This window comes from Strix aluco, chromosome 18 (genome assembly GCF_031877795.1).
Source record: "Strix aluco isolate bStrAlu1 chromosome 18, bStrAlu1.hap1, whole genome shotgun sequence".
NCBI classification, from domain to species: domain Eukaryota; kingdom Metazoa; phylum Chordata; class Aves; order Strigiformes; family Strigidae; genus Strix; species Strix aluco.
Window position 1 is genome coordinate 10,781,266 of NC_133948.1, and position 136,984 is coordinate 10,918,249.

Below are 136,984 nucleotides of genomic sequence, written 5' to 3' on the forward strand. Positions count from 1 at the left end.
GCTCAGCTCGGTGATTCCTGCCGGGCTCTGCCTGGCAGCAGCGGCCTCGCTCAGGGCCTCTGTGCTGACCTTTCATTAAGGCCTTCGTTAGGGCAGTAACGGCCGTGCTGGGGGCTCAGGCCGGGGGCAGCCGGCAGATGTGGGGTCACGCTCGCCTCATGTGCCCAGGGCAGCCTGGGCTGCCACCGCCTCGGGGGGCTCGGGCTGTCCCCACCCGTGTCCTCCCACACACACCCCTCCCGTGTGCTGCCGTGCCCAGGTACCGCCCCGGGCGGGGGGACACGGAGGGGGGGACATGGGACACGGGCGGGGGGACAAGGGACACGGGGGGGGACACTCGGGCCATGAGGGGGCCGGGCGGAGCGCAGCAGCCGCCAGGGGGCGCCCGCGTCCCGCCTGCAGCCCCCGCACCCCGTCCCGCCGCCACCCGTGTCCCCGTGTCCCCCCGCCCCCTCCGCTCTGCTCTCTGTTTCTCCCCGTGTCCCATCATGTCCCCTTGTGTCCCCGTGTGTCCCTCGTCCCCCCACGTTCCCCCTGTCCCCTCCATGCTGTCTGTACCCGCTTGTCCCTCGCTGTCCCAGCGTTCCCCCCGTGCCGCAGTCCCCCCTGCCCCGCTGCGCCGCCCAGCCCCAGCCCCTCGCACCCACAGGCTGTGGGGCCACTGCCCCACGAATGTGCCCTGGCCCAGGTGGCAAGAGCGGCGGGTTCAGCCGCAGAGCATGGCGGGACCTGGTCAGCCACGGTGACCCCCAGGTGGCTGCAGCCCCCCAGTCCACTCCAGTGCTGGGCCAGGGTGCAAGGGGCAGCTGGGCACTGGGGCCAGATGTTGCCTGCCCAGGCCCAAGGGCAGCAGGGGACCAAAAAGTCTGACACGAGCCCTGGGAGCAGACACCCCTATGCTGGGGGTCCCCAGCCCTGGGGTCCCCATCCCAGCTGGCTGTGGTGTCCCTGGCAAAGGATGGTAGTGGCACCAGGCAGGGTCAGGCAGCCAAGCCCTCTGTATGGCCAGACAGCAAAACCGCCCCAAGGGCTCGGCACACACTGTGCAGCCTGCTGGGACCCCAAATCTGGGGAGGTGTTGTGCCTCTAGGAACACTGGGCTGCCCTGGATGCCTGGGTAAAGGACCTAGACACCCCCCCCTGCCCTCAGACCCTTTGCTGAAATGGGGCTGAAAAATGGCTTTTCCCATCTCCCGCCCTCCCCGCAGCATGGCCGGGCAGCGATGCTCTGGGTGCCACATACTGGAAAGTTTGTGCCGAGGAAGCAGTGCATGCCGGGGCCGGGGCTATTCCTGGCTCCCAGGTGGTGTTTGACCAAAGTTGGCTCTTGTTTTCGACCTGGCTGTAATTTTAGCAAAGGCTGTTCCTGAGCAGCGGGGCTGTGGTCGGCACAGCTGCCCAGGGTCAGCTGGCTCAGCTGGGGGGTTGGCGATGCGTGTCAGCACCCCGCTGCCCACAGCCGGCCGGGGTGTCTGGCCAAAAGTGCCCAAAACATGGCAGAAATGCTTAAACCTGATGTTCTTCCGCTGCCGTGCCTGCAGAAGAAGGGGAAAGCGCTGGGGGTCTGCTGGGGCTGGGGCCGGCGACATTTGCTCAGGCTGTTGGTGAGGGTGGCACTGACTGGGGTGCAGGATCCAGCCCCGGGGTGCACCCCTCGTTCTCCCCCCCACCACTGGCTGCAGAAGCCATGACACTGGTACTGCTCACCCCGGCAGGCTGTGGAAGGGGAGAAAACCAAATTTGGCTTAAAGTCCTCCCTAACTGGCTGAGTCAAACCCTTCTCTTCCCTCCTGAGGGCCCAGTGAGGACTGTGGCGGCCACCTCCATTACACCCATCAGCCACCACTGCCACCAACATTCCCTAGCTAGAAATTTCTTAACATTAACCTAAAAGAACCCTATCTTGGGAATCCTAACAAGGGCTGAAACTTAACGGCCATATTTCTCCAGGCAGGCAGTACCAGCCCTGTGATAAAACCTCTCCATCAGCACACCTGCCTGGAGACGCATGGCTGTTTACAGCAAATATGAGCAGAAAACGAGGGTTTTCTTGGTCCTCAGACCAGGCTGAAGCTCTGCTGGGAGTTTTATTTTTATTATCACGCTAAACTGGAGATGATAAATATTTTGAAGCAGCTGAAAGGTGTTTATTTTTGAGTTGGTTCAGCTTGTTTACAACCTGTTTACAAGCCCGGGCGTTTATCTTTAGGGCTGTTTACTTCTCCCCAGTCTGTGGCTAGGGTTTAATACACATCTAAATAAACCGTTGGTGGGGGGTCCGGCCTCCCCTCCTGGTGCCTTCCTGCCAGCCGCCAGCTGCATACCGCGGCAGTTGCTGTTTTGACAGAGCTATGCAAATGTTCTCTGCTTCGCAAGTGGGCTTGATTGCTCAGGTTGTGTTTTCGACCACGCCAGCCTCAAACATTTATTTATTTCATTTAATTCCCTTTCAATTGCAGGGTGATAAACCTCAGCCTTGGGCTTTCTAGCTGGCCCTAGCCGGGGCTTTGACCCAGGGCTGCCCAGGGGGTGCTGGATAGTATTTTATAATTCATAACTTGTATTTTATTATTTATAACCTGTATTTTATTAATTTACAGTCTGGATTTTATTTCCCAGATTCAGGGAAATCTGCCCCATATTGTGGGAGTCTGGAGGCAGCCTCACACATATTGCAGCAGGTTGGACTGACAGACAAGCCCAGCTAAGGGACTGCCTGGCAGGAGGCAGGGACTGATTAGTTTAATTCAGTTAATGAGAGAGGATTCAGGGTGACCCGGCAGTGAGGTGGCAGCAGGAGGCCCTGGGCTGGTCCCCCTGTGGTGGTAGCACAGGGGACAAGGCCATGAGCTGAGCAGTGTCAGGGTCAGCCCTGGCCCTGAACCCCACATGTGTGGGGTCAGCGGTGCCCGTCCTGGGGGGCCAGGATGCACTGGGATCACTGGGAGGGGTGTGTGGGTGTGTGCGCATACATGTGCAAGTGTGTGTGCTGATAAGTGTGTGTGTGTGTGTGTGCAAGTGTGTACATGCGTGTGCATGTGCAGCAGCTGGAACATCCCACACTGGGACAGGGACCACTCTGACAGCTGAGACCCCGCTGGGGAGGGCCCTGCCAGGGACCCTCCAGGAGACAGGAGGGGTGACCCTGGGCTTGGGACACGCACCCTGCCATGGCATGCAGCCCCGCCAGCCTCAGCACCAGCCCCCAGTGGGGCACTGGTGCCCTCCCCACCATCCACCCTGCCAATTTTGGACAGCTTCAGGCTGCCCCAAAACCTGTCCCCCCGCCGTGGTGGCCCCACACGGTGACAGCCCGGCGGGGCAGAGGCAAAGCTCACCACAGCAAAGAGCCAGTAACCATCTCGGGGCCGAGCAGAGTCAGGGCTCAGCCGCGTGGCACCCACTCGCCTTCACACGTCAGCACCCACTGGAAACAGTTTCGTTTCCTTATTTTGGGCCCCCTTTCGAGTTTCTGATTGGAGACTTGTGGCGGGTGAGGAGTAAATTTAGCTGGGGGATGCCCCGTGGCTGCACAGCTGCATGGTGGTGCTGGCTGGGGGGTTGGGTGGGGCCAGAGCTGGCGTGGCACAGCCTGGGCTCTGCACAGCGTTTCCCCAAACCCTTCAGAGAAGGTGGCTATGTGAGCAGGGGGATGTCGGGATGGGGTGCAAGGAGCCACCAGTCACCCCTCCGGGTGCTCAGGGTCTGCACCCCCTGGCTCAGGCAGGACAGAGGCTGTGGGGTATTGCCTGAGCTTGGCACAGCCACAGAGCCAAAGTGGGGAGACTTGTGCCATCCTGCCACAGCCACCCCAGCGGGGTCTGACTCTGTCCTGCTCCCCCCAGCCTGGGCTGGGGCTATTCTCAGCCCCAACTCATGCTTTCGAGTTTCATCACTGCTGCTTCCAGGAACGGCAGCTCTTTGGGTGGCTGCAGCTGCTGTGGGGAGGGCAGGCAGGACACCCCCGTCCTCTCTGGGCTGCGCCACGTTGCCCATGGCTCTCCAGAGGAGGTGTTTCATCAGCCCCAGGTGCACTCACTCCACTCCTGCCACATCAGCACAAAGGAAGACCCTAAATCATAGAATCAGACTCATAGAATGGTTTGGGCTGGAAGGAACATTAAAGATCACATAGTTCTAACACCCTGCCCTGGGCAGCGACACCTTCCACTAGATCAGGTTGCTCAAAGCCCTGTCCAACCTGGCCTTGAACACTGCCAGGGAGGGGGCATCTACCACCCCCCTGGGCAACCTGTGCCAGTGTTTCACCACCCTCAGTGTAAAAAATTTCTTCTTTATATTTAGTCTAAATCTACCCTCCTTTAGTTTAAAACTGTTACCCCTTGTCCTATCGCAACAGGCCCTACTAAAAAGTCTGTCCCCATCTTTTTTATAAGCCCCCTTTAAGCCCTGGAGACTGCTCTAAGGTCTCCCCGGAGCCTTCTCTTCTCCAGGCTGAACACCCCCAACTCTCTCCTGTCCTCACAGGGGAGCTGCTCCAGCCCCTGATCATCTTCGTGGCCTCCTCTGGACCCGCTCGAGCAGGTCCATGTCCTTCTGATGTTGGTGCCCCCAGAGCTGGACACAGGACTCCAGGTGGGGTCTCCCGAGAGTGGAGTAGAGGGGGAGAATCCCCTCCCTCGACCTGCTGGCCACACTTCTCTTGATGCAGCCCAGGACACGGTTGGCTTTCTGGGCTGTGAGCGCACATTGCTGGCTCATAGGCAGTTTTCAACCCACCAATACCCCCAAGTCCTTCTCCGCAGGGCTGCTCTCCATCCACTCCTCGCCCAGCCTGTGTTTGTGCTTGGGATTGCCCTGACCCATGGGCAGGACCTTGCACTTGGCCTTGTTGAACTTCATGAGGTTGGCACGGTCCCACCTCTCCAGCCTGTCCAGGTCCCTCTGGATGGCACATCCCTTCCCTCCAGCATGTGACTGCACCACACAGCTTGGTGTTGTTGGCAAACTGCTGAGGGTGCCTCAATCCCACTGTCCAACAAAGATGTTAAACAGTGCTGGTCCTAACACCGACCCCTGAGAAACACCACTTGTCACTGCTCTCCACCTGGACATAGAGCTGTTGACCACAAGTCTTTGAGTGTGACCATCCAGCCAATTCCTCATCCACTGAGTGGTCCATCCGTCAAATCCATGTCTCTCCAATTTAGAGACAAGGATGTTGTGTGTGCCAAAAGCTTTGCACAAGTCCAGGTGGATGACATCAGTTGCTCTTCCCTTATCCACCAACACTGTAACCCTGTTGTAGAAGGCCACCAGATTTATCAGGCATGATTTTCTCTTAGTGAAGCCATGTTGGCTGTCAATCACCTCCTTATTTTCCATGTGCCCTAGCATAGTTTCCAGGAGGATTTGCTCCATGATCTTACCAGACAGAGGTGAATCCTCCTGGCATGAGATGCAGCAGCTTGCTGTGGCCTGGGGAAGTCTCTGAGTGTCGTTCAATAAAGAAAAAGCAAGCCTGGGCTGGTTTTCGGGGGACAGACCTGGCCAGAGGTGGCCTCAAGGAGGGGTTCCATCATGGCCGCCCCAAAGTGCAAGGCCATGGGTATGGGAGCTGCCCTCACCCCAGGGCAGGGTTTGGGGACCAGAGCAGAGCTTTTCCCTCCAGGGCTGGAGGTGGTGTTTTGGGGCAAGAGTTGCAAGAGCTCCTGTGGCCCCACACCCATCTGCTTTCATCCTCACTTCCCTCTCTCTGGCCTCAGCCATGGGCCCTCTCCAAGCCCAAACCATCTAAACCACCAAGGTTTATTAAACTCCCCTGAAGGCCTTGCTAAGCCTTTGCCTGTGAGCCTCATCCTGAGAGTGCAGCTCTCACCAATCCCCAACCCCGCCATGGGACCTGCCGCCTCTCTCTGCAGCTAATTAAAGCCTTTCTGAAGCATCTCATTTACTAAATTAGATCCCCCTTGTTTTAAAATTAATGGCAAGCTGGGAAAATGAAAAAAAAAGACTGTTTAAAATTGCAACACAGGAGACGGCAGAGCGAGAGCAAGAGCTGCAGCTGGGGAGAGGCGTGGGTTTCAGTTTCGCTCAGCACATTTGCTCACCAGAAAACCCCACTGAAGGCAACTGCGGGAGCAGGATGGGCCTTTCCTTCTCAGGCACTGCTCCCCTCCCTGCTGGGGACTGGATCAGGCACCGCATCCCAGTGTGATTCCCAGCAGTGGCTCTCCAGCCCTGTTAAAGACTTGTTATGGATAAAACTGTGGCTGGAAATTTGCTGGGCGGTGGGGGGAGTGTGGGAGTTCTTGGGGGGGGGGGGGGGGGGGCAGGGCCACTGATGTATAATTCAGCAGGTTTTTTCTTGCCAGTTGTTGCTTACGGAAAGGATTTAGCCAAATCTTTTAATCAATAATTAGTGAGGTTTCCTGCCCCCGAAGTCAGAGACGTGCCTGTGTTCTGCTCAACCAGATCAGAGCTGCAGCAAGACCTCAGCTTGTGGCCCAGCGCTGCCTGCCCCAAACTGAGCCCATGCAAAGCTTGGTCTGGTTCCTGTGACCAAGGGACAGGCTTTACCTGTGGTACATCAAGATGGATTTCAAGCCCTGTGGAAACCATTGCCCTGCCACCCCTTTTCCCTGCCAGCTACTCCCCCTCCCAAATGTGTCATTTACAGCAGGGGAAAACCTGGCAGCGTGACTGGGACAGACACTCCTGTGTTACCCTGTTGTTCACTCCAGCCTCAGCCACTACTTAAGCGTGTGATTTGCCAACTACTGGAATCAATAATTACAGAGACTTGAGCTTTCTCAGCATAAAAAAAGTGAGCATCCGTCCTGGCAGCAGGTCTCAGTCCTTGGGGCATTTTTGGCCGGCAGAAACCCAGGCAGCCACTCTCCTGGGTGAAAGCCCTGGCAGCATCATGAGGCTGGGGATGAGAATGCTGTGGGCAGGGGTTTGCTTGAGCTTGGAAAGGGGCTGAGCGCCAGGGAGGAGGAGATGGTGCCATCTCCGGGTCTGTGTCCCCCAGCAGTGAGTTGGGACAGGTGTGTGTGGCCGTGCTGCGGGGACCCTTGCCTCCCAGACTTCCAACCACAGCCCGGCAGCTTCCCAGGACCAACTCTGCCAGCTCTCCACCACTGCAGGCTCTCTCTGCCCAAGAAACTGTGTCTTAAAGGAGCTGATCTTGAAACACAGCAGGACAGATCCCTCCGTTGCATTTCCTTCCTTCCCCTGGCTCTGGTGCAGGCTGAGCATCCTGCTGCCCGCTCCTTCCCTGGGGCCAGCGGTAGCCCAGTGGGGTGCAATCTGCCCTGGGCACAGGTTTGCTCCATGGAGAGAGGGTTTCCTGGGAAAACCCCAAGCCTTCACCCCACACATGGGCAGGGTCACTGGGACTGCCCCCATTGTCCCAGTCTGTTGTGCAGAGTGATGGAGAGGGGGTTTACCCCATGCACAGGGCTGTGCCATGGCAGGGACTCCCGTGCCTGTTTGGGGAGCCAGATAAAGCCAGAATAAAGTCAATAAAGTTGTTCTCGAGTACAAGGTGCCTGTTGGCACCTCTGGTGGAGTCCAAGCCCTGCTGCCAGCTCCCTGCCAAAAAGCAGGAGGGAAGGAGGGCTGAAGCAGACCAGGGCTCACATCCCACCTGCCTCTCCCATATGTGCCTTGCCAGGACTGCACAGTGCCCACGGCCCCCACAGGGCTGGCACGCATCCCCGCAGGGCTGGCACGAATCCCTGGAGCTGCTCGGGGTGCCTGGGGAAGGCTCATGCTGTCACCCGTTGGGTACATAATGCCTGGTGCAGCCGGGGAAACCCCAGCAGCCTCAGACTGGGGCACCCCAGGCAGAGCGGGTGTGAGTCTTTGCTGGGGGTCAGAGTGGGGCTGTGCTGCGGGGGCTGAGCCCCTGCCTGCACTGGCTAGGATGACCCCCTTCAGTGGCACGCAGGCAGGGAGGCAGGCTGGAAGAGGCCTGGGGCACTCGGTGCACCTCCCAGTGCCCCACGTCCCCAGGGACTGCAGGGTCACCAGGCAGTGAGAGAGAAACAGCAGCTGCAAACAGCCCCGCTGTTTGACCAAAGCTGATTTTAGTGCACGTGGAGATAAGGCCGGCACAGGAATGGGGTGTGGGGGGCAGGAGACATGGCCATCCACGCAGAGCCAGCGTGAGCTCGGTGGCAGTGTTTGGGTGACCCCTGGGTGCAGGGGACATAGGCAGGGCAGGGGGGAGAGATTTGGGCATGGGGACATGGGGACAGTATGGAGTGAGGAGCTGCTGTCTCCATCAGCAGTGGGGAGGGATGGGGACAGGGATGGGGATGCTGCTCCAGGCAGGAGCCTCAGGCTGGTGCTGTGGTTGTGACTGTGGACCCAGAGCTGGCTGGAGACCTGCACACCCTGCAGAAATACACGCTGAGAAAAGCACCTTATCTGAGTAAATAGCAGCATTTTCCCACCAGAAGAAAGTCTTCTGAAATGCTCAAATGGTGTGGTGTTGTTGCTGGGAGGTCCCCCGCAGTGCTGGGGGACATGGGGCTCCTTTTGCCAGCAGCAGGACCATTGCTCTGTTCAGGCCATCACTGCCTACCCTGGCGTGTCCATGTGAGCAAGAGATGGATGAAAGAAACTTGATTCCACTCAAAGTTCCTATTTGATATTTGCTTTCATGGCAGGTTTTGGGTTGCTGCGGCAGTGCTCATTCCCTGGGAGGCTCCACTCCCTTAGACATTTTGCCAGACAAGGAACAATGCAGGGAGCAGAAACTGCCCCCTCAGATCTTGTCTTGTAGAGATTGAGTTTGGCAGAAGATTTTTGGTTTCGTTTTGGCTTAATTTCCTGAGAAATCCTCAAGTAGTTGCTAAAGACTGGTTAAAAAAAGAACAATAAAAACCTGGGGTGGGCAACTCCATCAGAGCTTTCTGGGATGGATGGATGGATGGATGGACGGATGGATGGATGGATGGATGGATGGATGGATGGATGGACGGATGGAGGTGTTGGGGTGGGTAGGATGGATGGAGATCCTCAGGTGAGTAGGTGGATGGAGGTATTGGGGTGGGTAGGAAGGACAGAAGCATTGAGGCAGACAGGACAGAGGCGCTGGGGTGGACAGGACAGATGGACACAGCAGGGAGGACACACAGCCAACAACACTGCACAGAGCAGTGCTTTCTCCTTGCTGGCTGCTGGGGGCTTTGCCATGGTGAAGGTGTTGGCTGGCCACTGGACTTCCCAGGACAGCCAATTGCCAGCAGGAGACAGGGAGGAGCCATGGTGGTCATGGGGGTCCAGGTCCCTGGGACAGACAGGGGACTGACCCAAGTGGGGTTAACCTCTGCGCCTCAGTGGCCATCACTCCTCATGGCTGGGCTCCCAGGAGTCCGGTGACCCCTCCTGTGCTCCAGTATCAATACAGGCAGGGGATGAAGGAATTGAGAGCAGCCGTGCAGAGAGGGACTTGGGGGTATCGGTGAATGGAAAACTGCCTATGAGCCAGCAATGTGCGCTCGCAGCCCAGAAAGCCAACTGTGTCCTGGACTGCATCAAGAGAAGTGTGGCCAGCAGGTCGAGGGAGGGTATTCTCCCCCTCTACTCCACTCTCGGGAGACCCCACCTGGAGTCCTGTGTCCAGCTCTGGGGGCACCAACATCAGAAGGACATGGACCTGCTCGAGCGGGTCCAGAGGAGGCCACGAAGATGATCAGGGGCTGGAGCAGCTCCCCTGTGAAGACAGGAGAGAGTTGGGGGTGTTCAGCCTGGAGAAGAGAAGGCTCCGGGGAGACCTTAGAGCGGCCTTCTAGGACTTAAAGAGGGCTTATAAAAAGGATGGGGACAGACTTTTTAGTAGGGCCTGTTGCGATAGGACAAGGGGTAACAGTTTTAAACTAAAAGAGGGTAGATTTAGACTAAATATAAGGAAGAAATTTTTTACACTGAGGGTGGTGAAACACTGGCACAGGTTGCCCAGGGGGGTGGTAGATGCCCCCTCCCTGGAACCATTCAAGGCCAGGTTCGATGGGGCTTTGAGTAACCTGATGTAGTTGCAGATGTCCTGTCTCATTACAGGGGGAGTTGGACTAGATGACCTTTAAAGGTCCCTTTCAACCCAAACCATTCTATAATTCTATGATTCTGTGTCCCCAGAAGACACCTGCAGAGACACATGGCAGCCTGGTGGGGCCAGGCACCCCACTGGCACTGACACAGCCTGGGGAGGGGGATGTGGTGGGGCCGTCCCCCTTTTACCAAAAGGGTGGCAAGGTGTCATTTCCACCAGAACTGCACACAGCGTGGATGGGTGCTCCCATCCCCTGTCCCCTGGGTGGCTCCTGACAGCTCTGATGGGGTGACTGCAGCTGAGCACTGGCGCTCTCGGCATAGCTGTGACCGTAAGCCACTCTGTGCAGGGCCACAGGGAAACTGCCCTAGGGCTGTGCTGTGGATGGGAACAGGGCATGTGGCATGCAGGGGCCCACGCTGTCGTGGCACAGGGTGCAAGGGACAGACTGGTGCATGTGTATGACTGGTGGCTACACCAGCACCCCCATCCCAGGGGACATGGGGGTGACTGAGGAAATGGGGACAGAGCCAAGGCTGGCTGGCAAAGGGGCATGGCTGGCTGTGGCCCCACCACAAGCCATGTGTCTCTGTAAAGGACCTGGCACCCAGAGGCCAGTGGGCAAGGGACGTGGACAGCGCAGCCAGGGCCGTGTGCTCGCTGCTGGCATGGGGGAGCTTGGACCAGGCTGCTGCCGCAGGCTGCTCATCCCCTGGTCTTGGCAGTTCCAGGGGTGTTCATCAGGGTCCCCAGGGGTGAGCAAGAGCGGCAGAGAGCACCAGCAATATATATATATGTGTGTGTGTGTGTGTGCGCGCGCGCGCACACACATGTGTGTGTTCCCATTCCACCCCCCATCCATACTGGTGCCACTGGGGTGATGCCGGGGTGAGCGGGCGCATTGGAAGGACACAGAGACAAGGATGCTGAGCCAGCGCTAGTTCAGTGTCGGTGTTTATTTGTGTGACACTCAGGGTGGGGGGACAGGAGCAGGGGACAGGGGGATGTGAGGAGACACATTTGTGATGGAGGGGGAGCTGCTGTTCCCAGCAGCGGGGAAGAGGGAGGGGGCTGGCAAGGGGCTGCCAGGCGCGGGGAGGTCCCGGCGGGGTTAGAAGCATTCGGATTTGTTCAGGGTCTTCACCACATTGCTGGCCTCGTGCGTGACCTTGCAGGTGATGGTTTTGCACTTGTTCCACTCAGAGGCAGTCAGCGTCATGTAGCTGCTGGCCATGTACTTGTTGTTGGTTTGCCGCTGGGGCTGACTGGTCTCGACACCACTGTTGAGGGTGCAGCCTTCAGCTGACCAGTCCATCTTGGCGGCGCCGGGGTAGAAGTCTCCCGCCAGACACACCACAGTGGCTTTGCCCTGCGACATCTCCTCCTTGGACGGTGGGAAGAGGGTGACGGTGGGGGCGGCCTTGGGCTGACCTGCAATGGGGAGAGAGAGCAGCGTGGAGTCAGGGGGTGCCCTGTCACAGCCCCCTGCTTGCCTGCCCTGCCTGCCCTGCCTGCCCAGCTGGCACTGCCCAGAGACTTCCCACTTCCCCCACAGCTAAGAGTTTATCATTTATCACTCTAACGTTTTAGATTTGGAAAACATCTACATATATATCTTTAGTATATATATGTATATATAGACATATACGTGTATGTGTAATACATATACACATATATACACATCCCATATGTACTTGTATATGTTATATATACACTATAAGTATATATATGTGCATAGGCACATTATATATTATAGATATATATACAGCTGATATACATAATATATGTATATTATATGTCACATATATAAAATATCCAATATACTACACATCTATGTAGTATACATCACTATATACATATATGTGTAATTATATATCATTTATATAATATACATATTTATGTATTTATATATATGTCACATATATAAAATATATATGAGATATATAATATATATATGGCATATATATATAAAACAAAATCTCTGGTTAGTTGCCATAAACCCATTTCTTTCCATTTAAAAGGCAATTTTTTAAAAAATCAAAATTTCAAAGACAAACCATCCTGTTTTCTGCCCAGTTTTGCTTTTAGACACTTTCAGACTTATCTCAGAAAGAGTACAACTAAGAATCACCCAAAGGAAGATGGAGAAAAGATGTTTGGTCTCTCTGAGGTGGTTCTGCTGTATTCTCAAATGTACAAAGTCTCTATCTCTGTCTCTATCTCTATTCAAAACCCAGAAGACTCCACAATTAAAAACTTTCTGCCAAAGAAATTAGCAAACTACATTTTTCTCTGTTTTATGCCCCTAGTAATTTGGTTCAGATTGGGATTTTTGGCCAAATTATTTTAAAAATTGCAGACAAAGACAGACAAATGATGTTCCTGGCAGCATTTTCAACACAATAATCTCCATTTTTGACATGGCTTACCCAGACAACAGGTTCTTTAAGATACCCCTGAAAACTTTTGGTTAAGATCCCAGGACATGCCATTTTAACACAAAGTCAGATGGGACTTCAGCCTGCTTATGTCCGAGGATGGGCTGCCATTTCACAGCGCCTGCACCCTCAACTGCGGGACCCTGCAGAGAAGTCCCTGCTCCTCACCAAGGGTGACAGACTTAGTCCTCAGGACTAAGAGTTGAGGACTTAGACCTTAGTCTAACAATTAATTTCTTTAACAAAGACCAAAATTGACTTTTTTAGAGACCTAAACCTGAGATTCTGAAATAGGGTCCCTGAGACCAGACACATTTTATGGCCAAATTTTAAGATCTTTCAATTGAGAAAATACCCCCCAATCTTCCGTGGCACAGCCCTAAACCCTGCGCTTAGTGCCCATTCCCAAACCAGCGGCAAACCCCAGCCCAGCGCCAAGTCCAAGGTAAAAACCCCCAAATCACCAAAAATCGACAAAATGTCACAATTTCGTGGTGGGGAAGGAAAGACAGAGAAGAAGTCGGCGACTCACCTAGGACGGTCAGGAGGGTCCCGGCCCCGAATACACCACACAGTGATACAGGGCTGTGCAAAAACTTCCTGCTTCATGGTAGAAGCGCTCCGGGGCCCCATGGACGTAGAAGGATGAAGATGGTGAGATGGAGGTGTCCTGATGGACACAACAGGATGAAGGTGATGGGATGGAGGTGTCCTGATGGACACAACAGGATGAAGGTGATGGGATGGAGGTGTCCTGATGGACACAACAGGATGAAGGTGATGGGATGGAGGTGTCCTGATGGACACAACAGGATGAAGGTGATGGGATGGAGGTGTCCCGATGGACACAGCAGGATGAATGCATGGTGCTGGATGTGCCCCGGTGGATATGGCAGGGCCGGAGCAGCAGGACAGCTGTATGGGGATGACTGTGTGTCCCTGCTGGAGGGGCCATGGCAAAATGGGTGGCCTTAGCCCTGCCATCTGTCATGGACTGCATTGGCCAGGCTCTCCAGAGCCGTGGCTGTGTCACTGGCTGCTCCAGAGATCCACTGCTACCCAGGACCGGGCGCCTTGTTCTTGTTACAAGCCCATGTCCCTGCCTGTCGTGTGAGGATGTTAATCCCAGGTGAGAAAGGGCTGGTGGAGGCTTTGGGTGCCCCTAAGGCATGACAGGCAGAACCTTGCTTCAACCTGCACTGCTGCCATGAGGGGGTGCTGGTCCTGGGTGGGCACTGGGGAGGCCACGCATGATGGCTGTGTCCCAGCTGCCAGGGATGAGCCGAGGAAGCCATGCAGGGCAGTCTCCGTTGCTGCCACGTCACTCCCCCAGACATGCCAGGAAGCAAACAACAAGGGAAAGGGTAGGATGCAGCATTGCAGCATAAACCATCCTGAACACCCCTGTAACTGCCAAGACCAGGGGATGAGCAGCCTGCGGCAGCAGCCTGGTCCAAATGGGGACCACTGGCAATTGAACAGTATGTGTGTGGGTAAACCTCATGAATAAACCATCCATCCATCCTTCCCACTGCCCAGGAACACCAGCGCTGGCATAGGTGCTGTGGTTTCATAGGGGACCCCCACCTCCCCTTGCCTGTGCCACCCTGCAGCCTGACCCTGCTCTCTGAGGCAAAACCAGACCCTGGCACAGCTCGCAGCCCTACCTGGGCAGGATTTTCAGTGTCTGGCGGGTGGGCGAGCCTCCTTGCAGCAGCTGTGTTGGGGCGTCCTGTGCTGGGGCAGCATGTGGCAGGGAAGTGGCGTGGCCCCAGCTGCTGTCACACTGCTCCTGCCACTGTGCCGGAGCTCAGCCCTGCGCTCGGGGCTGGGTGTGGGGCACTGAGCCATCCCGCCAAGGGTAAAAAAGCATTTCCCTTTGTCACATCTGGCATCTCGGCACTGGCAAAAACACTAGTGTGGGGTTGGTTCCCGTGAGGGGGAGTGCAGAGCCCCGCTGAGCCAATACAGCCTGCCAGCCATGACGGAGGATCACGCCCTGGGATGCTTGCTGAAGGCGCCTATTGCTGCATCAGTGGGTGATGACCAATGGCTGAATTCACAGGGTGTTTTATTTCTGCCCTAACAGAGCTCAGTGCATGTCTCAGCACTTAATGCCCTGCCTGGGTCAGGGGACCCGGTCCGCAGGTGAAGGGGAGGTCTAGAGGCATCAGCCAGCACTGGGTGCTGCAGCAGAGAAGCCCTGGCCGGCTGCTTTCTCCAACTTAATTTAGCTCCCACCTTTGCTGCAGGAGATCAAGCCAGTGCCCACAAACTCAGCTACACTGCTTTTTGGAGGCTGAAGAGGTGGCCATCGTCCTGAATGCCTGAAGAGACAACCTTGTCCTGAGCCAGCAAGCCCAACTCCTCTTGCTCACACTTGAAGCCTTCCACTTCAACCCCCGATATATTTCCTCACCATACCATAGAGCACAGCTGGGAGTGTCTCCTTAGGAGAAAGAGAAATGTTAAGAAATCTCTGTTTCATAAACTCCAATATAATCTGGCTGTCTGGCAAATATATAGATACACTTTTACCCAGTAACTCCTGCACTCAGACAAGATGAACGAAACTCAGGGGATCAGTAGAGGGTCTGCAGATTTGAAAGGACCAAAAACATTTTGCAAGTAGCAAAGCCCATTATCCCATAAAACCTTGTTTCCTCCTGTCAAAGAAAGGCACATGAATGTGTTTCAGTGTGGTTAGGCAGACGGACACACTACTATAACCAAATGGAGATGTTGAAGAAAGAAAAAAACCACCTCAAACCCCAGGAAGAGCCCATACAGGTCCCAGCACTGGACAGACCATGTGTGAACATCAGAGTGACTTACTGAGGATATTCAGCTGGGTCCCACTGCCAAAGAAATAAACGCAGTGACACATTGCTGTGCAGGACACCGAGCAGCTGCTTAGGCCCAGCCAGTGGCCCCGGCGCCCCAGGCTGCTGCTCCTTGTAGCACCCTATTAGCCCCCGCCTTCACAGCCCCTTGGAGCAGCAGCCCTCGAGTGACTGCTCCTGGGAGCATCTGCCTAGGGCCATGACACACAAAGGGGGTTGGAGAGGAGGCATCAGAGGCTGTTGGTAAAGAGGAAGAGCTGGGACTAGCAGAGAAAATTGTGCAAGGTATGCAGATGCCTACATACATCTGAAATAGTCAAGGCAGGGGTGAACCAGGATGGGTTTCAGCTAGAGCAGATTAAATACAAATTCCCCACGGGAGGCTTGGCTACTGCTTTATAAAGTATTTTCCCAGTGTGGTGCAAATCTCACAGGGCACAGAGTGCTCAGCTCTGGGCAAACTAGCTCTTGGAGCACTGAATTTCAATAGCACCAGCTTAAATTGAACAAAAAGATATTCAAATGTTGTGGTTTGTGCAAGTGGTTGTAGAAAGAGGCAAAGTCAGTGAACCTCCTGAGTCACTATAAAATAAATGATGCTTCGAAGATTTTGTGGTTTGAGGCACTTCCTGTTTCAGAGGTTTAGTTTGCCTCTGGGTAAGCTTATGCATTGGTGCAAAGGCTGAAACTAGACAGAAAAATCACTGAAATTGTCTATGCAAAGGATTTAGCTGAAGCCAATGCCATCTGTTTTGGACAGCCAGTTTCTGAGCATTTCTCAGACTTTGATGAGGTTTCAGTTTGATGTTAAGAGAGGGCAATAAAGGGGGACAACACTCAGCGTGAAAGTCCAGCTCTTCTCCTTGGAGGGAGGCATGAAGGAGAACTGATGCTGGGCTGGCTGTACCAGGGGTGTTGGCCTTCAGCACCTGCCTGACACATGGCCTCGGCAGGAGCAGGGGCAGGTGAGGGGGTGCTGGTCCTGGGTGGGCACTGGGGAGGCCACGCATGATGGCTGTGTCCCAGATACCAGGGATGAGCCGAGGAAGCCATGCAGGGCAGTCTCCGTTGCTGCCACGTCACTCCCCCAGACATGCCAGGAAGCAAACAACAAGGGAAAGGGTAGGATGCAGCATTGCAGCATAAACCATCCTGAAACTGCCTTGGCATGGCTTGTGCAAATACCTACCCCCAGAAACAGCTTCCTTTATAGTTAAAATCAGCACTTCTGGGGGAAGCAGGTAACCTGAGACCAGGGGCTCCTGTCACAGCTGGGCTGGGAGGACAGGCAGGCAGCCGGCAGGCCCCAGGGTGCGAGATGGGGATCACAGGAGACCTTGGACCCTCAGGGTTGCTGGTCGTCTTCCCCTCCCCAAATGACAGGGCATGGGTACAGACCTGGGGCTCTAAGGAACGGCTGAACCGGGACACCAGGAACAGGCACCTGCAGCACAGGGCAGCAAGGCCAGCAACATGGTGGAAACCTGCCCCACCATCACACAGGGACAGCAGAGACTCCTAACTGTTCCCTGCAATGGCGGGAGGTTTTTCTATCACTTCCCCATTGCTCTGTGTCAATGTGTCAGCACTGCTGCTGCTGTCGTAGCTACCACAGTAATAGACAGCCTCGTCCTCGGCTTGGACCCCAGTGATGGTTAACGTGGCTGTGGAGCCAGACTTGGATCCGGAGAATCGCGAAGGGATGCCCGAGGGTCTCTTGTCGTTGTAGTAGATCACAGTGACAGGGGCACTGCCAGGGACCTTCTGCTGGTACCAGCCATAGCTGTAGCTACTCCCAGAGCAGGTGATCTGGACAGTTTGTCCCGGGTTCGCTGACACCGAGGGTGGCTGAGTCAGCGCTGCCTGGACCAGGGAACCTGGAGAGGGAGAGGAGAGAGGGGAGAAGATGGGGGTCAGCCAGTGCCCCAGGAGCATGGCCCCCCACAGGCAGGGGGATGAGCCCCTGTGCAGAGAGTCTGGCCAGGTCACCTGAGACATGGGCGAGCACCACGAGGAGGAGAGGGGCCCAGGCCATGGCGCGATTCCACCAGCTCCGTGTCCCCACGCCGATGGGGCTGTGCTGTGGACCCTGACTCCCTTTTAAGTGCCCACCCACCTGGGCACGGCCCCTCCATGCAAATCTGACCCCACGGTCACAGCCGGATCCTGCCTGCGTCTCTCTCCACACCTCCCTCCCCGCTCCACGCCCAGCCCCACCACCCCAGATCAGCGGGGCTTGTCCCCGGGCACAGAGCGGAGACACGTCCCAGTTCAGAGCCCAAAACCCGCCAGCATGGACTCCCCCCCACTAGCCTGAGCCTGGGGCTGCAGGGCCAAAGGGCACGGGAGAGCCAGGATGCTGGGGGCGAGGGTGGCAAGCGGCACCCAGAGCTCCAACATCCCCGTCATGGGTTGTGGGGAGCAGATGAGCTGGTGCTTGTGCCGGGGATGGAAGGACAAGCCCTTGTCCAGGCTATTGCCACTGGGGTGGATTCTTGGGTTCCAGCTGGGCCCAGCTAGCAACAGCAGTGGTGAAAGGGATGGGAAGAGGCAGGAGTAAAGCCCCGTTTCCATCCCTCCGGGGTCCCCAGCTGAACATTATCTGCAACCAGTGAGCACACAGGATCTTAACCTGGAGTGCTTGAGGGGAGCAGGGCTGAGAGCCGGGCTCATTAGAGAGCAGAGTAGCCTTCTCCCCTGAGGACCGCAGGGTGCTTGGTGCAGCCCTGCCTGTGCCCACCTGGCCCCAACCCATGGCACGTGGCCCCCCACTCCATACCACAGTCCCGGGCACAGAGCTGGGGGACAAGATCACCTGGGACCCAGCTGCCCACATGGCAGCTCCCAGCACCACAAGTGCAGCTCCCATGGGCCCAGCAGCCCTGCCCAAAGCCTGGCCCTATCACAGCCTCAAACCCAGACCTTGTCCCCTGCCCCTCACACTCATGGGGTCACAGGAAATGTCACTGCTGAAAACAAGCAGCACCCCATGACACAGGAGAGCCGGTGTCTTTGTCCCCAGCAGTAGCCACAGTCCCAGGGCCCTGCATCAGGATGGGGACAGGCTCAGGGTGCCGGGCAGCCCCTTGCTGTCTAGGGGTTGTAGTGGGAGATTGCCCAGTGCCAGGGGCTTCCCCGGGGGCCAGAGGTGCTGGGGGGGTCCTGTGCAGGCTGAGCATGACCCAATGGTCCAGCACTGGGCAAACACAGCCAATGTTGAAGTAGCCCATGAGCTCCTCTTGTGACATGGCAGATCCTCTTCCGGCCACTCCTACTCTGCCCCAGGAGCATCACACATGGCCCTGGAGATGTTGCTCCTTTGGGAAATGTCCCTTCCCACGGTTCGAATGTAGAGCTTTGGCCCAGCTGCGCAGCCCATGGCATGTTCCCACCTCCTGGTGCTGGGGTCACATTTTCAGCAGGGCTGAACCCCGCAGGGGTGATGCTCTGGGGGCTCCTGGAACAGTTGGTTTTGGAGGAGAGAAGGGAGGCACCTGAAAGTCTCTGGGTACCAGCTGGGGAGAGTGAGGGATCTTGGACCCACAGAGTGGGGCAAGGAGAAGACTGGTGGGGGTCTTCCCCTCCCAAAAAGGCGGGAGACAGGCATACACCTGGGTTACCTATGGGATGGCCAGGCCAGGACACGAGACACAGCCACCTGCACCACAGGGCAGCAAGGGCGGCGCCATTGCAGGCACCCGTGCCACCATCAAATGGGGACAGCAGAGACTCCTAACTGGTCCCTGCAATGGGAGCAGGATTTTTGTATCACTCCCCCTTTGTTCCGTGTCACCGTGGCAGCATTGCTGCTGCTGTCCCAGCTACCACAGTAATAGACAGCCTCGTCCTCGGCTTGGACCCCAGTGATGGTTAACGTGGCTGTGGAGCCAGACTTGGATCCGGAGAATCGTGAAGGTATGCCTGAGGGTCTCTTGTCATTCCAGTAGATCACAGTGACAGGAGCACTGCCAGGGACCTTCTGCTGGTACCAGCCATAGCTGTAGCTACTCCCAGAGCAGGTGATCTGGACGGTTTGTCCCAGGTTTGCTGACACCGAGGGCGGCTGAGTCAGCGCTGCCTGGACCAGGGAACCTGGAGAGGGAGAGGAGAGAGGGGGGAAGACAGGGGTCAGCCAGTGCCCCAGGAGCACGGTCTTCCACAGGCAGGGGAATGAGCCCCTGTGCAGAGAGTCTGGCCAGGTCACCTGAGACATGGGCGAGCACCACGAGGAGGAGAGGGGCCCAGGCCATGGCGCGATTCCACCAGCTCCGTGTCCCCACGCCGATGGGGCTGTGCTGTGGACCCTGACTCCCTTTTAAGTGCCCACCCACCCAGGCACGGCCCCTCCATGCAAATCTGACCCCACGGTCACAGCCGGATCCTGCCTGCGTCTCTCTCTCCACACCTCCCTCCCCGCTCCACGCCCAGCCCCACCACCCCAGATCAGCGGGGCTTGTCCCCGGGCACAGAGCGGAGACACGTCCCAGTTCAGAGCCCAAAACCCGCCAGCATGGACTCCCCCCGAATAGCCTGAGCCTGGGGCTGCAGGGCCAAAGGGCACGGGAGAGCCAGGATGCTGGGGGCGAGGGTGGCAAGTGGCACCCAGAGCTCCAACATCCCCGTCACGGGTTGTGGGGAGCAGATGAGCTGGTGCTTGTGCCGGGGATGGAAGGACAAGCCCTTGTCCAGGCTATTGCCACTGGGGTGGATTCTTGGGTTCCAGCTGGACCCAGCTAGCAACAGCAGTGGTGAAAGGGATGGGAAGAGGCAGGAGTAAAGCCCGTTTCCATCCCCCCGGGGTCCTCAGCTGAACATTATCTGCAACCAGTGAGCACACAGGATCTTAACCTGGAGTGCTTGAGGGGAGCAGGGCTGAGAGCCGGGCTCATTGGGGAGCAGAGTAGCCTTCTCCCCTGAGGACCGCAGGGTGCTTGGTGCAGCCCTGCCTGTGCCCACCTGGCCCCAACCCATGGCACGTGGCCCCCCACTCCACACCACAGTCCCGGGCACAGAGCTGGGGGACAAGATCACCTGGGACCCAGCTGCCCACATGGCAGCTCCCAGCACCACAAGTGCAGCTCCCATGGGCCCAGCAGCCCTGCCCAAAGCCTGGCCCTATCACAGCCTCAAACCCAGACCTTGTCCTCTGCCCCTCACACTCATGGGGTCACAGGAAATGTCACTGCTGAAAACAAGCAGCACCCCATGACACAGGAGAGCCAGTGTCTTTGTCCCCAGTGGTAGCCGCAGTCCCAGGGCCCTGCATCAGGATGGGGACAGGCTCAGGGTGCCGGGCAGCCCCTTGCTGTCTTGGGGCTGTAGTGGGAGATTGCCCAGTGCCAGGGGCTTCCCCGGGGGCCAGAGGTGCTGGGGGGCTCCTAGGCAGGCTGAGCATGAGCCCAACGGGCCAGCACTGGGCAGTCAGAGCCAACGCTGAAGTAGCCCATGAGCTCCTCTTGTGACATGACAGATCCTCTTCCGACCACTCCTACTCTGCCGCAGCAGCCTCACGCATGGCCCTGGAGATGTTGCACCCACGGGAAATTTCCCTTCCAGGGATTGAATGCAAAGCTTTGACCGAGCTGCACAGCCCATAACATGTTCCCACCACTTGGTGCTAGGGACACATTTTCAGCAGGGATAAACCCCGCAGGGGTGATGCTCTGGGGGCTCCTGGCACAGCTGGGCTGGGGGGAGGGCAGGGAGGCACCTGAAGGTCACTTGGTACCAGCTGGAGAGCGCAGCAGACCTCGGACCCACAGAGTGGGGCAAGGAAAAGACTGGTGGGGGTCTTCCGCTCCACAAATGGCATGGGACAGGCACAGACCTGGGTTATCTATGGGATGGCCAGGCCAGGACACAAGACACAGCTACCTGCAGCACAGGGCAGCAAGGGCAGCACCATTGCAAGCACCTGTGCCACCATCACACAGGGACAGCAGAGACTCCTAACTGGTCCCTGCAATGGCGGGAGGATTTTGTATCACTTCCCCATTGCTCCGTATCAACGTGTCAGCACTGCTACCACAGTAATAGACAGCCTCGTCCTCGGCTTGGACCCCAGTGATGGTTAACGTGGCTGTGGAGCCAGACTTGGATCCGGAGAATCGCGAAGGGATGCCCGAGGGTCTCTTGTCGTTATCATAGATCACAGTGACAGGGGCACTGCCAGGGACCTTCTGCTGGAACCAGCCATAGTAGCTGCTACTACCGGAGCAGGTGATCTGGACGGTTTGTCCCGGGTTCGCTGACACCGAGGGCGGCTGAGTCAGCGCTGCCTGGACCAGGGAACCTGGAGAGGGAGAGGAGAAAGTGGAGATGATGGGGGTCAGCCAGTGCCCCAGGAGCATGGCCCTCTGCAGGCACGAGGAGGGGCCCCTGTGCAGAGAGTCTGGCCAGGTCACCTGAGACATGGGCGAGCACCACGAGGAGGAGAGGGGCCCAGGCCATGGCGCGATTCCACCAGCTCCGTGTCCCCACGCCGATGGGGCTGTGCTGTGGACCCTGACTCCCTTTTAAGCGCCCACCCACCCGGGCACGGCCCCTCCATGCAAATCTGACCCCACGCTCACAGCCAGATCCTGCCTGCGTCTCTCTCTCCACACCTCCCTCCCCGCTCCACGCCCAGCCCCACCACCCCAGATCAGCGGGGCTTGTCCCCGGGCACAGAGCGGAGACACGTCCCAGTTCAGAGCCCAAAACCCGCCAGCATGGACTCCCCCCCACCAGCCTGAGCCCAGGGGCTGCAGGGCCAAAGGGCACGGGAGAGCCAGGATGCTGGGGGCGAGGGTGGCAAGCGGCACCCAGAGCTCCAACATCCCCGTCACGGGTTGTGGGGAGCAGATGAGCTGGTGCTTGTGCCGGGGATGGAAGGACAAGCCCTTGTCCAGGCTATTGCCACTGGGGTGGATTCTTGGGTTCCAGCTGGACCCAGCTAGCAACAGCAGTGGTGAAAGGGATGGGAAGAGGCAGGAGTAAAGCCCCGTTTCCGTCCCTCCGGGGTCCTCAGCTGAACATTATCTGCAACCAGTGAGCACACAGGATCTTAACCTGGAGTGCTTGAGGGGAGCAGGGCTGAGAGCCGGGCTCATTAGAGAGCAGAGTAGCCTTCTCCCCTGAGGACCGCAGGGTGCTTGGTGCAGCCCTGCCTGTGCCCACCTGGCCCCAACCCATGGCACGTGGCCCCCCACTCCATATCACAGTCCCGGGCACAGAGCTGGGGGACAAGATCACCTGGGACCCAGCTGTCCACATGGCAGCTCCCAGCACCACAAGTGCAGCTCCCATGGGCCCAGCAGCCCTGCCCAAAGCCTGGCCCTATCACAGCCTCAAACCCAGACCTTGTCCTCTGCCCCTCACACTCATGGGGTCACAGGAAATGTCACTGCTGAAAACAAGCAGCACCCCATGACACAGGAGAGCCAGTGTCTTTGTCCCCAGTGGTAGCCGCAGTCCCAGGGCCCTGCATCAGGATGGGGACAGGCTCAGGGTGCCGGGCAGCCCCTTGCTGTCTAGGGGTTGTAGTGGGAGATTGCCCAGTGCCAGGGGCTTCCCTGTGGGCCAGAGGTGCTGGGGGGCTCCTGGGCAGGCTAAGCATGAGCCCAACAGGCCAGCGCTGGTCAGTCAGAGCCAATGTTGAATTAGTCCATGAGCTCCTCTTGTGCATGACAGATCCTCTTCCGACCACTCCTACTCTGCCCCAGGAGTCCAATGCATGGCCCTGGAGATGTTGCGCCCACGGGAAATTTCCCTTCTCAGGGTTTGAAGGCAAAGCTTTGGCCCAGCTGTGCAGCCCATGGCATTTTCCTGCCATCTGGTACTGGGGCCACATTTTCAACAGGGATAAACCCCGCAGGGGTGATGCTCTGGGGGCTCCTGGCACAACTGGGCTGTCAGGAGGGCAGGGAGGCACCTGAAGGTCTCTGGGTACCAGCTGGAGAGTGCAGCAGATGTCAGACCCACAGAGTGCAGCAAGGAGAAGACTGGTCGGGGTCTTCTCCTCCACAAAGGGCAGGGGACAGGCATACACCTGGGTTATCTATGGGATGGCCAGGCCAAGGACACGAGACACAGCCACCTGCAGCACAGGGCAGCAAGGGCAGCGCCATTGCAAGCACCCGTGCCACCATCAAATGGGGACAGCAGAGACTCCTAACTGGTCCCTGCAATGGCGGGAGGTTTTTGTATCACTTCCCCATTGCTCTGTGTCAACGTGGCAGCATTGCTGCTGCTGTCGTAGCTACCACAGTAATAGACAGCCTCGTCCTCAGCTTGGACCTCAGTGATGGTTAAGGTGGCTGTGGAGCCAGACTTGGATCCGGAGAATCGCGAAGGGATGCCCGAGGGTCTCCTGTCACTAGCATAGATCACAGTGACAGGGCCACTGCCAGGGACCTTCTGCTGGAACCAACCATAGTTGTAGCTACTCCCAGAGCAGGTGATCTGGACGGTTTGTCCCGGGTTCGCTGACACCGAGGGCGGCTGAGTCAGCGCTGCCTGGACCAGGGAACCTGGAGAGGGAGAGGAGAGAGGGGAGAAGATGGGGGTCAGCCAGTGCCCCAGGAGCATGGCCCCCCACAGGCAGGGGGATGAGCCCCTGTGCAGAGAGTCTGGCCAGGTCACCTGAGACATGGGCGAGCACCACGAGGAGGAGAGGGGCCCAGGCCATGGCGCGATTCCACCAGCTCCGTGTCCCCACGCCGATGGGGCTGTGCTGTGGACCCTGACTCCCTTTTAAGTGCCCACCCACCTGGGCACGGCCCCTCCATGCAAATCTGACCCCACGGTCACAGCCGGATCCTGCCTGCGTCTCTCTCCACACCTCCCTCCCCGCTCCACGCCCAGCCCCACCACCCCAGATCAGCGGGGCTTGTCCCCGGGCACAGAGCGGAGACACGTCCCAGTTCAGAGCCCAAAACCCGCCAGCATGGACTCCCCCCCACTAGCCTGAGCCTGGGGCTGCAGGGCCAAAGGGCACGGGAGAGCCAGGATGCTGGGGGCGAGGGTGGCAAGCGGCACCCAGAGCTCCAACATCCCCGTCATGGGTTGTGGGGAGCAGATGAGCTGGTGCTTGTGCCGGGGATGGAAGGACAAGCCCTTGTCCAGGCTATTGCCACTGGGGTGGATTCTTGGGTTCCAGCTGGGCCCAGCTAGCAACTGCAGTGGTGAAAGGGATGGGAAGAGGCAGGAGTAAAGCCCCGTTTCCATCCCTCCGGGGTCCTCAGCTGAACATTATCTGCAACCAGTGAGCACACAGGATCTTAACCTGGAGTGCTTGAGGGGAGCAGGGCTGAGAGCCGGGCTCATTGGAGAGCAGAGTAGCCTTCTCCCCTGAGGACCGCAGGGTGCTTGGTGCAGCCCTGCCTGTGCCCACCTGGCCCCAACCCATGGCACATGGCCCCCCACTCCATACCACAGTCCCGGGCACAGAGCTGGGGGACAAGATCACCTGGGACCCAGCTGCCCACATGGCAGCTCCCAGCACCACAAGTGCAGCTCCCATGGGCCCAGCAGCCCTGCCCAAAGCCTGGCCCTATCACAGCCTCAAACCCAGACCTTGTCCTCTGCCCCTCACACTCATGGGGTCACAGGAAATGTCACTGCTGAAAACAAGCAGCACCCCATGACACAGGAGAGCCAGTGTCTTTGTCCCCAGCAGTAGCCACAGTCCCAGGGCCCTGCATCAGGATGGGGACAGGCTCAGGGTGCCGGGCAGCCCCTTGCTGTCTTGGGGCTGTAGTGGGAGATTGCCCAGTGCCAGGGGCTTCCCCGGGGGCCAGAGGTGCTGGGGGGGTCCTGTGCAGGCTGAGCACGAGCCCAGTGGTCCAGCACTGGGCAAACACAGCCAACGCTGGAGTAGCCCACAGGCTGCTCTTGTGGCAAAGCAGATCATCCCCTGGTCAGTCCTGCTCTGCCCCAGGAGCCTCATGGATGATGCTGGAGATGCTGCACCCATGGGAAATGTTGCTTCCCAGGGTCTGAAGGCAAAGCTTTGGTCCAGCTGTGCAGCCCATGTCATGTTCCCACCTCCTGGTGCTGGGGCCACATTTTCAGCAGGGCTGAACCCCGCAGGGATGGTGCTCTGGGGGCTCCTGGCACAGATGAGCTGGGAGGAGAGCAGGGAGTCACCTGGCAAGGCCCTGGCTACTACCTGGGGAACTCAGGGGACATTGGACACACAGACTGGGACAGAGAGGGGACTGGTGGGGGTCTTCCCCTCCCCAAATGGCAGGGGACAGGCACAGACCTGATGCTCTAATGGACGGCCGAGCCAGGACACCAGGCACAGGCAACTGCAGCACAGGGCAGCAAGGGCAGCGCCATGGTGGTGATCTGCCCCACAATCACAGAGGGACAGCAGAGACTCCTAACCGCCTTCTGTCATGGCAGGAGCCTTTTGTACCACTTCCCCTTTGCTCTCTGTCACCATGGCACCAGTATAGCTGTCCTCGTAGCCACCACAGTAATAGACATCCCCATCCTCAGCTTGGACCCCAGTGATGGTTAACGTGGCTGTATAACCAGACAAAGATCCAGAGAATCGTGAAGGGATGTCTGAGGGTCTCCTGTCATTCCAGTAGATCACCGTGAGAGGGGCACTGCCAGGGACCTTCTGCTGGTACCAGCCATAGTAGCCGCTGCTACCCCCGGAGCAGGTGATCTGGACGGTTTGTCCCGGGTTCGCTGACACCGAGGGCGGCTGAGTCAGCGCTGCCTGGACCAGGGAACCTGGAGAGGGAGAGGAGAGATGGGAGAAGACAGGGGTCAGCCAGTGCCCCAGGAGCATGGCCCCCCACAGGCAGGGGGATGAGCCCCTGTGCAGAGAATCTGGCCAGGTCACCTGAGACATGGGCGAGCACCACGAGGAGGAGAGGGGCCCAGGCCATGGCGCGATTCCACCAGCTCCGTGTCCCCACGCCGATGGGGCTGTGCTGTGGACCCTGACTCCCTTTTAAGTGCCCACCCACCCGGGCACGGCCCCTCCATGCAAATCTGACCCCACGCTCACAGCTGGAACCTGCCCGCGTCTCTCTCTCCACACCTCCCTCCCCGCTCCATGCCCAGCCCCACCACCCCAGATCAGCGGGGCTTGTCCCCGGGCACAGAGCGGAGACACGTCCCAGCTCAGAGCCCAAAACATGCCAGCACGGACTGCCCCCCACCAGCCTGAGCCCAGGGGCTGCAGGGCCAAAGGGCACGGGAGAGCCAAGATGCTGGGGGCAAGGACGGGCAGGTGTCTCTCAAGGCTCCCTGTGGTGGGGCTGTATGATGTCAAACCCCAGCACTTTTGAACGTACAGTTGGCATCTTTCTTTGCTACAGGTGTCCCAGCCACCTAAGGTACCCTCATGCTCTTCTGCTTTTCTGCCCTGGCTCTTCCCCTGCCAGCCCAGCCCCACAGGTCAAGACCTTTGCTCTTCCCAGGAATCCACTCCCCAGCACAACAGGAGCCATCCGGCACTGAGCCCCAGGTGCTCCAGCAGTGCCTCCCCATGACCTGGTCACGAGCCCAGTGGACCGGTGCTGGGCAAATGCAGCCAGAGCTGGGGCATCCCAGGAACTCTGCTCGCAGTGGTTGGGGCAGCCCCCGGCCAATCCTGCTCCAAGCCAGGGCACAGGGATTGCTGCCACCTTTGGCAACATCATGCCCAACCCAAGAGTGTCTGCATCTGTGGGAAATGCCCCCATGCCCACAATCCCTCCCTGTCCCAGACGCTGTCCCCTCCAAGGTGCCCGGGGCACAGAGCACAGTGGGCAGAGGCAGGGCAGAGCTGCAGGTGGGCTGTCTCTCTGTGGTCAGCTCAGAGAGGACCTGCTGGAGCAGAGCAGGTGCCCCACAGCTGGAGCTGCCTCACAGGCACACATGCTGCTTCAATGCCTCGTCCAAGCAACAGCAGTGGCGGCAGCAGGTGACACCCAAATGGCCCTGGGGCAACAGTGGGTTTGGGCCTCATGTTCCCAGTGCTGGAAGTCACCATAACGCTGACCAGCACTGGTGTGGTGTCCCAGAGAGCACAGTAAGAGACAGCCTCTGCCTGAGCTTGGACGTCACTGATGGGTAATGTGGCAATGGAGTGGCATGTTTCCAAGTGCTGCACATCCCCTCCCGAGATCAGGGCAGGAGACAGGCAGAGACCTGGGCCTTTATGGGGTGACTCAGCCAGGACACCAGGCACAGCGACCTGCAGCACAGGGCAGCAAGGGCAGGGCTAAGGCAGGGACATGCCCCACCATCAAACGGGGAGAGCAGAGACTCCTAACTGGTCCCTGTGATGGGGAGAGGTTTTTGTATCACTTCCCCATTGCTCCGTGTCAGCGTGGCAGCATAGTTGCTGCCGTCGTAGCTACCACAGTAATAGACAGCCTCGTCCTCGGCTTGGACCCCAGTGATGGTTAACGTGGCTGTGGAGCCAGACTTGGATCCGGAGAATCGTGAAGGGATGCCTGAGGGTCTCTTGGTGTTATCATAGATCACAGTGACAGGGGCACTGCCAGGGACCTTCTGCTGGTACCAGCCATAGTAGCTGCTACCCCCGGAGCAGGTGATCTGGACGGTTTGTCCCGGGTTCGCTGACACCGAGGGCGGCTGAGTCACCGCTGCCTGGACCAGGGAACCTGGAGAGGGAGAGGAGAGAGGGGAGAAGATGGGGGTCAGCCAGTGCCCCAGGAACACGGCCTTCCCTGAGCAGTGGTATGGGGCCCCTTGCCCAAAATTCCTAATTGTAAATAGGGACCAACAGACCCATGCAGAGAGCCCAAGGTCTGAGCCCTGGGGTTCTGTGAGGAGAACTGACAGGAGCCTGAGGATGTGGCTGTCAGCAGCATGAGGCCGTGGGGCAGGCGACAGGGCAACACCGTGCTTTTTGTCAGGACAAACAGAGCTCCAGGGTCACCTCCTTCATGGCATGGTACAATCAGAAGGACATTCACAGCCATAGCCATACAGAGGGGACATGAAGGTGCCCCAGCCCCACATACCTGCTCAGCCATGAGAGAGAAGGGCAGAGAATCTCCATTTTAAAATCCTATGTAGCTCACTTCCACATCTCTCTGTGTCACCACAACAGCATCACTGCTGCTGTCCCAGCCACCACAGTAATAGACAGCCTCGTCCTCGGCTTGGACCCCAGTGATGGTTAATGTGCCCGTGGAGCCAGACTTGGATCCGGAGAATCGCGAAGGGATGCCCGAGGGTCTCTTTGTGCTTTCATAGATCACAGTGACAGGGGCACTGCCAGAGACCTTCTGCTGGAACCAGCCATATTCATTGCTACTCCCAGAGCATGTAATTCAGAGAATGTGTCTCAGGTTCTCTGACACTGAGGGCGGCTGAGTCAGTGCTGCCTGGACCACAGATCCTGGAGAGGGATAGGAGAGAGGGGAGAAGAAGGGGGTCAGCCAGTGTCCCAGGAGCACGGCCCTCCCCGGGCAGAGGGACAGGTCTCCAATGTCGAACAGTCCTGATGCCACAGAGGGACCCACAACCCCACAGACAAAGCTGAAGACTAGAGACCCGTGGCCCTACAAGGAGACTTGGCAGTAGCAGGGAAGTGAAACAACACCCTCACAGGGAACGGGACCTGGTCATGGCTACAGAAATGTCTGGGGAGCAGAGCCTGGCCTGGCTGAGAGCAACCCAGCAGAGGCAGCTTCAGCAGCAGCAGGAGGTTGGGGCTGCCAGGAGCAAAATGCAGTGGGGCTGGGGATGAGGTGTTTCCTATTATAGAGATGGAGAAAAGGAACCCCCAGCCCCAGAGTCACCTCCTGTGCCTTGGGGTATGGATGTGGGGACATTCACAGTCATGTGCTTGGACAGGGGACAGGAACCTGCCTCAGCTCCACAGCCACAAATCTGCTTGTCCATGAGGGAAAAGGGCTTAAAACCTTCCTCTTTGATGTGCAGGTCTGTGTCTCAATTCCCCATTAGTCAGTGGCTTCATCACCCCGGTCAGCACTGCTGCCGTCCCAGATACCACAGTAACAGCCTCATCCTTGGCTTGGACCCCAGTAATAGTGAAAGTGCCCATGGAGCCAGACAAGGATCCAGAGAATCACGAAGGGATGTTGCTCTTATAAATCACAGTGACAGGGGCAGTGCCAGGTTTCTGCTCATACCATCCATAATAACCATAGCTGCTCCCGGAGCAGGTGATCTGGACGGTTTGTCCTGGGTTCGCTGCCACTGAGGGCGGCTGAGTCAGCGCTGCCTGGACCAGGGAACCTGGAGAGGGAGAGGAGAGAGGGGAGAAGACGGGGGTCAGCCAGTGCCCCTGGACCACAGTCCTCCCCAGGCAGCAGGATGGTGTCCTTGTGCCCAAAGGCCCTGGCCAGGTGCAGCAATTCTGTCCAGGGCACCTGAGCTGTGGGCGAGCACCACGAGGAGGAGAGGGGCCCAGGCCAGCCAGGCACCAGGTGACCAGGCAGCAGCTCCTGACCCAGGATGGGCATGGAGTGAGGGTGCTGGGCAGCTCCTTGCTGTTTGGGGTCATAGTGGGAAATTGCTCAGTGTCAGCGGCTTCCCCGGGGGCCAGAGGTGCTCGGGGGCTCCTGCCAAGGCTGAGCATGAGCCCAACGGGCTAGCACTGAGCAAACACAGTCAACGCTGCAGTAGCCCATGGGCTTCTCTTGTGGCACAACAGAGCAGCCCCTGACCAGCCCTGCTCTGCCCCAGCAGCCTCATGTGTGGCCATGGAAATGCTGCACCCACACAAAATGTCCCTTCCCAGGGTTTGAAGGCAAAGCTTTGGCCCAGCTGTGCAGCCCATGGCATGTTCCCACCTCCTGGTGCTGAGGCCACAGTTTCAGCAGGGCTGAATCACCCCAGGATGATTCCCCAAGGGCTCCTGGCCCAGCTGATCTGGGAGGAGAGCAGGGAGTCACCTGGCAGGACCATGTGTGCCAGTGGGTAATTTGGAGGACCTTGCAGGCTGTGGGGCAGGGACAGAACTGCTGGGCATCATCCCCTTCTCAGATGACCACAGACAAGCACAGACCTGGAGCTGTAAGGGACAGCCAAGCCAGGACACCAGGCACAGGCACCTGCAGCACAGGGCAGCAAGGGCAGGGCCATGGCAGGGACCTGCCCCACCAACAAACTGGGACAGCAGAGACTCCTAACTGGCCCCTGTGATGACGGGAGGCTTTTGTATCAGTTCCCCATTGCTCTGTGTCACTGTGGCACCAGTATAGCTGTCCTCGTACTGACCACAGTAATAGACAGCCTCGTCCTCGGCTTGGACCCCAGTGATGGTTAACGTGGCCGTGGAGTCGGAGAAGGATCCGGAGAATTGCGAAGGGATGTCTGAGGGTCTGTTGTCATTCCAGTAGATCATGGTGACAGGGTCACTGCCAGGGACCTTCTGCTGGTACCAGCCAGCATAACTATAACTGCTAACCCCAGAGCAGGTGATCTGGACGGTTTGTCCCAAATTCGCTGACACCGAGGGCGGCTGAGTCAGCGCTGCCTGGACCAGGGAACCTGGAGAGGGAGAGGAGAGAGGGGAGAAGATGGGGGTCAGCCAGTGCCCCAGGAGCACAGCCCTCCCTGGGCAACTGGTTGGGGACAGAACCCCTGAGCCCGAAGGCCCCGGCTGGGCATAGCGAGTCTGGCCAGGGCACCTGAGCCATGAGCGAGCACTGCGAGGAAGAGAGGGACCCAGGCCATGGCACAATCCCACCAGCTCTGTGTCACCACACTGATAGGGCTGTGCCCTGGACCCTGGCTCCTTTTTAAGTGCCTGTCTGCCTGGGGCATGACCCCTCCATGCAAATGTGACTCTACACCTCGGGCTGTATCCTGCCAGGACCGCCCAGAACAGAGAGGGGCTGGGGCAGCACCAGCTGCAGACAGCTCTGGGGACATGGCATGGGGTGGCACCAATGACTTTCTGCCCCCCAGTTCCAGACATCAGGACAAATCTCTCCTTTACTCAGGTCCAGCTGCAGCCTTTCCCCCTGCCCAGCCCTTCTCCTGCCCTGTCACGGCCTGGGGCAATCTGAGGAGCTATTGCCCAACCCCATGCCTTTGAGCTCTGCCCCACATCCCAGCGCTCTCCAGATTGGCTCAGGCCTCTCACGGGCCATCCCCAGGGCACACTGCAGTGCCTGTGGGGCAGCTCCAGTGGGCAGGGTCCCTGGGCATGAAGCCACAAGCTCCCCTGGGCTGTAGCCCTTGGTAGACTGTCACTGCTCAGGCTTCCCAGCAGCAGGGCTTTGCTCCCCAAAACTCCTCATCCCAGGGTTTGAAGGTGAAGCTTTTTCCTTGCCCCTCAGTCAGCAGCACAGTCCTGAATACCCACGATGGGGCTGAGCTTTCAGCAGGCTGTACTCCCCCATGGCGATGCCCAGGAGCAAGGCAGAGACCTTCCTGCAGGCAGGTCCTGTCCAAGCACAGGCAGGTGCCCCTCACCTGCAGCCCAGGTCAGCTGAGCTGCCCCAGCCTGCACTCAGCCGTGCTGGTCACGCTGCACCCATGGCAGCACCAACAGATTCTCAGCCCACACCTCCTCCTGCCAAGCCCTTGCACGTCCCCGCAGCACAAGGGCCTCTGAAACAGCCCAGCGTTGTCATGCTCCCTCCCTGCTGCACAGCTCCAGCAGGAGCCTTGTGGCTGCAGGAGCCGTTGGACATTTCTGTGCTGGTGCTCGCGCAGGGCTGTGTTGGCTGGACACCTCCCGGCCAGGGAGAAGCCCACCAGCAGCTGCAGCGTCTCATGGCAGCTCCAGGACAAGAGGGTGGTGGGGAACAGGTGCCAGTGAGGAGGGGGGTCCTAGTGCAACAAGGGACAGGGATGGGAGGAGGGCTGCTGGTGGTCATCACCTCCCCAAATGACAGGGGACGAGCACAGACCTGGAGCTGTAAGGGACAGCTGAGCCAGGACACCAGGCACAGGCACCTGCAGCAGAGGGCAGCAAGGGCAGGGCCATGGCAGGGACCTGCCCCACCATCAAACAGGGACAGCAGAGACTCCTCACTGGCTCCTGTAATGGCAGGAGGTTTTTGTATCACTTCCCCATTGCTCTATGTCAATGTGTCAGCACTGCTGCTGCCGTCATCGCTACCACAGTAATAGACAGCCTCGTCCTCGGCTTGGACCCCAGTGATGGTTAAGGTGGCTGTGGAGCCAGACAAGGATCCGGAGAATCGTGAAGGGATGCCCGAGGGTCGCTGGTTGCTCTTGTAGATCACAGTGACAGGGGCACTGCCAGGGACCTTCTGCTGGTACCAGCCATAAGCACTGTTGCTACTCCCGCCCTAGATCTAGCTGCTGTGCCCCAGGGACACGGACATGGGGGTGGCTCAGCCAGAGCCGTGTGAGAGTAAGGGGCTGAGGCAGAAGCTCTCCCTACCCAGCCACAGTGCCCAGGGCTCCCATGGGGTGGCAAATGCCCATGCACCGAGACCCACACACCCAGGGTGGCTGCAAGGCCACAGGGCCCCAGGCAAGACTCTGTCTGGGGGAACAGAAACGCAGCAAAGTTTTTCTCAGGCAGCTCCGCAGGCTCTAGCTCCTAACACTGTCCCAGGCTCCTCTGCCCCTCACGTGGATATTGGGCAGTCAGGAAGAGCCCAGCCAGGGTCTTTCTAGCACCAGGGCCCCGACCCCTGGGGACATAGTCACAGCCCTGAGACAATGGGCACATGGGGGAGGGCATCGGCAGGGAAAAGGAAAAACCCCAAAGCCAGAGAGAGGGGCCAGCCTGGCTGTGAGGCAGGAGAAGATAAAATTGACCCCTTTGACACTCAAGGACTCACTTGCCTGTGGCTCAGTGTCACCATGAGATCAGCAATGTTGCCATCTTTGCCACCACAGTAATAGACAGCCTCGTCCTCGGCTTGGACCCCAGTGATGGTTAACGTGGCTGTGGAGCCAGACAAGGATCCGGAGAATCGTGAAGGGATGCCCGAGGGTCTCTTGTCGTTGCTGTAGATCAGTGACAGGGCCACTGCCAGGGACCTTCTGCTGGTACCAGCCATAGTAGTTGCTGCTACTCCCAGAGCAGGTGATCTGGACGGTTTGTCCCAGGTTCGCTGACACCGAGGGCGGCTGAGTCAGCGCTGCCTGGACCAGGGAACCTGGAGAGGGATAGGAGAGAGGGGAGAAGAAGGGGGTCAGCCAGTGCCCCAGGAACACGGCCTTCCCTGAGCAGTGGTATGGGGCCCCTTGCCCAAAATTCCTAATTGTAAATAGGGACCAACAGACCCATGCAGAGAGCCCAAGGTCTGAGCCCTGGGGTTCTGTGAGGAGAACTGACAGGAGCCTGAGGATGTGGCTGTCAGCAGCATGAGGCTGTGGGGCAGGCGACAGGGCAACACAGTGCTATTTGTCAGGACAAGCAGAGCTCCAGGGTCACCTCCTTCATGGCATGGTACAATCAGAAGGACATTCACAGCCATAGCCATACAGAGGGGACACGAAGGTGCCCCAGCCCCACATACCTGCTCAGCCATGAGAGAGAAGGGCAGAGAATCTCCATTTTAAAATCCTATGTAGCTCACTTCCACATCTCTCTGTGTCACCACAACAGCATCACTGCTGCTGTCCCAGCCACCACAGTAATAGACAGCCTCGTCCTCGGCTTGGACCCCAGTGATGGTTAATGTGCCCGTGGAGCCAGACTTGGATCCGGAGAATCGCGAAGGGATGTCCGAGGGTCTCTTGTCATTGTAGTAGATCACAGTGACAGGGCCACTGCCAGGGACCTTCTGCTGGTACCAGCCATAGCTGTCAGTACTCCCGGAGCAGGTGATCTGGACGGTTTGTCCCGGGTTCACTGACACCGAGGGCGGCTGAGTCAGTGCTGCCTGGACCAGGGAACCTGGAGAGGGAGAGGAGAGGAGAGAGGGGAGAAGAAGGGGGTCAGCCAGTGTTCCAGGAGCACGGCCCTCCCCAGACAGTGGGATGGGCCTCTGTGCCCAAAGGCCCCTGACAGGTGCCGTGAGTCTGCCCAGGGAATCTGAGCAGTGGACGAGCACCATGAGGAGGAGAGGGACAAGGCCAGTCACGTGCCAGGTGACCAGGCCACCTCCTGGCATAGGACAGGGACAAGCTCAGGGTGCTGGGCAGCCCCTTGATGTCATGGGCCCTCAGGAGACATTGCCCAGCTTCAGGGGCTTCCCCGGGGGCCTGAGGTGTTGGGGGGCTCCTGCACAGACTGAGCATGAGCCCAAAGGGGACAGCACTGGGCAAACACAGCCAATGCTGGAGTAGCCTACAGGCTCCTCTTCTGGCACAACAGAGCAGCCCCTGACCAGCCCTGCTCTGCCCCAGCAGCCTCATGCATGGCCATGGAAATGCTGCACCCACACAAAATGTCCCTTCCCAGGGTTTGAAGGCAAAGCTTTGGCCCAGCTGTGCAGTCCATGGGATGTTCCCACCTCCTGGTGCTGAGGCCACAGTTTCAGCAGGGCTGAAGCCCCCTGGGGTGATGCCCTGAGGGCTCCTGGCCCAGCTGATCTGGGAGGAGGTCAGGGAGGCACCCAGCAGGGCTATGGGTGTCAGCTGGGGAGCACAGGGTACCTTGGACCCACAGGGCTGCCGGGGGTCTTCTGCTCCCCAACTGGAAGGGATTGAGCACAGACCTGGAGCTGTAAGGGACGGCTGAGCCAGGACACCAGGCACAGGCACCTGCAGCACAGGGCAGCAAGGGCAGGGCCATGGCAGGGACCTGCCCCACCATCAAACAGGGACAGCAGAGACTCCTAACTGGCCCCTGTGATGGCAGCAGGATTTGTATCAGTTTCCCATTACTCCGTGGCACCAGTATAGCTGTCCTCATAGTTACCACAGTAATAGACAGCCTCGTCCTCGGCTTGGATCCCAGTGATGGTTAACGTGCCCGTGGAGCCAGACGTGGATCCAGAGAATCGCGAAGGGATGCCCGAGGGTCTCTTGTCGTTAGTATAGATCACAGTGACAAACGGACTGCCAGGGACCTTCTGCTGGAACCAGCCATAGTTGTTGTTAATCTGGGAGCAGAAGATCCAGCTGTTTATTCCTGGAGACACATACTTCGTGGGCAACTGAGTGGGCCCTGCATAGAAACCAGAGAGCAAGAGGAGAGAGGGAAGAAGACGGGGGTCAGCCATTGCCCCAGGAGCACGGCCTTCCCCGGGCAGTGGGACAGGGACAGAACTCCTCTGCCTGCAAGCACATGGATGGGACACCCTGGCTGCAGCCCCCAGCCCAGGCACTCCCTGAGGGGAGGCTGTAGGCAGAGCCTGGAGCCTCTCCCTGCCTGCTGACCCTCGGGGCACACCTCATCCCTGAGTCACTGAGAGGGGGCAGCCCAGGGGCATGGCCTGCCATGGGCACCCAGCATTTGCGGCAGCCTGGAGACACCCCTGCCCATGCCCCAGGTGGGGCCACGTCCAGGCCAGCAGCCAGGGGCTGCAGGGCAGGGAGTCCCCAGTCTGTGAGAAGCTGTGTCGAGAGATGGTGTGTGACAGAGAGAATGGGGGCATCTCCAGCACAGCACGGTCTGGTGAGAGTCACCAACCTGGAGAACAAAGATGGGGGACTGCCTGGGCAGGGGGCATGAGCTCCACTGGGGCCTTTCCATGTTCAAATATGCCCCAAGAAACACCCTCTCCCCATACACCTCCTTTCCCCACAGCAGCACAAAGCACCCAGGGCACACGGGCTCTGGCTCCTGGTTTCCTCCACACCCCTTGGGATGAGAAAGAAACATCCCCAGCTGCAGCCCAGGCTCAGAGTGCTGGGGGGGAATGGAATGGGGGGATACAGTGCCTGATGGCATACAGCATAGTCCTGCAATGGACAGAGTTTCCCAGAGCCAGTGGGTCCCTACCCAGCCCATGAATTCCCCCAAAGCCCACCTCTGCTCATCTCCATGGAGAGGCTCCCAGACACAAGAGGGACAGAAACTCCCCCTGCCCAGCAGCACGCCACTACTGCTCCACAGAAACCAATGCTTGCAGGTCCCTGGGGCAGGGAAGTAGGTGCATGGGCAGCACCAGAGGGGAGGTGACATCAGGACAGAGTTGCAGACAGAACCCTGCAAAGCAAGAGCCACAACAGCCGCGAGTGCAAAAGAGTGCAATTGTCCACCCTCTGCAGCTCTTTCCCACACAGGGGAAGCAGAGGAACAAACAGGAGGGAAAATAATAATCTCAGCATCACCATGACCCTGACCAGCACTGCTGCTGCTGTCCCGGCTACCACAGTAATAGACAGCCTCGTCCTCGGCTTGGACCCCAGTGATGGTTAATGTGCCTGTGGAGCCAGACTGGGATCCGGAGAATCGCGAAGGAATGCCCGAGGGTCTGTTGGTGTTGCGATAGATCACAGTGACAGGGGCACTGCCAGGGACCTTCTGCTGGAACCAGCCATAACCATAGCTGCTCCCGGAGCAGGTGATCTGGACGGTTTGTCCCAGGTTCGCTGACACCGAGGGCGGCTGAGTCAGCGCTGCCTGGACCAGGGAACCTGGAGAGGGAGAGGAGAGAGGGGAGAAGACAGGGGTCAGCCAGTGCCCCAGGAGCACGGCCCTCCCTGTGCAGGGGGATGGGCCACTGTGCCCAGAGGTCCTGGACGGGCACAGCAAGTCTGGCCATTGCATCTGAGACGTGGGCGAGCACTGCAAGGACAAGAGGGACCCAGGCCATGGCGCGATTCCACCAGCTCCGTGTCCCCACAACGCTGGGGCTGTGCTGCAGACCCTGACTCCCTTTTAAGCCCCCACTTGCCTGGACACAGCCCATCCTTGCAAATCTGGACACAGACCCCAAGACCAAAATATGAAGGTTCTGCAAAAAGGCAGCAGCAATTGGAGGGGGAATGCCAGAGTTGGTGCCTCCATCACGCTGACCAGCACTGCTGCTGCCGTCCCAGTTACCACAGTAATAGACAGCCTCGTCCTCAGCTTGGACCCCAGTGATGGTTAACGTGGCTGTGGAGCCAGACCTGGATCCAGAGACTCATGAAGGGATGCCCGAGGGTCTCTGGCTGCTGTTGTAGATCACAGTGACAGGGGCACTGCCAGGGACCTTCTGCTGGTACCAGCCATAGTAGCTGCTGCTACCCCCGGAGCAGGTGATCTGGACAGTTTGTCCCGGGTTCGCTGACACCGAGGGCGGCTGAGTCAGCGCTGCCTGGACCAGGGAACCTGGAGAGGGAGAGGAGAGAGGGGAGAAGACAGGGGTCAGCCAGTGCCCCAGGAGCATGGCCCTCCCTGGGCAGCAGGAGGGGGAGTGCCACAATCAGGGGAGAAGACATCCAGACAAGGTCACAGTAAACCTTAGGGAGCAGAGCCCAGCCCAGTGCATCCCACCGCAGCAGCAGCTCAAGCAGCAGCAGGAGGCAGTGGGGTGGCAAACAAAGCCATGCTGTGAATTTTGTGGGGACAAGGACAATGGGGACAACGGTCCACAGCCATGGAGTCACCTCCAGTGCTCTAGGACAAGAAAGGGAGGACATTCACAGCCATGGCTGTGCAGAGGGGACAGGAACCTGCCTCAGCCCCACAGCCACACCGATGTTTGGCCAGGAGGGAGAATGTCTGAAAATCTTCTTCTGACTTTCAAGGCTTTCTCTTATTCATGGTCAGCAGACACCATAGCTGCTGTCTCCATTGTTGCCACCACAGTAATAGACAGCCTTGTCCTCAGCTTGGACACCACTGATAGTTAATGTGCCTGTGGAGCCGGATCTGGGTCCAGAGAATTGATAAGGGAGGCCCGTGGGCCTCTGTGCTATCATAGATCACAATGACAGGGGCACTGCCAGGGACCTTCTGCTGGAACCAGCCATAGATGTTGTTAATCTGGGAGCAGGAGATCCAGCTGTTTACTCCTGGGGACACGTACATTGAGGGCAGCTGAACAGGCCCTGCTTAGAGACCAGAGAGGGAGAGGAGAGATGGGAGAAGACAGGGGTCAGCCAGTGCCCCAGGAACACAGCCCTCCCTAGGCAGCGGGAGGGGGACAGGAACCCTGTGGCCAAAGGCCGTGGGCAAGCGCTGTGTGGAGGAGAGGGGCCAGGCCACAGCGCAATCCCACCACCTCCAAGTCCCCACCATGATGGGGCTGTGCTGTGAACCCCAACTCCCTCTTATAGCCCCACCTGCCCGGGCATGGCCCCTCCATGCAAATGTGGCCCCCAACATGCACTGACAGCTCCTGTGCCAGTGCCCACCCTGCCCACTGCAGGCTCCTCTCTGGCCCACCAAAGGCACCAGGACCACCCTGGGCTGTCTGTTCCCTGGGCACTCACCTGGGAAAACCAGCTCCCGCTCCACACCAGAGCACCACGAGCAGCTTTCGCTCAGAAGCCACAAGACTGGGACCAGCTGGATCGAGGGGTCTGGGAAATTGCTCCTTGACTCTGCTTTTGGCAAACACAACCGTAGCCAAGACACGTGCCAAGGGATGGCAGCAACGCTTTTCTACCCACCCTTGCTGAAGCATCCTCTGCAGCTGCCTCAGCCCGGCCTGCGACCGGGGCCATCACCCCCACACCCCCCCACCCTTAGAGCATCCCTCTGTGGCAGCACAGCTCCTCCAGCTGCGCTCCCCTTCCCCTCCCGCCCTGGTGCTTCTCCAGGGGGCTCTGCACCCACGGCCGGCCCCACACAACCCCGCAGCGTCACGCCAGCACCCGCTGCCCACAGCGCACCCCCACTGCGGGCTGGTGCCCCGAGATCTCCCGCCCCAGGGGCCAGGGTTGTCCGGCAGCACAGGCGCTCCCACTTCTCAGCAGCACCACGGGGATGGGGAGAAGCGCTCTGGCCTCTGCTGCCTCTGGAGCATGAGGGCAAACGCCCCCCCTGCCCAGCTCCACACCCCCGGGCAGAGCTCTCCACACCACCCTTCCCAGACCCGCCTCCCCTTTCCCTGATGCCCCAAACAGGTGGTGGGATGCACCTGCCCAAGCAGCCAGAGCCCTGGGGCAGCTCTGACAGATCCTGAAATGCCTCAGGAAGCAAACAGCAGCTTCCTTTCAGCCCTCAGAGCCCCCTCACTCCAAATCCCAGACCCCCTTCACCTCTTAGAACCACAGTGAGTAGGACCCAGACACACAAAGACAGGGATTTATTAGTCTACGTTCCTTTCGCACAAGAGGTTCAATGACAAGACACCACCACCCTCTCTGGCTCCCTCAGGCCACGAATGCAGCAGCTCCTCCTCAGACACAGCAGAGTTCCCACAGGCCTCTTTCTCTTCATCAGCAGTTTCTTCTGCTTCAAGTTCTGGTTGGGAACCAAGACTCAACGTTTTCCTACAAGCTCACAAGCAATGGAGCCTCGTGGCTGCTTTACAGTCCAACACGCCAGAGCAGCAGCACCCCCTCGTGGCCTGCCTCCACTCAGACTTGACTGGAAAGAGCAGGAACGAAAGGCGGCGAGAAGTCAACGAGCAGCTTTGAACACGATTCAGAACTTCTTGAACTCAATTCTTTCTACTTTCACATCCTCTTCAAGTAGTTGGTATACATAAGCCACAACGGTGGAGGCCTGGATATCCATCAGCACAAACGAAGGGATGACGTTCCTGGAAAGAAAACACACTTTGTGCATCTTCCCAAGGAGCTTACACTTCTTGCTATTAACATACCCTGTGCTTGTGTGTTCTAACAGCCGGGGTTGCCAGGGGCTGCAGGGATGTGGGAACCACGGCGGTTTGCAGGCACTGACAACAGCGTCTCGGGCAGAGTTGCTCTTAGCCTAGAACAGCCCTCGAGGTTGCTGAACAGCCCAAGTCGTGCCAGGCTCAGACATTTAAGCTGACAGTGCCTCCACGAGTCTGAATTCCTATGAAATAGTAGCATGCAGCTTCTGGGAAGACACCAGAAAGCAAAACGACTTCAAGAAGCTGCTGCAACTCGTCCCACTGAGGGCCCAGGAAGCCGCCCCAGACACACCAGTGCCGGGCTGTCGTGCCCAACACGTGGGCTAAGTAAAACCCTGGTAACCGGGGAGCCCCACTGCGCTCCCTGGGAAGGGAGAGAGCTGGTCTCGTGGCACGATGGCTACCCAACAGTAAATTAACACACAGCACCAGTGCCAACATCATATTTTGTGGGCAGGGGCAACCAGCCCCACCAAGGCCTGCACAGCGAGGAGCTCTGCCACTCCACATCCCCCAGCACCATCACCACTATCGCTGCCACCCGCGCACAGCAGAGAGTAACGGTCAACCCACAGCACCCATCCACGGCCACGCTGCTGGGCACGTGGGTGCTGATCAGCACTGCTGTCCAAGGCACCACAGTAATAGACAGCCTCGTCCTCGGCTTGGACCCCAGTGATGGTTAACGTGGCTGTGGAGCCAGACTTGGATCCGGAGAATCGTGAAGGGATGCCCGAGGGTCTGTTGGTGTTCCCATAGATCACAGTGACAGGGGCACTGCCAGGGACCTTCTGCTGGTACCAGCCATAGCTGCCGCTACCCCCGGAGCAGGTGATCTGGACGGTTTGTCCCGGGTTCGCTGACACCGAGGGTGGCTGAGTCAGCGCTGCCTGGACCAGGGAACCTGGAGAGGGAGCGGAGAGAGGGGAGAAGATGGGGGTCAGCCAGTGCCCCAGGAGCACGGCCCTCCCTGGGCAGCAATACAGGGCTTGTGATTAGAGACCCAGAGCCCAAGGCCAGAGAATGTGGGTTCTGCAAGGAAAACTGGCATCAGCAAGGGGAGGGGGAATGCCAGAGTCTGTGACTCCATCACGCTGACCAGGATTGCTGCTGCTGTCAGAGCTACCACAGTAATAGACAGCCTCGTCCTCGGCTTGGACCCCAGTGATGGTTAACGTGCCCGTGGAGCCAGACTTGGATCCGGAGAATCGTGAAGGGATGCCCGAGGGTCTCTTGTCATTGATATAGATCACAGTGACAGGGGCACTGCCAGGGACCTTCTGTTGGTACCAGCCAGCAAAGACGCCGCTACTCCCAGAGCAGGTGATCTGGGCGGTTTGTCCCGGGTTTGCTGACACCGAGGGCGGCTGAGTCAGCGCTGCCTGGACCAGGGAACCTGAAGAGGGAAAGGAGAGAGGGAAGAAGACGGAGGTCAGCCATTGCCCCAGGAGCACGGCCTTCCCTGGGCAGTGGGACAGGGACAGAACTCCTCTGCCTGCAAGCACATGGATGGGACACCCTGGCTGCAGCCCCCAGCCCAGGCACTCCCTGAGGGGAGGCTGTAGGCAGAGCCTGGAGCCTCTCCCTGCCTGCTGACCCTCGGGACACACCTCATCCCTGAGTCACTGAGAGGGGGCAGCCCAGGGGCATGGCCTGCCATGGGCACCCAGCATTTGCGGCAGCCTGGAGACACCCCTGCCCATGCCCCAGGTGGGGCCACGTCCAGGCCAGCAGCCAGGGGCTGCAGGGCAGGGAGTCCCCAGTCTGTGAGAAGCTGTGTCGAGAGATGGTGTGTGACAGAGGGAATGAGGGCATCTCCAGCACAGCATGGGCACCAGAGCAGAGGTGGCCACAGGACAGCATTGCTGACAAACCCTGCAAAGCAAAAGCCACAACAGCCACAAGACCCAAGGCTCCAAACTGCCCACCATCCACAGCTCTTCCGGATGCAGGGGAAGGTATAGCAATGAATACAAGGGAAAAAACAATCTCAGCTTCACCGTGACCCTGACCAGCATTGCTGCTGCTATCGACACCACCACAGTAATAGACAGCCTCGTCCTCGGCTTGGACCCCAGTGATGGTTAACGTGGCTGTGGAACCAGACGTGGATCCGGAGAATCGCGAAGGGATGCCCGAGGGTCTCTGGTCACTCCAGTAGATCACAGTGACAGGGGCACTGCCAGGGACATTCTGCTGGAACCAGCCATAGCTGTAGGTACTCCCAGAGCAGGTGATCTGAACGGTTTGTCCCAGGTTCGCTGACACCGAGGGTGGCTGAGTCAGCGCTGCCTGGACCAGGGAACCTGGAGAGGGAGAAGAGAGAGGGGAGAAAACGGGCATCAGCCAGTGCCCCAGGAGCGCGACCCTCCCTGTGCAGGGGGATGGGCCCCTGTGCCCAGAGGTCCTAGACAGGCACAGCAAGTCTGGCCATTGCACCTGAGACGTGGGTGAGCACTGCAAGGATAAGAGGTGCTGGTCTCGGACCAGCCAGAATCAGGGCAACGCGCTGAATCATGACAAACTCACTCCATTTTGTTGAAGGGGGAGCATTGCCAGGAGTAAATGTTGCCACAACGTATGCAAGCTCCCAATTTATCACCACTTGTTTACATAGGCTCATTTTTACTTCTGCATCCTACTGACCTTCAGGTTTTGTCTGTTTACTGCTCACACGCTCACCACGCTCTGCAGGTGGTGTTCTGACCTGCTGTTTCTCACACTCACAACACACTGTTCTGTAATATTGCCTCAGTTATCCACAATCATTATTCTAACCTCAACGTCAGTTTACATTTTGCTAACTACCAATTCTTAATTCCCACAAAGAGGGACCCAGGCAATGATGCGATCCCACCAGCTCCGTGTCCCCACACCGATGGCCTCTGTTGCGGACCCCGACTCCCTTTTAAGCTCCCACTCGCCTGGGGATGGCCTGTCCATGCAAACCTGAACACAGACCCCAATGCCATAACATGAGGGTTCTGCAAAGACAACTGGCAACAGCAATTGGAGGGGGAATGCCAGAGTTGGTGCCTCCATCACACTGACCAGCACTGCTGCTGTCGTCCCAGCTACCACAGTAATAGACAGCCTCATCCTCGGCTTGGACCCCAGTGATGGTTAACGTGCCTGTGGAGCCAGACTGCGATCCGGAGAATCGTGAAGGGATGCCCGAGGGTCTCTTGTCGTTAGCATAGATCACAGTGACAGGGGCACTGCCAGGGACCTTCTGCTGGAACCAGGCATAGTTCCAGCTGCTCCCAGAGCAAGTGATCTGGACAGTTTGTCCCGGGTTCGCTGACACCGAGGGCGGCTGAGTCAGCGCTGCCTGGACCAGGGAACCTGGAGAGGGAGAGGAGAGATGGGAGAAGATGGGGGTCAGCCAGTGCCCCAGGAACACAGCCCTCCCTAGGCAGCGGGAGGGGGACAGGAACCCTGTGGCCATGGGCAAGCGCTGTGTGGAGGAGAGGGGCCAGGCCACAGCGCAATCCCACCACCTCCAAGTCCCCACCACGATGGGGCTGTGCTGCAAACCCCAACTCCCTCTTATAGTCCCACCTGCCCGGGCATGGCCCCTCCATGCAAATGTGGCCCCCAACATGCACTGGCAGCTCCTGTGCCAGTGCCCCCCCTGCCCACTGCAGGCTCCTCTCTGGCCCACCAAAGGCACCAGGACCATCCTGGGCTGTCTGTTCCCTGGGCACTCACCTGGGAAAACCAGCTCCCGCTCCACACCAGAGCACCACGAGCAGCTTTCGCTCAGAAGCCACAAGACTGGGACCAGATGGATCGAGCCCGGCCTGCGACTGGGGGCATCACCCCCACACCCCCCCACCCTTAGAGCATCCCTCTGTGGCAGCACAGCTCCTCCAGCTGCGCTCCCCTTCCCCTCCCGCCCTGGTACTTCTCCGGGGGGCTCCGCACCCACAGCCAGCCCTGCATGAGCCCGCAGCGCCACGCCAGCACCCGCTGCCCACAGCGCACCCCCACTGCGGGCTGGTGCCCCGAGACCTCCCGCCCCAGGGGCCAGGGTTGCTCCGGCAGCACAGGCGCTCCCACTTCTCAGCAGCACCACGGGGATGGGGAGAAGCGCTCTGGCCTCTGCTGCCTCTGGAGCATGAGGGCAAACGCCCCCCCTGCCCAGCTCCACACCCCCGGGCAGAGCTCTCCACACCACTGGATCCGGAGAATCGTGAAGGGATGCCCGAGGGTCTCTGGTCACTCCAGTAGATCACAGTGACAGGGGCACTGCCAGGGACCTTCTGCTGGTACCAGCCAGCATAGCTGCCACTAATCCCGGAGCAGGTGATCTGGACGGTTTGTCCTGGGTTCGCTGACACCGAGGGCGGCTGAGTCAGCGCTGCCTGGACCAGGGAACCTGGAGAGGGAGAAAGACTGGAGAAGATGGGGGTCAGCCAGTGCCCCAGAAGCACAGCCCTCCCCAGGCAGTGGGCCAGAGAGTGCCACAGTCAGAGAAGACACCCAGACACAGTCACAGGAAACTTTGGGGAGCAGAGGCTGATGATGAGCAGAGCAGAGCAGAGCAGATCCCGCTCAGATGAGGGAGACAAGTGACTTAGATTCACAACTTCCCAGTGGAGCGGACAACAAATCTCCAAGTCCAAACATTTATTAACTACCCACAATGTACTAATTGAACACATGATAATTGGCTAAGTATATAGCAAGTTGTGGCAAGCAATAAAATATGCCTTCCATTTCTTAATGGAAAAGGGAAAAGAGGGAGGTAGAGGGAATGGGGAAATACAGATCACCGGTCTGGGTTTCTGCGCTGATCCCGCCAGCGAAGGTTCCAGGAGGCATCCATCTTTTTCGCTTGCATCCGTCTTCTTTGCTTCACTGCTCTCTCCAGGGCCCCCCCCTTTCTTCCCCCCACCTTGATTTATACACACTTTCCTTGGGGGCGTCCCCTAGGTCGACCCACGTACCTATGTATCCCATATATGGGGAGGGGTAAGGTGTTTCATGGGATGATGTAATTAGCATGATCATGTTAGCCCTCGTTAGAATATTGAGGGGTGTTAACTTTAATATGCATTTCGTGGATAATGACACAAAGGTCATTCACCAGACAGATGCCCCTTGAAATTCGGCCAGGTGCACCAGAGCAGAGCCATCCTATCTCCACAGGGCTCCCTCCTCCAGCTGCATCTTGTGTAATTCGGGCAGCCTTATTAGCTTCAACCTCCACACTATCCACACTGTGACTCATAGTTTTGTCTTGCGAGTGTTTGAGGCATTCCTTCGATCAGCCTCAACTTTTGCTTTCTCAGGCTGTTTTTCTTAGTTTTGCGCAGGCCTGGTTTCTCATCTCTCACAGAGCCCAGCCCAGCATATCCCAGCACAGAGGCAGCTCGAGCAGCAGCAGGAAGACACGGTCATCAGGAGCAAGAGACAGTGGGGTGTCAGACAAGGCCACGCTGTGAATTTTGTGGGGACAAGGACAATAGTCCCGAGACAAGGAGTCACCTCCAGTGCTCTAGGACATGAAAGAGAGGACATTCACAGCCATGGCTGTGCAGAGGGGACAGGAACCTGCCTCAGCCCCACAGCCACACCGATGTTTGGCCAGGAGGGAGAAGCTCTGAAAACCTTCCTCTGACTTTCAAGGCTTGGTCTCACTCATGGTCAGCAGACACCATAGCTGCTGCTGCCGTCGTTGCCACCACAGTAATAGACAGCCTCGTCCTCGGCTTGGACCCCAGTGATGGTTAACGTGGCTGTGGAGCCGGACGTGGATCCGGAGAATCGTGAAGGGATGCCTGAGGGTCTCTTGTCATTAGCATAGATCACAGTGACAGGGGCACTGCCAGGGACCTTCTGTTGGTACCAGCCATAGCTGCTGCTACTCCCGGAGCAGGTGATCTGAACGGTTTGTCCCGGGTTCGCTGACACCGAGGGCGGCTGAGTCAGCGCTGCCTGGACCAGGGAACCTGGAGAGGGAGAGGAGAGAGGGGAGAAGATGGGGGTCAGCCAGTGCCCCAGGAACACGGCCTTCCCTGAGCAGTGGTATGGGACCCTGTACCCTAAGTCCCCGGTCGGGCGCAGTGAGTCTGGCCAGGGCACCTGAGCTGTGGGCGAGCACCATGAGGAGGAGAGGCATGAGGCCAGCAACGTGCCAGGTGACCAGGCGGTGGCTCCTGACACAGAACAGGGACAGGCTCAGGTTGCTGGGCAGCCCCTTGCTGTCATGGGCCCTCAGGGGGACATTGCTCAGCTTCAGGGGCTTCCCCAGGGGCCAGAGGTGCTGGGAAGCTCCTACACAGGCTGAGCATGAGCCCAAAGGGGACAGCACTGGCAAACACAGCCAATGCTGGAGTAGCCCACAGGCTCCTCTTCTGGCACAACAGAGCAGCCCCTGACCAGCCCTGCTCTGCCCCAGCAGCCTCATGCATGGCCATGGAAATGCTGCACCCACACGAAATGTCCCTTCCCAGGGTTTGAAGGCAAAGCTTTGGCCCAGCTGTGCAGTCCATGGGATGTTCCACCTCCTGGTGCTGAGGCCACAGTTTCAGCAGGGCTGAAGCCCCCTGGGGGCTTGCCCTGAGGTCTCCTGGCCCAGCTGATCTGGGAGGAGGTCAGGGAGGCACCCAGCAGGGATATGGGTGTCAGCTGGGGAGCACAGGGTACCTTGGACCCACAGGACTGCCGGGGATCTTCTGCTCCCCAACTGGCAGGGGATGAGCACAGACCTGGAGCTGTAAGGGACGGCTGAGCCAGGACACCAGGCACAGGCACCTGCAGCAGAGGGCAGCAAGGGCAGGGCCATGGCAGGGACCTGCCTCACCATCAAACAGGGACAGCAAAGACTCCTCACTGGCCCTTGCTATGGCAAGAGGTTTTTGTATCAGTTCCCCATTGCTCTGTGTCACCGTGCCAGCACTGATGCTGCTGTCGTAGCCACCACAGTAATAGACAGCCTCGTCCTCGGCTTGGACCCCAGTGATGGTTAACGTGGCTGTGGAGCCAGACTTGGATCCGGAGAATCGTGAAGGGATGCCCGAGGGTCTCTTGTCGTTGTAGTAGATCACAGTGACAGGGGCACTGCCAGGGACCTTCTGCTGGTACCAGCCATAGTTGTTGCTACTCCCAGAGCAGGTGATCTGAACGGTTTGTCCCGGGTTTGCTGACACCGAGGGCGGCTGAGTCAGCGCTGCCTGGACCAGGGAACCTGGAGAGGGAGAGGAGAGAGGGGAGAAGATGGGGGTCAGCCAGTGCCCCAGGAGCGCGACCCTCCTCAGGTAGCGGGACAGGACCCCTGTGCCCCAAGGCCCTGGGGGTGCAGCAAGTCTGGCAAGGACACCTGAGCTGTGGGCGAGCACCACAAGGAGAGGGATGAGACCAGCTAGGCACCAGGTGACCAGGCAGCAGCTCCTGGCACAGGACCAGGACAGGGTCAGGGTGCTGGACAGCCCCTTGTTATCATGGGGCCAGAGTGGAACTTTGCCCAGCATCACGGGCTTACCCAAGGGCCAGAGGTCCATGGGGACTCCTGCTAAGGCTGAGCATAAGTCCAATGAGCCAGCACTGGGAAAATAACGCCAGCACTGGAGTATTCCACCAGCTCCTCTTGCAGCACAGCAGAGCATCCCCTAGCCAGTCCTGCTCTGCCTCAGCAGCCTCATGCATGGCACTGGAGCTGCTGGACCCACGGGAAATGTCCCTTCCAGGGTTTGAAGGTAAATCTTTGGCCCAGCTGCGCAGCCCATGGCATGTTCCCACCTCCTGGTGCTGGGTCCTGCAGATTCAGTGGAGCTGAACTGCCCCAGGGTGATTCCCTGAGGGCTCCTGGCACAGCTGAGCTGGGAGGAGGGCAGGGAGGCACCTGGGAGGGCACTGCATGACAGTGAGTAGTTTGGAGGACCTTGGATCCACGGGGCTGTGGGGCAGGGACAGAACTGCTGGGGGTGCGGGACAGGGACAGAACTGCTGGGCATCATCCCCTCTTCAAATGACAGGGGACAAGCACAGACCTGGAACTGGAAGGAACAGTCAAGCCAGGACACCAGGTACAGGCACCTGCAGCACAGGGCAACAAGGGCAGGGCCATGGCGGGGACCCGCCCCACCATCAGACAGGGACAGCAGAGACTCCTAACTGCCTTGTGCAAGAGTGGGAGGATTTTGTATCACTTCTCCATGGTTCTGTGTCACCATTATAGCTGCTGTCGGAGCTACCACAGTAATAGACAGCCTCGCCTTCGGCTTGGACCCCAGTGATGGTTAACGTGGCTGTGGAGCCAGACGTGGATCCAGAGAATCGTGAAGGGATGCCCGAGGGTCTGTTGGTGTTCCCATAGATCACAGTGACAGGGGCACTGCCAGGGACCTTCTGCTGGAACCAGCCATAGGGGTTGCTGCTAGTCCCGGAGCAGGTGATCTGGATATTTTGTCCCAGGTTCGCTGACACCGAGGGTGGCTGAGTCAGCGCTGCCTGGACCAGGGAACCTGGAGAGGGAGAAGAGAGAGGGGAGAAGACGGGGGTCAGCCAGTGCCCCAGGAGCACAGCCCTCCCCAGGCAGCAGGCCAGGGAGTGCCACAGTCAGAGAAGACTCCCAGACATGGTCACAGGAAACTTCAGGGACCAGAGCCCAGCCCAGCACATCCCACCACAGAGGCAGCTCGAGCAGCAGCAGGAAGACACGGTCATCAGGAGCAAGAGACAGTGGGGTGTCAGACAAGGCCACACTGTGAATTTTGTGGGGAGAAGGACAATAGTCCCGAGACAAGGAGTCACCTCCAGTGCTCTAGGACAGAAAAGGGATGACATTCACAGCCATGGCTGTGCAAAGGGGAGGGTGAACCTGCCTCAGTCCCACAGCTTCACTGATGCTTGGCCAGGAGGGAGAAGCTCTGAAAACCTTCCCCTGACTTTCAAGGCTTGGTCTCACTCATGGTCAGCAGACACCATAGCTGCCGCTGCTGTCGTAGCCACCACAGTAATAGACAGCCTCGTCCTCGGCTTGGACCCCAGTGATGGTTAACGTGGCTGTGTAACCAGACGTGGATCCGGAGAACCGTGAAGGGATGCCCGAGGGTCTCTTGTCATTGTTGTAAATCACAGTGACAGGGGCACTGCCAGGGACCTTCTGCTGGTACCAGCCAACATAGCTGCTGCTAGCCCCGGAGCAGGTGATCTGGACGGTTTGTCCCGGGTTCGCTGACACCGAGGGCGGCTGAGTCAGCGCTGCCTGGACCAGGGAACCTGGAGAGGGAGAGGAGAGATGGGAGAAGACAGGGGTCAGCCAGTGCCCCAGGAACACAGCCCTCCCTAGGCAGCGGGAGGAGGACAGGACCCCTGTGGCCATGGGCAAGCGCTGTGTGGAGGAGAGGGGCCAGGCCACAGCGCAATCCCACCACCTCCAACTCCCCACCACGATGGGGCTGTGCTGCGAACCCCAACTCCCTCTTATAGCCCCACCTGCCCGGGCATGGCCCCTCCATGCAAATGTGGCCCCCAACATGCACTGACAGCTCCTGTGCCAGTGCCCCCCCTGCCCACTGCAGGCTCCTCTCTGGCCCACCAAAGGCACCAGAACCACCCTGGGCTGTCTGTTCCCTGGGCACTCACCTGGGAAAACCAGCTCCCGCTCCACACCAGAGCACCACGAGCAGCTTTCGCTCAGAAGCCACAAGACTGGGACCAGCTGGATCGAGGGGTCTGGGAAATTGCTCCTTGACTCTGCTTTTGGCAAACACAACCGTAGCCAAGACACGTGCCAAGGGATGGCAGCAACGCTTTTCTACCCACCCTTGCTGAAGCATCCTCTGCAGCTGCCTCAGCCCGGCCTGCGACCGGGGCCATCACCTCCACACCCCCCCACCCTTAGAGCATCCCTCTGTGGCAGCACAGCTCCTCCAGCTGCGCTCCCCTTCCCCTCCCGCCCTGGTGCTTCTCCAGGGGGCTCTGCACCCACGGCCGGCCCCGCACAACCTCGCAGCGCCACGCCAGCACCCGCTGCCCACAGCGCACCCCCACTGCGGGCTGGTGCCCCGAGATCTCCCGCCCCAGGGGCCAGGGTTGTCCGGCAGCACAGGCGCTCCCACTTCTCAGCAGCACCACGGGGATGGGGAGAAGCGCTCTGGCCTCTGCTGCCTCTGGAGCATGAGGGCAAACGCCCCCCCTGCCCAGCTCCACACCCCCGGGCAGAGCTCTCCACACCACCCTTCCCAGACCCGCCTCCCCTTTCCCTGATGCCCCAAACAGGTGGTGGGATGCACCTGCCCAAGCAGCCAGAGCCCTGGGGCAGCTCTGACAGATCCTGAAATGCCTCAGGAAGCAAACAGCAGCTTCCTTTCAGCCCTCAGAGCCCCCTCACTCCAAATCCCAGACCCCCTTCACCTCTTAGAACCACAGTGAGTAGGACCCAGACACATGAAGACAGGGATTTATTAGTCTACGTTCCTTTCGCACAAGAGGTTCAATGACAAGACACCACCACCCTCTCTGGCTCCCTCAGGCCACGAATGCAGCAGCTCCTCCTCAGACACAGCAGAGTTCCCACAGGCCTCTTTCTCTTCATCAGCAGTTTCTTCTGCTTCAAGTTCTGGTTGGGAACCAAGACTCAACGTTTTCCTACAAGCTCACAAGCAATGGAGCCTCCTGGCTGCTTTACAGTCCAACACGCCAGAGCAGCAGCACCCCCTCGTGGCCTGCCTTCACTCAGACTTGACTGGAAAGAGCAGGAACGAAAGGCGGCGAGAAGTCAACGAGCAGCTTTGAACACGATTCAGTACTTCTTGAACTCAATTCTTTCTACTTTCACATCCTCTTCAAGTAGTTGGTATACATAAGCCACAACGGTGGAGGCCTGGATATCCATCAGCACAAACGAAGGGATGACGTTCCTGGAAAGAAAACACACTTTGTGCATCTTCCCAAGGAGCTTACACTTCTTGCTATTAACATACCCTGTGCTTGTGTGTTCTAACAGCCGGGGTTGCCAGGGGCTGCAGGGATGTGGGAACCACGGCGGTTTGCAGGCACTGACAACAGCGTCTCGGGCAGAGTTGCTCTTAGCCTAGAACAGCCCTCGAGGTTGCTGAACAGCCCAAGTTGTGCCAGGCTCAGACATTTAAGCTGACAGTGCCTCCACGAGTCTGAATTCCTATGAAATAGTAGCATGCAGCTTCTGGGAAGACACCAGAAAGCAAAATGACTTCAAGAAGCTGCTGCAACTCGTCCCACTGAGGGCCCAGGAAGCCGCCCCAGACACACCAGTGCCGGGCTGTCGTGCCCAACACGTGGGCTAAGTAAAACCCTGGTAACAGGGGAGCCCCACTGCGCTCCCCGGGAAGGGAGAGAGCTGGTCTCCTGCTCCTCACAGCACCTCACCAGCACTCTGCAGCACGGTGGCTGGACACTTGCAGGTGAACACACACATTTCAGGTAACACCTACGGGCTCTGCAGTGCTGGGCAGCTCAGGACCTCCTCTCACTCACATTTCCAAAGCACTGTAGGCTCCTGTAGCTGATCCCGGGTTGATGTAGAATTTGTTTTCATGTTCAAATGCTTCAAATCTGTGCGTGTGTCCTGAGATGAGAATGTCCACATCCAGCTGCCTCTGCAGCAGCGCCAGGCTGGCGACATCGCCCCAGGGAATAACCTGATGGCCATGAATCAGTCCGATTCTGAACTGCCCGACAGTTACAACCTTCTCTTCAGGATAATTCAGGCTCTGAGGAGAAAGGCACAGCCTATAAATCAGCCCCTCACCTATGCAATACAGGTTCCTACGTTCCAAGACACAAACCCTCATTTCACTATTTGAGTGCACAAGGTCTTTTTCAATGTGCGGACCCACTGGATGCTTGTACCACACCCCACCGAGAGCAACTGCAGAGTTAAGAGCTGGGAATTTGCACCAGACTGGAACCTCAAGGCTACACAACAGTAAATAAACACACACACAAGCCCCCAGTTCCTACAGCCACACAGCTGGCTGAGGGACTCCAGTGGCTTCACAGCATTCACACAGACTTGTGCCAGATTTCATATGAATCAGGTTCATGTATTAACCCCCAACAGCCAGTCCCTCCTGTTTCAAGCTCAAGAATGGTCTAGAAAATAATTTTGTTTCTTAATTCTTACTCATTCCTACTTCCTATCCCAGTGAATTACAGTTCAGGAATTGCTAATGCTGAAGGGCTCCCCAGGTTTCATCGAGATGACCACAGCATGCAGGAAGGCAGGCTGAGCAATTAACAGCAGCAAGAACATTACCTCAGAGTCCCCCCTAACAACATGGATGTCTCCAGCCAGAGTCCTGAGGTAGTCATAGCTCTCCTTGCTGCAGAGGTTTCCTGTACACAAGATATGCTGAATCTTTCCTGGAACCAGCAGCTTCTTGAACTCCACCGGCAGACCACTGCACCGGTGTGGGATGTGAAGGTCTCCTAATACTAACACCAACTTTGCACACAGCGGGAGGAAAGAGAGAGTTTTAACCAGGTTACCCAACAGAAGAGCACAAAACCTCCTTGCCGCTCAGGGCGCCCGCAAAGTCTGGTAAAATCGTCACAGGCCCAGCAGGGATTTCTCTCAGATTCAGCTTTGAGAAAACAACCCCTCAGCACGCCCCAGCTGCCCCGCACAGGCAGCCCAGGCTGCTCCCGCCCGGGGAGCGTCCGGCGCTCCCGCACGGAGCCGCAGCGGAGGGAACGCGCTGCCCGAGGAAGACCGATGCGGCGGGCCCCCGGCAACGGGCCGGGCCGGGCCGCCGCTCCACGCTGAACCCGCGGGCCCGGGGCCGCCACTCGCCCCCATCCCCGCCGCTCACCATCGCGCCACACAGCTCCGGCCGCTCCGTTACCCCGGCGCGCTGCGGTAACCAGGAAGTGACGCGCCTCCTTTTCCCCGCCTCCGAGCCAACGGCAGCGCCAGCAGCTCCCCACGTGACGCCAGCGCCCGCGGCAGGGCCCGCCCCCCGCGCCTGCCCGCAGTGCCGAGCATGCGCAGGGCGGAGCCGGTGCTGGGCTGAGGGACCGTTTGTCCGGTTGTCCCCTCCCAGTGTTTTTAATGAAATCTGTGGGATTTTTGTGGAAAAATACATTCTCTTTCTGTGTGAAAATGTTCATATAAAGTACCCACAGGTGCCCGTGTGGTTAAACGTGTCCTTCTCCCCTCAGAAGCCCCGCTGGGGCTGTGAGGGGTGTAGGTGAGGGTTGATGGTGGCGCCGGGAGACGAAGGGCGAAGTGAGACCGGGGGGAGACGCCGGGGGCCGCGAGGAGCCATTGAGGGTGGTCCGGCAGGGGCGTGGGGACAGGCCTCTGCGTGGGCAGGGCAGCGTGGGTGGGGGTCTCTGGGGAAGGTGGGTGCTGACGGGGTGGGTGACACAGCTCCACCCAGGCCCCGGAGAAACCACCAGACATGGCGCCGCAGCGCCTTTGGCTCACCCTTCCAACACGGGTACCCCAGGGCGCGGCGCCACCCCGCAGAGAGACGCCCAAGGGGCTCCTCTGGCCTCCACACGCGTGACACAAACCACGCAGCTGAGGATTAACCTTTATTATGAGGTGAGCCAAACCGCGCAGAAGCCCAAGCTGGGACCAAGCCCACATTGTGCCAAGCGCTGGAAGAGCCCAAGAAAGCCAGGCCACAGCAGAGCTCTCCATCCTCCCACCGCAGCAGATCCCTGCTCCTCTGTGTTCCTGGGCTGAGCCCTGGCAGATCTCGCACCACGTCAGGCTGCCTAATGCTCCACGGGGGATGTTTGGGGTTGAAGAGGAGGTTGCTGCATCTCACAGCACAGCGCAGTGCTGCTGGGCTCGCTCAAGCATGCAAGAGAGTCTTTCTCCATTCCTCCTAAGGCTGCCATTCTCCCTGTTGAGGGCTTTGTGTCAGGGTTGCAAGGGAAAACGCCGAAAACTTTTGTTCCCTGTTTCTAAAACCAGTTGAAGGCATGTGACAGGGAGCAGTAATAGTTGCCATTGTCTTCATGGCAAGCGGATGCAATGATGAGGATGCAGGCATTGCTGGTGAGGTCTTTGGTAGCAGAGAAGCGGTCGGGAGTCTTGGCAGGCTTGTGCTTGTCTCGCTCAGAGTTGTAATAGAGCAGATACGTCAGGGAGTGCCCCGGGCGCTGCTGGTACCAGGAGATGCCAAACTCGCTGATATTGTACTGGGGGCTCAGGGTGCAGGACAACCGAGCGGTCTGCCCGGGCAGCACCAACACAGCGGATGGCTGGGTCAGCACGGGCTGAGCCCTGCAAGCTGCACACACCAAGGATGCAGTCACTGATGGGCTGAGCCATGTCCCTCATCTCCCCCAGCCCTAAAATGACCCTCTGCTCCCTTGAGGCAACCCCATTACCCAACCTCCACCCTGTTCATCACACCACACAGCCCTGGAGCAAAATGCCCTATGGAGACTAACATCCCCCTTGTGCAGCCCAGTCCCGCCCGTCACCCCACAGTGTCCCCCCCAGACAGCAGCTAGCTCAGCCACACCACCCTTACCTGTCCCCGCCGTTCCCACCAGGAGCAGGACCATGAAGCCCAGGGCCATGGCAGGAAGCAGAGGAAGGGAGGCTGTTTCAGAGAGGATCTGCGGTGCTACACAAACCCAGGTTGCTGTGTCGCTGGCAACAGTGAGGCATATGTAAATGACACAGGGGGCTCGGGGACTCCAGCTCCCCGCATTGCTCGCTTTGCTGCAGCCGGGCTTCAGGGAGGGGGTCAAAGCAGTGAGGCAAGAGCTGAGCATTGTGACCCACCACCCACCTTTGCACCAGGCTAGGCCATTTCCTCCAGGCTCACGGATGCACGCACAGCTCACCCCACCACCCTCTGCCCCAGGCACTGGGGTACAGTGGGGAGGCATCACTGACCCTCTCTCCTCTCCCATGGGGGGAGCAGAGAGGTTTCCCTCAGACCTTTTGCCTCTGGCCCTCTGCCACCAGGTGCGCAGGAAGCCAGGAGCCTGAGCCACACCATGCCAAGGATGAGCTGTGGTAGCAGCAGGCTGGGGGCCAGCTGGATCTGCTGCCACCAGGGAGAATGAAAGGACGTGCCAGAGCTCCCCAGCAGCTGTCTCATCACAGAAGCAATATAAGGAAAGTTGCTGCTCCATCGCTGTGACAAGAATTTCTGCCCCGCAGCATGGGCTGGGAGCTGCTGACGGTGCTGAGAGTGCTGCCTCTTTGCCAGGGCTGCCTCAGAAAGAGCAGCCATGGGCAAACACGTGGGGGTGGCTGCCAAAGTCACCAGGAGGCATTTCCCCAGGGAGCTGGTGCAGTGAGACTCTGCTGCGGCACAGCTGGTGCCTTGTGCGGAAGGACAGCAGACCGTTACAGCAAAAGGCTGCCAGACTCACCAGGTGTAAAGCCCCTCCTGTCTGTAACACCCGTCACAGGGCGCAAAGACGCCGCATTACGTAGCCGGCCACAATCAAGGGCTGGCCTCCCCCTAGCACAGCTCTGCACCCTCCAGCCCATGGTGGTCCTTCGCAGCAGGGTGGTCAGCAGGCACTTCGCAGTGTCCCATAACCAGTGGGTACCTCCTGCCCTCCACAGGCAGGCTCAGCTCCCTGCAATGCCAACACATCACCATCCAGGGATGGCCCTTTCCCTCCCCTCTGCAGCACCCAGCCCTGCTCCTGAGGTGTCCCCAAGCCAAAGATGTTTGCAGGTGGTTCCTGATGTGACTGGCCTGTGCATGCCCTGGGCTTGAGGGAAAATGGAGCTCTGAGACAGAGCCCTGCCTCGTTAGAACACCCCAGCACTGCACCTCTGGCACAGGCAGACGCTGAAGAGGAAGCACCACCATCATCCAAGGATGTGACGCAGCAAGCTGGACACTTGCCTTGCTGTGTCACACTACAGTGCTCTGAAAAAGGGCTGGTGCGCCCAATGGCTCGTCTATTTTTTCCACATTCTCTATCAGTTGGTACAACAGAAGTAATTATTCACACAACCTTGCTCAATTTACTGTGACACGGTCACCTTTGGGAGCAGCAAGGGGAAAATGAGAGTGAAAGACAGTGACTGGGGCAATCAGAGCAGCTATAACACAGATGCCACAGAGCAGGGTCCACAACTGCAGTGCTGTGAAGTAGTGAGGTGCCAGTCAGACCTGATGGGACTGTACCAGCACCTTGTGCAGCTGGGCTGCAGGAGCTGCTGCAGTACAGGAGGGCAGCAAGGGCTGTGGGGGGATGTGGAGCCTATAGGTGCCACACAGCTGCCCCTGCACATGTGGTAAAGCCTGGCTGTGTCCCACCTGTGCTCATCCAGGCAAACCTGCTGTATCAGACCAGAGCCAGCCTACAGCAGGCAGCAATGGCTGCATGAGACCAGCTCCAAAGCCCATTCAAACCTGGGCCTTCGCCTTGATGTCTTCTGGCCTTGTGAAGCCCTGCCATTGCAGCATATCAGCAGCTTGTGTTTCACGCAGCCAGGGCTCTGAGCCCATGTAGGTACGAGCATGCTGCAGACACAGCTCCGGCTATCGCCCACCAGCACTCCCCAAACTCTGCAAGGTGAACATGAGTCACTATGCATGTGTGTCCTGGGTGAGGAGTGTCACTCATACACCCAGTCACCAAGCCCTGAACAGATCAAGTCCATGGATTAGACAAAGACTGTGAAACAAAGACCCGCTGAGGCAGAAGGAAATCACCTCCTCACGCAAGGACAGGCATTTTGGAGAAAGGGAATTTGTCCACAGAGCAGCAAGCACTGGATATGCAGTACATCAGCACTGTTACTGGTTCCCACCATTCAGGTCCTCCACATCTGCTGACCAGCCCAGGGACATGATTTCATCCATATGTCCCAGCATCTCCACAGGAAAGGGGATGATGCTACGGGGCCCCTAAGCACTGCTGCAGGATCACTTGTACAGCAACATTTGACACCAAATGGAAGATGCACCTGGGGCATAAGCCATGCACATCGCTCTGACAGCCCAGAGGTGCAGGAAAGTATCTGGCTGTGTGAAGTGCAAGAGCAGGTACGAGCCCAGCCAGGGCTCACCCTGTTCTGCCAGCTTTATTCCTCCTGCATGAGGTACAAGAGATGCTCAGTGAACAGAAGGAACTCACCCAAACCAGGCAGGTTTTATCCCAGATTGACATGTCACTGACCAAGCACAACTACCCCTGTCAGGTCAGGGCAAAACGTGGACCAGGACTTACTGCTGCACCACCCCACATTTGCTGCTAAGCCCCATGGCCTCCTCCTGCTCTGCAGTGCAGGTACGGCCGCTGTCCTAACAACTGCCCACAGCTCCTCCCCGGCTGTGAAACCCCACTGCCTCATGCTCCAGAGCAGGACCAGAGCAGGCAGTGTCCCGAGGAAGGTTTTTCCAGCAGGGTGGGCAGATCTGGCACCATCACAGCCCAGATGAGCTGCAGGACAAACAGAAGGGGCAGGAAACACCACAAGACTGCAAAAAGACTGAAATCCAGAGCAGCTGGGACCACACAAGGCAGGCAGCCTTCCCAACAGGCTGTTGTTTAGCCCAGGCCCTGCTCTATGTCCCCCCACTCCAGTCCCCAGCTGTAGGAGGCTCAGGAATCTGCAGGGACCATTCCCCATTGCTGGAAAATCTGGCTGCTGAAATCACAACAGCATCAGCTGGAAATGCAGCATCTCTCCTGGGCTCTCCAGAAGCTAACACCATCGCTGTGGGGCATTTTGTCATCCCCACCGTGTGCAGGACAGCACCCGGCATGAGCAGCCCCGGGCCCCCACTGGAGGAGAGCAGCTCTGGGAAGAGGCTAAATATTCATTATGGTCAGATATGGAGGTACATGGGGAAAGCACCAGTTTTGCCTCAGCTCTGGGGGCTGGGTGGTCACCTGGACCACCTTCATCGCCATGTGGTGGCCCCGTGAGGGGCAGGGAGGGACATGGCACCTTGATGCACAGCAATGCCCAGTGGTTAGGGAACAGGGCAGAAGAGCTCTGCCAGGGCACATCAGCATCCTTTGCCTCATCTGTTTAAAAAAAAGAGAGATCTTTAACCCCTACACAATGAATCATGGAGGAAAACCATCCCAGCAGAGCTAATTTAATTGCAGAGAGGGAGGCCAGAGGCAAGGATGCGTTCCCAGCCTTGCAGCTCTGGGGAATCACTGGATGGAGCTCTGCTTATCTAGACGCAACCAGAAGAGCCATGGGGCAGAAGTGCCAGCTGCCAGCAGAGCTCCTCTGCTCCCGGCTGTGTGGGAAGGGTTCCCTGGCTCAAATCCTGGCCCTTGGCTCCAGAGAGCACGTATCTGCAGCTGGTGGGAGGGAACAAGCAGGCTCTGTCCTGGCCTTTGCCTGACCCCAGACACTTGCAGCTGAAGCGGCCAGACACACGTGGCCCTAAGCCTTTGCTCCCTCTGCTATTTGAATTGGATCCCCAGCTTCAGCTACTGATGTGTGTCAGCCCTGGGGATTTCTCAATCATGACAAACTTGGTGAGAGTTCACGGCCAAAGTGTCCCCTGGTGACTCAGCTGTGATCTCCAGCTCTTTCCCCTTGTGACCAGGACAACTTTGTGGAAGGGGACTGGCAAGGGCCAGGGCTCACTGCTTTCCCCTACTCATGTTTGATGAAAAAGTTGAAGGACCGAGACACTTCATGAATCAGAACCATTTTTCCCAAATCAAAATGTTTATCCCACTCCTAACCTGGAACATTCTCAGCACCAAACACCAGCAGACGTGGCTGGAATACAGCAGCTCAAAGTCCTGCTGATGGCCTGGCGGGGACCCTCCCTTTGCTCACCACAACAGCAGGCACTTCTCTGCCACCCGCTGTGCCTCCTGGTGTGTCCATGGGGCCCCCGGATTCAGGGTGACCACACTCATATCCTGGGTCTCATTCCCTATCGGCAGCCAACTGCCAAGAGATGGTGAAGGTGCAGTGCTGTGTCCTGATCCTCACAGTTCACCTCAGGAGGAAGCGTCAGTGCAGGCCTGAAGGTACAAGTGCTCCTGAGCAGCAGTCACCGGAGGGACCAGCAGTCACCCCTAGAGAAGCAACAGAGGGTAACAAACAGGCTGCACGGGAATCCCAGATCATCCCAAAACACAGGGAAAGGGGCAACAAACTTCCTCCCATCTAGACCTCAACAGATTCTCTTTGAAGTGTAACTTGCCAAGGAAAATGCCTCTAAACCCAACAGGCTCATGCTGGCCACGCAGGGGCACACAGGGCTTTCTTCACCACATCTCTCTCACTCCAGACTGCATTGATCTTTTGGATTAAACAGGCACCCTAATGAACCTGAGCAAAGTGGAAAATCCTGCATCTGAATTCGCCAGTAAATACCTACAGGAAAGGGAGTGCTACATCCTCAGAGTCATCCCTAAATTGCTCATTGAGACAGCACAGTTCAGCCTCTGTGCCAGGAAGGGTCTGCTTTGGGGGGTGGTGTCACACACCATTTCAGGTAACTGTACCACACACCAGGAAAGCCCTGTCACCTCCTAGAAAGAAAGATGCAGCTTTGGAGAGGGGCTCTATTTAACCTCCACTTGGACACGGCACAGTAGCTCTGAGGAGGCAGAAGCCAACTCAGACGAAGAGCTAGAGCTGAACCTTGTGGCTGCTCTGGGGAAGGAGGAACCTTTTCTGGGTAGAGCTACCTGCCCCAGTTACAAGCCTTGACTTCACTTTTCAGCCAGGAGGGAGATTAATCCATTTCTTCCATTCTGCTGGCAGGAAGAAAAAGCTCTGAAGCCACCTGCTATGAATCCTTCCTAGAGAACCTGGGGAATCACTGCTCTGACCCAGCAGGTAAGAGCCAGGCACCCACCTCACCTCCACAGAGGAGCCAGGGGTGCAGACATGACTCCTGATTCCTCTCCCTGCCACAGCCCTTGCACACCATCCGTGGGACTGTCCTCTGCATTCCATCATGCCCCCTACACTGAGCTTCAGGACTGGTTATGGCTGTGGGTAGTGAGTGAGTTCAGGCAGCGAGAAAAGGGATGAGGAGAAGCCAGAGCTGGTTTGTGGAACCCCGCCTAGTTAGTGTGACAGCAGGCACCTGCTGCCCTCCCACCCCACACCAGGCACGAGTCCCCCCCAGCTTGGTGGGGTCCAAGGCAAAGAGGGGACATTTCCTTGGGACAAACAGGGAGGGAAGGACAAAAGGAGAGATCAGGAAATCCAGAAGTGTCTCCCCGGTTGGCATAGCCTCACTCAATACGCCAAGGGGCAACTGACCCACACGGAAGGAAACCACCCAACTCCGGAGGGGATCACTCCTCAGATCAGCTGCGGAAGCTGTTAGCAAACACCCCGATGAGGGACCAGCGGTGGAGGGGCTCCTTGCAGAGGGCTCAGCCCCCCCCAGCACAACCTCACAGAGCAAGAAGAGCTCAGGGCTCAAGGGCACCCCTAGACAAGGGACAGACCCTTTACTGGTCACAGATGCAGCGCAGCCACCAGCAAGGCTCCACCTGCACTCCCCAGCTCAGCAAGAACCCTCTGCTACTCCGCTGCTCTGCCTGGGGTCCGCCTGCTCCTCTCAGAGGCTCACACTACCACATCCCTGACAAACCACAGGAGTGCAGCACCACAGCCAGGCTCAAGCAGCAGCCTCCTGCTTCAAGGGGTCACTCACATTCCCACGGCATGGCCTGCACTCCTGAGTGACAAACTGCACCTCCTTTCAACCCGCCTGCACAGGCAGCCAGAGGAACACACACCCGCATCATGGGATGAGTCTACCTCCAACACCATCCCCACGCTGGCAGCGGCCTTTAGAGACTGCCCACTGCGGTCACCAGGAAAAACTGTTCAAGAGACATCAGCATCTGCACAACTCCAGCAGCAGCATTGCCAGCACCCAGCCAAGATGGGTCAGGAGACAGCACACACCTACAGGTGCTCCTGATGGTTCTTAACAGCTTCTCCACCCAGACCAGCACACACCAACATCAGTCTAGTATTTAAAACAACTCCATTACAGTGGTTCCTCCCTGCTCACACTGGGGCAGCTCAGCACACAGAGCACTTGGGCTGAGTCTCTGGCATCTTCTTCCCTTGGCTGTCTCTCAGGAGAGCACAGGGCACCCCAGATAAGGCCAGGCACAGCTCAGGACATTATCTACCAACAAGAATTTAGGTCTTGACATTTAGAAGGGACAGGACTTTCAACACCAGCCTCCAGTATCTGCTGCCAGGTTTTACCATCTAGACCTGGACTTCCTCACAGATCCAGGCAAGAGGCTGAGAACTTGTGTAATATTCAACAGCCAGAGGTCAGCAGTTAATTAATTCTGCCATGAAAATTCATCAGTAAAGCATCTGAAAGTGTCATGGTTTCACTGCTGTGCCACTAAGACTCCACTAGAAGCCTCAAAATTCTCATTCACGCCCACACGAGGAGCAGGGTGTCCTGCTGGAGGCCAGTCTGCAGGCAGCACTCACAAGACTCCTGCTACAGGGACTGCAAGAGGAAAGCAGCTCCAAACTTAATCTGACCTTGGTGACCTCGACAACATTGCATAACCCACTAAGGCTTTTAAGTAAGATCAGGCAACTGTATCCAAGTCATACAGCCAGACAGGTCATATTTTCTTAACTCCAGGGTCAGAACAGCTCTTCAGGAAGAGTATCAATGGAAAAATGATTTGTTACTGAAAATACTGTAGGACACATCTCAGATTACCTCTCTCCAGCCCCTCCTCTGCCTGGAGTACAGCCAATCCAGTCTCAGCTCACTTGTGGATCTGCTTTTGCCAAGTCATGCAGGCTCAGTCCTTGCTGGGCTGCACCTCCTGTTTGCAGGAAATACACATTGTGCATTGTCCTTGAAGTGGCTGATACTGTCAACACTTTGGTAGCTTAATTTTAGCTGAAGAATTAAATAAAGAATATGCACAAGTGATAGGTCCAAATAAACTTCTTTATTTCTCTGTAATAAATACAGCAGTATCTGAATTCCAAAGTCCCACAGGTCCAACCATTCCTTTCCTTCCCTGCTAGTCCAGAAGTGAATTACCACTAGAAGACTCCTGTCTAGTCAGTCTGCTCCCTTCAGCTCATCCCCTGTCTGTCCTTCCGCTCCCTGCGGCCAGCAGGGCTCTACACTAGGCCCCTCTTCCCTGCAAGGGGGAAGATTCTTCACAGGAGAGAAGAAACACCTGCAGGGGAGAAAGCACAAGTTCAGCATTGGGTGCATGTTCCAGCAGCTACTTAATAAAGCTCTTTTACCTAAGGTGACCAGATCAAGACATAACTACTGACATCTGCTTCTAACAGGTGCAGCAGGCATTAGGGAATTAAGCAGGGAAAGCAGCAGCCTTCCCCCGGCAGCAAGAGGGCACCTACAGCCTCCTCACCTTCAAAGAGACATGGTCAAGATCATTTCTCCCACCCTCTCCAGTTCCCTTCTGCATTCCAGGACACAGGAAAGGCAGAACTGCTTCCTATTTAAAGCCCTGAAGGGCATTATAACCTCAACAGATTGCTTCTGCAACCTTTGAAACCTCTCAGGCATTCTCCCAGCAGCAGTTCCCTCACTGCCCAGCCCTCCTGCGGGGACAGGGCACCGACTCACCGTTGCTGTTCTTGCACTGCTTCAGAGCCTCGTTGAAGCCCTCGCACAAGGTCAGGTCTCTCTGCTCGGTAGCACACTCGAGGAACTGCTTCATCTCATAGTGGCAGGGTCCATAGGGCGACTGCTGGTACACGGGCTGCTGCCGGGGCTCCTGCAGGCACGGTCCCGGTTAGGGAAGGGGGTCTGGGGGCAGAGGCACCTCCCGCAGTGAGCACCACGGCTCCCACCGCCGCCCTGGGCTGCCTGGACCTCCGTCCGCCCGCGCAGGGGCCAAGTAGCCGTCAGAAGCGCCGCCAGTCCCCGCTCCCCATGCCTGGCTCTGCCCGCCCTCACCCCCAGGCCCGCAGCCCAGCGCCCCAGGGCCGCGGCCCGCCCACGGCCCCCCCAAGCCCGGCCCCGCAAGGGCAGCCCAAGGACGGCAGCCCAAGGACGGCAGCCCGGGCCCGCCGCCAGCCCGCCTCCGCTCGCACCTGGGCCGGAGCCGCCGCCTTGGCCGGTTCCGAGGAGCCGCCGCTGAAGGCGCCGGTGAGGGCGCTGCCCACGACGTGTCCCACGGCGGAGCCCACGGCCACGCCAGCCGCCGTGCTCGCCATCTGCGCCATCAGCCCGGGCTGCGCCGGCTGCGCCGCCGGCACCGGGGCCGCTGGGGCCGGGCTGTGGAGAGAAGTGAGTCAGAGAGGGACGAGGGGAGGGTGTCGAGGCCCGCCCGGCCCTGCCGCCGCCCCGGTACCTGGTGGGGGCCGGGGCCGGTGCCGGTGCCGCCGCGGGCCGCCTCGCGCTCCTGCCACCGCGCGCCATCGCTTCGCCGCTCCCGGCCCCGCCCCGCGCGCCGCCTTAAGAGGCGCCGCCGCCGCCACGTGAGCCCCGCGCATGCTCAGTGCCCGCGGCCGAGGCCACCCGCCCCGCGGGGGGAAGGCGGGCCCGGCCGCTGCGCGCATGCGCAGAGAGGGGCGGGGCGGCCCCAGGCACCGCCCGCTGCGCCCACCGCCCCCACCAGGGGGCGCCCCCGCCCGCGGGGCCCAGCCCGGGCCCGGGGCTGGCGGTCGGATCCGGCAGGGCCGAGGCAGGGGGCGGGCGGGGCTCTGGGGGCTCCTGCGGCCCTTCGTGGGCGAGGAAACGCCTTGTGTGTGTGACCCGTCCCGGCCCGCCTGACACGGACGCGCTCTCGGCCGTATCTCCTCCAAGGAAACCGAGCTGCGGACGCGCCCGCCGCCGGCCGGGCCCGGCCTGGCCCCCCCGAAGTGAAGTAAAGGGGCCCCGGGCCGGTACCTGCCGGAGCTGGCGACACCCTCCTCCGGGTCAGGCGGGGAGGGGGTGCCGATACCGTCCCCGCCAGCCCCGGGGGGCGCCGACCAGGTGCCCGGGGCAGGGCAGCGGCGGTCTGACCCGCCTGGCCTTGTACGCCCGGGCCTCAGCCCCCCGCCGGTGGTCAACGGCCCCGTTACGAAAGGCCACTGGAGGGGCTGTTCAACACCCCCCCACCCGGTAACGGGAGGGGTCATGGAGGAGGAGGAATGATTTCTGCTCCTGCGATGGCTTCTGCCTCCGTGGGAGACACTGACCACAGCTCCCCCCGCTCCAAAATCGGGTTTGACTTTGCATTTCGGTTTGTCCCAGTTTGCTGCAGCCCAACTGGGACAACAAACACTTCCAAGGGTGAACTGGTATCTCGCTGTCCCCAAATTCAGCACCTGCAGATCAAGCAACAGACCATCTCTGGAGTCACTAGCCCAAACGTGGCTTAGCTGGTTTCTGGGCTCCCACCACTGGGTGAGGAGCATGTTCTGCTGAGTGCTGTAGAGCCCCAGAGCCCAGGACGACGGAGCGGTCCGGGCAGGAGTGAAGAAACACCGGCTGGGTGCAGGCAGACCAGGCAGCGGGAGAGAGCAAGGAGGCACAGCCAGCAGGCGATGAGCAGAGCACAGCAGCTCTGCTCTGAAGGCTTCTGTCGTGACAAAGAGCTTCAAGGAGGGTGATGGGGTGGCTTTGCAAATGCTCAGAGGCTGCTTCTCCCAGGTGTGGAGTGGAGCAGGAGAGAGCATGAAGGGGCTTGTTGGAAATGGGCGACGGAGACAGCCTCTGTTGCATGGGAGATGATGGGTGGAGGAGAGGTGGATAATGAAGGGCTGGGAGAGGGAAGATGAAGAGTCCACAAATGGGGCAGAGAAAAGAGGGTGCCAGGGAGGAGCACGGGGAGGAATGATGTGGTCTAAGCCATTGGCCAGCACAACAATTTTTACAGCAGCCCTCTGGATACAAACCAGCAGATCAAGGAACGCTGTGCAAGGTGTGGACGTTGTTGGGAAGTAGGAATCCATGGAGAGATGATGATGATGAGCCCTCAAATCACAGACAGGCTGGACGACGCCAGTTTTACCTTCAAACCAGTTTCCTGACAATCATCTCTTCCCTGGCACCCCAGCGGGTCTCCAGGGCCTCTGTGGGTCCATGTCTGCTCAATATCTCCCCAGGACGGGCCTGGCTGCCTGCTCCATCTTTGGATGTTCCTTATGCCCTGTGGAGTGAAACAAATTTCCAAAATTGAGAAGGATCCAGAAGTTGTCCAGGAAAAAAAAAAAAATTCCAGCTATGTTATGTCTCCAGGGCTGTGCTCATACATTCAGCAAGTTATGAAAACCAGCTCTTTGGGCTGGTTCATTGACTGGCAGGAATTAGAGAGCTAAGTCACTGCAGGATTGGCAATTAGCTGCTGTGTAAGTGTTTTTGTAGAATCAAATTTCCAGCACGAGGGGAAGAGAAAAGTGTTTGTAGAGGCAGCCGCCCCCTCGGCGCGGGAGCTGGGCAGGCAGGGGGAGAGCTGCAGCTCCTACGCTTCTGAGGAAGGGGATTGTGCCTCAAACAAACACAATTTTGGTCTCCTCTTCTGAGGGGTAACACCCTCAAATCCTTCTTCCTGCAGTGCCAGGGAGCTTGCCTGCCCTGGGAGCTGTGCTATGCAGTTCTGCTTTCAGCTGAAACAGCAGCATTTTATATTTGGCGTTTACCTGCCTTGCCCACTAATAGGAGAGGGGGCCAAGAAGTTGTAAAGCCAGAAGAATGTAACTGGAAAGCCCCTGCACCAGCAGCACCTGCATTTTTTCCATTTCCCAGCCATGCATCCTGGGGGAGTGGGGTTCCCTTCCCATGCAGTTCCATCCCACCAAGCCTTGAGCACTTGCGGGGAAACAGAGGTCTTAAAGACATGAGAAAAAAAGACAAGGAGGGAAGAAAAGGGTGACCTCAGGGAGCCTCTCACTGCAAGGAAACCCGAGGGTGGGAGCTCAGCTCTCTGCCAGCAGCATGTGAGCACGGTCAAGCTCATCAGCATGTGGGGCTGGGGCTACCACACCACAGGCTCCTCTTCCCTCCTGGGTTGCCCCTAGTCCTAGGAAGAAGCTGGGCATGTGCTGGGGGGAGGAGAGGACAGACTTGCAAGGGGCGCAGGGAATGCCAGACCTCCAGCCGTAAGAAATCGCGGTTCATTAGTTCCACTACGCACAGAACAACTTGCTGAAGGAGCCTGGGTTTCAAGCTGAGAGAGTCCCTTTAAGCTGCGTCTGGGGGACCCTTTGATTTGGTTAATTAGACTCAAAAGTTTTTCTGTGGTGTGGGAGGCCGGGTATGTGCTGAGGAGCACAGCTACCCTGGGTTTACTAATGAGATAATTTATTGTGGCTGTCTGAGAGGCTGAGTGTACACAACTCCACCCGCACACACACCACCCACTCCAAGCCCTCTGCTCCCAGCTGGAGAGTCCTCAGCACGGGAGGTGGAAGTACTGTGTTAGGTCTCCCTGGGCAGAGCCCTGCTGAGGGGCCATCCTCCCCTCCGGACTTGTGCAGCAGAGCCCCGTTTGCATCTAAATATCCTTGAAACAGTTTTCACTGCTTCCCTGGCCAACCTTCCTAATTCCCCTATTTTTCTGCCTAAATTTGATCTCTGATTCAAACAAGTAGCTTCATTTCTGCCTCTCTCTCTTCCCCTGCTCCAGAAGATCCCTCCTTACATAGTTCAAGTGTCAGGGCTTGCCTACACTTGAATGTTAACTCTGGATTAAGGGACATATAAATCTGAAAGACAGTAACTAATTCCTGAATAGTTCTGGAAAGATTTACTCAAAACCAGTCACTTCTGAGTAACTCGGTGCACTGGCTGGCCTGTACGTTCCCTCCTGTTAGCAGCAGGATCAGGTAAGACAAAGTTTGTAAAAAGCAGGTCTGTTTTTCCCAACTGCTTTCTTGCCGTTGCTCTAAAAGCAGATAATGATCTCCCCCTTCAGACTTTGCCTCACTTAAATCCTCACGCTGTCACAGCTGAAATGTGGCTACAAAGGGATCTAGGAATTCCCCAAGCGTTTGGATTGCAAGGGGTTATTTCACAGGTAAGGAATGCAATACCCGGCCTCCCTGGGTCTCCTACCTGTGTCTGCCCCTCCATCGGTGACAGAGCACGGGTCTGTCTTTACCAGGCTGCAGTTTCACAGGGCGTTTGCTTAGGGAACAGTGCCACCCGCGAGTGGCACGTTTCCACAGAAGCCCTCTCCACGCAGCCATGCCACACTGCGGCGCACCCTGCCCCGTCCCTGCCACGGGCCACCGCCAGCAGGTAGCCATCTGGAGATGCTGACAGAGCCTCCTGCCTCCCGAGCTGCAGGTTTGCGCTTGGAGAACCCTAATTACTGCATGCAGGGGCAGATCTGGGCAGTGCTCTGGGTGTACCTGAATTTAAGTTATGTAGGTTAACAGCAAATTGCACGGGATGGTTGCTCGGGGATCTGGGCAAACTATTAAAAGCAGAAGAAAGCGTCTGATGAATTAGCCAATATTTTTGTTTGTGGACAATCCCCAGAAAAAAACAGAACCAAAACCTCCAGTTCTTACCAATGTGTTTGCTACTCAGAATTACTCCATGAATCATATATGACTGAATGTATTGCAGTCAGTGGGTTTCTGGTGTCCTGCTTTTATTTTCATCTTTGAGCTCCGGCTAGTCCTAATTTTGCTTGTGCCGAGTGGCTGATTTCAGTCTCCCAAGTCCATACGGATCTTTCAGGTCAGATGTAAATATGCAAGTGCTACTTTTTTATCCTATAAAGTTTTTGCAAACAGAAGTTGCAACTGACAAATAATAATAAAAAAAAAGAAATGGAATTCACAGATTTTTCATGAGCACAGGGACACGTTTCCCACAGTCCTGCCTCACCGCCATTCCCCCGAGGGATAACAAAGCGGTAGCATCACTGGTAGGTGATTCTCGATGGCTTCGCCACGGCAGTGTGGCACACAGCTCTCTCACACGGGGTGCCACAGGCTTTGAGCACACTCTCCCCACACAGATCTCGTGCTGTCTGCATCCTTCCTCAGTCTCTTTTTAGCCAAAATACAATGTCTGAAATGAAGTGACTGTGCTGCAAGAGTCAGAGATGAGAAAAGGGAGGAATAAAAAAACACGGCGTCTAACTGGAGGAGCTGCAGATGGCCAGACGTGACTGCAAGGGAAGGGAAGGCAGCACTACAGAGTGCCGTTTCAGCTTTCAAGTCTTGTGCTCCCAGGATCTACATGCCATTTCTTGGATGTGGTTTGCCCCGAGGGCAATCTCAACAGCTGTGAAGTTTCAGCAGATGAACAATGTAGTTTTCAATAAATTTCACCAAGCAAGCTTGATTTTAACTCATTCATGCTAGTCGACTTCTGGTCTGAAGGCTCTTCCAGACCTGAATCCATTCAGATCACAAGTGTTTTCCATTTGAACCCCAGGGCCTGACTGCTGGAGCACACCTGAGCTAGACTGCTCTGCTCTGGGTTTCCAGAGAGCTCTTTCCCACCAGAAGAGGCTTCTCTCAGCCATGCCCATGGGTCTTGGGAGGTGTAGGTACATCTCTGCCACTTAAACCCACCCTGGTGCCCTGTGGGTGGAGGAAGGTACCAAATGTGGAATGTGGATGCCCTCACCTCCTGGTGGGGAAAAAGAAGGTGGTAGAAAAAAAACTTTTCCAAATATTTTCTTCCTCAGTGGCAGCTGCATCTCAGAAGTTCAATTTCCTTGGTATTCACACATCCAGACACGGGGCTTGCACTCTCAGAGGAATGTTCTGATCCCAACTGAAGGCTGCAACTGAAAGAAGGGCTTTTGTGTCCCAAAATTCCTGTTGGACCTAGCCAAGAAACTACCTCTTCCAAAACATCTCTGGTGCATCCTCAGATCATAAGGATGACAATTACTGTGAGCTCTGTCAATTCACCTGCTAAGTATGGGACAAGATGGCAAACCTGAGCCCGGAGATTTTGTTTTGTTTTCTTCATGGCTGCAGAGCACCCTGTGAGCAGTGCAGCTACAAAGGCAGCGCAGGTTTGTTCCATGTGTGTCTGGAGGATCTGAGCAGTGAGACAGTGCCCTTTTGCTGCCTTTCCTCCGGCTGGGATCTGCCGGGTGGTTTCAGGAAGTCCGAAGCAGCGAGCTCACACCCCTTGCAGGAGATAACAGTGCTGAGTGGGCCCTGGAGGGATCTCACACCTTTACAAGCTCCCTGCTTTACCTGCGCTGTCCCGGTCAATGGGCTTGGGGCTTAGCATTTCCTCCTCACCCAAAAAGTCTGCCCAGAGGCCATTCCCTTCCACTTGCACAGCTGCTCCCTGGCTGGTCTGGTTTCCCCCTCTCTGGTGCAGACAGGCAGTAAACATCTCCCAGAGCTGCGCTCCCTGGTTCCCCCAGCACAGCTCCGAGGGGAGTGCTGAATGCTCCAAGACATCTGTAGTAAAGACGACACGTAAGCAAATACGGAAGCAAGGATGGGGTCTGTGTGTAAGGCAGAGGCATCCATGACCTTTTAGGAAGCTGTTAGCACCAACCCATGAACAGCTACTGCTTTGAACTAGAATATTACAGTAACTACCTGCCCCCATCTCCCCCTTCCCAAGCAAAGACATAGCCCATACGGCAGCCACAGAGATCTTGTGCAATTCTGCAGCCCCTACACAAAGAGTTCACAGCCACCTGTGATTCAGGGTCCTTTGGCTCAGCTCTCCTAAACATCTCCAGAGTTTTAATCACCACATTGCTCTCCCTGCCCTACTGAGGCTGTCCAGCCATCAGCTTCCAACATCTCTCTCAGCCAGAAACTAAATACTGGAGCCCATCTTATCTTTCCTCTGTAAAAAAAAATGGTAGCGTCTCCTCTTCACATGAAGGGTTAATAACTTGTGCAAAAGCACAAGGAAGCCTGGTCATGTACTCCAATTTGTCATGATTTCTACTGAAGTGCTCTTTTCAGCTGCATTCTCCACCACAGAGAGTGCTGAGCTCAATGCAGAGACCATCCATGGGCTCCTCCATAGGAACAGTGCATACATCCTCTTCTGTAGGAACAGCCCGGCCTTGGCAAAATCAGTGGTCTGAGCAAACACCACAGCTCTCTGTAAAGGCTGGGCACTGTGTGTGCCGTGCTGGATTCATTCCCAGCCTTGTGTAAGCTCTTGTGGTGCTCCTTTTAGACTGTTCCTTGGAGTCTTCAGTTTGGTCTCTGGGTGCTTCCCTGGATCTGAGGCTTCTTACACTGAGTTTGGGATAATGCAGTCTGAGAGTTCAGCAACTGCTGCCCCAGAGAAAGTGGAAAAACATCTTGGGACCTGAGCTCTGCCACAGTCTGGCAGCCAATTTATTAGAGTCACATTTATTAGTGGGTCACAGATGCATCCTACCCCACAGCATCTAGAGTTCCAAATTGCAGGGCACTGCATCACTGCTGCATAATCTAACAGTTGTGAGAACCACTTTGCATCCCGATGGGAGCCAAGAGAGCACTCACCCCAACCAAAACCCACACCTCCATGATCTCCCTTCCTGGTTAACTCCTCTGCACTGAGTTTGCTTGCTCTCCTGTCATTCTTCCCTCCTGGCTCACATCCTTACTGCTCTCACATGCCTTCAGTCAGTCAGAGCCCACAGCACTGCCCCGGTGCCGGGCAGATGCCCTGTGCGTGCCTAGTTCTGTCCACCCGGCACCAACCAGCCCAGCTACTCCCCTGCCGTGCCCACAGCCGCCCCCCGGTCCCACCGAGATGCGAGGAGCACCATCTCCTTGCTACTGCTGGCCCTGGCTTGCCAAGCTGGCCTGCACATCCGGGGGATGGCCACCTTCCACTCATCATGGGAAAAGCACATCGTGAGATGATGCCAGAGCAATGTGGAGGGGCAGGAGGGTCCCGGCAGCAGCGAGGCGGTGCCGAGGGGGGCTGGGGGAGTGGTACCCATTCCAGGGAGGTGAGTTCAGTGCATTTGCTGAGGAGGGGGGAGAGGGGGGTTGGTGAGGGGCTTGGCTGCTCTGAGCAGAAATGTGCGTGAAGAAAAGCCCCTACCCACACCCTGAATTCCACAGCTCAGCTCCAGGGACAGGGGGAGGGAGAGAGGACAGGATGGGACATTTCCAGCAGACCTGTGACTTGTTTGTAAAAGCCTCATCTCACAAGCCCTGCCTGCCTCCTCCCCCATCGCCTCCACTGCTCACACTGGGTTTTATTAATGCAGTCCCCCTTAGGCTAGAGGGAATCACATCCCAGGAGACATTCCAGTCTCAGCTCAGCTTCGGAGGGGATCAGAGGGAGCCAAGGGTGGGGGGCGTTTCACCAGGACGTTTCATTTGCGGAGATCTGGCAGGTCGAGAGCGCTGCAAGACGGCACTAGCAGCCTCCTTATCAGACACTGAGCAGCCGCAGGCTGGAGTTGAGTCTCTGCTCAGCTCATTATCTCCCAGTCACTTCTGCTCTGTCCAGGATGATGGCTGGAAGCTCTTAACCTGGGCTCTGCCGGGTGCTGGGTGCACGGCCGGGCACAGGGAGTCTGGGCAGGGAGTCTCGCCCTTTTGCTCAGGTGATGAACACAACTGTTGGTGACATGCAGCTGGGTCCAGGCTGCCGCAGGGGCTCAGCCGGGGTCAGCACCCTTCCCTGAGCACCAACAGGGCCTCAACCACCAGCTCCTCGCAGCCATCGCACTCTGCACCAGTCGGGGCTGACACCTCTCGCCAGGAATGGGAGCTGGCTCCCCGGCGTCTGGCTCCTCAGGTGAATTGTGGTGTGCCCTGAACCTATGCCAGGAAAATGCCAGCAGATGAAACTTTGTCTCAGGCCAAGAGACACGAAGATGGATGTGTTTTCCTTGCCTGGCTTATCTTGCAGGCAGTGCTTCTCACCGGAGCCCGGCACTGTTTGTGTGTGCTAGGCTCCTGGCACAGGGGCAGGAGATGATTAGACAACAAACACTGTGGCGTACCTCTCCCAGGGCTGCAGCCTGCTCCTGCCCTGCCGAGACCACGGCCCGGCAGGGAGTTACTTCTCAGGGGCCAAATCCCAGGGCTGGCTGCAGCTGCACCAGGGCTGCAGGGGGAAAAGGGGGAGGAAGAGCCGCATGACCCTGCAGCTGCTCGGGCACCACGTGAGCTGCAGTGCGAGCTACACAGGGATGGGGCTGCGGGTGCCTTAGCTGCTCCCCCAGGGACCCACTCCTGGGCTGGACCCCTGCGCAGATGCGGTTCACCTCTGCAAGGTGAGGGGCAGGACAGTCCTGCCACCAGCTTGCTTGTTCCTAGATTGGAGGAGGCAGCGGTGCCCACCCAGCAGCCCTGCAGGGAGTCAAGTACTCAGCTCCACTCATGCCTCTTGGTTTCAGAAGGCCAAATTTGCCCTAACTCCACGTCATCTTCTTGCCTCCTCCCCATGCCCATGCTTTGGGTTGCCAGCTGAGGAGGAGAACCAGGTAATTCAAGGCCGGTTCAAGAAATACTCCTGATCCCTGGTGTTTACAAGGCAGTTCACTGTGCATGACCCCCAGCCTTGTTTGCACCTACCACCACCTGTGCAAACACCCACTTTGGCTGCCCAGGAGAAAATAAGATGCCAGGGCCAAAGAAAATGTGAATCTGAAAGCAAGAGGGTGAGAACGGAGACTTGCCTGCTGGGGATGTGTCCCTGTTTGTCACCCACTGAGCAGTGATGCTGGAGACATCAATTCATGAGGCCACCACCTGCAGAGAGAAGAGGAAAGACATTAGGGGAGAGAAATCAAAGGGGTTTCTCTGTCCTGGGGATTTGGCTCCTGGACCCTTTTCCAGCTGCTCAGGGAAATACCCAGGAGGTGTAAAGCTCCATGCTGACTTTGTAGGGAACCTAAAGCCAGGTCCCCAGCCACACAGAATACAGCTGTGAAAGTCACACCAGGGAGGTGGCAGAAAACAAAGGACTTCGGACAGACAGGCTTAATCCATTTAAATTCAGTTTCTCTCTCACTTCCCCCGCTTTCCCCTTAGCTCTCATCAGAGACCTCTTCCCCCTCCTCCTCTCAGTCCCAAGTGCCTCACAGCAGTTTCACACCCAAGTGGCCCATGGACTGAATTCCACCCCTTTGCTGCTTACAGCAGAGCAGAATCAGACCCGGTGTTCCCTTCCTCCCTCTTGCACAGTCTCTTTCCACCAAACACCTGCAGGGGAGGGGGCTGCTGAGAGGTGAGTCCCCACTGGTGACTCCAGTTGAGACTCACGTCATGATGCCGCTTCACCTGCCCAGGCGTTCACAAGGTTCCTCCTTGCTGGAAAGCCTTAGGGGAGGGGAAGGAGAGCTAATGCTTGTGGCCAGAAGGGCTTGGAAAACCCCTGACAGCTCTGCCGCTCTCTAGGACTGGAAGGCATTGAGGCAGGTGCCAAGCGAGAAGAGCCATGCATGGGGACACTGTATCAGCAACATCAGTGACCGGTGGGACCTCCAGATTGCGAAGGCTTCCACTGAGCTCCTGCAGCCATCATGAGATCCCTGAACCCCAAATTTGGCTCCAGCCTGGCAGGAGCTGCAGGAAAGCGAGCAGACAGTGCCTGCACTGGGAGATGTCAGGCTGTCAGTGCTCTGGGGCTGGGGTGGGAGCCCTGTCTCATCTGCCAGCAGCCTCTGTACATTCAGCAAGCTGCAAACTGAGGTAGGGACGAGGACTGCATGGAGAGACAGTGGCTGAGAGAGCTCCCAGCACAGGAGCACTAGCAAAAAGGACTTCTGCAGGCTGTGCATAGGGCCCTCTGCAGAAGTTGGGCACACAAGCCCCCAACCCACCCAATGGGCCATTTTCCTGCTGCTAAACATCTACTTGCTTGGCTGGGAAATACTTGTAATCCCAAACACACCATGCACTTTCTTTTGTGTTAAGTGCCTTGGCAAGAGCCAGTAGTTCTCACACGCAGTCCCATCTCTGCAAGGACCATTTTCCCAGAACACCCCCTTCAAAAATCTCCCTTTATTAAGAAGAGCCAAACTGCCTGTTGCTGCCTCACAGGCTGCTCCCACGCCTCTCCCCGCTTCCCCAGGGCACCAACAGGCTCCACTGCCATGGGCTGGAAGGCACCGAGCTCCCAGAGACACCAGCATTCAAAGAAAAGACACTAAAGAAAAGAGAGACAAAGGCAGGAAAGCTTTTCTTGCTGGGACCCAGCTGTCTGGCTCAAAGCAAGGCAAAAAAGTAGGATCTGCTCTGCATTCCTGGGGCACAGACAGAATAGCAGGAGAAGGGTAAATTCCACAATGTAAAGTCTGAGCCCCATGAACAGCAGCTCCTTGCTTCTTCCCTTTTGCTTTTTCCTTCCTTCCTTCTCTTTCCCCTCTTACAAGTAAGGCCTCAGGGATACACCAAACACACTGCTCCGGTGCGGGGACATCTCGCTAACAGCCCACTAGCTAAGCACTAAGGCACCTTCCAAGCATGGCCACAACCAGGCTCTTTCTTCTCACATCTGCTTACCGTACCCAGTATTTACATCCTCAGTATGGTTCCCATAAAACAAAACATGAACAACTGATCACAAACAAATAAACCAGTAATACAGTCCGGGATGTCAGGAAGCCTTACCCGCTGCCTGCACACTAGCCCAGGCAGCTGGAGATCAAAGTTTTCTTATTTGCATACATTTCTTGAAATAATTTGCCGCTAAACTCAGTCTACTGAGGGGATGCTGACACAGTCCAGGGCTTCTCCGATAGAAACAGGAACTAAGAAACCAGATCTGTGCATTGCTGCCTCCATCTCCAGGTGGCTGAGCAGATGGAGGCTTTGGCATCTCCAAAATGGGGGGCTGCTCCCTTCCTTCCCCTTCCTCAGCATCCCGCCCAGGGAAAGCCTTTTTGTGGAGGGAAAGTGAAGGGCTAGTCGCACGCACATGGCTCCAGCAGAGCCCCTGCACGGGCAAAGCAGGGCTGCAAACACATTTTGTGCATTAAACCCAGAGATTAGTGAGGACTGAGAGGTCTGGGCGGGCACTGAGGGTCTATGAGGACCCTCAGAGGTGAAAGACATCTTTGAACTGACCCGTTTAACGCCATCCCAATCCGCACAGAAACCAGTTGCAAGGTTGGAAGCACTGACACCGGCCGTCGGTAACTCCAGCCGCTGCTTGGAGATGCCAAAACCCGGCGGCGAGGCAGAATATCCCCCCTCTCCGAGGAGCAGTGCATGGCTCCAGGGACCTCCACAGCCTGCTCCGGGCGGGGGGGACACACGGTTGCACAGGGGCCGGGGCCAGGCAGGCGCGGGAGGGGGGTCCCGCCCGTCCCGCCCCGCTCCGCCCCGCCGCCGGGGGCGGCGGGGCGGAGCGGGGCGGGACGGGCGGGACCCCCCTCCCGCGATGCCGCCGTGCCGTGTCCCCCCGGCCCGTAGAGCCACGGCTCGGGGAGAACAAAAGGCAGGAGCGGGAGGAGGCGCGGGGAGGAGGGCAGGCGGCCACGGGGGGGGGGATAAAAGGCTCAGCGGGGACCCCCCCCCTCCTCCCCAACAATCTCCACCCTATGTCTGAACCCGTTCCGCCGCCCGGTATGGCCCGTCCGCCGCTCCCCGCCGCCGCGTTGCTGGCCGCCGCTCTGCTGCACTGCGCGCCCGCCGCGCCCGCCCGCAGACACAAGCCGGTGAGTCGGGACCACCCGGTGCCTCCCCCCGTCCCCTCCCGGTATTCCGTGTCCCAGCCGGTCCCTTACCCCGCGGCTCTCCGGTGCAGCCCCGAGGGGAGCATCTCCCCGGCAGAGCCTCCGCCGAGGGGGACCAGCCGCCGCCCCCCCCCAGGGATGCCGGTACGGGCAGCGATGCGCTGCCGGGAGTCACCGGTCGGGGGACGAAGCTGCTCCTGCCCCGGCGATGCCCCAGCGGTGTCCCCCGCCCGGGCACCCCCGCTCCGCCGGCTCCTTTTGGCACGTTGGGGGAGTTTTCACAGGCGTGTGCTCCTTTCTGCGGAGCAAGGGGAAAAACAAAGACCGGGACAAGGAGTGTTTACGAGAGGACACGGGATCCCCCCTTCCTTTAAAGGCAGCTGCCTGCGAATAACCCCCCCACACACACACACGCTGTGCTGGCAGTTCCGAGAAGCGTTACAGGGAGACGAGCCGAAAGGGATGAATCAAACGCGCAGGCAGGAGGGGAGCAGCAGGGCTCTTTCGTCCTGCCAGAGCCCAGCACCTGGGATGGAGCAGCCGGCAGCGGGGACGGCCGGGCCGGAGAAGAGCCGCGGCGTGCGAGGGGACCGGGGGACGGGAGAAGACAGAGAGCTCCTTGTGCTGGGAATGTGTGCGTGCGTAATCGGGTTATTATATACATGCGCTTCGCCAGTGTGCCATAAAATAATGACAGAGCAAATGCCCGGTAGCAGCCCAAGGGGATTAGTTCAGGTTCTGTCGATGGTTTTATTATCAGCTCTGTCATCTGAGTACTTTCTAACTTGGCTGCTAAATATGCTGTGGGCTGGGACTTGGCACGGAGCAGCCTTGGCCCCCAAAGTGCCGGTATTATTCCAAACGAAATGTCACTGCGCTTGGCTCCGCTCTGCCTCTGAGAAGGGTGAGGCCAAGCACTCAGGCAGTGGTACCCTGCACCCCAGCTATGACAGCGCTCTGCAGATTTCATCCCCATCCGAACGTGCAAGTGGTGGGCTGGGAGGGCAGAGCTCCACCTGCGTAAAGCTGGAGACGGCTGGCTCCTGCGGGGACACTGGCTGGGCTGGCGGCTGCCTCACGCTCTGCCGTGTGCCGGTCGTGAAGCTGCTGCTCCTGGAGGGACCTGCGTAGCCTCTGGTCCTGGTCTTGGTGCCAGCAAGGACCTGTGCGGGATCCCCGGGGAAGGGAGAGCCAACCTGGCTTTCACACCATCTGAGCTCGGGTCCGGTCCAGCTGCAATGTGCACTGTTCATCTTTTGCCAGTGCTCGCAGCTGCAGATGGACTGCAGAGGTTGCTGGGGCTCATCTGCCTTGGCCAGCAACCCTTGAATGGGGGGAATCCACCAAACTGCCAAGGAGCACAGAGTTAATGCAAGAGTCCAGGTCTGCTCAGGCCCCTGGTCCATCTAATTCACTACCACGCCCCTGAAGAAGGTCCCCCCAGTTGGCAGTCTGCTGCCCAGAGATGGTTTCTTCCTCATCCCAGGCTAATGCTCTGCATCGTGAGTGCTAATACTTTCCTCTTGGCTGGAGTAACTCCAGGTGATGCTCCTACAGGATGTTTTGTTCAGGAACATCTTGTGTTTGTGTGTTTGACCAGCCATGTGGAGCTCAGGGTTTCAGATCAATGTATTTCACTCAGTCTTTGCAGGGATGGTGGCTGCATTGCTGTGGGGTTGGAAATGGACAGATGATTTTCAATCCTTTCAAATAGCAGTTCTCTCATCCCAAAAAGCTGCCCTTTTGGGTTCCTCACCTGGTGTCAAGTCTTCTGAAGGTTATTCTACCACCTCTGAGGTAAAGCTAGCATCATGGTGGTTGCTCTCACATATGATATAAGTTGACAGCAGTGCACCCCATTCCTCTCCCGACGGGGGTACACACACCAGCACAGAATGGCTGCGGAGGGATTGCTGGGCTGACAGTGGCCCGTGCATGTGTTTCTGGCGTCAAACCTTCTGTATCCTCTCTTAGGAGAGAGCTCTGCCATGCCATCTCATGTTCAGTTCTCTGGCTACTCTGAGTCTCTGCACAAAGAGATGCTTCGCTGTGTCTAACAGCAGCTAATTTCCTGTCCGGGCACCTTTTGCTGTCGGGTGATGAATGAGAAAGGAGCCGAGAGGCTGAGCTGGGAAAAAAGACTCACACTCCTACAAGAGGCAGCGGTGACTTCCTCGAGATGTGCTAGTAGCCGGGGTGGGCAAGGACTGCCCTCGGTGCAGCAGGGTCCTGCACCATGGCTATTCGGTGCTCCAATAACAAGCCACAACAGCAGGAACCGAGGGGGGAGGGAATCAAGGGCTAAGATTCATTTTAAAGCCAGGCTACACAGGGCAAGTTGCAGAAGGACCTGTGTTCTTTGCAGCAAAGCCTGTAGATCTCCTTCACTTTTACATTAACGCCTAAAGAAAAAAAGAGAAAACTGAGAGCAGAATACAGGCTGTGTCTGGTGTCCACTGTAAAACTTGAGAACAAAAGATCTGCAGTCCTCGGGGCAGTGCACACGCAGACACTGAATTCCTGCATTGCTTTCGGCTCCCCTGGGAAATCAAAGTCAGTCCATTTGCTGGGAAACTCTCAGTGGAGAAACGGTGGGCACCCTCCCAGCTGCCAGTGTAATCCCTCGGGAGCCGTATCCTGCAGCTCTCGTCCTGAACCCAGCAGGTTTGCCGCTGGAATCACGGTGCTGCCCTCCCCGCGGGCCAGGAGCCGGGGAGGCCGCCTGCCTCGCTCAGGGCTCAGGCAGCTCCCGCAGGAAGGTTTGATTTGCAACTCTTTAGCTTGGCTCTTTAAATACCGCAGTAAGCGTTGGGGTAATTTTAGGCATGTTTGTCCTCTGCTCTGGGAGAGACTCAAGACACATGCAAGCAGTTATTCTTCAGCGGGTTTGTTGTGTTTGTGCTTTCACATGCAACACACATGCACACCCTGCAGCGTGGTAAGACTTAGGGTGCGCAGCTGGCAAAGCGGAATGGGGAGGGCGCAGGGAGGAGAGAAGCGCTTTGTGGAGGATCCCCCACTCCAACTCACACGGCACAGCACTTGCTTCCCCCATGCGTATCCCGCCCTGGCATCGTAACTTGGGGGGCTCAGCAGAGGAAGGGTGCACTGTGTGGGTCTTGTTGAAAAAGAATCTTCCATGGAAAAATTGTCCTGCAGAGACTTTTCACACCAGAGACACTGTCAGCTCTTTCCTACTAATCCCAAGTACACAGACAGGTAAATGAAGGGTTCCTGGATATTCTTACACTGGGGATGCCTCAGCCTGTAACGTGAATAGACGCACTACTGAGTCTGAACATAGCTATCCAGCAAAATGAAAAGCATACTTCAGGGGTTCACTGAGGGCCACAGACATGTTTTTAGAGGTTCACTGAGATCCTGGTGCAGGCGAGACCCACAGGGACAGACAGGTGACCAGACCTCCTCCTCTTAGTGGGATTTGGGCAGGAGAGAGACATCTCACAAAAGTGGGCCTGTGAAAATTAGTGTGGGGGGGGAAAACTTTCCAGGCATCTCCAGGAGATTGGGCAGGGGGGCAGTGCTTGTCTTGTGCGTTGGAGATCCCAGCCTGCGCATCTGAGCAGCATACACTCCCTGAGGGTAGAACATCCCCCATAGCTCTGGAGAGGGCTGCTCTGTGCCAGGTGGCCATACCCAGTGGGAGATGTCCTGGCTGTTGTCCTTGGGCTGGGCACAGATAGCTCATTGCTCACCTTAGCTTGGATGCAATTGCACAATGAACAACTCAACACCCTTCCTCCTCTGCCTGGAGTGTGTCGCATCCTAGAGCGGTTTCTTGGTTTCAAGGGGATTTCTAGGTCATCAGATTAAGGGCTCTTGAAACCTTTTGCTATCCCGGCATCCTGGGGCTTGTTTGCTTTGTAAGTACTCCTGTTTCTGGCAAACTGCTGCTTGGGTGACACCAGCAGCTTGGTTGTGGTGTTATTGATGGACTAGACTCACAAACTGTCACGTAATTAAAGTGTCTGATAATAAAAATAGTCCTGCAGTGTTTATTCATTTGCTTTCTCTTGTTACATCAGAGCCTGGGTCTTCTCATTCTGTCTGTGGGCATAAACATTTGCAGTCCATAATGTTTCATGTTCCACGTTGCTTAGGAAAAACAAACATTTTCCTTTTTTCGTTGCCAACAACAACTACCACCAAATAATCCGGAAATAAACTGTCAGGCCCCAGGAGGTAGTGCTTGATGGTGCCACAGAGTATGGGAAGTGAGCGGAGAGGAACCTCCAACTGCGTATGCACGGGCAGGCTCTGCAGCACCTTCCGTTTGGCCAAAGTTTGGCTTCAGCCTTTGTATTCTCCCTGACTGTCTGCAGCAGGACCGAGCTTCAGCCTGGCATGAAGGAGCCAGTCAGAAGCATTTTGTGTAAGCAAAGAATTCATAGTTAGAGGTGTTGGGAGACTTTGCCTTGTTCTTGGGGAGGTAGGATCAGTAATCTGGTGGCTTTCCCTAGGCGTTGTTTCCACTGAGCTTCCATTGTTTCCACTAACAGTGCCTTGACCAGGAGCACACTTAGCTCAGAGTCTGACCGGACCACAAACATAATCTGTTTCTGCCATGAAATTTTTCCTGCAGCGTTAGCACTCTCCGAGGCTAGCCTGCTTCTGGGACACAACCTGACTAGAGTGGAGCTGGCTCTGGTTTTACCACTAACCATCAGCTGTAGCTGCACTTTCAAATATAACCCCTGCAAAGCCATGCTGGGCTGAGAGGCAGGCTGGTCAAAGAGCCAGCCATGGTACTCCGTGCACCAGGACAACAGCGCTGATCTCGGGCAGGAACATTGCTGCATCCTATTAAGGGCGTGCAGAGCCCCTGGAGGGCACAGCCACCTGTCAGTGGACAGAAATGGGGTGAGAGAACTGCCTTACATGAGAACTGCAGGAGAAAGCATCTCTGTTCTCCTTCCCCATGCATTGAACTAAGGGCAGGAGTGCTCCCAGGTGCAGACTTATAGGTGAGAGGAGGATAATGCTATTGGCCAAAGAGGCAGCAAATGCCAGGGCCTCCTCAAACACTCTTGAGTAGCAGAAGGAGAAAGCAGGGAGAAATGGAGAAACAGCAGCAGAGGGACAGGGAGATGGGCAGAAAGCCCATAAGCTCATCCCTTAGCGGAAGAGGAAACAGCCCCCAGTGACAGGGGAAGTATCCAAGACTGATGGGATTTGCATTGTAACTTGTCCAGTCACTCTTGTCTGACGAGGAGCGGGGGGGTCTCCTTTCGTGTCCATGCTGCAGAAGCAGGCAGCAGCCCAGGTAGTTGGGTACACAACAGAGGAGACAAGTTCAGGGCAGGCAGCAGAGGATGGACCCAGATAGAGGAGAGCACTGGATTTGTCAGTACCAGGCACTGGCCTCACTCTTGAGGTTATTTAAACACAGAGTTGCTGATACTCCACTGTGGCTGTGCTGCTCCGGCTGCTTCTCCTCCTGGGAGGTTCCGGAGGGTGAGTACTGCCCAACACCATGAGGTTAAAGATGCTCCTGGCTCCTCGGGATGGCTGGGACACTTCCTGGGAAGCTTGGCTGGAGTTCTTCTGGCCCCAGCAGACCCAGAAGTGATGGCTGTTGTATCGCAGCACTTGAGGGCTGATAAAGCTGTGAGGAACTGAGTGGGCAGTCTGTATCTCCACTGTGGTTTCTGCTCTCCCATGGGATTTGTCCTTTTCCTCCTGTTCCCTCTCAGCCTTTTGGTTACAATGCTGCAGGAAGTGGCACCTTCTTTGCGAGGAGCTGTGCCCAGCCTGCGGCACAGCCCTCTTTGTTGTAGAGCTTTGCTCCTCTGCTGTCCTCACTGCCCTTAACCCTTGGTTTCAGGCTTGGCAGCCCCTCTGTGCTCGTGTTGTGTGGACATTTTGCTGCTCAGTCTCTATTGTAAAGCCCTGGCCTCTACGCCTGGCTAAAAACTGTCTGTCCCCACACACAGTGGCCACCCCTGACTGTGGGTTATACTGGGAAGGGCAAATGGCTGCACACACTTAGCCAGAGGCTCAGATCTGGCTCTGCACTCAGCTGGTCTGAACGCCCACCCAGGGTTGCAGGGATTTTTCCTTTGCTCTTGTCTTCAGTAATCCTTTCTCCTCTGGTGGTGGGATGGGCAGAGTGGGGATGCCCAGATAGTTACCCAGCAGCCAGTGTCCTCCTCATCCTCTCCTCACTGGTCTGTACTAGCTTCAGCAGCAGCATAGCCCTAAGCAAGCCCCTAAGCATACAGCTCGGGAGAACAAACAGGATCTCCCCAAGAGAGGGTGGCTTCAGTGCTGGGTGGGAAGGATGCAACCTTAAGCAAGAGGACATGTTATCTAAGCCTCGGGAAGTGCCTGCAGCAAGGCGTGTCCAACCAAGGAGACTGAAATCTCCAGCCTGATGTGTCTCCTGAGCATTGTTTGGCAAGGGGTTTCTGCCTGTCACATTTTCCCTTGCCGGCTGTGCCTGCAGTGGCATTTTCCAGCCCTTTCCTGCCATGGTGCTGATGTCGGTGCAGTGACGACAGGGAGACTTGCTGTTTGTCTAGGGGCACAGCAAGCACACGGGACAGCAGGGCAGGTCTTGCCTCCTCCTGCCTCCACCCAGGGCCATTTGCAGGGCCACCCTGTGTCCCTTCCCAGGGCCTGGTCTTGGCAGAGGGCAGGCAGGCGGGAGCAGGAGGATGCTGCCTAAGGCAAGGTGGAGTTTGGATGGCTGGAAGCTGGGATTCATGCCAGTGGCCTTAAGCTAACCAAAGAGGAGAGAGAAAACCTACCTCTGGTCTGCCTCTGAACATGGGAACCCTCGGGGCAGGAAGGAAACAGGCAGTTCCTCCTTTCTCTGCTCCTGCTTGGAGGAGAGTGATAATCTGCAGTTTATGCCAATGCCCCCAGCTGGTACTGCAACAACTGGCCTTCCCAGGAGACTGGGGGGATGTGCTTAGCACAGCTGAGACAAAAAAATGGGAGTATGCACATCTGGGACAGCCTCAGCCTGCTCACCTACCTGGGAAACTCCTGAGGGTTTCCCAGTGCTCCCAGTTCCACAGCGAGGGCTCTCCCCAGAGTCCATCTCTACTCTACCCATGTGCCTCGGAGCAGCTGTTGCACACCTCCTGGTCCTGGGAAACCAGACACATTCATCACCCCATGTCCTCGGGCAGCAGGACCTGCCTCTGGGCACAGTGGGTGCTCTGGAGCACACCCAGGAGCAAGGAGCCCAGTGGCTCTCCAGGGTGGGCTTTGGTGACACAGCTGCCATTATGTGCTTGGCAGAGGGTCTCATCAGGGCTGGGAGCAAGATGTTGGCCAGGACATGAACCTTATCAGCTCCTCCTGCCAGCTGGCCTTCGCAGGCACTAGCTGCCAGCCCAGGCAGGGTGCCAGGCAGCTCTTAGGGAGCTCCTTTTAAGAGAGACAGGTACCTCCAACCTGGCAGGGCTCCAGCGTTCAGCAGGAGCAGCCCAATGCAGCCTCCTGTGGGGCAGGCCAGCCCTTACTCCCTCCTTCCACTAACACACTGGATGGATTCTCAGTGCCGTGGCTGGTGGCTTGGGTAGGCTTTGCTGTTCAGGATGTAAAATGACTCTTTTGCACGTGTGGATGGTGCGGTTCTTAGGGGGTGTGAAAGCGCATTGGGACACCAGGATTGGGTTGATGGTTTCTGAGGCAAAGGCTGGCAGGTGCCAAACCACCAAGTGTGTGTGTCTGTCTGCAGAGGACAAGCCAGCAGGCTGGAGTGGTGACAGACACATGAAAAGCCGGACACCTAAACTGCACCTTGTGTGACCTCCCTGGCTCCTTTGTCCATCTGTGCATCGCTCAGAGGCACGGGGCCACTGCAGAGTTGGGAGCTCGGTAGCGGAATTAATGCCAAGGGCTTCACACTTCATTCCAGCCCGCATGAATGGGCTCATTGTAGGGAACGGAGCGGTGGCAGCACGTGGATTACATGGCATCATGGCAGCTCTGGCATCATGCCATCCTGACCTTCGTGTCCCCGGCAGGGCAGCCAGGAGAGCTGGCCTGGAAGAAGGCAGCATTTTTCAGGGGAAGGAAGGGGACCCCTAAACCCCAGGTTCTCACTCTGGAGCACTGTGGGATGGAGCCTGCCTGTCCGAGTAGAGGTGCATCACTGCTGCACCTCAGCTCTTCCTGCTGCTCAAATGCCTTTAAGTTTGCCTGCACAGAGTCAGGCAAAAAAATCTGTGTTTGGACCTCTGGCTTGTGCAGCATGGTGATGCAGGGACCAAGTGCCTCTCACCACACAACACGTTACAGCAGGTTGGGGATTACACTTGGTTGATGTTTCATGGTGGCCCCATTGTCCTGCTGTCAGGTGGGAAACCAGTGGAAGTCAGCTAATTAGCATTAATCAATGTTGCCAAGAGGAACTGTGCTTTTCAACTAAGTGTGGGAGAGCCCAGGTGATCTTATCTGCAAGCAGAGTCACAGGTGCAGTGAGGCAAGGGGGTACGGTCCTGTCCCTCCCTCTGCAGAACTGGTGACCTCAGGGGCTTCAAGGATAGTCACTGCTGCTCTCTGCCCCATGCGCTGGGTTAAGTCACCCCCCAGATCCCTGTGTCCTGCTCTCCAGCTTGTTACGTCCCCTAGCCATGCTGAGAGCCTGCTCACCATGCCAGGACAGCAAGAGGACACCACAGAAGCGACAGCAGGGAGCACAACTGTCTGCTGGGGACTAAAGGCTTTCTCCCATTAATATCAGCTCTACCCGGGGCCAGGAGGGAATAAAGGGTGTGGGGCAAAGGGCGAGAATTTACTCCCTAGTGATTTGTTTCATTCTTGAAGGGTCTGGTTCTCATCCACAGCTTGCAAAAACATTTCCTGCCGGCCAGCTGCCAAGGAAAAGCAGACCAAAAATAGCCCAGTGCTTAGGGGGTGCCATGGCATGACACAGTGCCTCCCAGGTGTGACCTGGCCTCACAGCGGCAGAGCCCAGGGAACAGAGGATGTTTGTGGGGAGCAGCCTGTGCCCTAGCAGTGGGGGAACAGCCCCAGGCAGAGGTGGAACTCACCGCTGCAGGACTGCTGTGGGCAGACATTCGCCACTCTGCATCAGGCCGTCTCTTCGCAGACCACTGACGTCATGGCTTTGCTTTTCCCTTTTAGGACGTGTCTCGAAAGCATCACACCTGGAAGGAGCAGAGTCCTTGGCTGTCTTCCTTCGTGAATGCTGTGGGGACCGGTGTGCCCGCCAAGGGCTTCCTTGTGGGTGCAGATGAGCCGACGGCACGCTGGAACCCACCCCGCTGCGGCGTGCCGGACCTCCCGGTGTTCCCAGACGGCCAGAATGGGCGGAACCGGCAGAAGCGGTTCGTCCTCTCCGGCGGACGCTGGGACAAGACTGATCTCACCTACAAGTAAGAGAGGCCCGAAACAGGAGTCAGGCTGGTTTGCTTCTCCCTTCCCCAAACCTCTCAGCCTGGTGTTCCCTGGAGCGTGGCATGCTGTGATGTGACCATAAAAGCTGGAGGGCAGCCAGGGGGCAGGGAGCCACATGCTAAACCACCAGCGGGGTTGTACCCAGCACCTCCACATCCCCTCACGCACACGCTCCCATAAACACAGCTGCCACCCACCCCTGCCCAAACACATTCTGCATCACCCCTTGATCCGTCCCGCATCGACACCCCCGTGCACATATGTTCACTTCCCTACATCAAACCCCTGACGTGTGCTGAGCTGAGCCTCCACCACTAGCCCTCTCCTGCTGTGCCTTTGCCCCCACAGCCAGCCTGCTGTGGGCTCACCTCACAGTTTATTTTAAAAAGACCTTTTCATTCAGCTGTTATTGATGTTCCCATAAACACAACTTCAGTGTAAAATTTTGCCCAAATCACCCCACACGTTCTCAATTGCGAATCTGCTCAACAGGCTTGCGGGGGGTTGTGCTGCCTCCCCAGATGCCCACAGGGGAATGAGTAGAGAAGCGAGCAAGTATGGACCTTGACAGCATGTAAATCATCTTTTGTTTAAATGCAGAAGACAGTTCCTCATAGCATTAAAGGGTTGTAGATAACAGAAAGGCTTCTTCCTTTTTTTTTTTTTTTGGTCAACAGTGTTAAAGAAACACAGCAGAGATGAACACACCAAAACTGTTAATGGAAGGGAAAGAAAGCTCCCTCTGTGGCAGACCTTACAGTCTGCTCTGAGTGAGCCCAGGTTTCCAGGGGCAAAAAAATGTAGAGATTGAGGAGGAGAAACCACATCACACCACTCCCAGGCACCTCTGGAGGGGCAGGTTCATGGGGGACAGACCTGGGAAATGCTGCAGCACTTGACTCCAGAAAAACGCAGATCTGGAAAGCTCTCCAGAGAGCTCACCTCTGGACCCACCAGCCAGAGGGTTTCCACACTGATGGGATTTATCTGCTGCACATGTTGCTTGGAAGAGGGCAGCGGAGCAGTGCTTGTATGGACTGGAGGTGTTCTGGTGCTGAGAGAGAGCGGCAGCCCTAGTGATGCTGATCCTACAGCTGGTGTCTTCACGACAGCAGTGTCCATGGGACAGCAGCTGATGCTCTCCTCATCCCATGTCTGTTGCCTTTCAGAATTATCAGGTTCCCATGGCAACTTGTAAAAGCTAAAGTGAGAAGGACCATCGAGGAAGCTTTGAAAGTCTGGAGCGACGTGACCCCGCTGACCTTCACCGAGGTGCAGGAGGGACGGGCTGACATTGTCATCGATTTCACAAGGTGAGCATGGTGGGCAGCAGCACCCTCCTCCCAGACAGAGAAACAACCTTTGCATGCAAAACCCCAAGCCTCTAACCAGAGAAGAGAGCTGTCAACACACAGGCACTTAAATGGAGGCTCAAATTTCTGCTTTCAGGCACTGGGATTTTTTTGGTTTTGTTTTTTTTTGTCAGTTGTGGGCTGCTCGGTGTAAGTGCAGCTGTTCCATGCTGGCTGTGCACAGCACCGTTACTGATCGTTCATTAATTTTCCTGGTACATTTACGTTTCTCTGCCCACAGGCTGTTTTCCTAAGCATTTGTTTTGACTTTCCATCTTCAGGTCCTCCATCCTGTCCCTTGACTGAACGACGTAACTGTCTGCCCAAAGACAAATATAGTTTCTTGGTTAAATGAATCTTGGCTCCTGAAATTTACTTTTGGCAAAATACACACGGGGGCAAAGACTTCCCTCTGCTGCATGTTTGCACAAACTAATAAAGGCCGTGGAGACCATCCAAGCAGTGATGCAATTTGCATGCTGTGTATTTGCCTGTGCTTCCCTCAGCTCTCTAAAGTGGCCACATCTCTCATGGGTTTCCTTCCTTATTCAACAGTGGGCTTGGCTTGAGGGAGGACCTGAGGGTTTGGCTGGGTTCACTGCTGGCTGCCCCTCTGCATCCCCCCACCACTCAGCTATGTCAACTTAGTCTTGGCTTGAGCAGCCACCTACTTCATTCTTTAGGCTCCATGGTCAGCTTTGGGCTGGAAGCTGAACAGTGGGAGGAAAAAAACATCCCTGAGAAAATATACAAACTCCCCAGGGCTTGCTGTGACTGAGCTCTGCTTCCTCAGCGCTTGGTGTGACCAAGCTCTGCTTCCTCAGTGCCCTGATGCAGAACCGGGGCTGTGGCAATCGGAAGGGCTCCGAGCAGTTGATCTGGACTGGTGGGATGAGCTTGGGATGGGAGTGAGAGCTGCTGTTCCCTCGCAGTGGCTCCCCGCCTTTGGCCATACAGTGCTGTTCACTGGAGGCACACAGCCGTCTGTCTGAGGTGCAATGTATCTTCCCTCCAGGTACTGGCATGGAGATAACTTGCCTTTTGACGGGCCCGGAGGGATCCTGGCACACGCGTTCTTCCCCAAGACACACCGGGAGGGAGACGTCCATTTCGACTATGACGAGACCTGGACGATTGGGAACAACCTGGGTACGGTATTGTTTCAAGGGGAGCTGTGGACGCTCCAGGATGCTTATCGGTGTGCTTGGAAATTATTCTGTTGTGGTGTGAACGGGGACCCTGTAAAGCTAAGAGGCAGCAATTATTTTTGTGGTGTGCATTGTCATCTCCCACCACTTACCAGCCTACTGTTAGTATTTAGATCTTTTCTTGTCATCTTTTAGCCACAGCAAAGCCTGTGCCCAGCACCAGGACCATGGCTTCCTGGTGGGCTCCCCCTGTGTGGGGGGAGCAAGAGAGATGGCTCCTCTGCCCAGCCACATGCCCTGCCACTTGGGAAATTGCACCCAGCATTGGCAGGAGCCATTAGAAATAAAGCAGGGAAAGGGTGAAGGAAAACTGGGGCTCAAGCACTGCGTGACACAGTTGTCTTCCAAAGGACAGCCTCAGCCCCAGTCCCTGCATGCACTGTTCACCATCTGCCCTCAGACAAGTCCATAAAGGGAAACTACCCAGGCTCCAGCTCTGTCCCCGTGGCCTGGGAATGCTCTGACCATAAACAACGCCACATTGAGTCAAGACTCTTTTTTCTCCTTTTTTTTTTTTTTTTTTTTTCTTTTTGCTAATAATAGATCCAAGCTGGTAGCTGTCTGCTTGGGCACTTAGGGTGTCACAGTATCTCATGAGATACTGCAGTACCGCCTGGGACCATCTGGATCAGTGCCCAAAGCATCAGTTTCCACAAGACCCACCAAAATTAACCCAGGTCAGCCCCTCCTTCACTTTCTCAGTTTATCTACAGGGGCAAAGAAACAGTCACAAAGCCCAAGTTAAACCCTGCCTCTCTGGGGTTTCCTGAATGTTTTGCCCATGTTGATAGATATTCAGGGCCCAGATGGGGTCCCCCAAAGTCCACATCATTGTCAGTTGTACTCCAACTTGACTCTCTGCGGGGGGCACAGGACCACTCTATCTCTGACCCTGCTCATGCTGACCCAAAACAAAAACCACAGAGCACCAGACCTTTCTGCAGAAGCATTTCTGCTCCTGAGCGAAGGGTAGGCTCTGCTGTTTTCCACCCTCTGTTGGGGCTGCCTGTGTTGTTGAAGGATTCCCTACATTCTCCCACAAAGATGGTGTTGGAGTCAAACCAGAATCTGAAAATGGATGCCAGTTCCCATCAGAATCCAGCCTATTCCATGGCCCTTTTTTCCCCCCTACATCTTCCATAAATAAATGTTGTAAAAGCTCTTTGCAGCTAATTGCCATTTAATATGGTGAAAAGAGCTTTACGATATAAACATGATAAATCCTTGACTCAGCTGTCAGTGAGACTGGGAAATCCTTAGCCTCATTTTACAGACAGGAGAGCAGAAGTATGAGGAGGGCTAAGGTGTGCCCCGGGCTCACCCCAGAGCCGTGCGGGAAGCCGGACTCCATGTGAAGGACCTTTCGTGAGGGACAGAGTGATGCTCCCCAGCACAGCTCCTTCAGGCATGCTGTTGTTCACCTCCCCCAGAGAATCTGACAATAGCACAGCTGATCTGCCAACACTGGAAAGCATCAAGTGAGGAGGCTGCCAAGCTAAACAGAAGTGTCTGAAAGTTTGTAATAAATCACTGACATAGAAATCCCACTTTCTCAGCTGACCTAGATGTGTTGATTTAATTGGGTCAGTGCTGTGCAAATTCATTGCTTCAATGTAGAGCTGACCAGTGGAGGAAGACAGGGGCTCACCTTCCCCTCCGCCCTTCCCAGGCGTTCCCCCCAGCTGCATCCCCCCTGTCCCGTCCCAGTGCTGAGAGGTGACCTGCTCCCCTGGAGCCAGCAGGGAAATCCTGCTTGGAGCAGCGAGGCTGGCTGACTCACACCCCTGCCTTTCTCATCACTTGGGCTGCAGCTCAGAGGATTTCTGGCTGAAGGCGAGTGAATGAATACGCTGGGACTTGTCAACAAACAGCCCTGCTCACAGGCTTTGCTGCTTAATGTGCCCCTCTTCCAGCTTTCACTGAAATCTATCAACTTCAAAAAGAATCCATTGGAAACTAAACAACACCTGCCAAATGGCACACTTTTGCATAATGAAATCCAGATTCCCCCCCGCCCTTTTCTAGATGCTCCAAGGTCATGTATTCCTAAAACATGATCTCCTATAAATCCATTTGAGTCTGGTGAAGAAGGCCCAGGCCTTGACACTGGATAATTTTTTATGGATTTATTTCTAAATGTCACCTTCTTGACACAGTCTACACACAAGCAGTAAATGAGCTCCCTCTGCTGTCTGTGTGACAACAGCCATTAGCAGTTTTAATGCCAGAGTGTTCCCTTGCTGATGCTGGTACCATGGATGTGAACTAAATGGGACCTGATACGCTACAGCTGTAGCCAACAACTGCTGCAAGGCTGGGTGGACAGAAACCAACCTTACCACCCCACCACCTACGTCTATTGGCCAGACTTCCTTCTCCGTGCAAATTTCTCCCTTCCAAAAGTGCATGGAAAACCCTTTTCTTTCTGGTAGCCGATGAGGTGCAGGAGCCCCTGGTGACAGAATTACAAATTACCAACATGCTCAGGCTAATACCTGAGTGTATGAATTCGCTCACAGTGCTCCTGAACCAATGGATCCCTTAATTATGCCCTTTGACTCTTTAAAAAAACATGGTGTAGAGCTACACAGGAAAAGTCTGGGAACAACCTGCAAGCACTGTAGTGGAGGTAGATTTCTCTTTCCTCGTGTTAGACTCCTGCAACATACCTCAGTGCTTTGTCAGTGGCTGGTAACTGGTAGAGTGAGGAGGCAGACGTCCTCTCTGCAGGCACAGCTTGCCCGTTGCATGCAAGCAGGTAAAAGCATCTCCCATCTCCTCCCTTTGCAGGCACTGACCTCCTGCAAGTGGCTGCTCATGAGTTCGGCCACGTCCTGGGCCTGCAGCACACGGCTGTCTCCAAGTCACTGATGTCTCCTTTCTACATCTTCCGCTACCCGCTAAGCCTGAGTGAGGATGACAAGCAAGGTATCCAGTACCTCTACGGGAAACCCAAACTGGATCCCGACCCAACCCCACCTCAGCCAGCAGAGCTGCCCCAGCCAGACCTCGAAACAAATGAGATCACCAACGTGGAGGTGAGTGAACAGCTTGTCCGTGTCATCCTCTAACGCCACGGCTGGGACTGCCCTCACCGGGAGGCCAGCAGCGGGCTTACAGGTGGTTTGGTGTCTGGTGCTGCTGAGCCCAGGTCCGGACGCCACGGCTGGCACTGCCAGCGAGCCCGGGATGCGCGGGGAGGGGATCTTTGGGCAGCATGTGCCCACCCACAACTGGCTGAAAGCAGGACAGTTGCCTGGACACAGGGACTTGCCGTCCGTTGAACCCAGCCTGGGCGAGGGGGTTCCCACGAGTCCAAGCTCCTGACCAGCCGTGCTTTGGCAGTCTGTGCAGCCCGACGCCTGCGACACAGCCTTCGACGCCGCGTCCACCATCCGAGGGGAGCTGTTCTTCTTCAAGTCCCGCTATGTGTGGCGGCTCCGAGCTGGAAAGCTGCAGGACGGCTACCCAGCTCTGGCTTCCCGCCACTGGCAGGGGATCCCCAGCTCTGTCGATGCCACCTTTGAAGACCCTCTGGGCAATATCTGGTTTTTCCAAGGTAAGAGCTGGACTGGGATCAGACGGCTCGGAAATGCATCTCCTTTACTTAGGGGTATTCAGGACCCAACAAGTTCCTGGGAGGATAAACCTTCTGGGCATCCTCAGTGATCCAGCAACCCTTGTTATTTGTTTGCTTCTCTGTTCAGTTGAAACTTTTTAGCAGATACTGAGGAGGAAGAGAGAAGGAGGAGTCACCTTTAGTTTAGACACAGCCACAATATCCCATTCTCCTCCTCTGGAACATAAACATTTGTTTTGAGTCTCTGCCCTGGCAATGCTGCTGGCAGAGGAGGAGGAAGGAAACACTTGCTCCATCTCCTGAGCTGTACCAGAAGAGAGCCCCAGGCAGCTTCACCAGTTGTGAAACTCCTGCGCCTGTGCCCCCAAGGCCCTGCTCAGGGGATGGACAGCATCTTCTCTGCTCCTCAGAGACCTGGGTGTGGAGCTTCCATAGTACCCCCGGACTGAATGAGCCTGCAGGGAGCCTGTATGCAGAGCCAGGCAACCTCCAGCCACCACAGGGATTAAAAACCAATCACCCATGGCAAGGACAAACCTCCTCCTGGCCAGCTCTGGAGTTCAAGGCCAGCAACAAACCCCATTTCAGCTTCACTGTATTCTTTAATGCTCTTTCCAAGTGTAAATTTAATAGCAGAGATGCCGAATGACAGAGGCACCCAGCTGCCCTGGGTGCACACGCCCCGTCTGCACACCATGAGACCGTGTACCAGAAAGCACCCCGCGTGGCTCTGCAGGCAGGGTTCCTGCATGAACAGATTACTTAGCACCTGACCTGCACACAAGGACTTACAGTGCTAAAATTGGCAGGCTCCTACCATGAGTTAAAATGAGATAAGGGAAAGGTATTACATGCCGTCGGCTAATTACAGAGATTCCCATTTTAATCTAATCTGGAAATATGCTTCCAGTCTCTATTTCAGCTTGGCAACTTTTTCCTGGTTTCTGTAGCTTGCTCCTATACAGCCACATGCCCCTTTATGCCCGTGCATGCCCACATATGTTCTCCTCCAAGCGCTGAGTTTGCAGGGTAGAGGCTGGTCCCTCCAGCCAAGTCTTTTATCATAACTTCCACAAATAGAGAAAAGACAGCTGCTAAAATGGTCCTCCTCGTCCCACCACTGACACCCTCGGGTTGGACCAAGGTGGGAAGTCAACTCCTTGCACTGATGGCACTTTGGGTACCCGTCAGTGACAGTGTCCATGACACTGGTGGGGGTTTTTCCTCTCAGGCACAGCTTTCCCTGGGAGTTCTGCCAAGGCACCAGTTGCACAGTTTGCTGCCAAATTATCAGACACCAAAGAGCTTCTGACCCCTTGTCTCCCTTTTCTGTCTCCTCGCCAGATTCTCAGTACTGGATTTATGATGGCGAGAGACGGGTATCTGGTCCCACGCCACTTGTGGAGCTGGGCCTCCCTCCATCCCCCGTGCAGGCAGCTCTGGTGTGGGGGGCTGAGAAGAACAAGATCTACATCTTCAGTGGCGGCAACTACTGGCGCTTCAACCCTCACACGCGCCAGGTGGACAACATCTACCCCCGGACCATGGCCGACTGGCGCGGCGTCCCTCAGGAGATTGACGCGGCCTTTCAGGATGAGTTTGGTCAGTGCAGCAGGGCCATGGCCGGCTCTGGGGTGGGCACTCGGGCTGACAGCACTGCCCAGCGGGAAGAACTGGGCAGATTTAGACTTTTGGTAGTAGTGGATACTTCCCAGACACAGCATATGCCATAGTGTAGAGAGAGGGGCAGCTTCCTCCATTGGGTAGGGAACTGAGGCTTCTCCCATAAAAGTGAGAAGTTTTATCATTATTAATTGCAACAATCAACAGTTAAGTGTCTGATAGAGAGAATTCAAACTTCTGACCAAGAAATTGTCACACAGTCCTACCCAGCTCTTACTGCTCCCAACAAAGAAAGTGATGAGAAGACAGCAGAAACGCTGCCCACACTTCAGCCTAGGCAGCTGTCCTGAATGAACAGGCTGCTTTTGGTATTGCCTAGTCCTCCCAGATGTGCCCCATGCTGAAGACAGTATGGCAGTGCCACAGAAACACCAGGGACAGCCAGGGTGCTTGGCATGACAGGTGTCATGACTGCCTCTCTCCTCCTAGGGGATGCGGTGGAATGGCTCCCCACTGCTTCCAGAGCCTAAATCCCAGGGCAGCTTCCCCACAGTAACAGATGCTCTGCAGCAGGTCTTCACAAGCTCCTTGTGATAGGCCCTGTTCAGGTCCTAGACGTTCTCTGCCCTCTCGGGACCGGGTCACTACATGGGTACAGCATATTTAAAACACCAGAAATATAAAATCCATCCTATTTACTCTCCCATCAGAATTAAAACAGTGTAAAAGAACAGTGTAAGCCAAAAGTCTCAGTTCAAGTGAGATGAATCTAGCAGCATCTCCTGCCTCTTCCAGGCTCTCTTTTGGTACTGCACATGCTCCTATGTCAGCTAGACAAAATGCTAGGAAAGAGCTCTGAGCCACATGAACCCTCTCTTTTGTAACCCTTCCTCTCTCGCCCACAGGTTTTGCCTATTTCCTGAGAGGCCGAGATTACTGGAAGTTCGATCCAGTCCAGGTGAAAGTGCTGGAGGGCTACCCACGCCAGATCAGCCAGGACTTCTTCAGCTGTACACCTTCCTCCAACTCCTTCAGATGAGGGGGATGCCTGTGTGCTCCATGCTCCCCTTTCATCACCCATACCTCCAGCAGCCACACAGAGGGTCCCCTCTGCCATTCCTGGCTTCCTTCCAGGCTCAGCATCTGACACCACAGGTGTCTGTCATGACAAGTGACAAAGTTTGCTCCTCTCCAGTTCCAGCAGCCCCAGCTTCAGTTGCTATCAATGTAAAATCATCTGCCATGTTCTTTGCAAGCAAGAGCAGCCACTAAACCCTTCATATGGCCACGCTCTTCTAGCAATAGCATCCCAAAAGCCATCAAGCCAGCCTGGAGTGGGATCACACTCTCCTAATTAACCTGGACCCCATCACATAGAACTGATCTGCATTTCCTGTGTTTACATAGCTCACAACAGCAGCCCTTCGTTTCTCCAGAGGCTGGCCTGGGAGGAAGGCTTCCTCTGAGCCACCTCCCTCAGCCTCAGCCAGGGCCTGGGAAGGACGCTGACTGTGAAGGAATGCAGATGTGCAGCTGCTGCCAGGACACCTCACCAGGGCTGCAGTGGTGACTGCCAGGACCCTGCCACAGCCCTACACCCGATTTCATGTTGTATCACTAGTATGCGTTAGGATTTTATACTGATTTGTATATAGACAAGGGGCCTCCTTCTTTCCACGGTGCTGGGTGCCAGTGCTGGACACTGCCCCGTCGCTCCCTGTGCTCGGACCGAGCTAGGTTCCCCATCCTGGGTTGCTCATGACTGCACTGATCGGTTTTGTACCACTGTTCCTAGGCCGCCTGGACGCCAGGCTGGGGGCTGACACCGTACAGCCCCACTCCAGCTCTTTGCACACCCCTGGTTGCTACATATCCTTATGCCAAAAAAACCAAAGGGGCAGCAGCCGGTTTCCTCCCTTTTCACCTTTCAACCCACCCGTGCCCTTCGCTGTTCCCCTCCCCGGGTGACCGGCTGGAGACACCGCAGCGAACGGGCCGGCCCAGGGGGTGACACATCCCCCCCGCCCCGAGGGTCTCGGTGCCGGCCCCTCATGAGCGCACCCGTAAATGTTTGTAGAGCGTGTACAGCCCCCTTCTCCGTACCTACCCGCGTGCGCGAGTACCGTCTGTGTATTTATGTACCGCCCCGCACCAATAAACCGCCTCTTTTCTAAGCGCCGCCTGCCTGGACCGTCCCTGCCACCTCCCTCCCTCAGGCGGGCCCCTCCCTCCGCGGGCGCCGGGCGGGACGCGCCGCGCATGCGCAGAGCGGCGGCTGGAGTAGGCCGCGGCGCCGCCCGTTGTCGCTCCGCTCGCTGCCGCCGGCGGCCCCCCAGGCCCCCCCTCAGGACGCCGGGCGCTCCCGCCGCCCTCCTCCCGCCGCCACGATGATGATGATGGCGCTGAGCAAGACCTTCGGGCAGAAGCCCGTCAAGTTCCAGCTGGAGGAGGACGGCGAGTTCTACATGATCGGCTCCGAGGTGCGGCCCCGCGCACAAGGGCCCGGGCGGGAAGCGGGCCCGGGGGAGGCGGCGGGCGGACGGGGGGAGCTGCCGGGGGGGGCGGGGTTCGGGCTGGGGAAGGGGCTGAGGGGAGCCCTGTCATGGGGGGTGGCGGAGTCCCGGGCGGGGGAGGGGGGCGGGCAGCGGCCTTCCAGGCCCTGCGGGTCCCCTCTGCCCCCCGGCTGGCGGGCGCTGCCAGGGGCGGCGGGGACCCGGGCTCCGCTCGGGGCCGGGCGGTGAGCGCTGCCCGGGAGCCTCAGCCGCGCTGGGACCAGTGCTCCCAGTAAGGGCGGCTTTGGAGACACGCGCGAGTACGTAGAGACCGGATCCTCGCCTGATCGCAGCCTGAGGCCCCGCTCCCTGATACTCACAAATTTTTGTAGCCCATTTGTTTAGAGTTTTGGATTCTTTCACATGCCTTGAGGTAATTAAGCCCATACCTAGGCCTTTGTGGGTAGTAACACCACCAAAATCCGCCAGCACGGCTCTTTCAGCCTTGTGCAAATGGGTTACCAACAGATGCCTGTGTGCAGCATTGTAGCACCCCAGTGTATGTGCTGACACTACATTCTCTCATGTGAGAGGCTGTTCTGCCTCCCCGAAGGCAATTATTGAAGTATGAAACTTGGTGCCTCAGCACCAGGGAAGGGATCGCAGTTGGAAATGGGAAAAAAATGTTTTAGCTCCTGCCCCCCCCAATGTAAAGAAGGAAATATTGGATAAGTTAAATTGCCAGCTGTATAGGTTGAGCAGGGGCTAAAATCCCCTTGTGCTCTCATGGGAAGTACGGTTTGAAAGAAGAACTGTAACTGCAGTCGGCTAATCTGTGAGCTGGCCATGCCAGGCACATGGAAGGAGAAAAAGGGTTGCCTTTTATCTACCATTAATTCTGTCTGTTGATGAGCACTGTGGAGCAACAGATACAATTAAAAGTTACCTGAAAATAGATATAAGATCAAAATGAGTCTTGTCAAACAAAGAATAAAAACCTTACTGTATGGCAGTCTGCCCATGTACTACCAGTGTAAAAATTTGCTTTCGTGGTCTAGAAATAGTTTTGTTGTTCAGCAAGTCCTACTGTAGCCTTCAGCCCAGGTGAGGATCTTGTGCCAGGAAGAATGAACTGCTTTACAGATCTTCAGTAAATTTGAAAAAGGATTATTGGCAGCGATCACATTTTACATGTTCAAAGGATTTAAAACAAAATACAAGTCTCTGGGCATTTGCTGTATTCAAGCAATGTCTGGATGGCACAGAGGTTCACAGTAAAAATTATAACTGTTGAAGAAACTGGGTACCAGTACTCCTACTGAGCATTGTGCATTGAAACAGAAACTGAAGTAAAGAAAGCTTAGGTTGTTCAAAAATGCATGAAAATGAATGGAGTTTTTTCCTATTAAATGGATTATTGGCAACGGATGTGAGATTTTTTTTCTTACTGGCTACTGAAATAAGTGCTGATAAAAGTTTTGTTTTCTGTATTGCTGCAAAAATTGCAATGCTGTATGATGCCAAACCCGGTGCAGTCAGTCTGTCATGAAAAACAAAAACTTAAGAGGTTCCTCTTACTGCAAGAGCTGAATTTGTTTCAGCTTCTGCTAAAAAAAATCTCTTCAATGGAATAGCAGGCCACATCTCCACTTCTCTTGTAGGTGGGGAACTACTTGCGTATGTTCCGGGGTTCCCTGTACAAGAGATATCCCTCGCTCTGGAGGCGACTAGCCACAGTGGAAGAAAGGAAGAAGATCGTGGCCTCTTCACATGGTGAGAAGATGAGCAAACATTCCCAGTAATGTTTATCTGAAATTTTGTCTTGAGAAAAACTGTCTCTGTCAATTCAGAAGCTTGTGCACCTTTAGGGCTTGTATGACTTCAGATTGTCCCAGTGATGGAGTGCTCTGCAGTGGTGGCACCAGTAGCTCCTGGTTCAGCCTAGCAACAAACATCAACTGATCAACAATGTCCTAAAATCAAAACATCCATCATGGCTTTCCTGGGGTTGGCTGCATTCATCACAAAGCAAAAGCCACATCTCAAAATCAATACCATATTCCAGAAGAGACTTTTATAGACAGAGGGGCATTTTTGTCTCTCTTGTCAAATAGATGCCCCATTGAAAATGGTTGTCTTTGCTTAACTCTGCTTCTTGTAGGGACTGAATGTTTATGACTGCCAGAATTTGTTCTGGTGTGTTGCTACTGGTGTGACTGCTGCAGTGAGAATATAGCTGCCTTGGTATTATTTTTGTGGGAGACTAATAACAAGCAGTTAAATTTCCTAGCAGTATGACCTGTACACTCTTTAGACTAAAGCATAATAAAAATAAATGGTTTATTCTGGACTTATGTCTCATTCCTTTGAGTATCCTGCTGACCTGTTGCTTTATTTTCTTTTTTTTCTTTTTCCCAACAGAAAATCAGCGGTCTCATAGTCCCAGAAGATGTAAGTCTTATCTGTGTGTTATTCTTAGCTGTGCTAGAGGAAGACTCTCCACTGTGACCTTTGGTTCTATTACAATATATATTAATGTCTAATCCTCTTCCTCTGATCTCTCCCTGTGGTTGCCCTAATTGTGCATCCTGATCACATGCTCAACTCTCCTTTCTCAGGAACCTTAGCAGGACTCTCAACTGCAGATGGTCTCTGTTATTCAGTAAGAGCTGTCCTGAGGTTTCTCCCCCTTTCCCAAGTCTTATCAGCTTTTCTATTGGTCATTGCCTCTCTATTTCCAAGCTTTGTGTCCCCTGAGGATTTATTGTTTTCTGGGCTTTTCCTCCCAGAAGGCTGTGGAAGAGATTTTTACATCATTTTGGCAGATGTAGGTGTGCAGAGCTAAACCATGTGATGGCAAAGGGCAACTCAGAGTAGGAAAGGAATTGTTTTTCTCTTCCTCTTCTGAAGTAAAAGCACATTAGATTTACAAATTATCTAATAATTATGAGGATTTAAGGACTACTTTTCTGAAATTTTGTTTTTGTAGTGTTCCTTTCCATCTTAAGTAAATTTCATAACAGAAATGACCAGAGTCTATAAGTAATTTGTACCCTGGAAGAAGGAGATTCATCCAGTGGTAGGACCTGAGGGAAGCACATGTCATTCTAACCCTCCCTGGGTCTTGACTCTTGGCCCAAATGAAAGACATTTTTAATAGAGTATGAACAGGATAGGTATACAAGGGAAAGAGAGATTGATGCCTTTTTTTGCTTTTTACTTGCTTTATCACTGTGGAACCATTTCAAGGTGTCATACTGCTTTTGTCTTTTGAGTTGTATTTCTTCTCTAGGCTTAGTGGTGGGGATTGCCGTGCATTAACTGAGACATTCCACCCCTGCTCCCAAGAAAGTCATATTTATTCCTGCTGTTTAGATGGATGTCAAAACCAGGTTATATTTCTTTAGTGCCAGGCAATGTGGCTGGGCTTCTGGTCACTCCAGTGCGAGTAATCTACCCCAGTAGCAGAGCATCCTGGTGTGTGAGGGAGAGTAGAGGCTTCTGGCAGCTCAGAAATGATGGTGGAAAGTTTTGTCATCTTAATTTATCCCATGTGTACAAAATGCCATGTCAAAACCTTTCTTGAAAATTAAATGTCTACGAGAAGATAAATGAAGCCCAGAGGACTTTTGGGGCACACACTCATACCACTTAACCTATTTTAGTCTCTCCTGCAGTGGCAGGGAGGGCTTTTCACTATGCAGCCTATTAATGCTCCAGTGATATGTGGTACTTTCCCATGTTAATTATTGGCATCTTTCCTGATAATAGATCATGGCTATACAACATTAGCCACTAGCGTGACGCTGTTAAAGGCCTCTGAAGTGGAAGAGATCTTGGATGGGAATGATGAGAAGTATAAGGCAGTGTCTATCAGCACAGAACCTCCTACCTACCTCAGGTAACCAGCATCGGTGAGGGCCAAGATCAGAGATGTCAGCTTGGGCAGGAAACGCAAGAAATTGCATAAACCCCGGCTGTTGTGCAGGGGGATGTTTGCCAGTCTGTGCCAAGGGTCGTTTGCAGTGTTGGGCAAATTAAGATCTCCAGAGCGTAAGGATTGGGTTACTGCCCACATACAACAGGAAGAAAAACATAAGTGTTTGATGATACAGCTCTTTTTGCAATTACTGCATTCCAGCTGTAACAGATGTTTTGCAGAACACACTCCCTGCACGTACTGCCTTCTGGAGACGTCGCGTTTCTCAGCAGTCCTTTTATAAAGTAGAGATAGAAAATCCAAATACGAACCTAGTATTTATAACAGTGCACCTGGCTTCATATCTAATGAATAATTGTAAGCTGGAGAATGGGCTTCCCAGAGGCTAGTGTGGAACATGAGTTCTCAGTAGGACAATATTGTCAAGGGTTCCAGAATAAAATAGCAGGAGCTCATAATAGGACTTAACGTTTAAAGTTCTGCTGCCTTTTAAGTAGTAGCAGCACTCAGGGTCTGGAGTTTAACATTCAGTCTCCTTCTTCAGAGAACAGAAGGCAAAGAGGAACAACCAGTGGGTGCCAACCCTTCCCAACAGCTCTCACCACCTGGATGCAGTGCCGTGCTCAACAACGATTAACAGAAATCGCATGGGCAGGGATAAGAAGAGGACATTCCCTCTGTGGTAAGACAGCTTCCTGCTTCCGAAAAGTGGAAACAGTTGCCAAAATGACATGCTGCCAGGGTAGGGCTGATCAGTTAATGTTATGTGATTCATCTCTGACAAAAGACATACAGGTCGCTAATGTGGAGGTTCTTAGTTAAACTGTATCTCTTGAGGCTCTTCCTTACAGAAGCCAGCCATGGCTCAGAGAGGAGGCTTTCCTTTTGTCAGGAAAATGGTTCATTCTTTTCCTGATGAGTTCCTTCTACTTTCTGCTGATTTGCTGAGCAATTGTCATTTGAGGAGCCTGCAAAGCCTCTCTGTGAAGGACAGGCTGCCCCTCACTGACGTATTCCAGTAACTTTGATCTAATTTCTTCAATGGAAAATGCTACCGTGGCTTGTGACCAACTTTTATTTTTCATTATAATAGTTGAGGAAAATAAGCTAATTGTAATCCTGGAAAGCTTCCCTGTTTTATTTGCAGGAATGTATTATGATAGATATAATAAAAGGTGATAAACTGATATTGGTTGCCATAGCCCTGTAAGCTTGCATTGAGGAGTCTGTCTAAAGACTGATGGGGGAGATGGAGTGTGGGGATTGCTTCCAACAAACCTTGCCTTCCCTCTATGGATGCCAGATGTGTCATGTGCTAGTTGCATATACTGTGGTGTTGCTCTTCATATTAGCTTTGATGACCATGACCCAGCAGTGATCCATGAGAATGCGTCCCAGCCGGAGGTTCTGGTTCCAATCAGGCTTGATATGGAAATTGATGGGCAGAAACTCAGAGATGCGTTTACGTGGAACATGAATGGTATGTAGGAAGGAGAGTTTCGTGGGGCTGGAGAGATACAGTTGTACCCGTCACCAAATATGAAGAGAGAACAAGCATGAGTGTGCCTGTCCTTGTCCCATATACACAAAGCTTTAAAGCTCTCCCACTCTGGACTGTATTCAGCTCTGATGTCTCTTAGCGAGTGCTGTGCCACCTCCATGGGTTGCAGTCATTCCTGGACACATGTAATCTGAAGAGTTTAACTGGCCTATTCTCCTGACCCAGTTCATCAGCTCAGCAGTCTGACACTATCCTGTTAGCTGAGGTACCTTGAATACAGAACAGTTAATGTGTATGGCTCCTTTATCTGTGTGGAGTATTAGACCATAGCTACATTGTCTCCATGGAGCAATTAAGAAGACTGTATGTCCCTGTGTCAGTGTGCACATCCTTACAAACCTGATTCAAAACACCCTTATAGAAGCAAAAGGTGATGCATTTGGAATTCCCTTTGTCATGCTGTGGGATTAATTTTGTGTATTCTCTAAGTGCAGACATTGATTTCTGAGAAAGTTAACACTCTGTTCATTCTTGTTCTGTATCAGAAAAGCTAATGACCCCAGAAATGTTCTCTGAGATCCTTTGTGATGACCTGGATTTGAATCCTCTGACCTTTGTCCCTGCTATTGCCTCTGCCATCCGACAACAGATCGAGTCGTACCCAACTGACAGTATCCTAGAAGATCAGTCAGACCAACGAGTTATTATTAAGGTAATACAGGAAGGCAGTAGAACGAGAGCTGAACCATTTGTGTCTCTCTGGTTATGTTACGGGGGAGTAGGAGTACAACGGCTTCCCTCAGAGAAAAGGAGTCTTTAATTCAGTCTTGCTTCCAGATTGTGTTTTGTCCTTTGTATTGAGAATAGAACCAAGGTGGCAGATTAATGTCCCAGCCCCTGATATGATGAAATAGTTCAATTAAAGCATTGTCATGTTCTTTTGGAAGAACTGAACCTAGGTGAGCAGAGCTGAGTTGTCTTCATGCTATTGGAATTAGGAATTCAAGTTAAGGATCTCTGCAGATGCAGGGAACTAGGAGTTACTACTCTGCTTCTCTTCTCCAGCCTTTGCTTCCTCAGTTAAACTACCTTTGAGAAACTATTGTGAGAATGGAAACAAATTACCTGTTTCTTCCCTTGTCTCCAGCTAAACATCCACGTAGGGAACATCTCCCTTGTAGACCAGTTCGAGTGGGACATGTCGGAGAAGGAGAATTCACCAGAGAAGTTTGCCTTGAAGCTGTGCTCAGAGCTTGGCCTGGGTGGGGAGTTTGTCACTACTATTGCCTACAGCATCCGGGGACAGCTGAGTTGGCATCAGAAGACCTACGCCTTCAGGTACAGACCTGTCATCTTCCTTGTACAGCTGCGGGGGGGGTGTGTTCATACGTCATGGGCGTTCGCATCAGTGAATCATAGAACAGTTAACCTGATGCAGAGAGTTTTGTTTGAAATTGGTCCTTACAGCTTGCACCGTTCTGTCCTCCTTACAGTTTTTTGTGCTTGTGCTCAAGTATCTTTTCCTGTTGGGTCTAATACATTTCAGGACCAAGTACTGAAATGTCAGCTTTTGCTGCAGAATGAAAGGCTGTTGTAATTAACAGTGACTGAATACCTGGTGTTTCCCTCTTCTAATGTATGCTAATGATGAGACCCAGACGTATTTTTGGTTTTTTGGCTTTGCCTGACTTGGGCCATCCACTGTCTCAAGGTTTGGTGTTTTGAACTAATACTGATTGAAACTGTAGCTCTCTACCCTGGCTGACATTAAAATTGGCTTGATCATAGGCTCTTCTCACAGCTGGAATGCAGCAGTGTCAGGTTTGGTTAGTCAGTTTTGTAACTTGTCTCCTAACAATAATCATTTCCAGTTGTGCTGTGCAGTGTTCTGTAGTGAGTTACTGTACTAATGTTATCCTCAGCATGTTGCTGAGTCTGCAGACTCCAAGTATCCCTTAATGTGCGCTGTGAGGTTTTTTGACCTCAGGTCATGGCGACAGTTGAGGAAGTTTGAGAGTTCAGCAAGTGACATATTTGCAGAGGTGAGGGGAATGGCACTGCTGACACCAGTTTTGTAGAGGTCAGTTCAGGGAAGCGGGCTGACCTGCCTGGGCAGCAAAGGGAAACATGCCCAGCCCTGTCCTACCTCAGGGAGAGGGCAACGAGTAGTTGGTATGGGGGTGAGCAAGGAGAAGCTGGGGGCTGCCATGAGCTCTGCTCCTTCCTCCTCCTCCACTTGAAGGTTTCCTGTCTGGTCAACCTTCTGTGGAAAACAGGCACTGATCTGCTCTGGACCAGTTGTTCTTCCACTAGTCTCACGCTGCTTCCTCTGGAGGTTGTTTTTATCCTGAAAATCTTCCACAGCAACTACTTGGTTCTAAAATGATCCCCAGAGTGGTTCATATTAGAAAGTGGAAAGGGGCCCTTTCCCACACAGGACTTAAACTTTTCTACTGAAACAGACTGTGTGTCCATCCCGCCAGTGTCCCTTCTCCTCACAGGGGTGGGGAGGTGACTTCTACCTTGCCATCCATGACAGCTGACTGATATTTGCAGATCCAGCATGGGACCACATCCAGCTGTAACAACAGAACAGTGGGTGTGTGTTCCCGAGAAATGATGGGAACTTGGAGGGTGGTGGAATCTGATACCTGTAGTACTGCCTCTTCTTCCCTGCTGCTGAGGGTGTTATGAGAGAAGTGAGCTAGCACTGTCTGCATTGTGGCCTGCAGTGGCAGAAAGTGAAAGTGTCCCTGCTGGTAGCTGTAGTCCTTGGAGCCAGTGTGAAGTAGACTTTAGTCTGTAGTTTAAGCCAGCTATGGCAGGGAGGAACGAGTTCATTGCCATGAGGTTTAGTGTTGCCTGAGCATTCCCATGAGTTGGAGCTTTCCTCTTCATATCCTCCTTGAAGTAGAGAGGGGGCCCTGTTCACTCCATGCTGGCCAGGAAGCCCTCTTTTCTATTGATAGTTTATTTACTTTCCCAGTTAATTTACTTCAACAACTTTTTAGCATACTGCCTCACAACCCACAGGGCATTTGTTCCTAACTCTTGTCACTTGGTGCATCAGAGGCAGGCGTTGTCCACATTTAGAGGACACTAAATGTTCTCAGTCCTTCCTGTCCTTCTCCACGTATTGCAGATATCAGAGTTAAAAAATTAATCTGTGCATATGTTAACTGTCATGAGGGGGGTTCATTTCTCCCTTTGCTTCCTATCAGTGTCCGTAACATGCAGCATGTTAGGTTTTAGCCAGTGCTGCCCAGGCTCTCTCAGATATATCATATTAATGCCAACCTCACAGTATCTGATTGTTGTTCCTAAAGAGTGCTTCCTTTTAGAGGTAGTTCAAACAGGTAGATTTCAGGCCTTCTTTAGACTGTGGCAATATTGCAAGGGGGAGAATCAAAAACTAGGAAGGAAACCCCAACAGAACAAAGTATGTAGACGTGAGCTGTTCAGGGAGGAAAAAACATCTAATTTAAACCTTGTTTTGTGTCATAGTACAAACACATCCTCCTCTTCCCTTTTTTCTTCCAGCAAAGGAGTACTTTTGAAACCTTACAGTGATTAATGATATTTGGGTTCTGTGGCTGGTTAGCTCCTGAATTCCCAAACCACAGGAGCGGTGGTTGCTCCAAAGTCATTCCGCTGATGTAAGGAGAAGGTCTGCTTTAGATGTATCAAAAGACCTTAATATCTCAAGGGACTGGGGGTTTGAGAAGTCATGTGCCTCTTAATCATCTGAGGGAGAGGTGAAACTGTCTTGTAGTTGATGAAAGCCAGGGCAGTTCTTTCAGCTGGCCTGCTCTGTGCAAAACAAGGAGAGCCTGAAAGCCCAGTGGGAAGGGCAGGACTGGAAGCAGGCAGGTAACTGCTGCTTACGGGCTCTTCAGGGGATGGTGTGCTGCCACGTTTCCTGCCTTGGTACTGAGTGTCTGTAGTGGCAGCACACAGCACTTCATAGCCAGAGTTTTGCCTTCAAGACCTGAATGGTGGCACAGGTTCTCTCTCGCACCAAACCTACATGTCTGAGGAGTCACCTTTTCCAAAAGACAATGTTTCCTTGCCCCATTGGTGTGCCTGTGACACTACTGCCAGGGGCCCATGCCCTAGCAGAGGGAGTGTCTTGCTCTACTTGGAATCCTGCAGCCTTTCAGTCGTTCTGCCAGCAGCACTGACCTCTTATCAGAAAATAACAGGGGAGGAGGAGCTGTCTTACTTTGGAGGTTGGGAGATGAGGATTTTTTTCAGTTTATCTCTTGATTCTTTGCTAAAGAAATGTGGTATCTGAGTTGACTTGCAATTAAGTTACACGTATGAGGTTGCCTTTCCAATCCTCATTTAATTCTAGTGGGTGGTCAGTGTTAAGCATAATAAATGAGGCACAGACCATGCTATTGAGTCAGAAAAGCCAATTAAGATCTAGTACTTAGCCTGGAATGTGTAGCAGACTGGGGCTAAGCTGAAATTCCTGGGTTTGAGTGTTGCTTAGTGGACGTCAGCAGTACTGAAAGTAGATTTGATTAAAGCTTCCTCCCAGGATCAGATACCAAAGGCTCTGGATTAATTTTTCATTGTAGCATTACTTTGAAGCGTTGTTATTCTAGACTAATAGCTTTGATGCAGATGTTGCCTGTTCCTGTGGTGATTAGGAATTGAGTTCCTTCCTGGGGGAATGAGAGGGCTGCCCATGAGCACTGAAATCCTCTGCATGGAGGCACGTCCCTAGGGAGGGGGCCAGATGTGTGTGCACACCTGCCCGAGGGCTCCTCTTGCACACACACTTCGTGCAGCCACTTTATAGAATTCAAAGCAAACATTTACATTCTGAGGCTCCTCTATATTTATGCTGGGCTTCCGCTCCACTGTCAATATTTGGGAAGCTACTCCTGGTCAGTTCCTGTTGACTTTTACTGAAAAGTGGCTAGTGAAACAGTAAATATTTTTGTGCATGTGATAATACAGCTGGTCAGGGCAGAGAGATCTCTGAGGAGCAGATCTTGTGATCTGGAACAGTCTGGTCTTTCAGTGCTTGTGCAGGCAGTAGCCCCAGTTGCTGGTTGCAACAGCAGGTCCTAAAAGACTCTCCTAAACTGCCTTTCCATGGCAGTTGGGAGGACAATGCTCATTCCACTGTCAGGCTCCCAGAAAACCAGACTTTTGCCAGGGAAGAGCTGTCAGAGGTGTGCTAGGCAAACTGCAGCAGAAAGTCAGAGTTGCTGAACAGCAAAGCTAGACAAAGAGCCCTGTTAACAGTCCCTGCTCAGCTGCTGTGCCAGGAGAAGCGCTCCCGACACTAATAAACTGGTATGAACTTTCCCTGGGCTTACTGGGTTTGAACACTGTCAGCCAGGTACATAATGGCCCTTGTGGGAGAGAACTGTGTCAGCCAGAGTTGCTTTGACAAACCCCTCTCTGGTGGTGAAAGGAGATGGTCATAGTTGGTCTCCTAGAAACTTCAGGCTCCTCAAGATTGTAACCATGAGCCCCTCGTGTGCTTCGGGAATCAGGCTGTGTGAAGCAGGGCTAAGACTGAATGCTTAATCCTGAGACACTGTAAATGATGCTCTGTTGTCCTTGTGTCTTGCATCTGGGCTGGTAACCCAGAGGAGTGCTCTGGGACCACTGATGGATGTTGCTTTGTTGCCTTCTGCCCTGCCGTGCAGCGAGAACCCTTTGCCGACGGTGGAAATTGCCATTCGCAACACGGGCGATGCTGACCAGTGGTGCCCTCTCCTGGAAACCCTCACAGATGCCGAGATGGAGAAGAAGATCAGAGACCAGGACAGAAATACAAGGTGCTGCCACTGGTTCAGACGGTTCTCCTCCTGGCCTGTCTCTAAGACAGAACTTAAAAGCTTTGATGTTTGTCTTTCTCTGCTGAGAGCCAACTGGCAGGATTTCAAGCTTGCACACCACAACAGAAACTCATATCCCTTTAGCTTCAGGATATTAAACTGTTATCACCTTGCTGCACAAACATTTAAATCTCTAACCATCTCCTGCTTGAAGCAAAGTTTCCTTTTTTTTTTTTTTCCTTTTTTTCTTTTCCCCGAGCTCTCAGCTTGTGCAGGGGGATCAGTTTCTATAGGAAGGCATTCATCAAAAATATTGGTGTTTCATGCACTGTCATGCTACCTAGAATTCTGCCACAAGGTTTCCTTTTAGGTAGGGTAAAGTGCTGGTTGATGTAGGAGTGGGCAAGCTCCCAGCTCCAGCCTGACGATGCCAGCATGGGAGCACTGCTGTGATTCCAGGAGCTCTGCGCACCAGAGACCTGCTAAGCGATGTTTGACAAGCAGCTGAGAGCACTTGCTCCTACTTGGTGACATTGCTCCTGGCAGATACAAATGAACTGCTAGAATGTCTCCAAAAGATACATTGTGGGAACAGTAGATAATGCTGGCTCAGCTCTTTCCCAGGATTTTTTTTTTACTGCTGATCAACAGATTCATAATTATTTTGCTTCTCTGCTATGGCTGAATAGTTTTCAGTAGGGATTGGTTCAATCCAAGTTTGTGAGCAAAAGTGCCCTAAAAGCTGTTACTGAGAATAGTGTCTTAGCCTTATCAACAGGTGACCAAGGAAGTCTGTGTAGGCAATAAACCTGTCTACAGCATTCACAAGGCTGCAGCAGCCTCCCCAGAAGTGTTGGCTTTAGTAAGATTTCACATGACTGTAACACAGCACTCACTGTACCTCTTTATCTCTCTCCTAGGCGCATGAGACGTTTGGCCAATACTGCTCCAGCCTGGTAATCTTCCTGTTGTGACACTGGTGCTCTTCCTACAGACTTTATCCCTACTCCTCTCCCCACATGGATCTAGGATTGGCAGGGGTCTTTCTGTCCCTGAAGGGGACACACATCCCACTTGCCAAGAGTTCCCAGTACTGCTGACTTCTGCCCCCATCCCTTCCACCTAAATGCCACGTAGCAAGAACGCTGCGCTAGCATGTGATCTAGCCAAGACCTGTGGCAGCTGTTGGAGCCCTTATATACCTGTGTGTGGACAGTGTAAAGATTTTTTTTTTTTTTTGTATAGGTGCAACATGCACTATTAGGACAACTTTTTAAATAAAAGGAATGCATACTACTTAGGTTGAGTTCAGTAAGTTTGAATGAATACTGTATCATCTCACTATGTTTTGTGGTATTCTGGTGACTGAATAGTCCTGGGGCCTGGTATTAATGTTTTTGGGTATAATGCTGAACACTCACATGCAGTGAGTCTCCCTGAAGCATGGTGGAAACTGAATGCTTTCCTTCAACAGATAAAACAGCCCAAACTCTTTTGCTGCAAGAGAAAGTGAGAATTAAAACTAGAAGAAGAAAATGACTCTGTAAAGGACCAGTCTGTTCCCACACTTGGTGCAGTCTGTAATGAACTCAGGGAGGTGTTTGGCTGATGCCTTGACAAGCATAGAACAGTTTAACTGAAATCATAAACTTAACATTCCTGTCTGTCAGCTGTCAACCTGCTGCATGCTGAACCCTTTTTTCTGTGAAGATTGCATCTGGAAAACAACAGCATCTCTGAACTGGTACAAAAGTTGAAGCCTGCAATCACCGAGACTGCAGCTTTGCTTCAGCAGGGGCCTTTGCTGTGGTCATTGTCAGCACCCACAGCTGGCAGGTACAGTGCACCCAAAGTAAAGTGGGTGTCTTAAATACCCTTAGCACTGCAGTGTCAGGATTTTGCAACCCTAGAAACAACCTGTCTTTCCCTGAGGAGTTTAAAAACAGAAAATCCATTGAAGTGAGATTAAAAAAAAAAAAAAAATCAAGCTTGCTTAAAAACCTAATTACAATCTACCTTGCTGTTGAGGTACACCAGCTCTTTGATAGAGTTCTGACCATTCACTGCCAGAACTGATGAGTGTTGCAAGCAGGGCAGATTTTGCTGGCAGCCTGACAGTATGTTCAGGCCTTTATGATAAAGCCAATAGGTTTTATGGTCCTTGCTGATCCACCCACACTGCTAGCACAGTCAAAAAAACACTTTCCAGCCTTAATTTATCATGTTTAGACTTGAGTAATAACAGAGCCAGTTCTGATTCCTGGGTGGGAGGGAACTTTTTCCAGATGTTTGTCTGTAGAAACCAAAAACTTGCAATTTAGCAACAATATTATTAGTGTCTTATCTGAGGCTCCTGTGACAGAGTGGTACTCTATCCATTATTCCTTATTAGAGAGGTTGAAGGGTTATTTTGGCAAGCAAGACAAAACCTGGGATTCCTGCTGCATCTTAGCCTCCCATGCAGAACACAGATTTTGCCTAATGAACATAAAAACTCCCAACTCTTCCTGAGAACACTTCAGCCTCTCTTTGTTATGATCAGGTACTTCTGCAAGCAGCTTCTCCACAGAATTCAACCAAAACAAGCACGGAACTGCTGTAGCCTTGAACTAGCATCTGTGGTGCAATTTTTGAATTGCTGTGAAGCTTGTGTTTACCTAATCCCAAAGTTCACAACAAGGTATGGGCACGCAAAGACTGCAGGCTCTGTAGCAGGTTTACAAGCACCTCCCTCTGCTTCTCAAGCCCCAGAGAGGCTGTAGGAATTGTCCCTCCAGGCAGCCAGGAGCAAGGTAGGACAGTCCAGGGGGGCAAGTCCCAGAAAGACTTCAGCCAGCTTTCTCCATACTACTAGGGAACAGCTGGGAGCAACTTCCTTGCTCTATAATCACAACTCCTTGGCTTAATCTAGTATTCCAGCTAAAGTGTAGCTCAGCTTTTGCAGTTCAAAGTCACATTTCAGAAGCAATTTAAAACAGAATGTCTGCAGCCTTTAAAGACAAACTCCCAGGGACACCAGCATCTGTGTTACTGGGTCATGAGCAAAGTGTTTAGCCAAGTACCTGTTGGGTCTGAGGCTGCCTAGCCCTTGGTACCACTGTGTCTTCTAGAACAAGATTACCATCTGTACAGGTCTTTCATCCTCTTCCTAGAGGGAAACATAAGTGTAGCAAAATAGCTTGTTCAAATTAAGTCTGTTTTTTTCATAAAAAGGGTGTTTTCATGGGAAGGAAGCCCACAAGGGAGGTGGGAGTGGGGGCTGTGGTTCAATCTTCCTTTGCCACAAGGCTTCTGTATCATTCTTAATTGGATGCTGGTTACTCACATTTCTCTTAGTAGTTTTAGTGGTGGTTTGCAAGCTTGTCTAGCTGAGCAGACAGCAACATTACCAAAGAGCTCTCTTAAGACACAGTGTTTGCAAATTTACTCCAAAGGCTTTGGGGTCTGATATAAGCACAGGTGTGTACTGCATTTAGCAGGAATGACTAAATCCATTTAGTACAGCTGCTCATGGCAGGGTCTAGCTTGTTTAGTTTTCCCCTAAAATTCAGATGTTTAAGTTTTAGAACTAAAAAATTTAGCAAGAGTGGATTTACACTGTGTAGACAGCCTTTATTACTAGGGTCAAGTGCTACTTCCAGTCACTGCCTGGATCAAGCAGCCAGCTCTGTCCCCTGTCCTTTCCCAGGCACCCCTTTCTTCAACTAGACACCCCCCACACCCCTCCTCATGCTTTGCAGTCCTGCTGACAGAGGAGGGGAAGACATCTTCCAGCTAGCCTGAACTTTGCTTTGCCCATCAAAAAAAAGAGCCCAAGCAAGCAGCCTGGCAGTTCTGAGCAAAGTCCTGATGAGTACTGGTGAACTGCTGCATCTGCCCCAGCAGAAACGGACGCACAACTGAAAAATAAAGACTTTAATGTAAAGACTCTCTGGAAACAACAACCAAAAAAGGAGTGGGAGACTTAGAGGAAAGGGAGAGGCTGAGCTGAATTCTACCATGGTAGAGTAGGGAGTACTACTTCACCGAAAGCCCACAAAGAGGTCTCACAACAGTGAGAGCCAGGAGCACTAGTCTTTGTACAGAGGGCAAGAGTGACCTGGCACACAGCAAGTCATTAACACGAAGAGAAGGAGTAACTGGTTTAACACCCCATTTGATACTTATTCCCCAGTGGGTAACTGAGGAGCCATCACAACTTCCAGTCCCTGTCCCTAGAACACCATTCAGCAGTTCTTAAGTGCAAAGCTCTGTGGAACCACCTGGTACAAGGGGAAGATGGGTTACCCATACAAACAGTGAAACATTACACATCGGAATGGCAACTGGCATTATTCCAGTCAGATCTCTGGGCCACAGCGTACGTCCAGCCGGAAGAGAGGAATCTGGCCACATGGAGAAGTCCCCTGTGTTATTGTGGATGCTGCTGCTGGTTCTGGTCTTGGTCTCTAGGTTGATTTTCTGGACGATCCTCAGGGAGAGGGTTATAGTTGGGATCCTCTTCAGGTGTGTCAAATACCATCTTCCTGGCAAAGGACATGCCCATCCCACCAGGTAGGCAGGTTAGGGAAGTGAGCCGAGGACAAAACCCCCAGCCCTCCTAGGCACATCCTAGCCCTCCACAGGGCCTGGCCACCTGCCACAGCCACCTGCCTACTGCACCAGCACCAATTGCTCTTCTGCTCAGCTCAATAGGTAACGATGACCGTACCTGCTTCCTTGATCCCTAGGTCAGCTTTGATCCTCAGCATGAAGCAGAACATACCCTGCTTTCTTAAACTACAGAAACATGTCGGAAAAAAAAAAAAAAAAAAAAAATCTTACCTGCATCTAGCATTTCCACAAGCAGCAAGAACACTTCAGTTCAACTAGCAAAGCTTAAGGTACCAGCAACTGCTTTATGGACCCTGTGTACATATGTATATAATGTGCAAAGCGCCAGTGCTTTCTGCAGCAGAGGCATAAACTGTCGAGCTGAGGTGCTACCAGCATGCAACCACGTCCTGTGGTCACCCCACGCTGTCACAGACTACAGTTTGCTATGAAAGTGACCCAGGTTGGGAAGCAACACAGCAAAGCCCAGAAAGAATCAGCTTTACTTACAGGAAGCCAGGGGTTAACAGCAACTTCTTTCCTCCAGGCTGGTTGGGAAAAACATCTTCCAAGAAATAATAGATGTGTCCCACTGCAATCCCTGGGGAGAGATGTCACCAAGGTCAGGCCTAGCTGTGACTCCTTTGCCAGCTGAACAGAGCTGCTGGGAGCTTAAGCAGGATGAAGCTCCAAGAATCCCTCAGCTGTGTACCCACACCACAGCTCCCACCAGAGCCACCTGTGCTGCAGTGCCAGAGGGCCAGCCTGTCTGCTGTGACTCGTGCACAAGCAGGCAGGGAGCCTGTCAGCCTGAAGGCTGCACCGGGCACCCAGGAGACCAGACGCAGCACAAGTGTCAGGCAGAGCTCGCCATACCCAACTTCTGCCCCTGGGGAAGACACAGCCAGATGCAGGTCACAAGCAGGAGCTCAGGCACGAGGCTGGCCACCCAGCAGCCTCAGCCAGCTCACTTTAGGAAACCCACCATCTTAAATAAGATGAAACCAAGAGACAGTGCTAGTGCCCCAGTAGCATCTATGAGAACTGAGAGCACTGTGGCTGCAAAGAGCCCTCGTTCCCAGCACCCGCCAGCTTTGACTTACCCAGTAAGTCGATGATGATGGAGTTGCCCAGGAGCAGAGAGAATCCCATCAGGACCCAGGGCAAGAAGGGGGCCTGGAAGTTAAGAAGCCCAAAGAAGTTCATGCGGATATAAGGGTTCCTGCGACTCCACACGTACACCAGCATGATAGTGAAAGCCTGGCCCAGGAAAAACAGGCTGGCAAAGAGTCCAAATAGCTAAGAACTACTGAGTCAAGGAAAAACCTACCCACCCTGTGCACCACCTCCAGGCAGCACAGGGTGACTTGTGACTAGGAAACCCAGAACTACAGACAGCAGATCATAGTGTGCAAGACATTGCCCGTGCCACAAAACCTTTCTTGGGCTGGCTGAGATGCATTTCCCTCCCTGCCACCCCAGAACAAGATGCTCTGGAGTGGCACGTACAGATTGCTCACTCCTTAAGCTACTTTCTACAGCCATCAAAGACTGGGGAGCTCATATAATCACCTCTACAAAGTGACAATCAAAAATTACCTTCAGAGAAGGGCCTTCACATTGTTACAGCACTTGTAAGCTAGTTTTTAAAACGTGCCACACATCCCATCCTTCTACAGAAGAATTTCAGCAGTGAGATGGCTCATGCCCTTCACAGCCCTCTTCTCCAGGACAAAAGGAGGCAGCTGGAGGCAAAAAATTCCCCTGTCCATCTTCCAGTTGGGCTCCAAATCTCCCCAGGACCAAGCACGTGGCTGCTGCAGGCACCTGGACACTGACTAACCAAACACCCGAGGATGTCCAACAGCCACAAGAGTTCACACAGCTTCATGCAGAGCACCACTGGGAGAGCAGTGCTCTGAACCAGCTGCAAGACATTCAGAAGAGGTGTTATGCTTGGGAGATATTGCTCCCCACCCAGACCATTCTGTCCTACAGTAAAAGAACTTCTAAGATGTGTGAGAGTACCTCCAGCCACTGACAGGTCGCGAGGACAAAGCGCTGGGCTCATGCTGCCTGATGTGCTGACAGGCACCCCACTCCTTGTCCTTATGGCTCTGTGTTCTTCCCTTCAGCTGCAGCTTGGTTTTCTGAGCCAGTCTCATGCCAATCGTAGCAGCGCTCCAGTGTGCTCCACCCACCATCGCCCTGCGGCAGCTGGACGGCTTCTCACAGATTGTAACAAGGGGCTTCCTCTGAGGCTGAGCTTCCTCAGCACAATGCCACACGTCCTCTTCTGGGATCAGGCAGCCCATCCCCTTGTCAGGTGCATCAGCACTTCTGCAGACACCAACACAAGTACTGGCAGTTTTTCCTGTATTTCGCTTCTGCTCTAAGCATACTGGGTGAAGCACAGGCCATGAGACAAGGGTGGGCAAGGCGAGAAGCACAAGCTGTCCCAAACAGCCAGAAGTTACTCCTCCACCACATGCTCAGCAGAGCTCTCCCAAGCCTCAGGGCTCTCTGCCCCATGGCACCGGGAAGGTTCACAACCCATCTGTCTTGGTCAGCAGGCAGGTACCTGCTACAGGCCACACAACACAGGATACAGAGAGCTAGCAGACAAGCCCCACACTACCCACAGCTTCTCAGAAGACACCAAAGAGCCTCAACCAACTCAAAAGGATACCGTCATGAGAAACCCTCCGAAGAGGAACATGAAGACAAAGTCAGCTGTCCTTCCACGGAAGGAGCCTTCTTCTAGCATGCGGCAGTACCTGTACCTGAGAGCAGGTGAGAAGGGAGGGGTTGCAGTATAGGAAATTAACAGCTGGCCACCCTGTGTCCCCACAGCACGACTTTATGGGGAATAAGCCAGCTGCAAGCTGTTTCATCACAGGAAGCTGTCAGCCAGGTGTCCAAGCCCCAGAGCAGAGCAGTGCAAACTTCACCTCACACCACTGACCCCAGGGAAAGAGAGAGGCATCTGCTGTGCTCCAGCCAGAGCTCACCCCAGGAATGGGCACTGCTCTCCAGCACGAGATACAGCAGCACTGCCAGCTTCTTCAGCCTTTTGGCAGGGGTTGCCCTGCAGCAAGCGGAGATGGAGGTGCAGAAGATAGCCACAGTTGTCAGGGGAATGGCTTCAATTCAGACCCAAAGAGTCAAGGGAAGAATCCACAGCCCTAGACTGCCTGAGGAGGAAGATGGATGGGGGAAAAATCGCGACTAAGCCATAAAGGGAGCAGAGAGCTTCACTGAGACCAAAGGATACAGAAATATCATGTTGAAAAAGAAACTGAATCCCAGGGGCCCAAAAAAGAGGAAGTTGGTGATCAGCCTCCATATCTGAAAGAGAAGAGAGAGGAGAGAGAAGGAGGTGGACAGACAGGTCTCTCCTCATCACCCTATCCACTGGAGACACCCAGTCATGCACCCATCCACTCAGAACTACCCCAGGACACCAGACAGCTGCACCACCTTCACATGGGACCTCCCTTCATTGCCCCCACCAGAGTACTCTGCCCTTCCAGGTGTGGGAAAGAAGATTTCTCTATTTTTGTGGAAGGGATGAACAGCCACAATTCAACACACAGAGCCAAAGTAAATCACTGTTTGTGCTTCTCTACCATAAAGCCTTCCCCACCCAGCCTGACATCCGCTGGCCAAACATCTCTGTGTCACAGAAAAAGAAGAGGCAAGTTTTGAGTAAAGGAAAAAAAGGAAATGCCAAGATGGTGTATGGCAGGGAAAGGCTGGAAGAAGTTATCTCCATCCAGGCATCTGTGACAAGAGGGGACACCGTACTGGCAACCAGCTCCCACCAGTCAAAGAATGTTGGAGTAGTGGCAACAAAGCCCCTTGGGATCACACAGGGCTCCCTGACCACTCTGGGGAGCGGGACTCCCAGGGCCCAGCCTGCCGCACCCACCCCTTGCTGGGAAGGGGCAAGAGGGACCCCGAAGCCCGGGCAAGGCCTCACCTGGAACTTCCTGAAGATGAGGTCGGGGTTGAAGTACAGCTGGAAGGGGGTGATGAACTCCAGCTGCTGTGAGAGACAGGCAGAGCAGCTGCCACCCGCTGCCGGGCACCCCCTGCCCTCAGCCAGCCCCTGGCTCCCCCACCGCGGCACCCCCTCAGGGACCCTGACCTCCCCGCCACAGCCCCCCCCCCGCAGGGGCCCCGCGCGCCCTCACCACGGCGGCGGTGGTGAGCACGCAGGCGGTGGTGTAGGCCCGCGTCACGGCCGGCATGCCCAGGTACTCCTGCGCGAAGCCCTGGTAGGCCATGGCGCACAGCGACAGCGCCCAGCCGCGCCGCGGGGCCCTTTAACGCCCCCCCACCCCCGCGCCGCCGCCACGCCCCCGCGGGCCGCGCCCGGCCAATCCCGACGCGACAGGCGGCGCGAGCTGGCCAATCGGAGTGCGCCTCATGCCCTCGGCCTCCCCCCCCGCCGCCAACCCGGAATGGACCCGCTGCAGCAGGTGACGGGCCGGGAGGGGGAGAACCCCTGGGGTGCCGCCTCCCGGAGGCGGGGGGAGCCCCCGCAGCCAATGGCGGCGGGCAGCCCCGGTGACAGGCACATGAGGGGGCGGGGCGGGGAGGGGGAAACAGCAGGTCACGTGTCTCTCAGAAGACGGCCAATCAGCGTGAGAGAAGGGGATCACCGGGGCCGGGGCGGGGCCCGGCTCCGGCCCTGCCTCCGCCCCCCCTCCCCGGGCCGCGCCTTGGCCGGCGGTGGGAGCCGCAGCCTGGGTCCTGCGCTGGCCGAGGCGGCTGGGGGCTGCTCGGCTCCGCTCCCCCGCAGCCCGTCCCCTCGGCAGCGGGTTATTCCTGCGGCCTTGGAGCCGCCGGTTGCTCGGAGGTAGCGGGCCAGGCTGCTGAGAGCTGGGCGGTGAGAAGGGGCACCCGCGTGAGCGCCTCAGCTGGTGTGCCTGGTGCTTGGCTGCTCGGAAGGGTCTTGCCTTCCCTAATGCACAAAGGGCTTTGGGTTTTCAGTAATTCATGCCAAAACCTCCACTTCCTCTTGGTCGGAGGAACGAGGCGCTTCCCCCAGCTGTGCGCGATGGCGGCAGCAGCGCGAGGTGGCTGGAAGGGGAGGGGTGCCGCCGGGGCTCAGGGGTGCGCTGGGGAATGGGACAGCACGGGCATTCAGCTCTCGAGGAGGGAGCAGAGTGCCTCTGCTCCCCACATAACTGTGTCAAGTACATGACAAAACACTCTTTGAAGGGATGATCTGATAAAGGGCTGCATAAACCTGGCGTCCCCTGCTCTCGTGCTGACTGTGTTTTCCAGAGCTGTCTGCTGTGCTCAGCAGTCAGGTCTAACGTTACAGCCACCCTGGTTTCAGACGGAGTAATGGGCCTGGTGTTGGGTTTCTGCAGGAGAAGGTTAAGCTGTCATCAGAGCCTTAATGAGCCCTGAGATTTCCCTTGAAACTCTCAGTTAATGGCAAATTAAATCACCGGTGGGGGAGGGAGCCTTTGTGTTTTCCACCACCTCCACTCTGACTGCCCTTTGAACAAAACCCAGCTGGAAGATGAGGGGACGGGAGGTTAAAGCAACATATCAGGGGAGAGGGGCGAGAAGACAAGAGACAGGTAGGCACCCGTGAGGCCAGGGGACGGGTTCCTGAGTGCCCCGGGTGCTGCGGTGCTGAGAGCCGTCTCTGACCTGGCTACTCTGGGGGGAAGGAGAAACCGCTCCAGGTCAGAGCTGCATTAGGGATCCTGGGAATGGAGTCGAGGGGGGGACCTGGCCCTCAAACTGCAGCGGTGTCCATAAACTTGTGGTGTTACAGGCTTTGGGTGGGAGCTGGGATGGATGTGAGAGCTGTGGTAGGTGAGAAGAGCAGAGCTTACAAGGAAAGACAACTCCTCATCAGGGCCAGTACCTCTGCAAAGGGCTGCCCATATTCATGTGGCCATTTCAGCCCAAATGCCCTGCTGCTGCAGCTTGGCCCTTCAGCATGCCGCAGGGCTCACAACCTGCAAGCTGGCAGGAGGGGCAACTGAATCAAAGAACTGAGCATGAATAAATGAATAATGAATAAAATAAATGAATAAATATCTTGCTCCTTTGGATGGGGGATTAGAGATTTCCTATCTGGTCTCGCTGCAGGCGGGCAATGCCAGCCAGAAGCTGAATTCAAGCACTATGATTCCTGCCCCTTCCTTGTTTGAAGCAAGGCTGGAGATGAACATTGGGAGCCTCTCTGCTGGAAGGAGGACATCATCCTGGAGCTCAGGCTCACTAGCTCCACAGAGATGAGAATCCAAACAATCAATCCCACTTACTCCCTGTGGAGGACTATGTGCAAATCAGACATTGCATGAAATCTAAAAAAAAAGTAATCAATTTCTCATTTTTCTTCTTTTTCCTTGGTTGCCAGCCAAAACTGGAAAACTCTACTTGTCCGGGCTTCTACTTAAGGCCTTCTTTTCTAAGATTCATAGGGGGAAGGGGGAGAAGTGATGAAGTGCATTGGGAAGCTCACCATCTCACACTGGAAGAGGCCAAACAAACCTCAGTGACACCCCCAGTTCCCAGGCTGCTTTCTGCCCATGATCTCACTCCCCTCAGAGCTCAGCCAAGCTGACTTCATGCACTACAGCGTGCCCAGGGGCAGCTTTAGTCTTTATTACAATTCTTCTCACTTTTTATGGGTTTTGGGAGTTATGTCCTTCCACAACTTCACATCAGCCTAGCTGCATATCTGACTTCACGTTATACACCTTTGTAGTGATGCTGACATGCTGCCTTCAATAAAATCATGGAATCCTACTAAAAGCCCCAAAAAAGCAAACCCAAACTCTTTGTTTCAAAGGTATGAGGGACTGCCAGAACAGAAACACTGCTCAGGAGTTTCTTTGCTGATCTCCTCCTGCCTTGTCCTCCCATCCTCCTCCTGCCCAGGCACCCAAAACAGATGTAAGCACAGGTCTGAGCAGCAGTGATGTACCATTGCTGTCTGCCATCTTCCGGGTTCCCCTTCCTTCTGGAAGCAGTTGAATTTATGTCAATGATGTGCAGCATCAGTTTCAAAACCCAAGACATCAGAAACTCAGAGTTTCCATAAACATATGTTTAATGCCCAGACTTCAGTCCATTTTGGATGGGCTTTGAAAAAGGCATCTGGCTGGGGGCTCTTGGAGCTGCCAAAGGAATTAATTGGAAGAACTCCCATCTGTAACCTTTGCTCAAGTCACTCACAGAACTGAAACATGACGGTACCAGAGGCAACTCTCTTTTCCAGACAGTATTTACCCATTCTGCATCTGCAGGCTTAGTGATAGTAACCTGTTGTACTGCAAATGTTTACAATCCACAAGCCAACTCACAAGAAAATATTCCCAGAAAAGAAGAACTAGTGTGTGTCGCACACTCATTCATTTGGCTTCATTTGGCCTTTGATTTAAAAATATATGTATTTACTGAAAGGGAATGGTTTTGCACATACACAGTGACCGCTGCTGGACCCTCCTGTTACCTCTAGGTTTGTTTTCCATGGGGTCATTTTAAGGAACATGCAAGCATTTGCCTGGGGTTGTAGGTAAGCTTAACCCTGCAACAGAAACTCAACAGCTTCCGGTCTCAGTTTCTGCAAATCAAAATAGCAAAGAGTTAGAAAACAAAGAAAAAAGCTGTTAACTCTCCCCATGAGTTAGACAGCACATAAACCTCAAGAAGGCACATGAGCAAAGATAAATGGGCTGTTGCAGCGTTCATCTCTTTTGTTTGTAGTAAATTATTGTGTGTAATTCATGTTTCCTGTCCATAAATGCCAGACAAACTTGAAGACATGGAATCCATTCTAATTTAGTAAAGACAAAAACAACTCCTTTTGAGCCCATCTGGAATTTGTTTTTATCGTAATTGTTTTGGGCTCAGTAACGAGTTCAAGATCTAACTGCCCTCACTAATTGTTTCAAGAATAAACAGATGCTTTGTTTAAAGGCGGCAGCTCCCATTTTGCCCAGCACAGCACTCTCTGGGGTCACAGGATGAAAGGAGCTGTGCGCCATGTCAGCACCGGCCTTAACGAGCATTGGCGCCCTCGCCAGGGGTGCTTGCCCCTGTCAGCAGCTGATGGGGCAGGAAACCAGCCCCCAGCCACACACTTGATGAGTGTCCAGCCACTGACATGTGTCCTCTGCTCTTTAACACCACTGGCATTTTGTTTGTAAATTCATCTGATGACCTTTTGCAATGCATCCTTCTGTGACAAGTCATACCTGGTCTGATGACGCATGGGCACCTCCTCCGGCTGGGCTATAGGGCACACAATGGACAGAGTTCATTCCCTGGCCACCTAACCCCAAGCCCCTTGGCTTGAGTAAAATGCTCCACCCCCCTGCAGTAAAGCCCCAATTCTTTTATTTGAAAACAAAGATACACGCCCCCTTACCCACTCTGAGAGACTTCCCCAACCAGGTTATGAGACTATGCAAGCTCTGTACAAGGTCTCACCCACCCTAGTGCTCCCCAGGACACGCCACGCCTGAGATCCCTGTTAGTCCTGGTGTAGAAGAGGTTGGTGCATGACTGATGCACTGGCACTAGGAACAGATTCAGAAAGAGTAGCACTGAGCTTCCCTACAGGTCAGCCACTACAGCCAGTGGGACCTTACTGGAAGGTTATTTCAGCTTTCAGATTCAGTCCTTGGTGACAGGGACAACAGGTGCCAAGAGCTCCAGATCCACCACAGAGTAGATGCTAAGAGCTTCTGCTCCAGTTTTGGAAACAAGGCTCCATGAACCGGCTTGTTTGAACCTGTGCATAGATAAGCTGTGTAATCATAACTGCCCCAGGCATTTGAAGTGTTTACTTTTCAGTGTTTAATGGCCATATATAAATTCTTTCTCCTTCATTGAAGGATTTCCTGTCCCAAATCAGCTAACTCTACAGTGTGATGGCTAAATTCAGAAGAAAGTGAATCATACAGAATTGGATGGGGTTTTTTATTTGTTTGTGTTAGAAAGAAACTAAAGATAGCACTTAAAGCTCAGTCCGCCAAGGACATGTGGCTTGCACAGGGTTTGCTGTAAATCAAAGTTTATGTTATTTTTATTTCCTATGTTTTTTAGTTAAAAATATAGCTTTGCATCTGGCATATCATGAGAAAGAAGATCTCAACTAAATCTTCTTGAGCAGAGCCTGATCACATATCTAAATAAAGCACCTCTTCCAAAACATCTTCTGATCATGAGTTGAAGACATCAAGCAAGAAAACGTCTGTCTCTTCGCACAGTTATTTTTTTCCAGTGCTTAATCATTCTTGTTAAATTCTTCTGCCTTGTGATCTGTCCTCTACACCATAGGTCACCTCCCACAGCTGTCAGTGGGGAATATCCTTCAAGGGCCTTTATTTTGTAACATCCATTTCATAAGCACTGTGGCCAAATCAACAAGAGAACTGAAAAACAATGTTTGTTTCTTATAAAAAGATGTCTATGATCAGCTCACAATAGCAGCACATACGACTGAGCATCCTGTCAGCTGCTGGAGACCCCTACAAGGAGTCAGAAATGGTATTTGTACTTTGGTTTTCACCAGAGGCAGGACCATGTGTCCTAGTCCAGGTGCCTCTCAATAAGCCATGGGAGAACTCTAATAAAAAGCTCTATCTGAAGTGAGTGTTAAATAAGAAATAAGGATGAGTCTGACACTCTGACACTGCTGCACGTATTTTCCTCTCCTCTGACAGGAACATTCAGCAACATTTACTGCCATTTGGCAGAGTCTAAACGCCCTTTTCTTACACACAGGAACAGAGATTTTGTTCAGCCAAGCAGTTTGTTCTCTCTGGCCCTCAGATCACACAGTTTCAACTAACTGCCTGCATCAGTGTCTGATACAAAGAAGAAAGGAAAGGAATAGTTCAGCCACAGCATGACCTACAGCTCACATTGGACTGAGAACAGGGTATTTCAATTATTTTCAGTATTTTGGGCTTTCTCAGTTTTCCCAGAGAAGATCTATTGCTTATCAGGAGGATGAAAATGCAGACTGCTGATCCAACGCACAGAACAGAGCCATTCTTCTGACATCCAGAAATCCTAACTGGCAAGGAAAAGCAGCTAGTTCCCTTGGCTGTACCATGTCCTCAGAGGACTCAGCTCCCATGTATCTCTTCTGGTCTGGAAAGCATCCCAGTGACTCTGTGTGGTAGCAGAAGTTCTGTCAGCACTGGGTCCCTGCCCTGAGAAACGTCTGCAATGAAGCCCATTTCCTGAAGTTGTTATACAGTGTCTTGAACTTACATAAATTGTGGGTTGTTTCTAAGGAACATTAGTGAACTGCTGGAACTGAGAATAATGGTGTCACAGCAGGACACTCATTTCCTACAAAGAAAATCCATTCTAACAACTAAGTTCTATAAACATTGCTTTCACCACAAAACAACAGACCTGCTGGATGTTTCTTGAGAAAATTGCTTGTTTGTAGATGATGTTATTTGTCTTCTGTATTCTGAGTGATTCCTGCAAGAGTCAGAACAAGCAGGTGGAGGTATTTCATATTTCACTGTGACGGTCCTTACAGGAAAGAGAGAAGGGTTTTCAGAAATAGCCAGGCTAGAGCGTGGGAGATAGCCAACAAACCAGCCAGGGAACAGCTCCAAATCTCTTCTGCAATTGACAGTGTAGTGTTTGTAGGGAATATTCATCCTGTAGATCCAAGCCTCACAGATGGAAATGGGGCCCCTTTTCTCATCTTGCAGTGTAATTGCAGTTGGTCCAGACGATCATGGGGTAAAAACACTCTAAAACATAGGAACCTCTCAGTGCGTGACAGATCAAAGAGCATGTGTTGATGGTCTTTCCTAATGTCAGGATTACTACTTATTCCTGCAGTCAGGTAATTACAAGTAGAGACTGCCATCACATTCTCCAAATAACTACTCTCCCATGCTCATGGCATCATATTTCACCTTGATTATGACAGGTTTGAGTTCAGTGAAAAAGTATTTGAGGGAAGAGGGTGGTGGGTCCCTGCGGCAGTGCTGGAAACATGCTGCGTTTATGTGAAGGCTTCCAAAGCCAGGAGTTTGAGTAACTGCAGTGCAGTGGTTATACCCTGGTGACAGACCCTGAGACTGGAGATTTCTCATCTACACCAACTGTGACTCTGAAACTGTGAGAACTTATCCTAAGGACTGAACATTGGGAATGCTGGTTTTTTTAAGGTGCAGCAGGAAGCCAGTTAGAAACACAACCAATGTGAACACCTGTCAGCACCAAACCATGAGTCATCAAGATGCTGTGTAGGAGGAAAAAAATCTATCCATCCACTGCTCATCAAGGAGGCTGTTACCAGAAAATACAAAAGACAACCACCAGAAACTCTTACTTCCAGCTAGCCAGCTGCACATGCAGATCTAGCCACAGCTACAGCCAATCTATGCCCCTTCTGGAGCAGGGAGGCTTGTGAACAGCCTGTGCCACAATCCATGGCATTTCACTGCCCACCCACAGGACTCCAGTCACCCCTTGCAGCTGTCATGAGCTCACCTGCTATGTCCCTTCTCTGACCTGAGACTGCCATAGGCAGTTGCCTCACTTCATTGCAGGATTTGAAAGCTCTCTGGTTTAACCCCCACCTAAAAGCACTGGGAATATGTTTTGAAGAGGGAGAAGTTGGCCCTGCACAGTTCAGGGAAGGTAGAGGTGAAACAAGGAGAGGCTTGAGGAACGCCCATTGGGAGGCTCAGCAGAAGATGCAAACACAGCCCCTGTCAGCACCTGCCCTTGTGCGTTGCTGCCCAGTGCCTCTAGGATTTCCTTCGGACTGTGATGGATACTGCCTTCATCTCCTGTTAAATAGAAGAATGCACATATTTGCCTTAGAAAAATAAGACAATGCAATGGTCTAAGCAGGCAGTCCTTGACGGGTCATTGCAGAAAGATATATTTCTATATTTGTCTGCAACAGAAATGAGACAGATAGATCAGATTCATGGTGCTCAGGCCCAGGGAACGGATGGAGCTGAGACTGCCTGGGTGAGCTGCATTCCTTTGCCTCTTATCCAACTAGAGACATGCTGTGACATGTTGGCCCCTGTCTAAGGAGCTAGAATGGAATAATCCCCATCTACCTCAAAGGCTCCCATGACACAGTGACTAGAACAACCAGGGACACTCCACCTGGTAGCCGCAGGCTGAAACTCCTGTACACCATCACCTGAGGGGACAAAGACCTGCACTAGGTGATCCCTGCTTATAATATGCTAGGAAAAGGAGAAAGCTCTCACTAGAAAACCACAGAATATGTGTTTTTCTTCCCGGAAGAGCTCTACCCAAATGTGGTCTCATTCAGAATAGACAACAAGAAGAAACTAGCACTTTCCTTTTTGAATGTATTACTGTTCTTGATACATGCTGCCTAAATTATACATCAGTGGCTGTTAACTTGCAGTTACATACAGTTACATCTATTTCCCCAGTGAACAAGTTACCATTTGGGAAGCTGTTTAGAAGTAGTCCTCTGACCCCGCCACACGCCACAGGCAGCAAACCACTGGCATGTTGGATTCAGAGCCTAATAGAGGAAATTTTGTGCTTCTTCTGCCACTTAGTGGCTGTAGCTGATGCAGCACCACATTACATTTATAACAGAATACTGCGATGTGGAACAGGTTTATATTTCTGTTTGGTGTAGTAAAACCTGAGTAGGGACAAAGAGGCATTTAAAAATAAGTTTTACTTATTTTGAATACTTTGATATCTGTCAGGCCCCTCACAAATTGCCCTCTGCAGGATGAAAGGATGTTAAAATACCACGATTACTCCTAAAGGCCAGATATTTTGTGAAACAGCAGCTTTACTATTATTGCTGGCAATGCAATATGCCTCCATCTCCACCAGGCCCCATGTCTAGGATTCCTGGGGATACACCATTTCTCACTGCCAGGGAGTGCCTTTCTATTTTACAGAAATAAGCAAGCCTGTCTGTCATTGCTGTTACTGCTGCCTCGCCATCTTTGTAGCTTACATGGAAAAGGGAACCATTCCTGGAACAATAAACAACTACCACATGGCCAAACCCATTACACAAGACCTGTCAGCTACTCAGTCCTGATTAAATGATGGGTAGTTAACAAGGGAAGAGTATAAAACTAACACGCTAGTGAAAGATAAGCCAAAAGACAAAGATGAAAGGTCACCAAAGAAGCCACTGTTACAGTGGGATTAAACCTTTTCAACTCGTTAGAATTTAGCTGGAGCCTCTTGGGGGTAGAGGAGGGGGTTCTACAGCATAGAGTTATTTAATTTTTAACCAAGATATTAAAAAAGGACTGAGTTTCAATTTTGTATTCCCAGCGTGTCACACAAATCCATCCTATGAAGGCTCCTCTGCCATGCCTCTGTGAACAACTGTGGTGAAGCTCAGTTGATTCCTTGATCGATATCTCCCAAGCACAAACCCAGTTATAGTCCTTGGTATAATCAGCCCTGCTGCCCTCAGAAGGGCTCTTCTCTCTGCTCTCTGAGGCTGTAGGGAGAACAAGGCTTAAAGAACAGCAGGATAATGCTGTGCGAAAGGGTGTGACAACTCAAAACAAGCTGAGAAGATTTTGATCAGATACTCATTCTTTCCCCAGCAGCCTGTTTTCTCATGCCCACCTCAGCACTACGTTTACCTGCAATGCTATATATTAGGTAGATATATTACATATTATGTAATATGCACTTTAATATAGCATATAATGTAATACAAATTATGTATTATGCATTTTAGACGCAAAAAAAGTGGCATATGTAAAAGCAAAGCCCTCTGCATCCTGTGAAATGAGCGAGAGGCGATTGTTCGATGACACAATCGAATGCGGTAAGTGTTGCTGTTTGCTCTATGCCAGGCTATGGAGAGGGAACAGGATTGCTGCCTTCTGTGCATCAGTCCCTTGTCAGCAACAGCTGGATTGCCTGTATGTCACCAGGAATCTAGACAGGAGTACAGTGAAAGGGCTTGGCATAAAGAGGGATTTGAAAGTTTTGGGGTTTGTTCATTCCTGTCACTGACAGGACCAAGGGAAATAGTCTGGTATGTCTTTCAGATCTTAGACTGGGTTCCAGGACAAATACAGTCAGAAAAAAATCTGTAGTTTACTCCTGCTTTGATCACACTTAATCAGACAAGCACTACTGTGCCAGACGCTTTGAGAGGGAATTTATGCTGTAAACTATACTGGCCTTCAAGAGGATTTAGACAGCTCTGAATCCTGCAGATTCATTTCCCAGACTGTCATCTACTTTCAACAAAATTAATTGAACTGTCTTGCTAATGAACATGCAGCCCCTTTTTGAGAATGTAAATCAGCTGGCAAAACACCTGCCAAGTCAAGTGTCTTATCCTAATGTAATGGGTGACTAAATACACATTCCTATGCTGGAGATTTAAATAATCCTTTAGAGAATTTCTGAGAGTACCAGAGGCTTTGGCAGACAGAAGAAAATCTACCAAAGAGGATGAACAAGCTGCAGAGACTGGTAAAAAACATCTATTTTACTATTATTGTTGACAGATCTTTTTTTTAATTTGAATTTTTATAAGGCTGTGTAAGTACTATCACGTTCTTGTAGAATTATCTGTCCAACTCATCACAGTTCTTGGGATAAAACTGAGGACTAATGGCTCTCCTGGCAGCTGCACGCCACCACTGTGGCTGGAACAATAGTGCAGAAGCCAGGTGTTAAGGAAGGTTTGGGAAGGTCACCCTGTAAATACAACTCAGCTCTGACCACAGACCTGTTTGGTGGCTCTTGAAGGGAGAAGCAAACAATTTTCCTTTAGCTCATGGCCACAAAAGAACTCTGTGATATGGGACCTGGTAGGGGATGTACTCTATAATGAAAGCAGGAAAATGAGCAGGAGTGTTACGTTCCTAGGCATTGTGATTAAAAAGAAATGTGCTATTGTAGGCAGAGGAAATCTCTCTCACTTGAAGAACTAAAATAACTGGGAAGAACAGAGATCTCAGGCGCACAATCCTTAGCTCAGGTCTCAGTAACAAGACAGGGAAGTGGTGCAGCCAAGGAAAGTGTAAGCAAAATGTACCTGCTTCTAACTGAAGAGAGCTTGGTCTCTTCTTGCCACAGGGTTGGAACAGTCTGGCTTCATTTCTGTCCTGAGAGAGCATCCTGTCTCAGGCTGATATGGAAGTTATTTACAAGAAAAGGCTTTCAGGAATGGAAAAATCTAAGATTATTTGAATTTGTGATTTTAGAACTATTGCAAGACTAGGCAAAACTTTCCTTTTCTTTAGTAGATGGCTCTGTAAGAACAAAATGAGCATGTAGAGCAGAAAAAGCTTCCCAGCTCTGGGTTATCTAAGTTGTTCTCAGGGTCAGGGGGGTCATATTCATGTAGCAAAACACAATCTATCCTGAGGTGCCCTGCACTAACTGGCAAACAGCCAAGCCTGAGCATGGGCTCTTTGCGTCACCCGCAGAGCTGTCCCACTCTGGCAAAGGCCAACCTGGCCCTGGGCCACCCAGAACATTGTGCAGGAGGTGTCAGGCTAAAGGCCAGGGGCCCCCAGCAAGCTCAGAGTGGTCTTGAGACATGGGACAGTGCTCCCAGTCCAAGAACACCATCAGGGCATGGCTTGTCAGTCACAGGATCTCACATACAGGTGGGGAAACCAAAGGCACAGCTACAAAATAGGTGTGAACTGAAAAGGATGGAGGGGTGACACAGAGAGAGACCAACCAATGGGGTGGGGTGGCTGCAGTGAGGAAGGGATGTTCACTGATTCTGAGATGAACATGGAGACATGATGCTGCTGACACTCAGCTGTACTCCTCTACAGAAGCTGCAGGTCAATTTGAAAGCAGTCACACAGGAAAGCGTCCAGACAAGAGTGGCAAGAATGACCTGAGGCTTACAAACATGACAGAGGAGGAAAGATCAACAAAACTGTTTAGAAAGCTTCTACAGAGTGTCTCTGTTTCTCCACAGTTAGCCCCAGTGTTGTTCTGATATGGGACACTCATTTATACTATAACATTCAGGGCATCCTGCTGCAAGGGGAAAATATGCATGTGTTTTGCTTGCAAGCCTGCCAGTGAGCTCTCAGTTGCCATACTGTGTCAGCCAGGACAGCTTGTTCTACACCCTTCAAAAAGTCAAGAGACCTCACTTTTATACCAACACCCTGATCCCACGATGCTGTATGAAGCAGCCCCATTCGCCTGCCCATGCTTCTGAAGACACAGCAGTGGTGTTGGACAGCAATATAAGCAATGGGCAATACTGACGAAGAAATGACCTCAGAGGGACCAGAACATGGCATAGGACTCACTGTCTGCCCCATATTTCATGTATATCATAATACTGAGGGTGTAGAACATATTCTGGCTGAATACACAATTATAGACTGCTAAACACAAGAACATGTGGGAACAACTGTGTAATGAGAAGGTTCAGCAAAGAGGTATTTTCTGTTCTGTACAACATGTGAAGTAGCATAGGAAAGGCACTCTATTTTAAACTAAAATAAGTGTCATTACCATGAAAAACTAGAAGAAATAGCATGCCAATGAATCAGAAATGCACTGGATATAAATGGCCATGAGAAAATCCCCCATACCACAGAGAAGCTCCGTCCAACAGAGCTTAGCTAGAAACGAGGCGGAAGTCATTAAACATTGGCAATGCTTCTTGAATAATTCATCGTGTGAGTACATGTTTTTGTAATGAATTGAATTAATTGAAGCTATAATACCAGTCTCTACCAGTATTTACTGGTTTTGCTCTGACTTTTTGTAAGCATACACATTAAATATTAAACCAAAGACACATGCAGGCCTTTTCCCCAAAGCAGTCCCAAATTTTTAGTGAATGGCAATGAATTATTAATACTATTCTGCGGTGGAGGGAGATAGTTTTAAAATCGGGGAGGTGGGTGTTCTGTCTTTGGGACCTCCCATTTTATGACAACATTCGTAGCCTATTCTAATCTTCACACCACTCAAAGAATGAATGGAACAAATGTGAGCCATTTTATTCTGTGCAAGGAAGCCATCCATTTTCTATCCATCTTCTTCAGCTTCAGAGCAAGATCCTGATCCTGACAATATGCGCTGCTGGGATTGGAGGCACTTTCCAATACGGTTACAACATCTCTATCATCAATGCTCCAACTTCAGTAAGTACTGCTAGTCTGAGAGCCTCCTCCTGAGACAGACGCTTCCTTAGTGTCCTGTCTGGCTACAAACTGGCCTGCCACTGAAAATATGCAGTCTGCTAATACTGAGGGTGAGAAGGGAAGGAGGTGTTGTTCCCTCTGTATAATTCACATCTGAGTGACAGGACTTTGTTGTCAAGAGCCACCCCTTAGCAGGACCTAGTGTCACAAGCATTCATTCAAAAGTCTTGTTTCAACCGCTTTAGCAAATCCAATTCTAAAATTTTCCAACCTGCATCCTCTTTTTTTGACTTTTGCCCTTAAATTCAAAGTTGGACCCATGAAATACATTTTTGAATTATCCAAGACAGTTATATACAGGTACAAACCAAGTACAACTTTTCGACAGCTACAGTTTTACACTCAACCCTCTGTTAAAAACACACCTAAGAAGTGGAGGCCATTTTCAACCAAAGGTTTGGAGACATGAATACAGGATAAACAGATGTATTAATAAGGAAGCCTTAACATTTCTCAGTGTCCTTCACCTCTACATCATGGTTATGCAGGACTGTCCTTCCCTCTCAGTACATCCAGATGTTCATGAACGAAACCTGGCTGGAGCGCACAGGCGTGCCCCTCGAGAGCAACATGATCCTGCTGCTGTGGTCTTTCACTGTCTCTGCGTACCCTCTGGGAGGACTCACTGGGGCTGTTGTTGCTGGTCCCATGGCCATCATGCTGGGAAGGTAAGAGGGTGATGGTTTTTAATTTAGGCTTTGCAGCTTCCATTAGTCCAAGAGGAATGATGAGCCCTATAGCACAATACCCACTGTAGTTAAAAATAATGAAAACATGTTTTCTATCACAGATCAGTCTGCCATTAACATTCTGAGCTGGCAGGGAGAAACTACCTGACGTGGCAGTAGTTCATGTCTCAAAACCCAATGGGGAACAGTTCTTTTCCCCACATTACCTTCTCATCATATTCTGACCCAGCTGAAGTGCTACAAGGATTTCAGCTCAACTCTGTATCACAGTAACCAACTACATAATCACCATCATTTTTGTGCCCAGTTTTCTGCCATCCTTTTAAATAGGAAATAATGACAGAACAGACCAAGGATTTTTCTTCAGAATGAACTCAGGGAATTGGTAGGAATGACACTGGAAAAACAGAGGGTGCTTGCGAAGAGCAGTTGTTGCATCCCAGGTCCTCATGTCTCACAGGGTCTGTATCCACCCTTTTGACTGAAACATTTCAGGAGGTATTTACTAAATCTTCACAGGTTTTTTTTCCCCTGTGCTTGAGTCTCCAAAAAATATGTGTCTCTCCTCACCCAACTTTCCTACACAGCTGTATCCCCAGTTCTCTTCAGAAAAAAACAGTGTTACTAGCATAAACTAATGGGAAGTTAGATTTTGCCTCCCTCTCTCCTGACCCCCAAATTTTCCTCTATGTGCCATCACTTTGGTTTGCTCCTCTAATATGATGAAACAGGCACCGTTATGGTGTGGGATGGGGCTGGAGGACTGTCTCCCATGGCTCACTTGTTTCATGGCTGTGAAGATCTGGAAAGGATATGGTTTTCTTATCCAGTGAAAAGTTTAGAGATTTCATCTTGTACTGCTTTGGAATAAAATCATATTCTATCATGATTAGGAAAAAAAAAGACTGTCTTCTGAAGAGCAGGTAGGACAGTGAGTTGGGACTAGAGACAATTACTGGCTGTTATGGGTTAATAGAGCTCTCTTTTTTTTCCTGGTTTTGGACAGAAATTCCTCCTGGGACACATGAAAACTTTCTGACAAAAGTTTCATAAGGATCGTAGTATTACATGAAAAATGCCTGTTTCAACAAATCAGCGTTTTGAGACCAAAACGCAGTTACCTACTGAAGGAATACTCCTCTCCATTCAAATGGGAAACTGTGTGAGCACAAGAGCCATGAATCTGGGTGAGGACCTCATGGTGCCTTCAGTGCAGTCTAAAGCCAGCGCTGCAGGGACACGCTGTGGTCGTGCTGGTAGCTGGAGAGGCCCTAATTGTATCAGCCATGCAGATCACCTGTTAATGCTGATTCCTGTTTTTATAACAAGACACCAAAACTGCTGATCTGCCATCTGCACACAGAGACCTCACGTAGGGCTTTGGGTAACCAGGATGTTCTGTGGTGGAGCTGAGCAGCCCCCCTTGAGCTTCCAGGCATGACAGGTTGGATCTGCCTGTGAAAAGTTTTATCTGATAACTAAACCTGACACACATATGCTCACAACTGTGTCTTTTCTCTCTGAAGGAAGATGTCCCTGCTGCTGAACAATGTCTTTGTGATCATAGCCGCAGTCTTGTCAGGATTCAGCCGAATGGCAAAATCTTTTGAAATGATTATGCTCAGCAGATTTTTTACTGGTGTGAATGCAGGTATGGCAACATGAGAAACATAACAGGACAAACATGATAACAAGTATCAATTAGAAATAGAAGATAGTTAAATAGGAATGATCCAAGACATTAAAGCAATTAATCCTCTAGTCTGACCATACACATGTATATGAATGAGGAATTTGTATATACAGATTTTATATTTTGCTTCTAAGGACTTTTTTTTTAAAGCATACACAGGCAGGGTTTTTTTGTGTAATACACATGTGAGGATCTGTGTGCACTCTGCACACAGGGAGGGGAGCCCTGGGAGAAACTGAGCTGAAAATCAGTCCCTATTTGCTTGTATGAATGTTATCAGACTAACCAGCATGAACACCAACATTAAAGCTTTTATAGAAGTTCATCCAAGGAAATCATGATTGATACAAGTGATTTAAAATATGACCTTCCCCCCAAAATGAGGGAATAGAGGGAAGCATCTCTTATAACCTTGGATTTGGTGCTGAAAAGACCATAGGACTGAGGTCCTGGCAGGTTTCAGTTTCATTATCCACTACTACTTATAAGTATGGAAATGTATGTTTAGTAGCTTATATAATGAATAAGAGTGAAATTTAAGGTTTGGGTGAATAATAAGCACTGGTAGATCAGACATCACATGGCCTGCAACAGAAGAGTCCAGCAGACAACTTCAAGAGGTGACTGACTGCATTTGTCCTCGTCTCCTCTGTCTACAAACTGAGGTCAGCATTTGTCTGCCTTGCCCAGGTGTAAGCATGAACATTCAGCCCATGTATCTGGCAGAAAGTGCCCCAAAGAAGCTCAGAGGAGTTGTGACCTTGACCTCTGCATCATTTACAGCCCTGGGGTTGGTGCTGGGGCAGATTGTTGGACTCAGGTAATGTAAAGCAAGAAGCCCAGTTTATACTTATTAAATCTTTCTTCTTTTCTTTTTCACTTTTTTTTCCCCTTTACTACTCCTCTCTTTTATTTCTTTTCCAGTGCCCACTTAGAGCTGAGGATGATGGGCTTTCACCAGGTTGTAAAATGTACTTGCATAAATTATGGGGGTTTTTTTCTCTAGGGAGCTACTAGGAGGGGAGGAGAGCTGGCCATTCCTTTTAGCTAGCAATGTGGTGCCTGCCCTCATCCAGCTCACAGCTCTGCCTTGGTTCCCTGAAAGTCCCAGATACCTCTTGATTGACCGTGGAGATGAAGAATCCTGCATCTCTGGTGAGTTTAGGATGACTGTTATCCTCTCACTGAGCATGTGAGATCTACTGACTGGGCAGATAAACAGCGAGAAGGTTGATTGCATATTCTTAACATACAGTCCAGTGTATTCAGTCCAAAACAGATTGAAATGTAGATTTCTTTCCAACACAAATATTCTGTTTGGTGATTCTGCCAGCCTCCTTAGGTGAACATAAAAGCTTTAAGCCCAATACCATGGCTATGTCACTAGTGCCATGGATAATATTTTGCTAAACCAGAGGACCATATTTGGTCTGTACAAAATATGTGGTGCCATCAATGTTTGTAATTGTAATTAAACTGCTGCACCCTTAAACAGTGCCCAGGTGGGGTTGGGTATGTATTTGTGTGAACAACCACAGTAATTCTGAACGCAGATGAATGTATGCTTCTTTGCATCCTGCTTTTGTGCACAGACTTGGGCCCCAGTGTTTTGAGAATGGTGCTACAACTTTTACTTGTAGGAAGTGTCATATCAAGTTCCAAATATGATCAATTCCTCCTTACAAACTAAAGAACGTTCTGTAATCTTAAATATTTTTGATCTGTTGAGAAAACTGAAAGGCATCTTCCTACAAAAGACTGTTTTGCTACAATGGTAGTAGGGTCAAAAGGTGGGACTTGTGTTCACAATGGTGAATATGTTTTCTAACTACGAAGTGAAATGAATGCTGGTTGAAGAGCTCATGACCAAATCTGAAGCCAATTCATATTAAGGGATTTGCTTAGATTTGTAGCATACAAATCCCCATATACAGAGCATCTGGAATTAGTTTCCAGGAGATATGTGCTGTGTGCCAAGAACATCTTAATTGCCTGCATTTCCCAGGGAAGTCACATGAGATCATGAGACTCATGACATGAGTCAGAAGCATGGCTGCTGAAATGGCACTGATTGGAAATATTATCTTGTCAAACAATGGTGAGGGATTTGCACTCCTGTTCTCCTAAATCCTTCAAGTGGCTGCACCACAACTGGCCATCTCTGTGAAGGTAACACCATGATCACAGACTCTGTCCTACAGCTTTCTGCAGCTGTCACTTGCTGCTCAGTCCTTCACCCTGCAGAGCAGGCAAACCACGGGTAAAGTTCAGGGGATAAGAGGTTCCCTTGTCCTTACAGCCCTGCAGAAGCTCAGAGGCAACAGTGACCTGAGTGCAGAACTGGAAGAGATGCTGGCTGAACAGGCGGCTGTTAAAGGTCAGAGAGCAAAGAACCCTTGGGAGCTCTTCCAAACTCCAGCTTTGAGGTGGCAGCTGATGAGTATCGTTGTGCTGAGCAGCGCCATGCAGCTCTGTGGGAATGACTCGGTAAGCAGCCTGGCAGCCACAGCAATCAGTGGCAGTGCTGTATCGCGAGACATGGGTGCAAGCTCTTGGGTTTAACATTCCTGCTGCAGGAGAATGAATAGTGGTCTGCTCTGCCTGTGGAGATTTTCAGACCTCAGATGCTTAGCTCCCAAAGTATGCCTGTGCATTACGGCAAGACTCAGAGGGATGCTGTCAAAATAGCCTGTATGACAGCACATCAGTCCTTCTCTGTATGGTCCTTCAGGAGAAATGATGGGATGTATTTTCAGACATTTTCCCTTACTGCTTTCTCCTCTCTTCTCTCCCCAGATGTATTTTTATGCAGCTTATGTGTTCCAAGAGGCTGGAATTCCTCAGGATAAAATCCCGTATGTTGTAATCGGCACGGGGAGCTGTGAACTCATCACATCTGTCACTTGTGTGAGACTCTCTATGCACTCTGCTGACATGCAGACTCTGTTGAAGTGAGGAGGCTGTTAATTACAGATTTTGAATTTACATTGCTTTTCATGCCAAGGAAGCCCTTTATGCACAGCAGCCAGGCAGTCTCTCGGCACTCATGTCCAGACAGGTTAATGCAGAAGTATTTTGTCAGACACTGCATCATCATCACTGTCTGGAATCTCTAAAAAGTGTGACTCTCTTGCTTTGAGTCAGTATGGACAGCAGCAGAGTTTAGACTGCAGCCAGGACATTCTCGTCTCCCCTGAACACCCTTCTTGCCTGACTCCCCAGCAAACTCTTTCCTTTAAGTTCTTTTTTTTTTTTTTTTTGCTAAGTGGACAACATCCTTAAAGTAGTTGTAGAGGAAACTAAGCATGGAATGTTGAAATAGGAAGAGGGAGCAGGCAGAAATAAAAACACAAGTTAAGTATCTTGCTTTATTTCATTGTGTTACTTTGTGCAGAACATGATTATAGACTACGCTGGTCGGAGGCCACTGCTCCTGGGGGGATATATCTTCATGGCAGGATGGGCCATTGTCTTCATGGTCGCTCTGAGCCAGCAGGTAACAAACTTTACTTCATTATTTAAGTGGAATGGAGTTGGGCTTTTGCCTTTTATTGGCTGGGATGTTTAGTGGTGGCAAATAAGCGTAAGTGCCCTCACTGGTTTTCTGTTGGTCTCTGTGGCTGTAGACTCAGATTAGCTGGATGCCTTATCTCAGCATGGCCTGCATTTTCGCCTATATCCTGAGCTTTGGAATCGGACCAGGTCAGTTCCCTCAGTGTTTTTGCTGAAACTTTTGGCTACTGCAGGGGCTTGGAGGTGTGTGCAAGCACCTTATGGAAACTCTCAGACCCTCTTTAGCCACAGCACACTCAAAGGAATAAGGCAATTCCTGCCAGCAGTTTTCAGCTGTTTCATGGGGGCTTCATGCCCCTGGTAAGTCAGTGCTGTGCAGACACAGTCTGTGCCGTTCTCTGTGTCATTGTTCCTTTCAGCACTTGGAGATGATTCTTGTCTTAAATGGACAACAAGGTTTTATTTGCTGCCCAACTTATTAGGGCTGTAGACCAGCATTTCTAATGCTTCACATTAACCCTAGAGATCGACAGCTACATCATCTGATTATTTACTTGCAGATATGTGGACGCACAATTTCCACATCTATTTGTTAGCCTACTACCATGCATTTTCTTGGCAGAATCCATTAGTTTCTGTGGTTGTGGGGGCAGTACACAGGCTCTGTGTGTGCAGGTGTTTGTGCAGTGTGTGAATAGCTGTGAGGCTCTGTTTGCTTACGTGAACTTGAAGGAAGGCAGGTAAGAAAAGAACCAAGCTGCCAGTGTCACATGCCATATGAGTTAGCAGTAATTTCTTGTCCTAGTCCCTACAGTGCCATAGGATTGAATTAATTATAATCCATTCTCACAGCTGGGTCCTGGTGAGAATAATGTGGATTACAAAATCTTTCCCGGCAGTTCATTCTAACATGAGAGAGTTTGAATAATTATCCAGTCCTTAATAATTAACCTAAAACTTCCCCACTGCAGTTAATCTCTATTACCACTTGTTCTGGCATTGTCAACTAGCGAGAATAATTCACTGAATAATAATTTACTGTTCTCATACACTTCATGTTGGGTCTGCTTGTTAGTATATGTTCTCTTGGTTTTAATATAATGCCAACAGTATTATTCACTTTTTTTGCCATTTCTTTTTCCAGCTGGTGTAACAGGAGTTCTGCCCACAGAGGTTTTTGATCAAATGTCCCGGCCAGCTGCTTACATGATCTGTGGCTCTCTGCTCTGGTTCAACCTATTTCTGGTCGGAACAGCCTTTCCATTCATTGTGGTGCGTTCCCAAGGCAAAACAATCACCTGAGGCTCTTCAGTGTTTTGTACAAGAAAGAGGCTCTGATAGTGACCAGGAAAAGAGACAGGGCCTAGAATATCACAAGGTGCAGACACACAACAAGATAGCACTGCCATGAAAAGTGTCTTTATGAGAAAAGTGGTCAGAACTCCTCTAAACCAAACTTCCTCCATGTTCCCTATGGTGACTTCTGAGGTGAGGCTGGAAGCAGATTAATTTGGGGCATGGATGACCAATATTCCTCCTCTGTCTTCAGCTGAGAACAGCTGGGACTAGAGGTGTGATGTAATTCCCCTTGGCCAGACCCTGGCACTGTTCCCTAAATTGATTCCTGAAGTAAAAGGGAGCAGAACTACACAATATTCAATCTGTCTTATTTCCTACTGTGGATCCCCATTCTATACAATTATATGTAGAGAGAAAGACAGAAAAAGACATTTTGAGATACATGTCTTGCTACACCAAATCTCCCAAACAATGCTGGGGAGCTGCTGCATCAAGGCATGTGAGGTCCTCACCAGGGTGCACAGAAATACTCCCCAGGTGAAGTTAGTCCATGCAGGAACAGGGATTAGTGGCCTATTTGTCATTGCACAGAATGCCACCAACACTGTCTTGGTTTTTTCCTCCTCCTCAGAAAAGTCTAGCACATTTCTGCTACGTCCCATTCCTTGTGGTCTGCATCTGCACTGCACTCTACGTTGGGTTTTTCCTTCCTGAGACAAAGGGAAAGTCCTTCCTGGAAATTTCAGAGGAGTTCAAGAAACGGAACTTCAAAGCTCAGACCCAAGCGGTTTTTTATAAAGGCCCTGAAGAGATCAAATCCACCATGTTGTAGCAGAAGAAAGGAGGATGGTATCTGGGGGAAATTCAGCAGTGGCTATGCTCTCTTTCAGGGACACAAGAGAAGTAGGATTAGGGACACAAAGAGAGAAGTAGGGTTAGGGACAATATATTACTCTTAGGTTCTTAGATTCACCTTCAAAAGATACACTTGAACTGATAAATCCCAACAAAAGTTTAATAATCTGTTTTCAGTTTTTAGTGCTAACACAGATATTTTAGAATCCGTATTAGAGAGTAACAGAATGATGCCTTATTCTCTTATCATCAAACAACACCATGAAATGCTTTAGCAAATCTCTTCCGAATTTCTTCTATGTTTCTCCTTCACCCAAACAGAAACTTCCATCTCAGAAGCCTGTCTTTCCTTGGCCCTGAATCTGGGTGCTCTAACACAGAAATTAATATGGTTAAATTCTGTTTTCAGACACCAGATGAAATTCTCAGTACCTTGTCTTGGTGCTCCCTTTGTTTCTGTTATTAAGTGATTTCAAATAGATCTGTACTTGTTGAGCAATAGTGAGCAGTTAATTATTTTCAGCTATAAAAACATGTGACATGGATTAGGAAGAAAGCTTCTAGTACTTGCTAAGTGGCTTATTATACAACTGACTTTTGGGCATTTTTTTGGGACTGGTTTTCTTCATGGCTTGTTTGTTGTCTTCCAAGTAATTCTCTAGTCCAGTTTGTACTGCTCTCATGGACACTGCCAGTGCATTTTGTAGGGTTTTACACCTGCGTCTGATAAGTTTAGAGTGTGGTGAGGAGCTCCTATGGCAGCAGCTTATTTTGGATGTGGAGATCTAGATCACAGCAGAACATTCTCTGCAGCATGTTCTTCTTGTCTCCACAGAGCACACTGGAAAAGACCCAGATGTAATAGTGATTCT

At 53.7% G+C, this 136,984-nt stretch overlaps 10 protein-coding genes and 2 gene segments (V, D, J or C); 3 read left to right on the forward strand and 9 right to left on the reverse strand.

The window, feature by feature from the left end:
- Positions 1–10,962: 10,962 nt before the first annotated feature.
- LOC141931861 (immunoglobulin lambda-1 light chain-like) lies at positions 10,963–24,003 on the reverse strand. 5 transcript variants are annotated; one of them, XM_074844535.1, is made up of 4 exons: positions 23,928–24,003; positions 23,525–23,815; positions 12,995–13,030; positions 10,963–11,455 (listed from the first exon to the last, which is right to left on the reverse strand). In XM_074844535.1, the coding sequence occupies exons 1-4, from the start codon at positions 23,971–23,973 to the stop codon at positions 11,136–11,138; spliced, it is 693 nt and encodes a 230-aa protein (XP_074700636.1). In that variant the 5' UTR covers positions 23,974–24,003; the 3' UTR covers positions 10,963–11,135. The 5 variants fall into 5 exon arrangements, with proteins under 5 accessions (XP_074700636.1, XP_074700633.1, XP_074700637.1 ...); XM_074844532.1 differs by having other exon boundaries at positions 23,522–23,815; XM_074844536.1 differs by lacking the exons at positions 23,525–23,815; positions 23,928–24,003 and adding exons at positions 19,107–19,397; positions 19,510–19,586.
- An 878-nt stretch (positions 24,004–24,881) lies between these two features.
- On the reverse strand, positions 24,882–26,221 carry LOC141931599 (Ig lambda chain V-1 region-like). The segment is given in 3 exon segments: positions 24,882–24,982; positions 25,677–26,033; positions 26,146–26,221. Coding segments are annotated over 3 exon segments (504 nt in total).
- Positions 26,222–27,560: 1,339 nt separating this feature from the next.
- Positions 27,561–30,985, reverse strand: LOC141931600 (Ig lambda chain V-1 region-like). The segment is given in 2 exon segments: positions 27,561–27,919; positions 30,923–30,985. Coding segments are annotated over 2 exon segments (405 nt in total).
- A 17,767-nt stretch (positions 30,986–48,752) lies between these two features.
- LOC141931601 (uncharacterized) lies at positions 48,753–50,292 on the reverse strand. The gene is made up of 4 exons (XM_074843952.1): positions 50,258–50,292; positions 49,850–50,013; positions 49,487–49,597; positions 48,753–49,120 (listed from the first exon to the last, which is right to left on the reverse strand). The coding sequence occupies exons 1-4, from the start codon at positions 50,290–50,292 to the stop codon at positions 48,813–48,815; spliced, it is 618 nt and encodes a 205-aa protein (XP_074700053.1). The 3' UTR covers positions 48,753–48,812.
- LOC141931618 (vacuolar protein sorting-associated protein 29-like) lies at positions 50,290–52,757 on the reverse strand. The gene is made up of 4 exons (XM_074843975.1): positions 52,696–52,757; positions 52,140–52,328; positions 51,359–51,594; positions 50,290–50,763 (listed from the first exon to the last, which is right to left on the reverse strand). The coding sequence occupies exons 1-4, from the start codon at positions 52,696–52,698 to the stop codon at positions 50,646–50,648; spliced, it is 546 nt and encodes a 181-aa protein (XP_074700076.1). The 5' UTR covers positions 52,699–52,757; the 3' UTR covers positions 50,290–50,645.
- A 686-nt stretch (positions 52,758–53,443) lies between these two features.
- On the reverse strand, positions 53,444–54,424 carry LOC141931835 (pre-B lymphocyte protein 3-like). Its single transcript, XM_074844454.1, has 2 exons — positions 54,376–54,424; positions 53,444–54,129 (listed from the first exon to the last, which is right to left on the reverse strand). Exons 1-2 carry the CDS (start codon positions 54,422–54,424, stop codon positions 53,801–53,803), a joined length of 378 nt encoding a protein of 125 aa, XP_074700555.1. The 3' UTR covers positions 53,444–53,800.
- A 7,325-nt stretch (positions 54,425–61,749) lies between these two features.
- Positions 61,750–63,265, reverse strand: CHCHD10 (coiled-coil-helix-coiled-coil-helix domain containing 10). Its single transcript, XM_074844455.1, has 4 exons — positions 63,152–63,265; positions 62,892–63,075; positions 62,422–62,572; positions 61,750–62,005 (listed from the first exon to the last, which is right to left on the reverse strand). The coding sequence occupies exons 1-4, from the start codon at positions 63,217–63,219 to the stop codon at positions 61,986–61,988; spliced, it is 423 nt and encodes a 140-aa protein (XP_074700556.1). The 5' UTR covers positions 63,220–63,265; the 3' UTR covers positions 61,750–61,985.
- LOC141931602 (uncharacterized) lies at positions 63,256–68,166 on the reverse strand. Its single transcript, XM_074843953.1, has 3 exons — positions 67,302–68,166; positions 63,391–64,936; positions 63,256–63,349 (listed from the first exon to the last, which is right to left on the reverse strand). The coding sequence occupies exons 2-3, from the start codon at positions 64,737–64,739 to the stop codon at positions 63,256–63,258; spliced, it is 1,443 nt and encodes a 480-aa protein (XP_074700054.1). The 5' UTR covers positions 64,740–64,936; positions 67,302–68,166.
- Positions 68,167–75,223: 7,057 nt separating this feature from the next.
- Positions 75,224–94,703, forward strand: MMP11 (matrix metallopeptidase 11). Its single transcript, XM_074844444.1, has 8 exons — positions 75,224–75,352; positions 84,494–84,744; positions 85,936–86,079; positions 87,134–87,267; positions 90,117–90,364; positions 90,672–90,885; positions 92,251–92,508; positions 93,435–94,703. Exons 1-8 carry the CDS (start codon positions 75,236–75,238, stop codon positions 93,566–93,568), a joined length of 1,500 nt encoding a protein of 499 aa, XP_074700545.1. The 5' UTR covers positions 75,224–75,235; the 3' UTR covers positions 93,569–94,703.
- Positions 94,704–94,787: 84 nt separating this feature from the next.
- On the forward strand, positions 94,788–107,559 carry SMARCB1 (SWI/SNF related BAF chromatin remodeling complex subunit B1). Its single transcript, XM_074844692.1, has 10 exons — positions 94,788–95,009; positions 96,683–96,794; positions 97,443–97,472; positions 98,793–98,922; positions 99,506–99,643; positions 100,314–100,441; positions 101,008–101,174; positions 101,610–101,800; positions 106,132–106,263; positions 107,184–107,559. The coding sequence occupies exons 1-10, from the start codon at positions 94,917–94,919 to the stop codon at positions 107,221–107,223; spliced, it is 1,161 nt and encodes a 386-aa protein (XP_074700793.1). The 5' UTR covers positions 94,788–94,916; the 3' UTR covers positions 107,224–107,559.
- A 2,604-nt stretch (positions 107,560–110,163) lies between these two features.
- On the reverse strand, positions 110,164–115,202 carry LOC141931911 (derlin-3-like). Its single transcript, XM_074844693.1, is given in 9 exon segments — positions 110,164–110,657; positions 110,659–110,789; positions 110,975–111,042; positions 111,367–111,457; positions 111,960–112,155; positions 113,546–113,639; positions 114,131–114,204; positions 114,839–114,904; positions 115,053–115,202. Coding segments are annotated over 9 exon segments (867 nt in total). The 5' UTR covers positions 115,146–115,202; the 3' UTR covers positions 110,164–110,603.
- Positions 115,203–125,322: 10,120 nt separating this feature from the next.
- Positions 125,323–136,984, forward strand: part of SLC2A11 (solute carrier family 2 member 11) — a 12,087-nt gene continuing 425 nt past the window's right edge. Inside the window, exons 1-12 of the mRNA XM_074843937.1 lie at positions 125,323–125,343; positions 127,905–128,003; positions 128,571–128,731; positions 130,279–130,403; positions 131,136–131,265; positions 131,452–131,600; positions 132,745–132,932; positions 133,242–133,352; positions 133,840–133,941; positions 134,072–134,147; positions 135,103–135,230; positions 135,889–136,984. The exon at positions 135,889–136,984 is cut by the window's right edge and continues 425 nt beyond it. Of these exons, the coding sequence (XP_074700038.1) occupies positions 125,323–125,343; positions 127,905–128,003; positions 128,571–128,731; positions 130,279–130,403; positions 131,136–131,265; positions 131,452–131,600; positions 132,745–132,932; positions 133,242–133,352; positions 133,840–133,941; positions 134,072–134,147; positions 135,103–135,230; positions 135,889–136,089 (1,491 nt within the window). The 3' untranslated portion in view covers positions 136,090–136,984. The remainder of the gene's footprint in view (positions 125,344–127,904; positions 128,004–128,570; positions 128,732–130,278; positions 130,404–131,135; positions 131,266–131,451; positions 131,601–132,744; positions 132,933–133,241; positions 133,353–133,839; positions 133,942–134,071; positions 134,148–135,102; positions 135,231–135,888) is intronic.

Coding starts and splice junctions, on each gene's coding strand:
- LOC141931861 (XM_074844532.1), bottom strand. CDS start 23,973: ATGGCCTGGGCCCCTCTCCTCCTCGTGGTGCTCGCCCATGTCTCAG. Junction 13,031..23,521: donor CGACAGCAGCAGCAATGCTG/CCACGTTGACAC, acceptor TATCACTGTGTG/GTGTATTCGGGGCCGGGACC. Junction 11,456..12,994: donor GACCCTCCTGACCGTCCTAG/GTGAGTCGCCGA, acceptor TCCCCATTGCAG/GTCAGCCCAAGGCCGCCCCC.
- LOC141931601 (XM_074843952.1), bottom strand. CDS start 50,292: ATGTGTCTGGGTCCTACTCACTGTGGTTCTAAGAG. Junction 50,014..50,257: donor ACTCACTGTGGTTCTAAGAG/GTGAAGGGGGTC, acceptor CTCATGCTCCAG/AGGCAGCAGAGGCCAGAGCG. Junction 49,598..49,849: donor TGCTGGCGTGGCGCTGCGAG/GTTGTGCGGGGC, acceptor TGCCAAAAGCAG/AGTCAAGGAGCAATTTCCCA.
- LOC141931618 (XM_074843975.1), bottom strand. Junction 51,595..52,139: donor TTGTTAGGGGGGACTCTGAG/GTAATGTTCTTG, acceptor CTTTCTCCTCAG/AGCCTGAATTATCCTGAAGA. Junction 50,764..51,358: donor GCCTACAGTGCTTTGGAAAT/GTGAGTGAGAGG, acceptor TTTTCTTTCCAG/GAACGTCATCCCTTCGTTTG.
- LOC141931835 (XM_074844454.1), bottom strand. CDS start 54,424: ATGGCCCTGGGCTTCATGGTCCTGCTCCTGGTGGGAACGGCGGGGACA. Junction 54,130..54,375: donor GGTGGGAACGGCGGGGACAG/GTAAGGGTGGTG, acceptor TGGTGTGTGCAG/CTTGCAGGGCTCAGCCCGTG.
- CHCHD10 (XM_074844455.1), bottom strand. CDS start 63,219: ATGGCGCGCGGTGGCAGGAGCGCGAGGCGGCCCGCGGCGGCACCGGCA. Junction 62,573..62,891: donor AGGCGGCGGCTCCGGCCCAG/GTGCGAGCGGAG, acceptor CCGTGCCTGCAG/GAGCCCCGGCAGCAGCCCGT. Junction 62,006..62,421: donor GCAGTGCAAGAACAGCAACG/GTGAGTCGGTGC, acceptor TCTCCCCTGCAG/GTGTTTCTTCTCTCCTGTGA.
- LOC141931602 (XM_074843953.1), bottom strand. CDS start 64,739: ATGGATTCCTACTTCCCAACAACGTCCACACCTTGCACAGCGTTCCTT. Junction 63,350..63,390: donor GGCGGTGGGCGCAGCGGGCG/GTGCCTGGGGCC, acceptor GCATGCGCGCAG/CGGCCGGGCCCGCCTTCCCC.
- MMP11 (XM_074844444.1), top strand. CDS start 75,236: ATGTCTGAACCCGTTCCGCCGCCCGGTATGGCCCGTCCGCCGCTCCCC. Junction 75,353..84,493: donor CCGCCCGCAGACACAAGCCG/GTGAGTCGGGAC, acceptor TTTCCCTTTTAG/GACGTGTCTCGAAAGCATCA. Junction 87,268..90,116: donor GACGATTGGGAACAACCTGG/GTACGGTATTGT, acceptor CTCCCTTTGCAG/GCACTGACCTCCTGCAAGTG.
- SMARCB1 (XM_074844692.1), top strand. CDS start 94,917: ATGATGATGATGGCGCTGAGCAAGACCTTCGGGCAGAAGCCCGTCAAG. Junction 95,010..96,682: donor TCTACATGATCGGCTCCGAG/GTGCGGCCCCGC, acceptor CTTCTCTTGTAG/GTGGGGAACTACTTGCGTAT. Junction 106,264..107,183: donor GACCAGGACAGAAATACAAG/GTGCTGCCACTG, acceptor TCTCTCTCCTAG/GCGCATGAGACGTTTGGCCA.